This window comes from Lynx canadensis, chromosome C1, assembly GCF_007474595.2.
Source record: "Lynx canadensis isolate LIC74 chromosome C1, mLynCan4.pri.v2, whole genome shotgun sequence".
NCBI lineage: Eukaryota > Metazoa > Chordata > Mammalia > Carnivora > Felidae > Lynx > Lynx canadensis.
The window spans coordinates 17,633,033-17,773,488 of record NC_044310.1 but is presented as its reverse complement, the minus strand read 5'-3'; the positions used below and the strand labels follow the sequence as shown (position 1 = coordinate 17,773,488).

At 52.6% G+C, this 140,456-nt stretch overlaps 3 protein-coding genes across 4 annotated transcripts; all 3 read left to right on the top strand.

Moving 5' to 3' along the window:
- The first annotated feature begins 33,405 nt into the window (after positions 1–33,405).
- On the top strand, positions 33,406–58,470 carry IFNLR1 (interferon lambda receptor 1). The gene is made up of 9 exons (XM_030328033.1): positions 33,406–33,463; positions 34,579–34,653; positions 39,407–39,727; positions 43,153–43,276; positions 50,554–50,738; positions 53,135–53,277; positions 55,574–55,733; positions 56,053–56,183; positions 57,160–58,470. Exons 1-9 carry the CDS (start codon positions 33,406–33,408, stop codon positions 57,928–57,930), a joined length of 1,968 nt encoding a protein of 655 aa, XP_030183893.1. The 3' UTR covers positions 57,931–58,470.
- Positions 58,471–68,620: 10,150 nt separating this feature from the next.
- On the top strand, positions 68,621–89,283 carry IL22RA1 (interleukin 22 receptor subunit alpha 1). Of its 2 annotated transcripts, XR_004343958.1 has the most exons (8): positions 68,621–68,989; positions 72,076–72,208; positions 73,112–73,290; positions 74,950–75,125; positions 79,199–79,337; positions 83,419–83,540; positions 84,550–85,649; positions 86,134–89,106. XR_004343958.1 is itself a non-coding variant. In XM_030327204.2 (7 exons), exons 1-7 carry the CDS (start codon positions 68,947–68,949, stop codon positions 85,501–85,503), a joined length of 1,746 nt encoding a protein of 581 aa, XP_030183064.1. In that variant the 5' UTR covers positions 68,621–68,946; the 3' UTR covers positions 85,504–89,283. The 2 variants fall into 2 exon arrangements, 1 of the variants encoding a protein (XP_030183064.1); XM_030327204.2 differs by having other exon boundaries at positions 84,550–89,283.
- Positions 89,284–91,025: 1,742 nt separating this feature from the next.
- Positions 91,026–138,945, top strand: MYOM3 (myomesin 3). The gene is made up of 37 exons (XM_030326751.1): positions 91,026–91,321; positions 94,924–95,105; positions 95,665–95,745; positions 96,336–96,495; positions 97,244–97,401; positions 101,781–101,876; positions 103,500–103,588; positions 105,561–105,605; positions 106,071–106,211; positions 107,376–107,537; positions 108,191–108,332; positions 108,899–109,098; positions 110,019–110,072; positions 110,457–110,584; positions 113,245–113,428; positions 114,781–114,955; positions 118,069–118,190; positions 118,597–118,784; positions 119,045–119,171; positions 120,190–120,368; positions 123,320–123,434; positions 124,420–124,576; positions 125,240–125,349; positions 126,576–126,620; positions 127,309–127,445; positions 129,324–129,468; positions 129,582–129,641; positions 130,053–130,120; positions 130,906–131,016; positions 132,745–132,832; positions 133,362–133,400; positions 133,644–133,752; positions 134,908–135,071; positions 135,304–135,340; positions 135,530–135,552; positions 136,286–136,341; positions 137,526–138,945. The coding sequence occupies exons 2-37, from the start codon at positions 94,942–94,944 to the stop codon at positions 137,817–137,819; spliced, it is 4,353 nt and encodes a 1,450-aa protein (XP_030182611.1). The 5' UTR covers positions 91,026–91,321; positions 94,924–94,941; the 3' UTR covers positions 137,820–138,945.
- Positions 138,946–140,456: the final 1,511 nt, after the last annotated feature.

Genomic DNA, 140,456 nt, shown 5'->3' with positions numbered 1-140,456 from the left:
TGTGCCATCAGCGCAGAGCCCCACTTGCGGTTTGAACTCAGGAACCACGAGATCAGGATCTGAGCTGAAGCCAAGAGGAGGACGCCTAATCACCTGAGCCACCCAGGTGCCCGCTCCCCACCTCCGCACCCCCTCCTCCCACACCTACTATTTTCACACTCTTCTTTCCCAAAGAATGAAATACTAACAGTAGAAACCCCTTCCTACTCTGCCAACTAAACTGAACTCCCCCCCCCCAAAAATATTCAGGTGAAAAAGGGGAGGGGGGTAGCCGGGCACTGGGTGTGGCTTTCCCTCTTGACCCTGGATAAGAAGCCCTTCTCACTTGCTAATTCAGGAACAGAGGAGTTGGAGACTGGGGCCCATGGCTCCTATGCCGGGGCTTCAGGGAGCCTGTGGACCCCCTGACATTTTAGGAAAACGTTTACGTGTGCATTCTTGTGTGTCTGTAGCTCTTATCGGATCCTCAAGAAGGTCTGTAATGTAAAAGAGGTTAAAATCCACTCCTTTGTTTTGTCTTTAACTTCTGTTTGTTTGGAGAAACGCTTACATGCCCAAAACCCTAGCAGGCAGGAGTAGCATGATGATTTATATTAATATATTCATTATAACCCAATTCACAAGAAAATGGAGAAAAACCTAGGAAGTCTAGCTGAGACCATCATTTTTCACTTCCTTCCTTTTTTTTTTTTTAATTTTTAAAATTTGTATTTATTTTTGAGGCAGAGAGCAACAGAGCATGAGCAGGGGAGGGACAGAGAGAGAGAGGGAGACACAGACTCCGAAGCAGGCTCCAGGCTCTGAGCTGTCAGCACAGAGCCCGACGCGGGGCTCGAACCCACGGACCGCGAGATCGTGACCTGAGCCGAAGACGGACGCTTAACTGACTGAGCCACCCAGACGCCCCTTTACTTCCTTCTCTTTTCATTTGTACTCTCTAAATGTTCTACAGTGAAGACACATTGTTTTGGCAATAATAAAATGTTATTATGAATACATTTATTATTAGACATATAAATATGTATATAGATAGGCGCATACACAAAGCACTGGGAAGAAAGCACACCCAAACACGAACAGTGTTTATGCCTGAGTGATGGGATCGTGGGTTTTACGCTTTTTTCTTGGGGTTTATCAGGACTTCCTATTCTGAAGTTATTTTGAAGCAAGAAATCACTTCCCTCCCAGGGATCAGTCTTAAGATCTTTATATTCCAACCCCGCAACAGTCACCCCGCCCTCCTTACAGCCCCTCTGGGCCCCAAGTGGCCCCACACTCATCTCCTTGTTTGGGGAAAGGGGGGGAACCAGGACAGGGGGCTTGCCCAGACATGCCAGGCTGACTTCTTTCAGGGCCCAGCCCCTGAGTCACTTGGGAAAACCTTAAACACACACTCCAGACGCTTTATTCTCTCTCCCTCCCTGTGCTCCCCTGGTGGGAGAGAAAGGGTTGAAAGAGCCATCCAGAGTTAGGCTAGAGGAGGCTCAGACGGGCGATAGGGAGGAGGGGACCTTCCCAGATTCAGGGATTTTTCTGGCATCAGAGAAGCAGGGTGAGGATCCAAGAGTTTGGACACCAGTTGTCTGAGCTCCAGTTCCAGCCCCACTATTTCCCCCAAGCTGGTGCCTTCACTCCTCAGAGTCCCCTTTCCCTCGTCTGCAAAGTGCATAGTGATGGTACCAGCAAGGAGGTTGTGTGATAGAAAGTCATATTAATTTTTTTTTTTTTTTTTTTTTTTTTTTTTTTTTTTTTTTTTTAACGTTTATTTATTTTTGGGACAGAGAGAGACAGAGCATGAACGGGGGAGGGGCAGAGAGAGAGGGAGACACAGAATCGGAAACAGGCTCCAGGCTCTGAGCCATCAGCCCAGAGCCTGACGCGGGGCTCGAACTCACGCACCGCAAGATCGTGACCTGGCTGAAGTCGGACGCTTAACCGACTGCGCCACCCAGGCGCCCCTAGAAAGTCATATTAAATTTTTTTTAACGTTTATTTATTCTTGGGGGGGGGGAGGGACAGAGAGAGGGGGAGACACAGAATCGGAAGCAGGCTCCAGGCTCTGAGCTGTCAGCACAGAGCCCGACGTGGGGCTCGAACTCACGAACCGCGAATCATTTCACAGGAGGCCAAGCAAGGAAATGGTCACTTCTGCTGGGCCGGCCGCAGCCACACAAGACCCCTTTGTCAGGATTGGGCTTGTACCTTGTGGGTGTGGATTTGTGCACGGCCTTCAGTGAAAGGATTCTCACATAAAACAAATTCATCCCGAATTTCACAGGATTGTAAAACTCCAGTGAGGTACTTTATGGCCGGTGCCCAGGTTTATGCCCAGCATGAAAAATGTACTCAGCATGCAAATACCTATTTCTAAGAGCAGCTGGACCTCCTGCCCCGCCCCCTCCCCACCCACACCACTGGGCCTGGAGCCACCCTGAGTCCCCATCCGCCACCACTGTCCCCAGCTTCCATACAGGGGAAGGGACTGCTGCAGTTCCCCTGTAAGTGCCCCAGCCGATCCTCTCCCAGAAGTAGAATACAAACAGGGTGGGGGGGCTGGTGGTAGAAATCCCAGAACTCCAGGGTCGCTGAGTGTGTGCCACTAAAGTGTCATTCCTCCACTGCGGTGCTCTTTCTCGTCCTTGCGTGGTGACCTCCAGCTTGTCTCCAGCTTATGTGTTACCTCCTCCAGGAAGCCGGCCTTGCCCACTCTCTCCCCAGTCTGAGTCAGGGGCCTCCTCGGCTCCCGGGCACCCTGCTTACCTCACCACAGCACTCGACACAACCCAGTAGCATCACCTGTTTTCCTCGCTCAACCCTCTCCTCCCCTGCCCCTTCCCACCAAGTAGAGAGCTGGGAGGAAGGCGGGAAGCGTGTTTCACTGCCCGTATCTGGCACTCCCAGCACGGGGCTCAGAGTGGGCCCTCATGACCCGGTGCATTCGTAAATGCCTGGCTCTCAGCACAACAATTTACAGGAGAAAACGTTGTGAGTCTGGGCTGTGGATCCCGACAAACCGAGATCCAATCCCGGCTCCAGTCTCCCCGGACCACGGATAAGTAATTTCTTCCTGGGGCCTTGCTGTCCACGTGGATAGAAGGGGAATAATGACGATTTCCAGCGCGCAGGCTGTGGTGAGGGTAAATGCAAAACGCACCAGAAGGAATGAACTCAGAGCCTGCCGCACACAGCAGGTGCTCCATAAATGCCCTCCAGTGCTCCTGTTTCTTCAGCCTCCATAGAGTGGCAGCTGAACTCTCCACCCCCTCAGGGGTGTGGGCACATTGAAGGGCTGGCCCAGAGGGGACCCAGGGAGCCGGGCCTCCTGAGTGGCAGGCTTCCTGACCTGGATTCATGGCTCCTTTTGAGAAAAGAGGTGACACCCTGGCTCACCCCTCCTGGGCCCCAAAGGCTGGGGCTCCCTCTCTCCTTGCCAAAAATTAGCCTATCTCACCCTTCGAAACTCAGGTGGGTGACTCAGAGACAAGGCAGGGCACCTCGCGGCTGCCAGGGCCAGGCTCATGGGCAAGGCCAAGGCGTGGGCCGTCTGCACACCCCCCCAGCCGCTGGGACCCCAAAGCAGCTGGGGGCACCCCTTCCTCCCTCTCAGAACAGCCAGGGAAGCCCGCCTCTCCCACCCTTTCCCCTCTTTCTTTTTATTCCCACTTGTCTGGCCTGTTGTTTTCTCACGGAGGTGAAACGTGAGATCTGTCCTTAGAAATTGTCATGTTTTTCTAGCGGCTGACAAGTGATAGAAGCAGAGGTGAAGAGAAGGGGGCTTGTGTGTGTGTGTGTGTGTCGACACACATTTGGCTTTTCACCAATTCCTTCCCCCCCCCACCCCCCACTGCCCTCCCACGGGGCCAGCGGGGCCAGATGTGTTCACACCCAGAACACAACCGTTGTTTCTGGAAGTAGTTTCTGGAAGGGTCTTCCAATAGCAGCCATTCTTTAAAGGTGGTCTCTGGATTCCTTGGGGTCCCGGAGACCCTTTGGGGGGCCCACAGGTCAAAGCAATGATCATAATTAGTGTTGAGACGTTCTTTGTCCTTTTCACTCTTGTACTCTAACAAAACGCATTCTCTGGAATGTTCCAGAAGGCACGTGACTTGTGATATTGCAACAGATTGAACGCAGTGGTGGCCACAAGAAAACAGGCATTGAGGAGGACTGTAAGGGGCGCCTGGGTGGCTCAGTCAGTTAAGCGTCTGACTCTTGATTTCGGTTCAGGTCGTGATCTCACGGTTCGTGGGTTCGAGCCCCACATCGGGTTCTGGGCTAACAGCTCGGAGCCTGGAGCCTGCTTCGGATCCTGTGTCTCCCTCTCTCTCTGCCCCTCCCCTGCTCATGCTTTTTCTCTCTCTCTCTCAAAAATAAATAAACATTAAAAATAAATAAAACATAAAAATGTGTTTTCATGTCAGTGTGTAGTGAGTTCTTTATCCTTACTTTAAATCAGGGTTTCTTAACCCTGGCACTATTGACGTTTTGGACCAGGTAATTCTCTGTGGTGGGGGCTGGCCTGTGTGTTGAAGGGTATTAGCAGCATTGCTGGCCTCTGCCCGCCAGTCACCAGTCACATCCTCTAACCCCCAGTTGGGATGAAGAAAAATGTCTCCAGACATTGCCAGGTGTCCTCTGGAAAGCAAAATTGTCCCCGACTGACGATCACTGCTTGTAGTGAATTAGTAAATGAATATTACTAACATTTCTCAGGTTTCCTTTCTTTCTTTTTTTTTTTTTTTTTAAATGTTTATTCTTGAGAGAGAGAGAGAGACAGAGCATGAGCGGGGGAGGGACACAAAGAGAAGGAGACACAGGATCCGAAGCAGGCCCCAGGCTCCGAGCTGTCAGCACAGAGCCCGACGCGGGGCTGGAACCCACGAACCGCGAGAACGTGACCTGAGCCGAAGTCAGACGCTTAACCGACTGAGCCACCCAGGCACCCCTCAGGTTTCATTTCTAATGTGAAAATTAGCAACAGATATAACTTACAAGAACTCTCAATGATTTTTAAGAGTGTCAAGTGACCCCAAGACTAAGAAATTTGAGAACCACTACCCTAAACAAACACACAAGCCATGGTGGGCTTGCAGAGAAGGGGGGGGGGGGGGGGATGTCGAGGGCCTGTTCCCACGGAGGGAGGGGAGGGATACGTGGCCTTCTCACTGGATGCGGGGGGAGATGTGAGTCAGCCTCCCCAGGGGGAGGGATCTATGTTTTCCCTTTCAAATAACGTTTATTTTGTTTTTTCAAAAAAATAGAAAACCCGGACATACTCAGGGTGGAAAGCACGCAAAAACGCAGGAGCGAGAAAGAATCCCCAATTATTCCACCACCCGAGAAATAAGTACACGTCACATTGCGGTGTTTGTCCTCACGCTTAGGGAACTGAGTCTCTGTAAAGTCGCGGCCCCACCCTTGTGTCAGTGGGCCGTGTGCGATGGCTTTCTCCCTCACCTCAGCCCAGGAGGCTCCTCCGGAGATTTTTCCAAAGTAATTTGAGGCCCTGCCTGCGGACCAGGCGCTGGGGGACCGGCCACATGGCGAGACTTCTGAAATGACCACAAAGCCAGCTGCCTCTGGGATTCGCGGCTGCCCCGCAGCCTCCCGGCCACTGCCGGCCAGTGCCCCAAAGTCTGAGTGGCATTTTCGTTTAATTTAGGGCTCTGCTCCCTAGTGGGCCTCCTAGAGGTATTTGCACTCCAGCTTAAAACGCTTAGCTCCCCACTCTCTACGAGTCTGCACGATTTACTAACAGTTCGCAACTATGCACGGTGATAGGTGCCTTGCGAATCCTAACTCATTTAACCTCCCGACCTACCATAAGGTAGGCATTATTACCTCATTTTACAGATGAAGAAAACAAGGCACAGAGAGCCTAACTTGCCAAAAGCCACACAGCCAGCAGCAGGAGGTCCGACCCCACCTCTGACGACCCCACAGCCTGTGTTCCTAGACGTCACGCCGTACGTGCACCCGTGTCCCTCCCAGACCCCTACCTGCTCCTTCAGCCTCTTCTCCCAGAAACATCAACAGCAAGGGCTCTGGCCACAAGTGGATCCCAACCTTGACTTCATCTTAAAATAGCTGTGTGACTTGGGGAAAGTCAGGCAGCCTCTCTGAGCCTCAGTTGCCTCACCTACAAAATGGGAGTGGTAATAACACTGATCTCCTGGGGTTGCTGTGAGGGCTCAGTGATGCAAAGCCTGTTAAACCCTTAGCACTGAGCCCGGCCGCTAGTAACTGTTCAAGAAAAGAAAAGAAAAAGATCCTTGACCTGACCACGCCAAGATCTTTGCGGAAGCCACTCGGCCTTTGTACGCATTGGTCCCCGCACTCAGAATGTCCTCCGCTCCTTCGCTTTGACCTCCTATTCGTTCTTCCAGACCTCCAAAGTCTTCCTGCCCCCCCCCCGCCTCCACCCAGCCTAAGCCCTCTTTCCCCCGACACCTACAGCTGTGGTCTCAGAACTACAGGCCTCTTGTTAAATTTATGTATGTCCAGGCCCCCCCTTCCAGCAGCTCCATCAACTGCCAGGGTGGGGCCCGGAACCCGTGTCATGAGAGGCTTCCCTGTCGACAAGGACACGCAGCCAACACACACCCTCTCCGCCTCGTCATCCTATAATTACTTGTTTCCAGGACACCCAGCATGGTCTCCCACAGAGGGTGGAGAGGATCTTGACGCCCAGAAGGGGCCTCCTTGCTTATGAACCTTCGAGCTGCTCCAACATCTGCTGAGAGCCTACTCTCTAGCAGGTGTTGTTGCCCTAAGGCCCCCGGCAGCCGAGCTTTGAAATCCATCCCCAAGGGACGGCTCCGTGAAAGACTGGGATGCGACCACAGACTTGGTCCCTGGAGCCCGAAACTCCTTTGTTGATCAGTTCTGCTTCAAGGATTCTCAGGTGGCTTTGCCAAAACTTTCTTAGATGCTCCCCCTCCTACCCCCCCAACCTTCTCTCCATCTCTCCCTCACCTGGAGTCAGACTTGCTTTGCAATCTCCCAGCCTCGCCCCCCCGGCTCCCTTCCCCTTTTCTCCGCCTCGGGCACTTCCCCTAATAAGATCTTTGCATGTTTAATTCTGTCCCTGCATCTGCACCCAGAGGACTCAGACTATCTCATCTTTGGTGAGAAGGTTAGAAAGCGAAAAACTACATTTCCCAGACTCCCTTGCACCTAGGGTTCTGGCTAGGAATTAGATTCTGCCCATTAGATGCTCTAATGAGGTGTTTGTAGGCAGAGGAGCGGCAGAACCCCTTTCCTCTCTTTTTAGTTGTTTCTGCTGCCCAGCAAAGGTGAGGAAATGACATTTTTCTGCAGCAGATTCCGGTACCCCTTAAACACAGGTAGCCAAGAGGCAGTTGCGATGGTGAGTTCTAAATTTTTTTTTAATGTTTTTATTTTTTTTTTTTAATTTTTTTTTCAACGTTTTTTATTTATTTTTGAGACAGAGAGAGACAGAGCATGAACGGGGGAGGGGCAGAGAGAGAGGGAGACACAGAATCGGAAACAGGCTCCAGGCTCCGAGCCATCCGCCCAGAGCCTGACGCGGGGCTCGAACTCACGGACCGCGAGATCGTGACCTGGCTGAAGTCGGACGCTTAACCGACTGCGCCACCCAGGCACCCCATAAATGTTTTTATTTTTGAGACAGAGACAGAGACAGAGACAGAGAGAGACACACACACACACACAGAATCCGAGGCAGGCTCCAGGCTCTGAGCTGTCAGCACAGAGCCCAATGTGGGGCTCGAACTCATGAAGTGCAAGATCATGACCTGAGCTGAAGTCGGACACTTAACTGACTGAGCCACCCAGGCGCCCCGTGATGGTGGCTTCTAAATCTGCCTTCCTGACCCGGGACTGGCAGTTAGGGGTATATCTCGAGCGTGACCTCAGAGTTGTAGCTCCCCTAGGGGGTCAGTTCTGGATATGGTTCCCAGGGGCTCATATGGTTCCAGTGATTCTGTAAGGTTCTAATTCCCCGTGTTAAATCTCTCTTGTTCAACGTACCTGGAATGTCTTCTGTTTCCCGCACTCACATTGGCATCATCATTATTTCCTTTTTATAGATGAGAAAGCTGAGCCCAGGTGGTTAAGAGACCTAGCTTGGGGACAGAGTGGGAAGGGGCAATGGCACCCGGCAGTCACCCTCCAGTAATGCCCTTAGCCACTGTATCCCACTGTCACCAGCATCCTGCACCCTGCTCAGTGCTCCTTACAGTGGGAATACTTGCAATAATCGGAGTGGAAGACGGCATATTCTACTTTGTGTTTTCAACACGATGATTTTTTTTACCCAATTCATTCCATAAAAGATCTCAAGTGCTTTTCACTTACAGGAAAGATCTTCCAAAAGACAAATTCAATCTCATTTTGTGATGTGCTTAAGAATTGCCTTAAGGGGCGCCTGGGTGGTTCAGTCGGTTAAGCGTCCGACTTCGGCTCGGGTCACGATCTCGCGGTCCGTGAGTTCGAGCCCCGCGTCGGGCTCTGTGCTGACGGCTCAGGGCCTAGAACCTGTTTCAGATTCTGTGTCTCCCTCTCTCTGACCCTCCCCCGTTCATGCTCTGTCTCTCTCTGTCTCAAAAATAAATAAACGTTAAAAAAAAATTAAAAAAAAAAAGAATTGCCTTAAATTACAGGGTGGGGGAATGCAAAACTTAGCAAAAATGCATACATTTTTTTAAACTTAAAAGGTATTTGGCCTTTTTCTTATTCTAAAAGCAATACATATTCATTGTATTAACAAGCAAACACACAAACATACAACAAAAAAGTAAAGACAAATTACTTAAAATTCTATGCCCCAGAGAAAACCACTGTTAACGGTGTATGGCATAGCCTCTAGACGGAGAGGAAAATTCAAATTCTTTACCAAGCCCTGTAGACCCTACATGGCCTGGGCCCGTCACCTCTTGGCCCCCCTTTCCTTCCACTCTCCCCCTCACTCACTGGTCCGGCTCTTGGATGTTCCCGGGAATAGGCAGGCACACCCCCACCTCAGGGCCTTTGCACTTTCTGTTTCCTCAGCCTGGAATGTTCTTCCCTGACTGTCCTTGGCTAGCAGCCTCATTTCCTTCAGCATTGTACTCAACAATCACCTTCTCATCTCCCCTGGCCATCCTACTTAAAATTTTACTTCTCCCTCCCCTTTTCTTCCCCACTTTATTTCTTCTTCACACTTAGCTCGGTGTAACGTGTCCTCCGCTTTAGTTTCTTGCTTGTCATTGTCTGTCCCTCTCACCAGAGTGTCACCTACACGAGGGCAGGGATTTTTGTCCGTTCTGCTCACCACTCTGCCTAATACTATGCCGGTCACACAGATGTGCTCAATAAATACTTATTGAATGAATTAATTCACACCACGACAGGTTCATGCTTTTGACAGTTTTGAGACTTTTATCATCTCACAGTCTGGAATAAAAGATCTGATGATTTGAAAGCAGCTGCTGTGAAAATCCAGGGCCCGTGATCCCCATACCCACGAGCAATTAAGTGCTCACCAAAAGGCTGGGACATGTGTATGCGGCCATCCTTTTGAATACTGAGAGATTGTCTCAGATTCTTCCCAGATCCCTGGGTCTGAACTGGCCCCTAACCTTAGGGAGGGTGGTGTTTTATAAGGAATCTGTCGTCCAAAGCCACATCCTCGAAGGTGGGCAGCAAAGTGGGGCGGCCCCAAGTCCTGTCCTTCGAGATTCCCCTTCTCTTTGGGGGCCTCTCGCTGATCCCTCCCGTCTTGGGGAGACACACAGTGCTCTCTTCGGTGGTCTGCTTCCAGTGTGGCCTTGGAGGTTTTAACCTTCGTTCCCCACGGCACAGCCGAGACCCTTTAAACAAGATGCCACTACGGCCAGGGAGGACACGAGGAACATAAGCACAGAGGGCATCAGTCAGCTAAGTTCTCTGTGTCACAGACCACCCACCCTCCGTGCTGGATCCAGCGAGCTTAGGAAAAGCCCAGTTCCCTGTCTACCTCTGTGTGCAAGGAGTGCCCTCTCCACCCTCCAAGAGAACCCTCCGCCTAGAACACCCAGACTCCTCCACAACCAGATCACAGGCAGTGAGGCCTGAGGGAAATACAGACACTCGGTCCCTTTGTCAAAGGCCTGTCTTCTAAAGCCCATCTTCCTGGTCCAGGACCTACCTGGGAGAACCAGCTCCCTCTAACCTTAAGGCGGGGACAGAAAGTAGCTCAGGACACCCCTAGTGCTTGTGCCCACAAGCCAGCACAAGCCTCTTCCCCACTAAGCCCAGATACGACCTCAGAATCCTTCTCAACATGGTGCCCCCCAAATTCATTGGGGTTGTTGCGTTCCATCCAACCTAACTGCCGTCCTTGACTTGTGTCCTCAACAGGGCAACCAGCTGAGCTATCAACCCTAGAAACCTAGATTGGGAGCAAGGAGGGACAGTGTTGTTTCCTCCTAGGAGATCACTCTTTGAAGAAACAAGGAGCCCATCAAAAATGGAGTACAAGAGTCCCACATATGGCCATTCCTTGCTACCTCCATCTTGTGGAGAGGAAACCTGGAGAAAACCCTCAGGGAAGGGCAGAAGAGGAAAGGGTCAGGGAGGCCAAGGGTGCAGTTCAGGGGAATTTGTCCCCAGGAACAAAGGTCATCCCCAAGGGGCCCAGCTTGATCACTAATGGTTTAAGAACAGCAAGGTGTGACCTTTATTCCAGAATATAATCCCATTTGAGCCTTATAACAGTCTTTGTGGGGTAACCTGGACATCATTTTAGGAGCTCAGAGTTTACGCTATGGTGGCCCACGGACTTGGGAGCAAATCCCAGCTCCGCGCTCCCGAGTTTATCATTTCGGGCAACCCTCACCATCTCTCAGTCTCAGTTTCTATGCCTCTAACAGAGATCCTCAGCTGGGGGTGACTCAGTTCTAGGGGCGTTTGGCATTGTCCAGAGACATCTTTGGCTGTCACAACATGGGGGATGGGGGTGTCCCCGGCATCTAGTGGTTTAAGAGCCAGGGATACTGTTCACGCGCTACAATGCGCAAGAATGATCTGTCCCCAAATGTAAACAGTGCCAAGGCTGAGAAGCCCTCCTGTCTAATAAGGGGGTAATAACACCCATCTCACGGGCTGGTTGTGGGGATTAAATGAGCAAGTGCACATAAAACACCCGGCATACATGAAGTCCTCAGTAAGTGAGTGCTTACTGAGAAGCCTAGAGAAAACCGCCATAACATTGGAAGCGGAGCCCAAAGATTCCAATCACGTATAATGCAAGACTGGGCGTTGCAACGTTAGAGCAGCCTGCGTCGCTAGCTGGTCAAAACTTCCAGGGGACCAGGGGCCAGTTGCCAATCCTGGTTTACAAGAATTTGCGTTATTACGGGGTTTTACTGAATTTTGTTATCATTCCTACTTCATGGCTACAAAGCCCAGTTTCCCGTTGGCATCATTTCTGCCCGAGCACTTCTTCTCCGTCTTCGAGGGCTTCTTCTAATCTGGGGTGGGCTTTAAAATCACCATGTAATGCTTGTCGGATTTGTTTGTAAACCAAGAGTGACTAGGTTAAAAATGAGGATCGGAGGGTACTTCCAGGAGAAAAGCCTTAAGCATCGGTGCATGAACTTTATATCGCCTGTTCCGTGTGTTCGGAGGCCTTTTTTTTTTTTTTTTTATTTGCTTACTTCCTGGTTCACAGATAAGGCTGCCTGATATGGGGTCTGAAGAACGCAAGTATTATCATCACCTGAATACATTCTGTCCGCTTTGGAATGTATTCTACAATTTTTTTTTTTTATTGTATCTGCAAATGACTACCTTCAGCTGGACTTAGAAGAATTTTTTCAGCAAATCCATATCAGGCACCTACTCGGTGAGCACAGAGAGCGAGCCGGCCAGCGTGGGATCCAGACCTGCGAATGCACCTCGGCATAGTAAAGAGGTCTCCAGCATTTCATTCATTCATCAAGGGATATTTAATAGGCACCAATGCGTGCCACGCATTGTTCTAGGAATTCGCTGACATTAAATCCTTTTATCTTCAAAATTACCATGCCAAGGGAGGTCTAATATTCCTCCCCTGACAGATGAAAAAACTGAGGGTCAGAGTGGCGAAGTCACTTGTTCAAGATCACACTTCCAGGAAGGGGTGGAACTGGGCCTGAACTGGCAGCCCGGGGTCCTCCCTCTCCCACCCCGGGCTTCCGACCCCCTCCCCTCCCCCGCCCCGAGAAAGGTTGGCCTAACTGCTCTCTAAGAACCTCGAACGGAGTGCTTGGCTTTGCCTGGCTCCTGGAGCCGTGAAGCGGGTATTTTGTTAAGCTCTTTACAAACCTGCCTGGCTCCACCCTTGAGCGATACCTAAGCGCCAGCCTCCCATGACAGAAGGGGAAACCCAGCAGTTCTGGGGCCCTGGCGAGGCTGGCCTAGTGCCAGCTGTCTCCAGCCCCAGAGTGAAGGCCTGGTCGTGAGCTCTGGAGGGTTGGCGGGCGGAAGGCAAGGCAAGAGGTCAACAATCAATCCGGACACAGGGGAGGCTCGCCCGTGGGGAAACGACTGTGTTCTCGCCTTGTTCAGTGGGAAAAGTGGGGGCTTTGGAGCCACAGAACCCATTCCGCCCCCCATTAGCTGAGCAACCGTGGGCAAGCTTTGTAATCTCTGTGTTCCTCAGTCTTCTCATTTATAAAATGGGAATGATAAGCCCTACCCGTGAGAACTAAATAAATAAAACCATGACCTGCTGTATTCGGCACAGTTTTCCGGGAATATGAAAAGTGCAGCTGTGTCTTCCCTCCTACATCCCCGGCAGACATCACTAATTGATCACAGAGGCTTCCCCACCAGTCACAGCTTCAGACTCCTGCTCGTTCAGCTGCCTCCAACTGAGTTGACATGTGTCCTGATAACCTATCACAAAGCTGGTGATTTAAAACAAACATTTCATTACATCTCATGCTTTTGTGGGCTAAGCACTCAGGCAGAGGTCAGCAGGGCAATAATTAGGCTCCAGATGGCCTGACTGAGGTTGCTTGATTCGGCTGGCAGCCGGGCTCCTCCGAAGCGTCACTCGCACTCCTGGAAGCTTGCTGGGGACAGCTGTGAGGCTGGGCTCAGCCAGGCTGTGTCCCCTCTCCACACCATCTCGGGGGTTCCGTGCCGGATTTCGCCAGCCAAGGCAGTGAGCGCTGTCCGCGGGGCAGCTCGAGGCTCCTCATGACAGCGAGGAGAAGCTACTGGTCTCTCAGGGCCTGACCCCGGACCTGGAAGGACATCCCTTCGACTGTATTCTCTTGGTCAGAGCAGTCATGGGCCCACCATGGTTTAAGGGGACTTAAGCCCTGCCTTTGTGTAAGATGAATGTCAAAGACTTTGCAGCCATCTTTAATCTGCTCTAGCAGGGGGGATGAAATTTGTCTGCCAAGCTTCTGAAACAATCAGCAAATGGCAGTGCCCTTCTCATGCCTCCTTGGGCGGCCACTGTCCCTATCCGTATTTATGCTGAGGTTTCTTTGTGCCATGCTGTGTGCAGAATACAGAAATAAGCAGGGAATACAGAAATAAACAGGGAGAATAAGCAACTCCCTCCAGGAGCTCACTGCGGATCTGGGAAAATGGGCCACGTTCCCTAAGGAGCAGAGCCAAAGGACCAAGTAACTCAGCGAAGGGAGAGAGATACAGATAATTCGGAGGCCCAGAGAAGAGAAATGTGGCTTCCACTTGGGGAGCAAGATGATGTTTGGACTGTCCAAGATGGGCAACACTTTACAGCTGGACCCACGTCTTCACCCAGCACTTACTGGATGCCTGTCTTTGGCCCCGGGGCTGCAGCAGTGGGCAGGACAGGGCCCCTCTCCCAGGAAGCTGACCATTCTGGTTGGGGAAGAACTCTGAATAGGCAAGGTTGTAAATAAATAAAGGACATAGTTTCGATCATGATAAAGCCCATGAAGAGATTAAAGTGGGCTAAAGGCACGGAGAGTACCTGGGGCGGGGGGAGGGGGGAGGAGGATGCCGTAGGTGGGGAGTCGGGCGAACCCCTGCCCGCGCCCCCCGACGGCCCCGGAGCCGGAGTGTGACAGGTGCGGAGGCACCAGCCAGGCGGGCACCGAGGCCCCGGTGTGCCAGGCGGGGCCTCTGCCCGTGTCAAGGCCGCGACACAGCCATGGCCACGATTCCGTCCGAGGACGCGGCCTGTGTGGATGGTGCCCGCTAGGCCAGGGGAGGGCCAGGCAGCACCAGGGTGTTGAGGCTGCAGGAGCCCTGGTCTACAGTTTGTATCTCTGCCTCCCTCTCTCTCTGCCCCTCCCCCGCGCGTGTTGCCCTCTCCCTCCCTCTCTCTCAAAATAAAGAAATGAACGTTAACAATAAGTAAATAACCTGGCATCTGTGGGACAGGCTTTCTTGTGCCCACTCTGCAGCTGGGCACACTGAGGCTCAAGTAGCTCTCGCCCCGCCCCCCAGTCAGCGGGAGCAGAGCCAGGGTGGGAACCCAACCCAGGCCCAGCCAAGTCCTGGCTCCTTGCTTATACACCAGTGGTTCTCAACCCCACCACACCCTGGGGGACATCTGGTGACGCCTAGAGGCATTTGGGGATGCCATACCTGGAGAGGTGCAACTGGCTTCTAGTGAGGAGAAGCTGGCAATGCTGAGAAACATCCTATAGTGCTCAGGACCTCTCCACAACAAAGAAATATTCTGCCCCCCCCCCCACCATGTCAGGAGTGCCAAGGCTCAGAAACCCTGACGCAGACCATCTGAGAGAGGCGAAGAGCAGCATGAGCAGGGACGGGGGAAAGGGATGTGATTTTGGTGACGGGACTAGAATGAGCAAAGGCACTGGGGCCAGAAAGGCCAAGAAGTCCAGACTGGCCTCGGGGCCGCGCAGGACGTGTGTGGTGAGAGGTGGGTTGGGCAGGGCTGGCAGGGCAGGGAGAGGAGCCTGAGCCCCTCGCAGCAGGCAAGGGGAGGGCCTGAGGGTCTAAGCCCGGAGGAGAGGCATGATGGGAGAGCACGTTTCCCTTCCCACATCCCTCTCAGGAAAATAGCTGACAAATATCTTCACACTGAGGTCTTCGCGTGACAGAAGACCAAAGTCTCACCCTTTCGTGCGCTAGCTGTGTTTTAATGATGGCAAAGTGTTAAGGCAAAGAAGTGAGGCGGTAACGGTGGGATTTCGGGAAGAGTCTGCCCATGAGTTGAATCTCAGCCTGGGCTGCGGAGGTCAGAGGCCTGGGCCGGATTTGGGAAGCCCAGGTAAGCAAGGGCACTGCTTTCCTACCAGTCAGCGTCCACGGAGCACGCAGGACCCCGGGCCGGGCACCGGTAAGTGCTTCGCCTGTCGCATGTCCACAGGCCCTACCAGCTTGTGAGGGCAGCCCTCTGCTAGAGAGGAGGAGCCCAGGGCACCTAGGGGTTAAGTGGTAAGTCGTGGAGCCGGTACTTGAACTCAGGCAGTGCCCCTCTGGGGCCTGTGTTCTTTATCTTGACCAAGCCCAGGGAAATCATAATAATCAATATCACCTATTGGCACTTACTACTTCCGAGCACCCTTCTAAGCCTTATACACATTAATAACTCCTCTCCTCACCACAAACCTGTCAGGGAGTACTATCATCATCCCATTTTACAGACCAGGAGACTGAGGCACAGAGAGGGAAGTGACTCGCCTAAGGTCACACAGCTGCCACGCTAGGACTTCCGATCCTGGCAGTTCCTCTCCAGAGCCCACACTCTTTCCCACCATTCCACTGGAAGCCCAGGGCTTTGTGGGAGGGAGGAGGATGGCCCAGGCCAGCTGTGCACCCCCAGGCCATTTCTGAGGTCTCCCACTCCTGTGATGGGAGATTAACACTCTGGGAACTGCAGACACCAGGGATGGGGTGGGCGGTGGGGAGGGACCAAGGAAGAAAATACAGGACACATTCTTGGCTTGAGGCCAGTTGAGAAAGTTAAAGGCAAGACCAAGAAAATCTCCTTTGGGGGCCTGGTGCTATTTTGCAAGGTGTTGCCTTTCTCCTCGGCTATATTTGCTTTGCCAAACTGGAACGCTTTTCTGAAATACAGCAGCCTAGGAGGCCTGGGGCTGTTTGCCAAGGGAACAGGGCCAGGGTAGGCGGGGAAAGCAGAGGGCAGGGCTCTCCATCACCCCAGAGGCCTCTCTCTGCTACCTGCCTCCCGGAGGAGAGCTGAGACAGCAAGAAAGGGCCAGGCAGAGAGACAGACGGTGGAAAGAGCACCGGAGACAGGAGGCAGGTGACCTCCCTGGTTCCATTTCTACACTGATGCCCCCCACCCCAGGCTGGATTCATAAATCCACCTGCCCACTCCATTGGGCCACTGGTATGTCTCCTTAACATCTCAAACTTACTATGTCCCCCAGACTTAATTCTGATCGCCACTCCCTCCCATCCTGGCTCACCCCCAGGGTCCCCAGCCCATTAAAAGTTGCTCAGATCCAAAACCCAGGAGCCGTCCTGGATCGCTGTTTCTCTCATGCCCCCCCCCCCATTCATCAGCACCTCCTGTGGGTCAAGATATACCCCATCTGACCACTTCTCTCTCACCTCCCTGCAGCCTGGTTCACATGACCAGTCACTTCTAACCAGTCGTCCTATCCACCCTTCCACCGTCTGTCTGCATGTGGTGGTCGGAGTGGTATTTTACGACCGTACATCAGACTGCAGGACTCTCCTGCTCAGACCTTCCAGCCGGCTTCCCATCACACCAGGGCTAAAAGCCACTCTTCTCACCATGACCTCAAGATCCTGTCGGGTTGGTCGCTGCCCACCTCTCTTCCACACCAGCCCCTATTCTCACCCTTGCTCGCTGTGCACAAGGCACCTGGGCCTTCTGCATTGTCTCCTCTTTCTGGGATGCTCTGCCCCCACCCCAGAACTTCCCGTGGCTCCCTCTTTCCCATCATTCAGGTCTTAGTTCAAATGTCACCCCCTTAGAAATGCCCTCCACGGCCACCATGGATAAGCACTCCCTGTCCCTTTTTTCGGTGAAATTTTTTTTTCCTGACAAAACATATCATATTCTGAAATTCTCAGATGTGTTTGTTGTCCTTCCCCTGTAGAATAGCAGCAGCTTGAGATCAAGGACTGAGTCTGTCCTGTTCCCTTGCTGCATCCTCAGAACTAGGAACAGTGGCCAACACACGGCTGACGCTCAGTGCACCTTTGTTCACTAGGTGACTGAGTGTGTTTTCCGGAGGGCAGACTCTATACCCTGGTTCCGTCCGGTGTAAACGAGGCACCTGACCTTTACCTGCAAGGTTCTGTCCACCTCTAACTTTGCCTGAACCATAAAAGTCCAGGTAGAAGATCTAGTAGTCGATGCAAAAGAAAAAGATGATAATTTTCTGCATAAAGATGCAATTTTCTGCATAAAGTGCATAAAGTGACAGAGTTATCACTTTACACCCGTCAGAATGGCTATTATCAAAAAGACAAGTAGCAAGGGTTGGGGTCGGGGAAGAAAGAGTTCAGGTGTGAGAAGTGTCGGTGGGAGAGTTGGGTTCGAATCCTACACCCTGGCCCTTTACCTGCTCAGTAATCTTAGACAAAGCAATGCGTTCCTCCATTTCCTCCTCTGTGAAAGGATCGTGATCCTCCAAGCCCCGCTTACTTTGCAAGGTCACAGGGAGGGTCACACAAGAACACATTGTACGGGTCAGAATTTTATGACCGAGTATGTGTTAAATAAAAAAAAAAAAAAAAAAAAAAAAAAAAAAAAAAAAAAAAAATTCTGGGGCGCCTGGGTGGCGCAGTCGGTTAAGCGTCCGACTTCAGCCAGGTCACGATCTCGCGGTCCGTGAGTTCGAGCCCCGCGTCGGGCTCTGGGCTGATGGCTCGGAGCCTGGAGCCTGTTTCCGATTCTGTGTCTCCCTCTCTCTCTGCCCCTCCCCCGTTCATGCTCTGTCTCTCTCTGTCCCAAAAATAAATAAAAGTTGAAAAAAAAAAAATTAAAAAAAAAAAAAAATTCTACAACGCTTTACCGGGTGTCTGAGAGCCAGGCATTGTGTGGAGTCTGGGGTGCCACGGGGAGGAGCCCTTGCCCCCCAGGAGAAGGATAATCACATAGAGAGATGTGCACTCATCAATAGTGAGAGGTGCCCTGTGGGGTGGGTAGCGTCCTCTGAGAGCCTACTCTGGGGGGAGGTCAGGGCAGGGTCCCTTGAGGAAGTGCCATTTGGGCTGAAAGATGAAAAATAAGCAGGAGTTAAATAGGTGAAGGGGTGGGATGAGGGCTGGAAAGGGCATTCCAGGTAGAGGATACAGCTCATGCAAAGGTCCTGAGGTGAGAAAGAACAGAGAATGCAGGGGACTCTAAGAGAACTGATGTGGCTGCAGAGATTGAGGGGAGAATGTGCACAGAAAGAGCTGGCGAGGTAGGCAGAGGCCAGATCCCACCGGGCCCTATAGGGCAGGGGAAGGATTCTGTCTCTACCCAAGGGGCAATGTGGCCTCAAAGGGTTTTTTGGGGAGGAGGTGGGGGGGGGAACGACTTGTATTTTGAAAAGGTGCCCCTGGCTATTATAAGAAGAAAAATTGGGGGTAGCAGAGTGAATGTGGGAAGACAGCTGAGAGACTACTGCACGCATCCTAGCAAAAGTGGATGGAGCTGAGATGGGAGCAGGAACTTGCATATACAGTGTTCAGGAGGGTAATTTCTGAGGGGTCCATTAGCAACCTGAGGCAAAATAGTAAACATGTAGACACCTCAATCAAGCAGCTGTGTTTTTACAAATCACTCCATAGGACGGTTAGCACAAAATTCTAGGACTGATCAGTGTACATGTTCATTGCATCACTGCTTAAAATAGTACAAATTAGAAACAACTCAATGGACACTCATAAGGGGTTTTGTTGAATAGCGCTGATGGAACCATGCAATGGGATATTACATAGCTGGTAAAAAGAATGAAGTAGATTTATCCATACTGATGGAGGAAAATAGACACAATAAATTGCTAGGTAAAAAAAAAAAAATACAGGTTACAGGACACTATATATGCTATCAAATATCAAATCATCTATTTGTAAGCTTATAGCCTCACGTTAAATTTATATACCTCATGTTTCTGTACTAACAGAAGGTCTGGAAGGCTATAACCCATTAAACCAGTGGCAATCTCTGAAGTAAAAGAACAGAGGGAGATTTTCACTTTCTCTGTACTGTGTGAATTATCTCTTACAATGGATATGTATTTTTAAGAAAAACTGATGTTTCTTTTAAAATATTAGACGTTGGGGCGCCTGGGTGGCTCAGTCGGTTAAGCATCCAACTTCGGCTCAGGTCATGATCTCGCGGTCCGTGGGTTCGAGCCCCACGTCGGACTCTGTGCTGACAGCTCAGAGCCTGGAGCCTGTTTCAGATTCTGTGTCTCCCTCTTTCTCTGACCCTCCCCTGTTCATGCTCTCTCTCTGTCTCAAAAATAAATAAATGTTAAAAAAAAATTTAAAAAAATATTAGATGTTAACGTCTTTATGGATCTGTCTTCTCAAGCAAGGGAAACAAAAGCAACAATAAATTGTCAGGACTACACCAGAACAAAAAGCTTTTGCACAGAGAAGGAAATCATCAATAGCATGAAAAGGCAACCTACTAAACAGGGGGAGATAGTTCCAAATAACTTAGCCTATAAAGAGCTAATCTCCAAAATATATAAAGAACCTATATAACTCAAAAACAAACAAACAAACAAACAAACAATCTGATTAAAAATGGGCAGAGGACCTGAAGAGACATTTTCCCAAAGAAGATATATAGAGGGCCAACAAACACATGAAAAGATGCTCAACATCACTCATCATCATGGAAATGAAAATCAAGAGCACAAGAAGGTATCACTTAACACCCATCAGAACGGCTGGTGGCAAGAAGATAAGTAACAAGTGTTAGGATGTGGAGAAAAGGGAACCCTTGTGTGCTGATGTCGGGAATGTAAATTGGTGCGGCCACTGTGAAAAACAGTATGGAGGTCCCTCAAAAAATTAAAAATAGAAATACCCTACGATCCTGTAATTCCACTCATGGGTATTTTTGCCCAAAGAAAACAAAAGCACTAATTCAAACAGAGATATGCACCCCTATGTGTAGTGAAGCATTGTTTACAACAGCCAAGTCATACAAATAGCCTCAGTGTCCTTCAAGAGATGAATGGATGGGGCGCCTGGGTAGCTCAGTAGGTTAAGTGTCCAGCTCTTGATTTCAGGTCATGATCTCATGGTTGTGAGATCAAGGCCCACGTCTAGCTCCATGCTGGGTGTGGAGTCTGGTTAAGATTCTCTCTCTCTCTCTCTCTCTCTCTCTCTCTCTCCCTGCTCATGCACTCTCTCAAAAAATAACAGAAATAAAGAGACTAATGGATAAAGAAGATGTGATATATATATATATATATATACATACACATATATACACACACACACGCATACATACGCACACACACACAATGGAATATCATTCAACCATAAAAAAAGAATGAGATCTTGCCATTTGCGACAACATGGACGGACCTGGAGAATACTATGCGAAGTGAAATCAGTCAGACAGAAAAAAATAAATTCCATACGATTTTACTTACGTGTGCGATCTAAAAAAACACAACAAATACCACACAAAAAAATAGACACAGACTCATACACACAGAGAACAAACTGGTGGTTGCCAGAAGAGAGGGGGTTGTAAGGGGACGGGAAACGTAGGAGAAGGGGATTGAAAGGTACAAACTTCCAGCTGTAAAATAATTCAATCAGGAAGCTGGAAAGTATAGTAGAGGGAATGTAGCCCGCAGCGTTGTCATAACACTGTATGGTAACCAATGGTAACTGCACATCACCGTCAACGTGGTCAGCACGGCCTAATACGTAGAACTGTTGAATCGCTATGTTGTACAACTGGAACCAATATAACATTGTATGTCAACTATACTTAAATAATAAGCTTTTTTTAAGTTTTTTTTTTTGAGAGAGAGAGAGCAAACGCGAGTTCATGAGTGGTGGAGGGGCAGAGAGAGAGGGAGAGCGAGAATCCCGAGCAGATTCCGTGCCATCAGCGTGGACTCCAACACCGGGCTCGAACCCATGAACGGTGAGATCATGACCTGAGCTGAAACCAAGAGTCGATGCTTAACCGACTGAGCCACCTAGGCCCCCCGATAATAAGCATTTTTAAAAATTAAATAAAGTAGGGGCGCCTGGGTGGCTCAGTCGGTTAAGCATCCGACTTCGGTTCAGATCATGATCTCACGGTTCGTGGGTTCGAGCCCCGCGTTGGACTCTGCGCTGACAGCTCAGAGCCTGGAGCCTCCTTCCGAGTATGTGTGTGTCTCTCTCTCTCTCTGCCCCTCTCCTGCTCATGCTCTGTCTCTCTCTCTCTCTCTCAAAAATAAATAATAAAAACCAAAAAAAAATAAAATCCAGTAGTAGATGTTATCAATGAGATGGCTTCATCCATCACCACCCCATTATCACCTCCATCCCATCCCACATGTCAACATCACCACCTCCACCACTCCTGTCCCCACTATCACCACCTCCTTCATGCAAGAGACAGGCAGTTCAGCAGAGTGTTTAGGAGTGTGGATTTTAGAACACCACTGTCCAATAGAAATATAATATGAGCTACATATTATAATTTAAAATTTTCGAGTAGACACATCAAGAAGTAAAAAGAAAAAGTGAAATAAATTAATTTCGATGATATACTTTCTTTATCTAAAGTATGTCGCCATGTAATCGATGCAAAAAATATTAACGTGACATTTTACGTTCCGTGGGTCACACCGAGGCTTCAGAACCCTAAATGCTTATGGCACGTCTTAGTTCAGACTAGCTGTATTTCCAATGCTCGTAGCCACACGGGGCTGGAGGCTACCCTGTTGCCCAGCACGGCTCTGTACTCGTACTGCCTGGGTTCATATCCCAGCCCCAGCACACACTGACTGTCTGTGCACAGGTTTTTTTTTGTTTTAACCACTCTGGACTCACCTTCCCCATCTGCAAACTGGGAATAAAAGCAGAATTGTGGGGATTCAATGAGTTAACATGCATACCGTGTTTACTCCAGTGCCCGGCATATAGGCGGTGCTATATAGTATTAGCTGCTGTGATTCTTCCAGAAACCTGGAAGAAGAGCAGAGGTTCCGGTTGCACACGTGGCAACCATTAGAGAGTGGGAGATGCATAAGGGCTGGTGCAGTCAGAAGGGGCTTCAGGGAGGAGGAGGGCATTTAGTCAGATCTTGCAGCTCAGGTCGCATTTGCCCAGGAGAGGGCTTTGGGGAGAGGGGGAAGGGAGAAGGGTCAGGGCAGAGCTTGTCTGGTTGAGGGAGAGGGTGTTGGTGGAGGGGCAGAGGAAGGAACAGGGGAGTGCCGGACAATGGGGGCGGGGCTGAAAAGCAGGCTGAGGGACCCTGGCGATCACAGCCTCCCGCACCTTCATCCGACTGAGGTCAAAAAGGGAGCGTGACTCGTCCGGGGAGCCTTGCGAGCACAGCCTTGGCTCGGCCACTCACACCGCCCTTTGGTAGCCGTTCAAGCACTCAATGCCCCTGCCTCTGCAGCTGGATCACACATCAAGCCAACTGAGACGGGCAGGTGCCGCTTCTTGTCTTAGCCGCACAGAAGACAGCCTGGGGGCTCCCCAGGGCCTCCGTCCGAAGGTCTGAACACCCCAGAGAATTGAGTCAGCTCCCTCTCGCTGGAGTGGTGAATGCACCTCTTCGCGGGGGCCAAGAAACTGTCCTCCAGGCTGCGAGACCCCCTGGACCGTCTAGAGGCCGAGGATTCAGTCACCTCCATTCTCTGGTCAGTAATTAACCAGGCCTCATCTGGGCAGCGATAAGCATGGACTCCTCTGAGAATCACCCCCAACTGTTCTGGGAAGGAGGTGGCGACTCTGGACAGGCCGACCCCTACTTCCAGGTGACTGGCTTTGAGGCAGTGCCGCTCTGGCCTGGAGACCCAGGCGTCCCCTGGACTGACCGGTGGGCAGTGGGCAGCTAGCTCATTCACCAGCGGCCAAGGCCATTTTTATTGAGAAGGTACTGGAAAGGCCACCCGTGGGACAGAGGCAGTTCCTGGCTGGTGAGGGCCTCTGCAAAAGTCATCCGTGAGGGACATCGCCAGCCTTTGTCATTTGAAATCATCCGTGTCCAATTTTCTCATGGGGAGCATGGCCCTTTAAAAATAGTTTTTTGTTTTTTTTTTAATTTTTTTTTTCAACGTTTATTTATTTTTGGGACAGAGAGAGACAGAGCATGAACGGGGGAGGGGCAGAGAGAGAGGGAGACACAGAATCGGAAACAGGCTCCAGGCTCTGAGCCATCAGCCCAGAGCCTGACGCGGGGCTCGAACTCACGGACCGCGAGATCGTGACCTGGCTGAAGTCGGACGCTTAACCGATTGCGCCACCCAGGCGCCCCTAAAAATAGTTTTTGATGGGGTGCCTGGATGGCTCAGTTGGTTGAGCGCCCAACTCTTGATTTCAGCTCAGGCCCTGATCCCAGGGTCATGGGATCAAGCTCTGTGTCGGGCTCTGTGCTGAGCTGCTTGTGATTTTCTCTCTCTCTCTCTCTCTCTCTCTCTCTCTCTCTGCCCCTCTCCCACACTTGTGCACTCTCTCTCTTAAAAAAAGAAAAAAAGTTAAATAGTTTTTGTTAACAAAATAATAAAACACATAATACTTGTTATAAACAACATAAATAATTATGGTATTAATTGTGATTTAAATTTGATTATGATTTGTTCTTTTGTATGGTATATGTCTTTTTTTTTTTTTAATGTTTATTTATTTTTGAGAGAAAGAGACACAGAACGCAAGTGAGGGAGGGGCAGAGAGAGAGGGAGACACAGAATCCAAAGCGGGCTCCGGGCTCTGAGTTGTCAGCGCAGAGCCCAACGTGGGGCTCAAGCTCACCGGCTATGAGATCATGACCTGAGCCAAAGTCGGATGTTTAACCAACTGGGCCACCCAGGCGCCCTGATCTATATGTAAGTCTTTTAAAGAGCTCTCTGAATTCACCATAATAACTCAGCTGGGGCGGAGGTCAAACCAACAGCTCTTGTACATGTGACTGACCAGCCTGACACCGGTCCACGGTCTCATTCAGTGCCCAGGATCGGGACATTGCCGAGTTCTCATAGAGTTAACAGTGGACGATCTGAACCTTGCCAAGTTCTGATTGAACAGCAGCGAGGGATTAGGTCATTGCCGAGTTCTGACTGGTGGATAAAGCTCGGGACTTTGCTGTCTTTAATTGGATGACCTGGCCAGGCCCGGTCCGTTGCTAAACTCTGATTGGCTGAATGTACTTCCTTCCGCCTGGCTATCGCAGTATGACTTCGGAGTCACGTGCCCAGGGTGGTCCGTGCGGAAACCCACGTGACAGCAACGTGAAGCTGCTCGAGTTGTACTTCTCAGGATGTGATCCCAGTTTCCCTGTCGTAACTGATGCCTGACATGTCCAGAAAGAAATGGATTTTGCCCGTGGAAGGTCCCACGCTTGGGTCGTCTTCTTCAAAAGAAGGCTGAACCAGCCCACCGTTTTGTTGATAAGAAACACCACTGCCCTTATTGATAAGGGCTCCCATTGGTGGGGCACTTCCCGTAGACCCGGGGCTGCGTTTGACATGCATTTTCTCATTTAACCCCCTTAACAACCCTATGAGGTGAACCGTGTGGCCGTCCCTATTTTACAGAGGAAGAAACCGAGATTTAAAGAGTGCGAAAGGCTCATTCAAGGACATGCCGCTGGGATTCACCCTCAGATCTGCCCGATATCAAAGTCCATGCCCTGATGTTTACCTTAGACTGTTTTCTCAATTTGCAAATAAAACCGAAATGTTAACCTGGGCAGTGACCAGTGCCTTGCTTCCTCCCGGTAGACAGGAAGGGTGTCTTCTGTGGTCCGGTCGGGGTCTATGCTCAGCGCGAGCGAATCCACAAAGTTGTCAAAATAGCGAGACACCTCCCATCTGGCTGGTAAGCAGCTACTGTCCTAAGCCCCCCAGAGGCCCCTCACCAGCCCCCTCAACACCGAGATATCCTCTCTCCTACCCTCCAGTCTTCCAGGTCTCCCCACGGTTCCGTGAGTAAAGGACTAATGCCCAGCTCACCAGGGGATCTCACTACATCTTGGTCTCTAATCCAGGCACACCTCTGTGATCCTGCACGCTTCCGGACCACTGCAATAAAGCGAACAGCACAATAAAGCCAGTCGGGTGAATTTTGGGGTTTCCCAGTGCATACATAAGTTATGTTTAGACTGGATTGTAACCTACTAAGTGTATAATAGCATTATGTTGTAATAACAATATACGTGTCTTAATTAAGAAATACCTTATTGTGGGGCACCTGGGTGGCTCAATCCGTCCAGCGTCTAACTCTTGATTTCCGCTCAGGTCATGATCTCACTGTTGGTGAAATGGGGCCCGGCGTCAGGCTCTGTGCTGAGCACATGGAGCCTGCTTGCAATTCTCTCCCTCTTTCTCTGCCCCTCCCCCACTCGTGGGCACGCGCGCTCTCTCTCTCAAAATAAACATTAAAAAATATATATCTGATTGCTACAAAATGTTAACCAGCATCTGCGCTTCGGGGAGTTGTAATCACCGACCTCAATTCACAGTAACAAATACAATAATAACGCAAAAGTTTGAAATATTGTGGGAATGTGACACAGAGACGTGAAGTGAGCAAATGCTGTTGGAAAAATGGAGCCGATAAATAGACTAGCTTGACACAGGGTTGCCGTAAACCTTCAATTTGCGAAAAGAAAAAAAAAAGGCAGTATCTACAAAGTGCAATAACGTGAGGTATGCCTGCATATTGGTCAATGGCTGTCCCATGTGGGTTGATAGTTTGAACATCATTCCAGGTCATGGGAGACCTGTGGCTTGGGAGGTTATCATGAATTAAACCACCAAATGACCTAGGCATCCTTCCTTCCTTCCGGAATCATATTCATCTCACCAACTGTTTTTGAGAGTTTGCTGAGAGGCTTATTAGCACAGAGCCCCGCACAGAGTTAGCCCTCGGTCCATGGAAGTATGTTGTGTTGTTAATCTAAGTTACTGCTAAGCGGGGTCTGCCCTTTCTGGAATAGTCTTTGCCCCAGCATTTCTCAAAGGGTGCTCAGTAATGAGCCCCTGAAATGCTCCACTGTAAAAAAAAGAAAAGAAAGTTCTGAGGTCAAGTAAATCTGGGAAGCTGCAGGTGTTCAGAGATTCACAATGTGCACAGACTATTAAAGATCTGAGGAGGCTTGCTGCACAGAAATTGACACCCCTAAGTCCCACAGTCCCCAGGTTTTTGACCACAGGTCTCCCTCGTTCTGGTGGGAGAGTCAGGAAGGTGGGTTAACATCAACAGGCAACCTCTAGAATTCACTTTGGAAACATCTACTGTTCCTGGCCCAAAAAAACCCCACAAAAAACAAGATAGGACGATCAAGTAGTGTGTGTGTGTGTGTGTGTGTGTGTGCGCGTTTCATCTGCAAAATCCTGCTGACAGCCATTTCCAAAGAGAGACCCAACATTTGAGCATGAGATGGAAGACAGGTCGGGCCAGCTGCAATGTGCAAGCTCACTTCTGTGACGTGCAGGCTCACGACTGGACTGTGAGTTTACACCAAGCTGGGTCTCAGTCTCACCTCCTTCCCTCATAGGGGAAGTGATGCCAGGCAATGCAGGATAGAATCAATCCAGGAAGGCTTCCTGGAGGAAGGGAGTGTTGAGGCAGCTCTTTAGGAGGGGTGGGGCCCAGATGGGCAGGGAGGAGGGTGGAGGCGAAAATGCCACACCCCTGCAACACGTGGCACTTTCCAAAACATGCGGTGCCTTGTCAAAGCCAGCTGTTGGCTCTCTGCCCTGGCTTCTAGCCCTTCATCCTTCCCCTCCTCCCCTCCAAGGTCCAGAACCATCTCCTGAGTCAGCTCTGGGCTTCCTGCTAGGGGTCAGATCCTTGCCTGTTCAGGGAAGGGAGGGTTAGCGTTAAGACTCCAGGGACCCCACCTCCTTTCTCTGAGGCAAGGACGACGCACATTCCAAAAAGAACAGAGAGTGTGAGGCTCTGTGTCTTTTCCACCAGGGGAAGCGTGACCTCAGCCGGGGCTCAGCCCTCTCACCTACAACCACTTCTCCAGCAGAAAGATTCAGGAATCGGGTGCCTGCTGCCCAGGGAGAGAGCCCCAGGAGTGAGACCTGACTCAGGCTGGAGGTAGCCCCAGAGTTCTTGGGCCCCACTAGAGGCCTGAGCCAGGAGTGGCAAGGGGTGGGAGAGGCCCCGTAAGCAGAGGCGCCGGCCAGGCTCCTCCACCCCAGCCCAGGGGAGCGGTCTAGATCCCTCCCTCCCTCTCAACTGACAGGGCTGGGCCGGACTAGCGTGCACGGACCTGGGACCGAAACTCGGCAGAGTACCCACCCACCCCAGGGACCCTTGCCCAGGCGGAACCCAAGCATGCCCAGCCCCAGGACCGTGCTTCCCAGGAAGGGGGCTGATGAGGAAATCACAGAGCAATGGCAGAGGAAGGGGGCTTTGGGGCCAGCCAGCCAGACATGTTTACTGAGCATCTGTTGTGTTCCAAGCCTTGAGCCTGGTTCCGGGAGCACAGTGGGGACCCAAACCAGACCCAGCTTCTTACGGGCTGGGTGGCCCTGGCCAAGTCACTCGAGCTCCCTGAGTCTTCGCTGCCTTATCTATAACAAGGGGCTCCTAACTCCCCTGCTGTCTGTGAAGATTGACCTAAATTCTCATGCCGTGAGGTATGAGATGCCCCGCAAAGAACAGGGCTCAATAGAAACACTGTCTTGACTTGAGCTTCTTCCTTGGAAGGCCAGTTGCGCCTGGGTCAGCCCTCAGCCTGTCCCTAGATTGTAAATCCCCGTGCTCTCCCAGTGGCCTGTCCTCAGCAGGACCTGCCCTTGCCCTCTCTGGTCCTCAGCTTTCTCCCTTCTGAAACGGGATCACAGGGCCTGTGCTGGCCACTTCCTAGGATCAAGTGGACAGACTCCGCACCCATTGAAAAGGGCTTCCCTGGGGGCAGAGAGGAAACGGCAGAAGCAATGATTTTCAAACTACAGGTCACAATCTATTATGAGCCTTGAAAGCAATGTAGTGGCCGCAGAGAGAAATTTTCAAGAAGAGACTCGAAGAAATAATATCGAAGACTATGTCGCGAAGTTCAGGTTTCAGCTCATGAAACTTTTATTCCAGTTCAATATTGACATACACGTGTTTACTGAGTCAGGATGTGAAATGTGCTTCTTACTGTGGGTGAGGAAGCATCGGAAAAGCTACAGGTGATAGTTAAGGACACAGGCTCTGGGACTGAAGGAGTCTGGGTTTTGCATGTTGACTCTGCCCCTAACGAATGGAGCGACATCGGGCAAGTGACTTCAGCTCTCTGTGCCTCAGTCTCCTCGCCTGGAAAGAGGGATGGAAATAACTCTTACCTTGTTAACGAACTGCTTGGGACAGCCAGGCACGCAGCCCAGCGAGCATTAGTGATTACTGTCGGCCTGAGAAGGAGGATGAAGCAAGGCCCCGGAGGAGGTCGCTCTGTAGGTAGGAGGGGGGTCTACAGCCCCCTCCCCAGGGAGAAGGTCGTCTGGCCCAACCCTGATTCCTTAGATGAGAAAACTGATGCCCTGAACCAGGGACAGAATAAACTGGATCCTGGGCTCCACTCCGTCTCTTACTGTCCCTTAGGGTAGAAAGAGCCCTTGACCCTTTGACCTTCCTGGCTGTAAAATGGGGACAGTAAACAATCAACCTCAGGGGGGTAACGAAATGAGATCCCGCATGTCAAGGGCATAGCACTGTGCCTGACGTAGAGTCCCTATAAACGTTAGCTGTTTTTACTCCGAAGATACTATTCAATAAGAAAGGTAGGCTCTAAATATATACATATATACAGTATGAACTCACTCCATAAAAGAAAAAAGAAAGGTGTGAGGTCTGAGGCACCCTGGCATTCCCAGTGATTGACTGTTTCTAGGTGGTGGGGTGACTGTTTCTAGGTGGTGGGGTGACAAGTTTGCTTTTTCTGTTACGTCTAAAACTTCTAGTTCCTAGTTTTTGTACAGCTAATATGTATTGTGGGGGGGTTTTCTTTTTTTGGAAAAAAAAAAGAGAGGGAGAGACATCATTTTTATCAACATGTAGAGTAACTACTTCCCTCCCCATGTCCACTGACTCATGTATCATTCCCGGCCAGCACGCAGGCTGACCCCATGCTGCCTTCCCCCGAAAACTACAGGTCTGTCATTGTAGTTTGGGGTACGAGAGCCTCGAAAAGCAGCTCAATTTTCATTTTCTTTTTCTTGTTTGTTCACGGTGACAGCTGATGACCTACTGGTAGCTTTTTGGGAACATAGACATGCCAAAGAGCTCAGATTTCATCTGCAGGACGGCGGGAGGGGGGGCAGGCACGCCGGGGTTTATCCAGTGATAAGTTCTCGCATCTCCTGTGTACCAAACTGGGCTCGGGGGGGTGGAGAGTGACGAAGGCTGGGGACAGATGTCCTCTAGGCCTCAGACGCCAGGGCGAGAGTGGGCATGAAGCGGGGGGGCGAGGGGTCGGTGGAAGGGGGTGGAGGGCAGTGGTGCAGCAGGGATGGGGAAGGAAAGGAGGTGGTTCGGAGGCTGCTTCCCAGCTGACTGGCCCTCCTCCAGGGCCTTCCCATGATGGCATCTCATGCTGAACAGCAGTGTGTGCATGTGTGTGCATATATGTGTGTGTGTGTTCATGTGTAGGGGTGTGTGTGTGTGTGTGTGTGTGTGTGTGTGTTGGGGGTGCAGGGGAGGCAGGGAAGAGGTGATATGTGGCCAAGAAAGGGATGTGGAGGCTGAGGAGAGGTCCATGTCGGACGTGGGGTGTGGGGAAAGATGGACCAGGTTGAGGCGCCTGGGTGGCTCAGTCAGTTAAACCTCTGACTTCGGCTCAGGTCATGATCTCGCACTCCGTGAGTTCGAGCCCCACGTCGGGCGCCGTGCTGACAGCTCAGAGCCCGGAGCCTGCTTCGGATTCTGCGTCTCCCTCTCTCTCTGCCCCTCTGCCTCTCATGCTCTGTCTCTCTGTCTCTCTCTCTAAAAAATAAACATTAAAAAAATAAAATAAAAATAAAATAATGAAATCAAAAAGGGGCAAGTTTCAGTGAGGCTGTGGATTTGAGGGTTAACACAGGCATCCAGAAATTAGCCCCCCGACCAGCACCCTGGTCACCCACGCTTCCGTGACGGCACCCTCGCTCGGCCCTGTTACCGCCCATTTGAGCACCGTCTGGCCCTCTGGAGGCCCGGCACGGGGCCTTACTCCATTTTGGTCTGGCCCAGCCCTGGCCCGGTGCCGGGCAGATCACAGGTGCTCTCAACACATGCCAGATGAATGCGGTCTGGGTGGTGAGTGACTCAGCCATGCCTGAGGCTGGGGACACCCGGGTTCTGGTTTCCCCTTTAGCTTGCCCGTGACCCGAGCTGGGGTGTGCTGCGGAACATGTGCCTTCCTTTCGTTCCGTCCACACGGTGGGGTTAGCAGAACCCCCCCCTCCATCTCCTTCCTGTTCTGAAGACGAGGAAAAGGGGAAGGGAGGATGAGGGACCGAAGTTCCAGGTGGGCACAACATGCCAAGGGAAGGCTGCAGGCACACGCCCGGTCACTTTGGGGAAGTCGACACCGGCTGGGAGGCTGGACAGTGGGAGGCTGGGGGTCTGGAATGCCAGGCTCAGTGGCTTCGCTAGAGTTTATAAGCAGGAGGAGGCCAGGAACAGTATCGGAGGAGACAGGACCAGGCCCATGAAGGAAACTGAGACACCGTATTTTGGGAGGAGCCAGGAGCTTGGTTTCTTGTACCAGGAAAAAAGGGTCTAAGCAGCTGCCAGGACCATCACTGGGGGTCACTACTCCAGGGAAAATTTTCCCCACTTCCTCAATCTCTGTGGGCAACAGAGATGTAAATGTCAACAGTGCCTCCTGCTGCACAGCCTCGGCATTACAGTATCTTTGTCCTAGAGGTCACAAACAGCAGGTAAGGGAGATCTGTTCTAGAACGTTCGAGCTGGAATAACACATTCAACAGCTATTACTGCTGCTGCCGCTGCTGTTACTGGTTAAGAGCTTACCGTGCCCCAGGCACTGTGCTAAGTAAATCTCCTGGATTATCTCATTTAATCTTCCCAATGACCCTATAAGACAGGAACTATTATTAACCCTGTTTTTCAGATGGCAAAACTGAAGCAGGGAAGATAAATGATTTTTTCCAAGGTCTCACATTAGTTTGTAGCAAGATTAGCTTTCCAGCCCAGGTGTCTCACTCAAAAGCCTATAGTTTTAACTGCATTCCTGGGCCTCCCGTCAAGTCTGAGGATGATGGCGGTCTTTCCATCATCTCCACTCGGTTGGTTCTAGAGTTGCTATCTAGAACTCTGTTGAGAAGGATTCTGAGTGCCGCGATGAATTACTGATGTCTGTCGGGGGCACAGGCAGGGATGGGGCAGCGTTTCCGATCTCGTCGAACCTACTAGGGGACACCACACACCAAAGGAAAGTGATCCAGACTGAGCTGTTGCATTGGACCAAGCCATTTCCCCAGAAAGGGGTTTCCCGAGAAGGGGGCCAAGGCTTAACCCTCTGACCTCTGTGTTTACTTGTTCACTCAGGGACTGAAAGGGCATCTCACGCTTGTCCTGTCCAAACATGAGCCTTTGCTTGGGACCTCCTGAGCCATCTTCCCGCCATTTTCCCCATTCTAGGCACAAGGCATTACTGGTCCCTGTTCCTCAGCCAGAAGCCTTGGTATCATCCTTAACCCTCTTCCCTCCCACACCCTACATCCAATCTTCCAACAAATCTCATCGGTTCCACTTCCACCCTCAAAACACGTCCAGAATCCAGCTACTCATCACCTTCCCAGCTACCCCTGGGCTCACATGGCAGCCACATAGGCAGTCTTGGTACATGCACCTTTACCCCCTGCACTCGGTGCCCACACTGCAGGCACGGCCCTTAGGTCTTCTTGGTTTTCAAAGTACCTTTATTATTATTATTATTACTGTTTTAATTGTAGAGAGAGCAAGCAAGGGAGAGGGGTAAACAGAGAGAATCTTAAGCAGACTCCATGCTCAGCATGGAGCCCAACGCAAGGCTCAATGTGGGGCTCAATCCCATGACCCTGGGATCATGACCTGGGCCAAAATCAAGAGTCAGATGCTCAACTGAGCCACACAGGTGCCCCTGGTTTTCAAAGTACAGTACTTTTACACAAGATACACACACACAGTAAAGAAGGGCAGGGAATTGTCACTCCCATTTGACAGATGAGAAAAATCGAGGCACACAATGATGTAACTGGCCCAAAGAGGCACACCAGGGAAGCACAGTCCAGGGCTCTTACCATGATGTTGGATAATACCTGATCCCTGCAACTCACAGAGCTTCCTCTGAGCACGTCTGAGAGTTACACACACACACACACACACACACACACCCCACCTAACCCAGAGGATGCAGGAGGTCAGGCAGGGAGGATGTCAAGGAGGTCAGGGGAGACAGTCTCTCCGCTTTGGAGTGGCTGGGGAAATGGCTGGGTCCAATGCAACGGCTCAGTCTGGATCACTTTCCCTTGGTGTGTGGTGTCCCCTAGTGTTCACTCTTAGGAAATGCAGTTGGTTGATTATCTAAGGAAGCTTTTTGGGAGAACCCCCAGGCTCCAAGGTAAAGGAGGAGCCTGGGCACTCTGGGACCACACCCTGACCAGGCTCCCTCCCAGCAGAGGTCTTTGTCCCTCAAAGGCCAGAGCCTGTGTCCAGGTGTGGAAGGGCCATGCTGCTCCTTCCAAAGCTTACCCATCCACACCTCATGGGAACCCAAACTGGTACAGCTATTCTGAAAGCAGTTATTTAAAAAAAAAAAAAAATCAAGATTTAAAAAAAGGTTTTAAATGACAGGCTTATTATATAATGTTAAATGGAAAATTAGGACAAAAACGCGTGTAAAAATACCATCTATGCATACATCTACCGAAGATAGACACACAAATGGCAGCAATGAATCTTTCTGAAGAGTAGAATTATGTTTTATTTTTATTTTTTAATAGTTTTTAATTTTTTTCTGTACAACACGTTTCACGTTTCTAAAGTTTTATAAAGTGGGGCGCCTGGGTGGCTCAGTCAGTTGAGCGCCCGACTTGGGCTCAGGTCATGATCTCGTGGTTCACGAGCTCGAGCCCTGCATCAATCGGGCTCTGTGCTTGCTCTGAGCCTGCTTCAGAGTCTGTGTTTCCGTCTCTCTCTGCCCCTCCCTTGCTCATGCTCTCTCTCTCTCTCTCTCAAAAATAAATTAAAAAAATAAAGTTTTATAAAGGAAAAAAAAAAAATAAAGCCCTTTCCATCTGGCGTCCTGCCCGTGTTGCCTGCTGTGAGCTGGTCAGAATGTCCCCTCCAGAACGCTATTCCGTGAACATTGGGCAAGTTGAAGATGTGTCCACTGGTGGGGACACGTGTGTATTCCAGTGGGGAACTTCTGAACACGGTGCCTTACTCAAGCATTTCAGAGCCCTGGCAGGGTGGGAGCAGGGGGTTGGAAAGGGCAGAGGGACTCCCTGGGGACCAAGAAACCTTAGCTGTCAGAGAGAGGGATGCAGGGAAGCCAAGAGAAAGTTGATGACCAAGGTTCTCAGGCAGAGAGAAAGAGGGGCCTCAGAGAGATGGTGTATATGAGTGAGCCCAGGACCAGAGAAGTGACTAGGTGTGCCCAAGGTCACACAGCAGGTGACAGGGTGTGTCTGGTGTTCAGATCACCTACCCCCAATTCCTGAGCAACCTGGAACTTACAGGAAGCACCCACGGAAATGCAAATTAGCACAACAGTGAGAAAACACTTTTGGCAATACATTTTTAAGTTTGAAGAGGTCAAAGGTTGGTCAGGATGTTGGGAAAGGGATATGTTCATGTGTCCTACTGGTAGGAGTTAGATTGGTTTAGCCACTTCAGAGAGCAATTTGCAGTACCTGCTAAATTTTCAAATGCATCCTGTGACCCAGCAGATCCACATCTCAGTATTATCTACCCCAGAGAAACACCAGCCGGAGTGTAGACGGGGTGGTCGCAGAGGTGATCATTGAGGCGTTTTGTCATCTTAAAAAATTAAGAACTTTCTAAATATCCACCAACTGGAGAAGGATTAAATGTGACACATCTGACCCATAGAATACTTTAAGAAGGCGGGGGGGGGGGGGTACAGTGGGGAAAATTCTCCACGGAGTTTTGTCGGCTAAAAAGGGCCAGAAACAAGTGGCAGAATGAGGGTATGAAACAATGTATATAAAACCACACAGACCGAGGCACAGGATCATCTGTGTTCCCGGGGTCCGTGAGAAAAGACTTGGAAAAATCCGCCCCCCCAAAAAAAACTGGCAATAGCAGTGGGTTGGGTGTGATTGGGGGGAGATAGGAGAACGTGTGAAGAGGAAAGTGTATCCACCTATCGCTTGTGTAATCAAAAATTCACCATTAAAAAGAGATTCGAGAAAGACCAAAAGGAAGAGAGGGAGGGAGTCAGGAGACCCCCCCCCTACCCCCCCCCCCCCCCCCCCCCGCTCCCAGGAGGATGTAGCACGTGGCAGGCCCAGGAGGACCAGCACAAGAACGGAGACCCCACTGAGATGAAGGATGGGGGAGGTGAGCAGAGGCTCCGGGGCAGGGGTGAGTGGCTGCGGGGCGACAGGTTCCCCGCGGCCGCCCCCGCTTTCCCAGAAGAAGCAGGCGGGCCTGGGGCCGGGTCCCGGCAGGTGCCTGGCCGTCTCTGCACGCCCGGCGGTCAGCACACCTGGGAGCCGCTCTCAAGCGCCTGGGGGCCTTCCCAGGCCTGGAAGGAGCAGACTGAGGCAGGTTTGGAAAGAGCCAGGCTGCTCTTACGGGAAAGGGAGAAGGGGTTCCCGGCCAGCGCCGCCCTGCCCCTCCTCTCCCAAGCCTCTGCGTCCCCATCCCCGCCCCGCCCCGCCGGGTGGCCGCGCCTCCCCGCAGTCCCCCTCCGGTCCAGGCCCAGAGGGAGCGGCAGGAGCGGCTGAGGCTGGAAGGGAAGGGGCCCCAGGCGAAGGGCTGTGTCAGGCTGGGTAATCCTAGGCTCTTTCCAGGCTACCATATGTTTCCAGGCTGCCTAGGTTCAAATCCTGGCTCCACCTGTCTGTGCCCTTAGCAACCCCCCTCTCTTCAATGGAGATAGAATTCGCCTACTACAAAATTCACTCTTTAGAAGTGTACGATGTTTGGGGCGCCTGGGTGGCTCAGTTAAGCGTCCGACTTTGGCTCAGGTCATGATCTCGGGGTTGGTGAGTTCGAGCTCTGTGCTGACAGCTCAGAGCCTGGAACCCCTTGGGATTCTGTGTCTCCCTCTCTGCCCTCCCCTGCTCATTCTCTCTCTCTCTCTCAAATACATAAACATTTAAAAATTATTTTAAAAAAGAAGCATACAGTGTTTAATATAGTCATTAAGTCATGCAACTGGGGGGAAAAATGCCACAAGGGATTCCAGTCCTAACACAGAACAAAAAGTTCCAAAATCCATTTTCTCCACCTCTCCTTTCATATGTCTCATCTTCGCAGCCTCTGTTCCTTTCTTCCCCAAATGCCTAAGCCCCAGTTGGCTCTCACTTTTCCCTCCTCTCCTGCCTTTTCCAGTGTTTATTGATCCAGTCTCGCTGGGCCCCTTGCTGGCCCAGGCAGGAGAGGGAGAGGCTGGGAATCCTCGTACAGCAGTGTGGTTTTATACACATTATTCTCAGAGTCTGTGGAAGAGGCATGATTATAAAATCCCACCTGTGGACAGAAACATGACTGTGAAGTCATACTTTCAAAAGAGATACTGAGGTCTTGTAAGTATGAGTCAATGTCAAGTTCAGCTTAGTAAACATTTAAGTGAGTGGCTTCCTGCCAAGAACCAGGAGGGAAGCTGGGTTGTTTGGAGCATGCAGAATTGTGTTTGAGCCCCGGATGTTGAAGGTGCGTGGGTCTTACCTATCCTGTGCCAGGTCCTGAGGATGTACTCAGGAAGAGAGAGATTCGAGGCACAAATATGATTTCCGTGAAATGGTGATTAAGTACTACGAAGGAGACATATGTGGGGACTGGGAAGAAACCAAAGTCAGGAAGTGAAGAAAGCGCCCTGAGAAAGTGACTTAGGGGCTGAGACAGGAAGCAGCAACAGGCACTGACTAGGGGACAAGGGGGAAGAGCAACCTGGGAAGGGAAAACCCCAGGAGGTGAGAGAGACAGACAGACAGACAGACAGACAGAAGGGAGAGGAAGGGAGGGAGGGAGGGAGGGAGGGAGAGAATGGGGGAGAGAAACCAGCAGAGCACTCTGTGTAGCTGGAGCCTAGAGAATTGGAAGAGAGGGTCAAAGGGAAGGTGGAGGCCACGTTGTAAACTTGACCGTGTGTAAGACATCTTGAGCCTCGTGCTGTGGAATGTAAGCCTTATTCCCCACTTAGGGCTTGGGATGTGCTTTGTTCTAACCATGGAGAAGCTCAGTGATGGTTCTTTCCCAGTGTAGAAATGCAGGCCTACGTAGGCTCAGAAGAACCAATTGGGTGCATTTCTTCACAACTCCGTGTTCGGTGACCTCACGTTGAACTTGTCATGGAGAGAGTCACCCCAGAAACCGACACGGGGCTTCCTCCTGTTCCCCGCCCCCCCAGACCCACTTGCTAAACATTTTCCAGCTGACCTCCCAGTTTAGTGCTGTGATCTTTGCAAATCAGGAAGTGATCAAGATCGGGGAATTTCATTTTTGTCTGCCCTTAACCATCTGGAGGATAAATAGCAGAAGTTGAAACCCACGGGCTCTGAGGACGGCCAGACCAAGGTTCAAATCCTAGCCCCATCACTAATCAGCTGTGTGATCCTGGGTAAGCGACGTAACCTCTCAGAGTTCCATCTGTTAAAAGGGATACAAATACCCACCTCATGGGGTTGTCGTGAGGATTAAACACCATAATATATATGTAAACTGCAGAGGCTGTTGTACAGCAAGGATTCAAATAAATATTAAGGGTATTGAATGCCGTTTTAGATAAAGAGAGCTCAGTAGAAGTATACTCGTTTTATACCAGAATGGATTTACGAGCAATACTGGGGATAGTGGAAAGGTACTGGAGTGGCACACTGAGGACCCGCATAGACACTAGGTTGTGGTAACTGGCTGAGATTTTTCTGACCCGCATCCAAGATGACTTCCTTTAAGGTTTTGAGAGACGTAACTAACCTGACCTTTATGGTCACAAAATGTTCTTTCATGTTGATTCAGAATGTCATCCAGACGTACGGTTTCCTAGCTTGAGATTATAGGGTATGGGGGAAAGGGGCGGGGGAGAACAAGCACGTGGCAGGTTTTGTCAAAAAGAACAGGTGCCATCGGGGCGCCCGGGTGGCTCAGTCAGCTAAGCGTCTGACTCTTGATCTCGGCTCAGGTCTTGAACTCAGGGTCGTGAGTTCAAGCCCCGCACCGGGCTCTGTGCTGGGCTTGAAGCCTACTGAAAAGCAAAACAAAAAACAGGTGCCAGATTCAGACAAGCCAAGGGGGCGGAGCAGGTGGCAGATGAAGACATTTCCCCAGCGCCCTGTCCCCACCGCCAACCTGCTCCCAGTTCACTGGGATTCTTGGCCTGAAAGAGCTGCAGTGGGTTGGATGAAGTTGGTTGGGGGGGGGGGCAGGGGTTCTTCCATCTTCCTTGTCTTTGAGGTCCAAACATGGTCCCTGTAAGCCCCTGTCAAGTAGTGCTGACTGAGGGGCACCTGGGTGGCTCAGTCAGTTGAGCGTCCAACTCTCCATTTTGGCTCAGGTCATGGGATGGAGCCCCATGTCGGACCCAGCGCTGAGAGCACAGAGCCTGCTTGTCTCTTTCCCTCTCTCACTACCCATCCCCTACTCTCTGTCTCTCTCCGTCTCTCTCTCTCTCTCAAAAATAAATCAATAAACTTAAATAGTGCTGACTGAGCTGAAATCATAGATGCGAATCTCAGAACTATCCTGAGATTCCTGAATGTTTTCACCCAGGGCCAAACTCAGGGCCACTTTTGGATGCACCTAGTTCTGTGAAAATGCATTCTCTCAACCAAGAACTGCTGGGATACAGGTTGAGAGCTGGCACCTGCAGCAGGACTCTCTGTGCTCTGTATCTGCTCCTCGTTCACCGGCTTTATCATGCCCACCAATGGTCACTCAGCCTGTCACGGATACCCACAGAGTGGACAAAGCAAGTACCCGAAGGCAGGGCGGCCATGCAGTCAGGCCGGGTGCCGAATCCAGAACCCAGCACCTGCATAAGCTCTCTGGGTCCTCAAAATGGCAGTTTCCTCTTCTGTAAAGAGGAGGCAATACCTCCTTGGAAGTACTGGGAAATAGAAAAAATGAAAAGAGAAAGAGAAGAAGATAACATTTAATAAAGGAGAGCAATGATCACCTTTAGAATCTTGTCGGAAAAGCGATACATACAAATTATTGAAAAGCTTAGAAACTAAACATGAGCAGAAGGAAGAAACTTAAAATACATGTGTATAATATAGAATACATATATATTACATAATATAGAATATGTATGTTATATATATTATAGATTATATAATACATATGTATTACATATATACATGTACATATATAATACATGTATTATATTATAACAATATACATAATACATATATAACACACACCACACATATATAATATACATATATGTATACACACATGTGTGTACTATGTATACATATAATCTGTATAATACACACATATGTATATTACATATGTGTGATGTATTATATATATTTATATCCTCACCACCCAGAAGTTAACAACCACCCACATATCGGTGTATATCCTCGATCTGTTATCCATGCTTATGCGCACACATATTTTTTTTTAAATGGGACCATATTTTGCTACTTGCTTTTCTGCCTCTCCAGTACTTTGCCAACTTCGCCGAGCCGTGACATATCCCTCGGCAGCCTCCTTTTTAATGACGGTAGACAATTCTGCGGTGAGGCTGTTTCCATCACTCGGAAGCTGTTACTGTCGGGGTGACTGGTAACACACCATAGGCTTTGGTGTCGGAGGCCCCAGCTTTCTCCGGAAGTAGGCCCTCGGCTCTCGAGGCTGTCACCCCCTTGTGAAGAAGGCAGAGAGTCACAGGACTGACCCACCAGATTCTCGCGGGGGATGAAAGTAGCTAACGTGCGGGAAGTGCTTGGCTTAGTACCCGGCACATAAAACACGCTCGGACACCGCCAATGGTGTCTGAGGCTGTGCTGTTGAACTGGCCCTGAACTCTTCGTGCTGTTTGACTCAGCTCCCGTACTGGAACCCCTAACTGTGGCCGTCGGTCATCAACCCTTCTCCTCCCCTCCCCCCAGGCATGGCTTTACTGATCCGCCACCCCCAGGATGCGGCGGAGCAAACCGCCACGCAGACCCGGAGGAGGTTCCAGCCGTCTTTGAGCCGCGGTGGCGCGGGGAGCCGGCCGGCCGCCCAGCTCGCCGCGGCGGGGGCTGCCCCCGGGGAAGCCCCCGCCGAGTCCCGGCCCGCGGGGGCGGGGCCCGCGGCTCGGCCTCCCATTGGCTGCCGTCCGCAACCACCTGCCGGCCGGCGGGCGGCGGGGCCGGAGCGGGGACCTGGCGGCGCCCGGCGGGCAGCGCAGGAGCCGGCCTGGCGGGGCTCGGCCGGTGGGTCCCCCTGCTCCTGTGCCTGCTGCAGTCCACTCAAGGTAAGGGCGGGGGGCCGCGGGGCGGGCGGGGGGGGAGGGGCCGCGGGGCGCCTGCCCTGGGCGGCGGAGCTCCCGGAAGGAGGGAAGTGGCCTCAGCCCGGCCGCCGCCAGAGGAGGGGATGCGAATCCGCCCTGCCCACCCACCGCCCGTTTTCTTCTACACGGGGGCTTGGAACTCGACACACCCGAGTCTTTGCAATTGCTTTCCGGGAGGAAACAGACCCAGATTCCTACTGCCAATCCAGCTCCAGGTGAACAGGAAAAGACGGTGGCAGTTTGAAACGCAGCTGCATTGATTTACAGAGTGCTGTTTCAGGTTTCCCCGAGAGCCCTGTCCTCTGCATTCACAGGACGCTGGATCCTCGGTACCCGGGGAAGTCAGGGGAGTGCCCTGCCCTCCCCCGGAGCCGCCATCCTTTCCCCCTGGGCGGTTTCAGAAGTTCCTCCCAGACCTGAGGGGAGGGAGCTCTGGCTTAGTCTGTGTGCTGCTGTTACTCTAACGAAAGGCACCTTTTTTTCTGAGCTCCCACTGGTAAATAAGGTGGCAGGGTACAAAACACCCCAGGATAGGACCTACCCGCCAAACCCCAACCAGTCAGGAGAAGGTCCCAATATTGCCCCCAGTCTTAGACTTCCTAGTCTTCCGCTAACAATTTAAGACCCAGAAGGGCCCTGGGGCACAAGCTAATACTGATAATTAATACTAAGACTTCTTTGTGCTGGGCACATTACCCTATTTAAAGCGAAACAACCCAACCCTTCTATGAGGTAGGGTCTATTTTCTCCCTTTTCAGATGGGGAAGCTGAGGCCCAGGGCACTGAGGGGAATGGCCCAGGAAGGAAAGGGCAGGTGAGACCCCTGAAGAGAAGGCTCAGGCTGAAGCAAGCTCGTCCAGCTTTGGCTGTGGGGTGGGTGGCTAGAGCAGGACCGTCCGTCCACCTGGGTCAGCTCAGGGATGCCCCAGCCCCTGGCACCTCTGCGCAGTGACTGTTGTTGCAGCTGGTAAGGGACAGTGTACCTGTGTGTGAGGGGTGGGGGTCCTCTGTCCCCCTGTTTCGCTGTCAAACTCAATAGTTTTCCCATCTGGGCCTAACGCTACTTTTACCGGAGGAACACTTAATGTACCCAACACAAACTGTGTGATAGTTTAGGGTGAAGGTTAGCCAGATCCAGGTTCAGATCCTGGCCCCCACGCAAACTGGCTGTGTAGCCTCAGGCCTATTGCCTACTGTCTGTCTGTGAATCTAGTGTCCCTGCACGGAAGGAGAATGGCACCTACCCTATAGTCTGGTTCGTCCTGAGGGTTGAATGAGGCTTTGTGGATAAAGTGCCAGACCAGGGCCTCCCACCCTTTGAAGGCTCAGTTAATAAGGTAACTACTGTCGTTGCTATTTCTCCACTGTGGCCAAGTTCAGACTTTGGGCCTGTCCTGCCCACAAGATACCTTATAAGCGAAAAAAAAAAAAAAAAAAAAAAGGATACCTTATAAGCTGATTGCAGATAGACTTTGGCCTCTGCTGGTCACCAGCCGGAAAGCTGGGAACAATGATAGCACCTGTACCCCAGTGACCCAGTTCCTGCCAAAGATCACAGGATGGGGTGGAAGCAGGTACCCACATTTGGGTTAAAAGACCAGAAGCGGGGAGCCATGCTGAGAGCCATCGGTACAACCACCCTCCACCCTGATACCATTCTGTAACCTGTATGGATTTCCACCATGGCCCGTGTGACACTTCAGGGCGCTGAATTCTCCCTTGGGTCCACGAGCTTCTAAAGGGCAGGAATGGAACTGTGTTCCCCTGTGAAACTCGTGGCACAGATGTCATTGGCCAATAGCGGTTCACAGATGTTGGAAGAATAAAGCTGAACAGGCCCCACAAGAACGTAGAGGAGGAAGTATGATCAGGAGTTCAGAATTTGGGGTTGGCTAGGCCTAGATGTGAATTCTGATTCTACAGCTTATTACCTGAGAAGGCCTGTTTCCTCATGTGTAATGTGATGGTCACAGTTGGTACCTACATCCTAGGGATGTGGGGAGGATTCAAAGAAATGCAACCAATGTACTTAGCGTAGTTCCTGGCACATAGTTAGGATGCAAAGCACATTAGCTGCGGTCATCATCATCAGTCAGATGTGTCCCACCATCAGTCACCACTACCGTTTCTTAGAGATATCAGGAAAGACTCCCCGAGGGAAGTGACTTTGGAATCAAGTCTTTAAAGGATTAGATGGTGAAAAAAAAATTAAAAGGTGAACAAACACCAGGCAGTCGAAGACCCCTGGGTTCAGAGGTACCCAAGAGAACGCAGTAGTTTGAGAAGGACAAGAAACAAGGTTGGCTGGAGCCTAGTGAGCCGACTGGGGAGAGGTTGACAAGATGGCCGGTCATGTACCTCAATAAGGAGCGTGGACATTTTTCTAAGGGTGAGGGAAGGGCATAGAACTGGGAAGAGGTGTCATCAGGTGTATATTTCAGAAGATGAGGGTTAGCAGTGAAGAAGAGGTGCCGAAGAGGGGAAGCAGAAGCCAGTTAAGGGTGGTAGGGGAAAGTGTCACTGGGACAGTGACATCTGGGCAGAGATGTGAAGGAAACAAAGGAGCGAGCCTGCTAGAGATCCAGGGGGAGAACAGTCTAGGCGGAGGGAACAGCTTGTGGAAAGGCCTGGAGGAAGAGGGTGCCTGGCAGGCTCTAGAAACAGCAGAGAGGCCAGTGTGGCTGGAGAGCAGCAAGCACGTGGAGAGCGGTGGCTGGGATTAGGTAAATCTTGTGGAGGATTATAAAGACTTTGGGTTTAACCTTGAATGAAGTGAAAGCCAGTTGAGGGTTTAAAGCAGAAACGCCACATGATCTGACTTTCATCTTAACCCTTGCTGCTTGCTCTGTGGAGAATGGGCAAGATTAGAAGCAGGGAGACCAGTTGGGCGGCCTTTGGACTAATCCAAATTATCACAATAGTCATTTAGTCAACAAATATTTATTGTGCACCTACTCTGAGCCCGGGACCGTTGCAGACAGGCTCTGGGGACGTGGCTACGAACAGAGCTGAGCCCCTGCTCCTGAGACCCTGTTCCCTCCTGGAGTCCAGGAAATCCAGTAGGTGGCTCCTGTCCTGCAGTGTGCTTCTGAAACCCTCATGTGCCAGGATGGGCAGGAGCTCCCTGTCCATAGGACAGAGCAGCCACTGAGGCCTACGGAGGGGAAGGGCCTGCGATACAGCCGGTCCGTGGCAAGGCCGTGATTGGAATCCTGACCCTGGGCTCCCAGCCGACACCATGTCCCCTGTGCTCTAGCCACCCCAGATGACTCCTGGTTCTCAAACTCAGTGAGCGCCTGACTGCCCAGCCCGCCACTGGTCAGCTCCAAATGGCCCACGTCAAGAGCAGCCAGGAGCTCCAGGCTTCAGGACCTCTTTCTCTCCCACAGGGAGGCCCCATCTGGCTCCTCCTCAGAACGTGACGCTGCTCTCCCGGAACTTCAGTGTGTACCTGACATGGCTCCCAGGGCCTGGCTACTCCCAGAATGTGACCTATTTTGTGGCCTACCAAAGGTAGAGGGGAGCCTCCAGTCTGGCATTCGGGGAGACTGAGGAGGTGGGCCGAGGCTGGAGGGGCTTGTGTGGGCCCGCTGCGGGGTGTGGCCATCTTCCCGGTTCCCTGTGTCCCGGGGGAGATAGCATGGGCAGCTACCTGGAGAGAATGAGATAAAGGTCTGGCGGCGAGAATGATGTCGACTAGGGCACAGGGCCCAGGTGATGGGCCCGCAGGGGGTGGGGACGATCTCTGAGAAGAGTCAGAACACGGCTTGAGGAGAGCTACGAGGGCCCAGTGGTAGAATTCTCCAGGGCCTGGGGGAGGTGCTTGGAGTTGTGCCAGCTGACAAGGGAGGGCACACATATCTCCTGCAGAGCCTGTGTTAAGCGTCGCTCCACAACCCTCCCCCTACGGCGACTTGAGGTCCTGCCCAACGGGCAGTCCAGGCCAACCCAGAGGAATCTGAAAGTGGAAGCAAATTTGCCATCTTTGCACCCAGATGGGAGTCACTGGAGGTTCTTTCCTCAAGAACCTTGAGGTCACTTGAGGAGGGTAAGGTGATAAAAGCAGAGAGGCAGGAGGACTCCTCTAGGATTGGCGAGGAGGAGGAAGCAGGAAGGGGGAGGTGAGCGCTGTGGACGCGGGACCCGCCTGTGCCAGGCTGAGCGCTAAGGTCTCGCGTGAAGAGGTCGCTTTTTGCTCCCTGGATCCCCAGGCATGCCTGCATTTCCCCCATTTTAGAGGCGAGGAGCCTGAGCTCAGAGAGGTGCTGTGACTTACCCCAGGAAACCAAGGATGGAACAGGAAGAAACAGCCAAGTCCCTCCGACCCCAAAGCTCGTGCGCTTCCTGTTCTGTCATGGTCCCTCCTTCTGTAGCGTCCAGACACGAGCGATGGGGGCCTGCCTTGCAAAAGGGCACACGGGCCAGCAAGCTTTCAAAAAAAAAAGAACTGTAGGGGGGAGGCGCGTGGGGGGGTCTCAGTCACTTAAGCATTCGACTCTTGGTGGTTTCGGCTCAGGTCATGAGTTCGGCTCAGGTTTGTGAGTTCGAGCCCTGCGTTGGGCCCTGAGCTGGCGGTGCAGAGCCTGCTTGGGATCCTCTCTCCCTCTCTCTCTGCCTCTCCCCTGCTCGTGTGCGCTCTCTCTCAAAATAAGTAAGTAAACTTAAAAAAAAAAAAAAAGAAAAGAACTGTACAGAAATATATCAGGAGGCCGAAAACACCTGACATGTACCGTGTCGGCACATTAAGTGTCTTTATTGACACACAGCCCTGTGAGGAGGGAGCAGCCGAGGCCTTCTGCAAGAGGATATTTTGCTCAAAGCCCCAAAGCTGGGAATAGTGGACCCAGAATAAACTGATTAGGGTTGAAAGTCCATCCTCTGGACTTTATGATGTTTTCCTTCCCCTTGACGCTTTTAAACACCTGTGAGGATTCTAAAATGATGATATTCTAATTGTATCATTTTTTTTTTCATGGATTAGTTGGAATTATTTTACAAAGACATGCTTCCTCTCCTGCAGTATGTGATATTCAGTGGTACTCTTCAGATGGGCAAGATGGGACATATCCTTCATTTTTTTTTTTCTCAACTTTTCCAGATCACGAATTGAATTCCTTCTCATCTCCCAAAGGTGATCAATTTTTTTTTTTTAATCGTTATGAACTCGAGTGCTTAAACATATCTGATGGTTTCAATCCATTGCAACCTGTCTACTCATTAAAACTTGAATTGTCCCATCTCTGGCCAGCAAAACATCTTTTCAGGTTGGCTCCAGAGTCCTTTTAATTTGACTCTGGTAGTTTTGATTATTGCTGTTATAACAAGATGTTCCGGGATCATTTGCACAACTCCTGACCTAAAACCAGAATCAGCCGTTTGTCCACTTAGTAGAAAATGGTTTTTTTTTTTTAATTTTTTTTTTAACGTTTTATTTATTTTTGAGACAGAGAGAGACAGAGCATGAACAGGGGAGGGTGAGAGAGAGAGAGGGAGACACAGAATCTGAAACAGGCTCCAGGCTCTGAGCTGTCAGCACAGAGCCCGATGCGGGGCTCGAACTCACGGACTGCGAGAGCATGACCTGAGCCGAAGTCAGATGCTTAACCGACTGAGCCACCCAGGCGCCCCTGGAAAATGGTTTTAAAGGACACAATGTGTATGTTAGCTGTGCTGATCACACTACTTAGCTATTGCTTTAGATTTTTTCAGTGAGTGTGAAATGGGTAGATAGATAACTATAATTCCACCTCTGTTCCTGGCTTCTGCTGAGATGGGTGATTAAATCAGCAAGCCGCATCCATGATCTCCTCATGAAATGAGTTTTCAACCACACCCATGGTGTTCCTTCTAGAACATGCTTTCTAATTTTTTGCCATATGCATAGGCTGAGAATTTTCTACTTCTGGTTTCTTTTTGCTTAACAGTCCCTTCTATGTGCCTGTCTTCCTCTCTCCGTTTACCATAAGCAGTAAGGAGAAATCCGGTCACATCTTCAACACTTTGCTTAGGAATCTCCTCAGCTGGGGCGCCTGGATGTCTTAGTCAGTTGAGCATCTGTCTCTTGATTTCTGCTCAGGTCATGATCCCAGGGTTGTGAGATCGAATCTGCATTGGGCTCTGCACTGAGTGTGGATCCTACTTAAGATTCTCTCTCTCTCTCTCTCTCTCTCTCTCTCTCTCTCTCTCTCTCTCCCCCTTCTCTCCCTCTCTCTCTCTCTCTCTCCCTCCCTCTCCCCCTTCCCCACTCACATTCTCTCTCTAAAAAAAAAAAAGAAAGAAAGAAATCTCCTCAGCTAAATATCTAAGTTCATCACTTTCAACTTCTATTTCCCACAAAACACCAAAACACAATTCAGCCAAGTCTCTGCCACTTTATAACAACGATCACCTTTCCCCCAGTTTCCAGTAAGACGTTCCTCCTTGGCATCTGAGCTCTCCCCAGAGCGACCTTTGGCTCCATAGTCCTACCGATGGTCTCTTCAAGGCACTCTAGGCATTTTCTAGCACGCACCTGAAAATCTTTCCCACCTCTACCCAAACCCAGGGGCAAAGCCACTTTCACATTTCTAGCTATTTCTTACATTAGCACCTGATTTCTGGTACCAAAATCTGTATTAGTCTGCTAGGACTACCATGACAAAATACTATAGCCTGAGTGGTTTAAACAACAGAAATTTATTTTCTCTCAGTTTTGGAGGCTGGAAGTCCAAGATCGAGGTATCAGCATGTTTGCTTTCTCCTGAAGCGTCTCTCCTTGGCCGTGGAAAACGGTCACCTTCTCTCTGTTCTCACATGACCTTTTCTCTGTGTGAAAGTATGCCTGGTAGCCTTTTCTCTTCTTTAAAGACTATAAGTCCAGGGTGCCTGAGTGGCTCAGTCAGTTAAACGTCTGACTTCCACTCAGGTCATGATCTCGTGGTTTGTGAGTTCGAGCCCCGCGTCGGGCTGTGTGCTGACAGCTCAGAGCCTGGAGCCTGTTTCGGATTCTGTGTCTCCCTCTCTCTCTGCTCCTCCCCACTCATGCTCTGTCTTTCTCTCAAAAATAAATAAACATTAAAAAAAATTTTTTTTAACTATTAAGTCCGGTTGGTTTAGGGTCCCACCCTTATGACCACATTCAATCTTAATTATCTTTTTATTTAAAAATTTTTAATGTTTCTTTTTATTTTTGAGAGAGAGTGAGCAAGTGGAAGAGGGGTAGAGACAGAGGGAGACACAGAATCTGAAGCAGGATCCAGGCTCTGAGCTGTCAGCACAGAGCCCGATGCAAGGCTTGAACTCACAAACTGCAAGATCATGACCTGAGCCGAAGTCAGACACTCAACTGACTGAGCCACCCAGGCGCCCCTTAATCACCTTTTTAAAGGCCCCATCTCCAAAAGCCTATACAGTCATCGGGGGTTAGGGCTTTGGCATTTGAATTTGGGAGGAATGCAATTTAGTCCATAATATCTAATAAACTGGATTTCATCAAATTTAAAACTTTTAGTCTTTAAAAAAAAAAGCTTAAAGAGAATGAAAAAAATCCAGCCACTGAGAAAAAGATGTTTACAATATATACACTGGAAAAAGACTAGTATCCAAAATAGATAAAGAACTCCTGCATCTCAATAAGAAGACAAATCACCTGAAAAAAACTGGAATAATCACTTCACAAAAAAGTGCACGAGTGGCCAATAAGGAGTGTCGAAAAGATGTTCGACAACCTTAGTCATTAGGGAAAGGCAAATTAAAGCTACAATGAAACGCAACCACACACCAACTAGAATGGCTAAAATTAAAAGGACTGACAATACTAAGTGTTGACAAGCATGTGGAGGAACTAGAACTCTCCTGCATTGTTGGTGGGAATGTACAGTCACTTTGGAAATCAGCTTGACAGTTTCTTGTCAAGTTTCCCCTTCAGTTACCAAATCTCCCAGATTCTACTCCTAAAGCTTTATTTAAAAGAAATGAAAACATGTCCATACAAAGACTTGTACATGAACATTCATAGCACTGTAATTCATAATAGCTCTGTTACGGACGGAATTGTATACCCTCATATTCATAGCCTGAAGCTCTAACCCCCTACATGATTGTATGTGGAGATAGGGCCTTTCAAGAAGAAATTAAGATCAAATGCGGTCATAAGGGTGGGGCCCTAAGCCAATAGGACTATGTATTAATATTTCGGTTAATAATTTGCTGATGGTTTGGGGCGCTTGGGTGGCTCAGTCGGTTGAGTGTCTGACTTCAGCTCAGGTCATGAACTCATGGTTCGTGAGTTCGAGCCCCCCCCGCATCAGGCTCTCTGCTGACAGCTGGGAGCCTGGAGCCTGCTTCAGATTCTGTGTCCACCCCCCCACCGCCGTCTCTGCCCCTCCCTTGCTCATGCTCTGTCTCTCTCTGTCTCAAAAATAAATAAAAATTTTAAAAAAATAATAATTTGCTGATGGTTCACGTGTGGCTCAACCAATTTTTTCAGTCCTATTTATGTTCATTAAGCCAACTTTGATAATTACGTTGTTCTTTTTTTTTTGTGCTTTACGTATTTAATAATTATTTTTACTTGTTCAATCTTCAATTACTGAGTGAGGCATATTATAATTGTGGTTTTTCTGTTTCTTCCTATAGTTTTGTCTGGTTTTGCTGTCTAGAGTGTGTATCTATTTAGCAGGCACATATAAGGGAGAATTTTTTTTTAATATATAGTTTATTGTTAAATTGGTGTCCATCCAACACCCAGTGCCCATCCCCACAGGTGCCCTCCTCAATGCCCATCCCCCACTCCCCCCCCATCAACCCTCAGTTTGTTCTCCATATTTAAGAGTCTCTTATGGTTTGCCTCCTTCCCTCTCTGTTTGTAACTTTTTTTTCCCCTTCCCCTCCCCCCTGGCCTTCTGTTAAGTTTCTCAGGATCCACATGTGAGTGAAAACATATGGTATCGATCTTTCTCTGACTTATTTCACTTAGCATAATAGTCAGGGAGAATTTTTTTTTAATGTTTATTTATTTAGTTTGAGAGAGACAAAGTGTGAGTGGGGGAGGGGCAGGGAGAGAACCTTAAGCAGCCTCCATGCTCAGCGTGGAGCCAGACGCGGGGCTCAGTCCCACGACCCATGAGATCATGACCTGAGCCGAGATCAAGAGTCAGACGTTCAACCGACTGAGCCACCCAGGCGCCCCGGGGAGAGTGTTTTTCATATCATCCCGGGAAACGGAATAATTTTTCGTTATGTGGTGATTCTTTTCCCCTTTCGTATTTCTTTGGACTTTGAAGTTTATATTTTGTCTCATGTTAATATAGGGGCGCCTGGGTGATTCAGTTGGTGGAGTGTCTGACTCTTGATTTCGGCTCAGGTCATGATCTCACGGTTCGTGGGTTCGAGCCCCGCGTCGGGCTCTGTGCTGACAGCTCGGAGCCTGGGGCCTGTTTTGGGTTCTGTGTCTCCCTCTCTCTCTCTCTGCCCCTCCCCCACTCGTGCTCTGTCTCTCTCTGTCTCTCTCTCAAAAATAAATACACATAAAAAAATTGAATATAACTAGACCAGGTTTCATTTTATTGTTAACGTTTATATACTGTAGCTCCACCAAGAAACAAAACAGGAGTTCTTTCCAAAAATCCGTCCTCTCTGCTGCCCCCACCTAGCCTCCTCCACTCACGGGTCGTTCAGTTCCCAAACCCAGGAGTCGCTCTGGTTTCTCCCTGCCCGACGTTCCACATCCAGTCCACGAGCAAGTCCTGTGGGCCTTACCTCCAAAATATAACCCCAGTCCAGCCCATTCCTGCCATCCTCACCTCTGTTTTCTCTTAGACCGCTGCTGCGGCCTCCCAGCTGGTTTATCAGAGGTTGATCTCTCAAAAACAGAAATTAGGTCACCTCAGCCCCCCCTGTTCAGAACTTTCCAGTGGCTTCCTAGCACACTTGAGATAAAATCCAAGCTCCTTGGCAAGACGGACAGGCCCTGCCTGCTCTTCCCACCCACCCCTGTGCCCACACCTCTCCCCGCCTCACCCACTGGCCTTGAGCCCCGCTGGCCTCCTTGCTTTTTTCTGGACACTTCCTTCCCCCAGGCCTTCACCCGGCTGCTTTGCCATTGCGGCCTCAATATTACCTTCCTGGCCTTTCCTGAGCCACCTGTGGAAAGGAGTTCCCCCCCTCCCCCTCCCCCCCACCACCTGCCATGCCATTCCCCCTTGTCACTGCACCTACCTGCTCCCGGATTTACCTCAGTGATGTGATGATTGCCTCTCACCCCTTCCCCGTCACGTTCCCGAGGGCAGGACCTGCCTGGCATTGCCAGTTCCCCAGGAATAATGCCCGGGGTGCTGGTCCCTTCTTTGGACCCCGGTGTTCTCAGAACACGCGCATCACAGGCCTGCGGGTCCCCGCTGACAGCCACGCAACATCCAGCACGATGCCTGGCACACAGCAGGTGGCCGCAAGGCCTGAGCGGAGAAGAACGTGGGGAGTGGATGCTGGTACCAGTGATGGCAAGCACCATGCAGCCCTGGGGAGGCAGGAGGAGGAGGAGGAGGAGGAGGAGGAGGAGGAGGAGGAGGGAGGCTGGCCTGCCGGGGGCCCCGGAGCTAGTGAGGGACGCAGCCGGGATCCCACCGCGTGCTTCTCTCCAGAGCCTGAGCTCCTAACCGGACTGTTCTCATTCTGTCCCAGCCCGTGGCTGGCTGATAGGGCAGACGGGTGGACGATCAGGTGGATGAAGGGACAAGGGAGCCGGTGTTCTCCAAGCTCCCTGGCCCCAGAGGCTGAGTCTGCAGCCCACGCTCTCCTGTCTCCTCCCTCAGCGCTCCGACCCCCAGACGGTGGCGAAAAGTGAAACAGTGTGCGGGAACCAAAGAGCTGGCCTGTTCTCTGATGTGCCTGGAGAAACAAGACCTGTACAACAAGTTCAAGGGGCGTGTGTGGGCAGTGTCTACCGGCTCCAGGTCCCCCCCGGTGGAGTCCAAGTACCTGGATTACCTTTTTGACGGTAGGTCTGTGGCTAAGGGACCAGGTGGGAGGCTCCCTGTCCAGGCCCTGCTGTCCCGGCCACTGTCTCCACTTCTCCAAAGCAGAGGCAGCCCCACATAGCCTGGCATCGTGGCAGGGTGTCAGGGGAGTTCTGCCGGCATACGCTTGGTGCTATTTTTTATGTTCAAGTTCTCTTTAAGAAACAATTTTTTTTTTAGGGGCGCCTGGGTGGCGCAGTCGGTTAAGCGTCCGACTTCAGCCAGGTCACGATCTCGCCGTCCGTGAGTTCGAGCCCCGCGTCGGGCTCTGGGCTGATGGCTCGGAGCCTGGAGCCTGTTTCCGATTCTGTGTCTCCCTCTCTCTCTGCCCCTCCCCCGTTCATGCTCTGTCTCTCTCTGTCCCCAAAAATAAAATAAACGTTGAAAAAAAAATTAAAAAGAAAAAAAGAAACAGTTTTTTTTAAATGCCAGTTGCAAAAGTAACTCCGGTACAGTGTAGAAATTGGGGGTGGGGGGGCAAAGAAAATAGAAATAGAGAGGAAATCATCCCCCATGTGTACCACATTCAGAAATCACCAGTGTTGGGGTGCCGGGGTGGCTCAATCAGTAAAGTGTCCGACCTCTGCTCAGGCCATGATCTCGCGGTTCATGGGTTCGAGCCCCGCAATGGGCTCTGTGCTGACAGCTCAGAGCCTGGAGCCTGTTTCGGATCCTGTGTCTCCCTGTCTCTCTGCCCCTCCCCCCTTCGTGCTCTGTCTCTCAAAAATAAATAAATAAATGTCATAAAAACAAACAAACAAACAAACACTGAGTGAGGAGAGCACTTTTCTCTTCCCAGTATGTTTTATTTCTAATCCTAACGACAGACCTGTGGGGTTCATTTTCATTGCCCCATTTAAAAAAAAATAATAAGTAAGATTCACAAAAGTTAAGGAAATTGCCAGGACACACAGTTAATAAGGGATGGAGATGGAACGTGAATCTGGGTCTTTCTAGTCTTGAACACGGTATTTGAACCAGACCAAGAGTGAGGCGGGGTGGTAAGAAGGAGAAGACAATATCCTCACGGAGCTGAGATCTGTAACTCGCTGCCCAGCCTTCTCAAAATACTTGCGAGCAAATTAAGGCTCCGATGGAGAGGAGGAAGGGCTTGAATGAAGGGTGGCAGGGAGGGAGAGTAGGAAGGAAGAAGAACTGACTTGGGTACAAGCTGGCTGGGTGGATGGATGAAAAGGGTAGAAGGACGGATGGGTAAGAAGAAAGGACGCATGGAGGGGGTGCAGAGGACACGGTGGAGGAGGGGAAGGAAGAAGGCTACATGGAAAGACATGCTCACCAGGAAGGAAGTATGTGTGGATGGGAAAGATGGAGAACAGGAAGGAAAGGCAGATGGACGGGTCACGGGCTAGATGGAAGCAAATAGAAGGTTGACTGGCTGCCTGGGAAGGGACGGAAGGACAGGAGGGAAGGAGAACAAGGGAGGGGGGACAGACAAGAAGGAAAGATGTATGGAAAGTGAAGAAGGATGGATGGATGGGGAGGGTGGACGGTAGGAGAGCAGGTGGTTGGCTAGACTAAAGGCAGGAAGACAGTATAAAGGAAGAGGAAGGAAGGAAGGGTGGGAAGGCGAGCGGGCAGACAGGCTAGAAGAGCAAAGGATGAACAGGTGGATGGACGGACGGACAGGATGGACAGGAATAAGAGATTAGAAGGAAAGAGGCGGCGAGGAGGTTACTTTTGTAAGTAGTATTAATGTTGGCTTTGCCTCCGCCTCCCTAAAGCTCTCCTGATTCTCCCATAGCACACTCCATGCCGAATGACCTTTCCTGCCTTTTCCTGCCCTCGGCTGTGGCCCTGGTCATTTTCTCGCTTGAGTTTTGGTAGTTTGCATACTTCATTTCCCCCGAATTTCCTCCAGCTCCTGGAGGTCAAGATCCCCGTTCCCTCCAGCTCCCTGCCCAGGGCTTAATATGTAATCGGAGTCCACTGGACTCTGACCCACAGAACCGAGATAATGGCGTGTGTGTTGTTTGTAGCTGCTCTGTGGTGATATGGCACCAAGTGGGCAAGATTCTGACAGCCCAGCGATACGGGAAGGGCGCCCAGGTGCAAGGGACAGCATGAGGAAAGGCAGGTTAGCTGTGAGCTTGGCCTGTTCATTTGACCTCTCCGAGCCTCAGTTTGCCTCTTCTGTAAGATGGGAATAGTGGTTGCTCCCTTCCAAGGTCACTGCAAGACTTCAACCAAATGGCTTGAAGGCTCTTGATGCAAACACTAGAGCCATTTTTCCCTTTCTAGGAGCGGTCTCTGGGCTGGGGGCGGGGCTTGGGGGGAGCGGGGGTTTGGAGGGTGGGGGAGCAGACCTGCCTGGGGGCAGGGGGATAGATGCTGACAGGTCCGGTTCTATTTCTGCCAGTGGAGCCAGCCCCACCCGTCCTGGTAGTCACCCGGAAGGAGGAGATCCTGAGCATCAATGCCACATATCAGCTGCCACACTGCATGCCCCCACCGGATCTGAAGTACGAGGTGGATTTCTGGAAGGAGGGAACAAAGAATAAGGTAGGAAGCCTCTTTCCTGCCCCCTGGCTAGACCCCCCCCCCCCCCATCCCCTACCGCCCCACCAAAACCCAGTGCCTCTCACCCTCCCTGCCTGCTTTCTGCACACCAACTCCAGGAAGCCTTCCCAGCATACCCCTGGCAGTCACTCCCTGGCAGTCACTCCCTGGCAGTCACTCCCTGACTCTGTGCAGCACGATTGGCCTGCGGCCCACCCCTGCCCTTTTCCCCCTAAGAGGCCAAGTACAGGGTATCCTGCCCCTTCGCATTATAGGTGGTAACAGCACAGTTTTTCTACCCCATATACATATATATATTTCATTTTTAATTATGAAATCCTTTTTTCCCAATGATATCTGATTGAAGCGTGAGAGGCGCTAGGAAGCCTGCTTGCCAAGCCCCTGGATTCATTACCAAAAAATCAGAAAGTACAGATACGCTCTAGGAAGAAAACTAAAAGTACCCAGAGACTACCACAAATACCCAGCTCCAGACTCGTTTCTCACATAGGAACATGTGCCTGTCTGCACATGTTTATTGATGGCAGAGGTCGGCCAACTTTTCCCGTAAAGAGCCAGATAGCAAATGTTCTTTGAATTTGAGAGTCATGTGGGCTTTCACAGCTAGTCAACTCTACGTCTACTGCACAGAAGGAGCCATAGACACTAGGTCTATAAATGGGCATAGCTGTGTTCTAGGAAAACGCTGTGTACAAAAATGGTGGCAAGCCACATTTGACCCGTGTAGTTTACTGTCCCCTGTTTTTGTTCTTTCTGTCTTGCTGAACCAGCATTCACACTCCTGACACTCTGCATATGTACTCTGGATCCCAGGGATATAGATCGTCTTCAGACGGTCCCTGCCTTTAAGGATATCTCAAATATTCTAGGGGCAGCTGGGTGGCTCAGTCAGTTAAGCATCTGACTTTGGCTCAGGTCGTGATCTCATGGTTCGTGGGTTCGAGCCCCGCGTCGGGCTCTGTGCTGACAGCTCAGAGCCCGGAGCCTGCTTCGGATTCTGTGTTTCCCTCTCTCTCTGCCCCTCCCCCGCTTGCGCTCTCTCTCTCTCTCTCTCTCTCTCTCTCTCTCTCTCTCTCAAAAATAAACAAAGATTAAATTTTTTTTTTTTCTTCAAGAACAACTCAAACATTCTAGACCACCCCCGTCCAATAGAGGTAGAATGTGAGTGGGCGCCCGGGTGACTCAGTTGTTCAGTGTCTGACTTTTGCTCAGGTCATGATCTCGCGGTTCATGAGTTCAAGTCCCACATCGGGTGAGCACAAGTCCCACTTCTCTCTCTCTCTCTCTCTCTCTCTGCCCCTTGCTCACTTCTGCCTTCTTTCTCTCTCAATAAATAAATAAATAAATAAATAAATAAATAAACAAATAAATAAATTTTTAAACAATTAAAAAAAGAAATATAATGTGAACCACATGTGTCATTTTAAATGTTCCTCATTAAATGAAGAAAACCAAGTTAATGTCATTTTAATAATTTATCTCATCCCATAAAATGTTATCATTTCAACATGTAAATAATATGAAAACTGTTGGCATGTTTTACATACTTTTTGCACCTAGTCTTTGAGGTTTTTTTAAGGTTTATTTTTCAGAGAGAGACAGAGAGAGACAGAGAGACAGAGAGACACAGTGTGAGTAGAGGAGGGGCAGAGACAGAAGGAGACACAGCATCTGAAGCAGACTCCAGGCTCCGGGCTGTCAGCACAGAGCCCGACGTGGGGCTCGAACTCAGGAGCCGTGAGGTCATGACCTGAGCCGAAGTCAGATGCTCAACCGACTGAGCCACCCAGGCGCCCCGCACCCAGTCTTTGGAAGCCCGTGTGTATTTTATAGTTGGAGCGCATCTCAGTTTGGACCAGTCACACTTCAAGTGCTAGTCACCACATGTGACCCACACCAGACTGGGCAGGGAAGGCCTAGCGTTTTCCGGGTCTGTGATGGCTGAAGGATGCTCCCTACCCCCAAATACACCGTGAGGCTCCGAGCGCAGGCAGCCTGTGGAATCTGCCCTTCAAAGAAGGCCCCGCAGGCCCTGGGGGGGCGGCACACAAGGGGCACCTTGAGTGGCAGGGCTGCCTCTGAGCTCAGACCATCTGTACCTCAGGACTCGGTGGAAAAGAAGCCAGATGATGCTGGGAGGTGCTCCCTTAATGCTTAAACTTTAACGCAGGGAAAGATGTGGGGGTCACGGCAGTATCTTGCCAGCCCCACGCTGTCCCGGTTGTGCGGAGCCCATCCCCGCAGCAGGTCTGCCCACCCCTGTTCTCTCTCCGAACAGACACGATTTCCAGCCACTCCCCGTGGCCAGCCAGTCCAGATCCCCCTGCAGCCAGACACCAGCGGACCCTACTGCCTCAGTGCCAGAACCATCTACACCTTTGGTGATCCTAAGTACAGTGGGTTCTCTAAGCCTACCTGCTTCTTCCTGGGGGCCCCAGGTGAGTGCAAAGTGGTACAGAAGTGAGGTTTCCCACCCCCCCCCCCACCCTGGGACAGACCATCTTTATCATAAGGTGGTCAAGAGCATGGGTCTAGAGATAGACTCACCTCAATTAAAATCCCAGCTTCACCATACCCGCTGTGTGTCTTTGGGTAGCTTCCATAACCTCTCTGAATCTTGGCTTCCATAATCTGTAGGGGCGGTATATTCTTATGAGGATCACGTGGGATAATGTATGCGAAGCCCGCTGCACAGGGGCACTTGATAGATGAGAGCCATGGTCATTGTTTCTGTGGTTCTTCTTCTTCCTTCCTTAGGAGCCAACTGGGTATTCCTGGGGTTGTTGCTTCTGCTTCCACTGCTGTTGGTCATTGCCATAGGCCATGTGATCTGGAGGAGGTTCACAGACAACCCCTGGTTTCAGCAGGCAAAGATGCCATGGGCCCTGGTATGGCAAATCTGGGCATGTGCAACAGAGGGGGAGGGTTGTTTAAGAGTAAGGAAATGGGGCTGGACTTAGACCATAGGTCAGACGGACAGACCAGACTATCAAGATAGTCCACACCGCGAACATCTCCTGTCTTTGTCTTTAAATTTCCACCATTAGTAATTCATTCCTTTGGCGCCAAATTCAAATGGCAGATACTCAATTTGAATTGAACTTCGCCAACATTCAAATGGGAGGGAGCAGTGCCTTCAGTCTCCATAGTGAAATAACTTCATCGGGTTTGTCAGGTACTGAGAGCAGGGCCACCAGCCTTGGGACTCAGGAGAGATGCCCAGAAGGGGGAAGGGGAGAGGGTGGTACCAAAAGGGGAAATCTTAGAAGGGTCCCAACACTTAGTTCACGGTTTAACTAAGGGTGAGTCTTGCCTCGGCTGACCCTGGGATCCCCTCCCTTGCTTGCTGCCTCACTTCCTTAAGGATGTGGGCCAGTTGGGGCAGGGGGGATGCCTGGAGAGGTCAGATGGGTCCAATTTGTTCAAATGAGGGTCTGCTGAGGGTGGCTGGGCCATAGGTGAGGTGTGGTGGGCACTTGGGTCAGGATGGCTTTGAGGATGGTTCTGAGTGGTTGAAACCACAGGAGTGGTTTCAAAGTCCCTGGCGCTGGGACCCGCAGGGAAATCCCAACTGAATGACAACGTCTGTGTTAGACATTTCTGCGCCCCGCCCCGCCCCTCACCCGATGGTGCCCTGAGCCCCCAGCTCAGTTACCCCAGGGGTAACTTGCCTGATGATACCGTCTTATGGGCGGCTCTCCCCAGCCCCACTGAAATTTCCTACTTCCTTGCTAGTGTTTCCTGGGATCACTTCCCAAAAGAACTATTTACATTTGAATCTTTGTCTCGGGGTCTGTTTCCGGGGGGGACCCAGGCTTCAGGAAAGCCTAAATTTTCCCTTCTTTTCTCCCCTCCCCAAATCAGGACTTTACTGGACACAGACGCCCCGTGGCAACCTTTCAGCCCTGTGGCCCTGAGTCCCCAGATGCCTTGATCCTCTGTCCCCAAAAGGAACTGACCAGAAGGGTCAGGCCGAGCCCTAGTGTCAGGACCCCAGCCACCGTCCAGGCAGGATCAGAGGAGGACAGTGCTGAGGAGGAGAAGGACGATGAGGAGGACACAGATGACGGTGTCAGCTTCCAGCCCTACATTGAACCACCGCCCTTCCTGGGGCAGGACCACCGGACCCCGGGGCACTCGGAGGTGGGGGGCACCTGGACTCCTCCCAGCCAGGCCGAAGGCTCCTCGGCTGCGGATGCTTCAGACAGAAGCGGGGCCAGCACTGGGGGCTCCTCTCCCCGGGATGAGCCCGAGTCTTGTTGTTTAACCAAGAAGGGACCGGGCCAAGGGCCAGGTGGGGATGGGTGTCAGGAGCCTCTCCTCCTCCACGAATTCTCCCAGGACCTGAATTTCCTGGAAGATCCCCTGAAAGACAACCTTTCCTCCTGGACCAGCTGCTTTTCATCACCAGGGCTCAATCTGGTCCCTGGGGAGCCCCCAGTGTCTCTTCACACACTGACCTTTTGCTGGGACAGCAGCCCTGAGGAGGAAGAGGAGGAGGAGGGGGAAGAAGAAGGAGGAGGAGGGGAGAGGGAATCAGAAATCGAGGGTGACGTTACTGGCAACTGGAGGGCTGAGAGCCTCCAGAAGGCTGAAGTCAGAGGCGGGACACTAGGGCATTACATGGCCAGGTAAGCGTTCTTCAGCATCCCTCCAAGTCTAAGCTTTCCAAGGACCCAAGACGCCACCGACTTGAGAGCCTGGGCGCATCCTGCCTGAGTCCATAGAGGGCTCTTACGGCACTTTAGAAACCCCAGCCGCAGCAGCCACCCCATCCTTTGACTCGCCGGCTTCGGGCCGAGCTCTAAGAAGGGTGAGGACAAGAATGGGCCGAGGTCAGAGGCTGACTGGCTGTCACATCACCCCACTGCCTTTGGGGTGACGGGGCAGTTACAGAAAGCATCCCTGGACAATGTCAAAGGTCAGGTCACAGTAGACAACCAAGGGCTGACACCACAAGGGACCATCTGGATCTGGGGGGAGGGAGGTTTGGAGCACATCTTTATGAGTGTCATACCTTTCTCCGGCACCTGCTGAGCTCCCGCCGCCCCTGAGTCTCAGCCTCCTGGTTCATGAGTCCTCTAGCGTGGGCCTCAGTGAAGAAAAACCCAGTAAGCAGGGGATAGTCTCTGGCTTACGGAATTAACACAGCTTTTTTTTTTTTTTTTTTTTTTTTTTTTTTTTTTTTTTTTTTTTTTTTTTTTGAGAGAGAGAGAGAGAGCATGAGCAGTGGAGGGGCAAAGAGAGAGGGAGAGAGAGAATCCCAAGCAGGTTCTGCGCGGTCAGCACAGAGTCTTACCCGGGGCTCACGTTCACGAGCTGTGAGATCATGACCTGAGCTCAAATCAAGAGTCGGACGCTTAACCAACGAAGCCAACCGGGCGCCCCTCCGCAGCTTTTATTATCAGACAGACCTGGCTTCAAATCCCAGCCGTGCCATTTACCAGTCACGTGACTTTGACTAGCAGCATTCACTTTTCTCTGGTCTCCCCTTCGTCTACCTCCTGCCCTCCACCTTCACTTCCTCTCTCCTCCTGGTCAGGAAACCTCACTCTCAGAAGTCCGAGCCCAGCCAACAAGGACCTGGATCGCTCTCCCCTTTCCCAGAAAAGAAAGAACCAAGGGATCCACCCTCCAAGGGGTCTGATTTGTTGGGGGTGGGGTAACGACCCGTCAGAGAACTGGACTCCTGGGTCTGTGATCCCTGTTTTAGACCGCACTTTAGACCTCTGGTTATAAAGAAGTCCCATTTTCCCTTCCAATTATGAGACTCGGTGTCTCCTGGAAGCAGGTATGTTAGAAGGTGGCAGAGAGACGGTAAAGTATCCCCCAAACCGAGATGGCGCTTTGAGGCCAGGAAACGAAGCAGGCGACTCCGTGCAGTTTACACAGAGTTTTGTTCAGGGTAATTTACTGATGGGGTGTGGCGGGGGGAGGGGGCGTTGTTGGGGGAGGATAAGCCACGCAGCTGCATCGGAATTCTCTGCAAAATCCAGACCTCAGCTTGCAGGTTTGAAGGGGCCAGGGGACACTCAGAAGGCCGTTGTAGTGAGATCAGAGGGTTCGCCTGCACCTCAAAGGGCTTGCGTGCCCCTGGTTGACAGCTAGCCTTTAATTAGATCCTGTACATCAGGAAAGAGAAAGACTATGTTCTCTCTAACGGATTCGGGGGAGGCTAAAACAAGCCGCCCCCCATCCCGGCCTTGGTGGGCATTTCTAAGATATATCTATTAATCTCCGAGGGCCCGGGACACATAGTCCTGAGGAAGGTCGTGGAGCAGACATGAACAAGATGGAAAGCCAAAGATGGAGTCAGTGTTGTCAGCCCTCCTACAAGGTGACTAGCCTTACCCGGGGGGTAGCGACGGGTGTTCTCAAACAACTGCCTTGTTAACCTATACCCACCAGGGTACGGGCGAGCATAGCTGAGCATTCGCCTATAGGGACCAAGCTTTTTGTCATTTTGTGGCTGAGCATCCGAACAATCATGGCTCCGAGACCTGGGCCCTGCCGTGTAGCCAGAACTTACGTTTCGACGTTTGTGAAAAAAGCATCTTTGTAGCCATTTCACCCACACAAGCTTGTTGTTCTGAAGGCAACAAGAAGGCACGACATTAAATGAAGGATCCAGAAAAGGGAATCTGGTCTAGGGGTTCTCCAACCACGCTCCCAAACAGTCTTGGGTTTCATGGGCGGAGGCTGCCAGGGACTACTGGACCCCCACGACAGCCAGAGCAGTCTCCCAGTGTCCCGCTCCACCCCATGGCCTTCCGTGGGAGGCTGTGCTCGGTGGGGAGGGGGCTCCCCTGCTAAAGAAAAAGTTAGCACACTGCTTGTTTGATTGAATACCTGTCTTTTGTTTCAAACAAAGAAATGTGCTCTTACTATAGATGAGCTCTTTGGTCTCTGGCCAGCTGGGCCAACCCCTGTGCCCTTGGCCGCGTCAGTCTCAGCAAGGATTTCCGAGGGGCACTAAACTGACAAGAGGCCTTCGCCACTGCTGGGGCTCCCACATACGTGCACATGCACACACCCACACGTATGCATTTCTGCAGGAGTTAGGGCTTGTCCACATCCCTGAGCACAGAGGAGGGAAAACACACTGAAAGCCACAGAGCTAGGGAAGGCTGTGGCTCAGGGCCAAGTCTTCAGGAAAATGCCCAGACAGTTGCTAACTGACGTTCTTTCTGAGACCCAGCTGCTTCATGGAGGTAACTTCAAAAAACCAAAAGCTATCATCAGTATTGTCTTGGGCTTCTGAGAAGGAACCATTCGATCCCTTTCCTTAAACCTTGCTGTTGTGTGTGCGCGCGCGTGTGTGTTTTTAAGCCTTGTTATTTTTTCAAGCATTGTTTTCCAAGTTTCATTTATGAGATAGGCCGAGCTTTTTTTTAGTAATTCTCAGTGCAAGCTCTTTTAGAGTCATTAAGTCATCAACAAAAAGCCATAGGAAGCGTTAGGAGAGAGCATGATGTTCAGTATAATAATTTGTTGGGCATGCTCAGCACTCAACTGTTTACAGAGCCCTCATGTACAGGGCAGCCGGGAAGTGCATAGCGTGAGCCCCAGGGCCGCGGCCTCGGTTGAAGGTTATGGGGGAGATGCCTTATGCTAAAGCCACATTGTAATTCTTTATTTTTTTAAGTGAATAAAAATTTGTTAAATAATTGTTTAAAATTTTATTTGGAAGAGAGAGAGAGAGTGCAAGCAGGGGAGAGGGGTGGAGGGAGAGAGAGAATCTTAAGCAGGCTCCCTGCTTAACACAGAGTCTGACGCAGGGCTCCATGCCAAGACCCTGGGATCGTGACCTAAGCCAAAATCAAGGATTGCATGCTTAACTGAGCCGCCCAGGTGCCCCAACATTTTAATTTTTAGCGCACTGAGATTATGTATCGTACCTAGGTGTTTGTATCTATTTCTAATGTTCTAGGTTTATATCACATTTAAATAATCCCCTAATGGTCTTTGGTATCTACTGTTTTTAGAGAAAATGGCAGGATTGAATGGAGATGTACTGCTATTATTTCTCAAAGGGTCCTCACCACTCATCCCACAAGGATCTTGGGTTGGGGTCCCCAGCAGCTGCCCCAGACACTGGAATTTGGGAATAAGAGGTAGTTCTGGGATTCCAGAAAGCACCAAGAGGGGAGTGGGAAGCCAGGCAGGGAAGGAAAGCAGCCTGTTCAGGTACATAACCAGATAGGTCACTGTTCTGGGCAGTTGGGACTCAGTCCCCCTGGAGGGCTTTGGGAGTTCAGTATGGAACTCTGCAGATTTGTTCTGCAGGAGCAGGACCTGGGAATGTATTCACCATGCCCATCAACCCTATACAGAGGGCCACTCTCTCCCACAAGTCGTAGACATGTGCAATTGGAAGCCATCAAGCTGAGTGCATGAGAAAGGTGAGTGCCGTGGGGCGGGGGCGGGACACTCACACCGCTAGCTACAGTCAGGCCCAAGCTGTGTCCGCCACCCTGACATCACACCCTATTGCAACAGTGGTCCGTGGAAGGATACAGAACATCCTCTGTGGCTGGCCTTGCAAACCCGAACTCATTCCAGTAGATCTCTGCCGAGGAGAAGCTCCCAGCTTCCAGTGACTGTCCCAAGGCCACTTGGTAACTGGCCAGCACGGTACCTGCAGATTGTCACCATTTACCGGTGCCAGGGCAGGTGCTAGACCCACGCTGAGCTGATCCAACAAGTCCCTTTCCGGGGAATTCAGAAGTCTTGGCTGCCTGGGTGTAGAATATGTAAATTCCAACCTGCGATGGCCCTGTTTCCCTCTCCAAGGAGCAGGAAAGCACCGTGTGCAGAAGAAACAAGAATGAGGCATCCAGGTGAGCTGCCGAGATGAGAAGTTATAAACCCTGGCTCCCGTCCATCCCCGGAGCCCAGCTGCAGCCCTGTCCCTAGCTTTCTGGCATCGGAGTTTTAAACCATCTCCCCGGGCTGCCTGTTTCTTGTAACCAGATATCCTCACCAATTCACAAAGAGACTGTGCATATTACAGCTTGTGGTCCGGTTGCAGCAGCTATCCCCTTGAATGGATGTACAGTAGATCCTTTCCAGACAACAGGGCAGAACTTTCTCTCTGAGTGATCCTGATCACCTCCCACTCTGCCTTCTGACACCAGGCCTTTGGAGGGTCTCTTGACCTGTTTGCTGCCCATCATGTGGACAGAGGTGGGTTCGCAGGGCTGCTGAATTGCACGGGTTCTTGGAGCTGGGAGAGGGAGTGGTTAGGGTACCGCGTGTCGCATCCCAAGAAGTCCTTTAGGGAAGGGAGTTTTCCTCCTGGCACCAGCACCTGGCATGGGGTGCAAGTTTGGTTTTGAATCAATTAATGAAGGAATGAACGAGGGCACTGATCTATGAATTGGAGTCGGTAAAGGGCTGGCCTTGACTGGCTTACGTATAAGACAGCCAGAGATCGTGCATTAGGTGACACCATCCCAGATCCCAAATTCCTGTCCCACGTGAATAACCGTCCTTCCTCAACCCAGCATCTGCTCCGAGGGGCGATCGGTGCTGCTCGGTGAGTGAATGGCGAGGAAAGGAACAGAAGTGGGAGACCAAACAGTACCTTTGTCCCCTAACTGTAACTTCTCATTTCCCATCATTGAGGACTTGATCGATGGCTGTTAGCTTCCAGCTTCCTTGAGTGTATTCACTGTGCGCAAAGTGGGGCTAACGTGATGAGAGTTTGGGGGTTAAAAAAAAAAAAAAAGACCAGAAATTATATCTAAATGAGCGAGTCGGTTCCATGAGTCAATTACTCAAGAGATACTGGTTGGCCCCAGGACCCATTCCAGCCCAGGCAGCCCCACCCCTTGGCACGTGATGACACAGAATGAGAGGTTTGGGAAAATCATCAGCAGGAGGTGGGAGGCTTCTCTCCAGGCGTCAGTGCCTCCCTCCAGGGTGAGTCCCATCCATTCGCGCAAATCATACTCCCCGCTGTAAGCCCCGGCTTCTCAGGGCGCTACGTGGACATCTCAGCAGCCAGATTCCAAGAGGGGCTCAGACTCCCCGCACCCCCCATGCCTATCTCTGACCTCCAGGCTCTGTCACGGAATACCACCCCACCCGCCCCCAGCCCCGCAAATAACTGCAGTCCAGCTGCAATGCCTAATTTGTAGAATGCAATGCCCTTGCTTCCCCTGTCCCTGAATTTTGGCTTCAGGAGCTATGGGCAACTCAGACCCCGAGGGAATGTGTATCACTCCAGCCATCCCCATGCCCACACGCCCAGGGGTCCAGGTTTTTGTAAAGGTTTTTAAAGGACTTCCCTTGGTCTTTGGTTCCTCTTTCTGCAACAGAGGAGACACATGAGAGCCCCTCCTCAGAAACGGTCTACAGACCTACCTGCACACCTCGGGTTCAGAGCTGCGATTCGAACTGGGGTCTGTCTGCCCAAAGCCCACATTCTGTTCACTTCCTGGCTCCCATGGCGTGTGTGAAACTTGTCCCCCAGTTCTAGCTTGAGACACAGATCTTTTTTTTTTTTTTTAATTTTTTCAGTCAGCTTTATTACATTATAATCTACATTAGTAAAATTCACTTTTTTTTTAAGGCTGTAACTTTATTTCATATAGGTATATAATTACATGTTTTTAAATTCTGAGTTAACCAATTTTTGTTTTTTGGGGGTTTTTTTTTGGTTTTTTTTGTTTGTTTTTTTTGTTTTTTTTTTTATTTTATTTATTTATTTATTTATTTATTTTTCCAATATATGAAATTTATTGTCAACTTGGTTTCCATACAACACCCAGTGCTCATCCCAAAAGGTGCCCTCCTCAATACCCATCACCCACCCTTCCCTCCCTCCCACCCCCCGTCAACCCTCAGTTTGTTCTCAGTTTTTAAGAGTCTCTTATGCTTTGGCTCTCTCCCACTCTAACCTCTTTTTTTTTTTTTTTCCTTCCCCTCCCCCATGGGTTTCTGTTAAGTTTCTCAGGATCCACATAAGAGTGAAACCATATGGTATCTGTCTTTCTCTGTATGGCTTATTTCACTTAGCATCACACTCTCCAGTTCCATCCACGTTGCTACAAAGGGTCATATTTCATTCTCTCTCATTGCCATGTAGTACTCCATTGTGTGTATAAACCACAATTTCTTTATCCATTCATCAGCTGATGGACATTTAGGCTCTTTCCACAATTTGGCTATTGTTGAGAGTGCTGCTATAAACATTGGGGTACAAGTGCCCCTATGCATCAGCACTCCTGTGTCCCTTGGGTAAATTCCTAGCAGTGCTATTGCTAGGTCATAGGGTAGGTCTATTTTTAATTTTCTGAGGAACCTCCACACTGTTTTCCAGAGTGGCTGCACCAATTTGCATTCCCACCAACAGTGCAAGAGGGTTCCCGTTTCTCCACATCCTCGCCAGCATCTATAGTCTCCTGATTTGTTCATTTTGGCCACTCTGACTGGCGTGAGCTGATATCTGAGTGTGGTTTTGATTTGTATTTCCCTGACAAGGAGCGACATTGAGCATCTTTTCATGTGCCTGTTGGCCATCCGGATGTCTTCTTTAGAGAAGTGTCTATTCATGTTTTCTGCCCATTTCTTCACGGGGTTATTTGTTTTTCGGGTGTGGAGTTTGGTGAGCTCTTTATAGATTTTGGATACTAGCCCTTTGTCCGATATGTCGTTTGCAAATATCTTTTCCCATTCCGTTGGTTGCCTTTTAGTTTTGTTGGTTGTTTCCTTTGCTGTGCAGAAGCTTTTTATCTTCATAAGGTCCCAGTAATTCATTTTTGCTTTTAATTCCCTTGCCTTTGGGGATGTGTTGAGTAAGAGATTGCTACGGCTGAGGTCAGAGAGGTCTTTTACACAGATCTTGTTTTTATGCAGAAGCATGGTCTTCTAAGCAGGTAATGAGCTTCAAGAATTCCTCACCCCGAGAGACAGCTGAAATTATAAGGAGAGTCAATAAACACTGGGCTGAATGTGTGCGTGTGTCACTGGCAGTAGCCATGAATGGAATTCCGGGATTTCCAACCCCTTAATGACATAGAAACGGGGGCCATTCAAATTCCAAGAGCTCTTAGAGGCCTTCTGGGCCAAGCCTCCTCACTGACAGAGAAACTGAGGCCCGGAGAGGGGACAAGGCCCACTAAGGTCACCTAGAGTCAGGTGCAAGGTTGGGACCAGACCCAGGCTCCCGACCTGGGACAGTAAGTCAATGTCCCCAATCGACACAGCTGAGACTTGGAGCCACGGACGGCAAAGTGAGTCTGATTCTCAGGCTTTTCTCTAAGAAGAGGCTTGGGGGTAGGTCACCAGGGCTTTGCACCTGCCTCGTTCTTCCCCGCCATGAAGGATCAGGGACCCCCTTCTGGCTCTCTGACTGCTGAGTCATCAACCAAGGGAACAGCACTCCCCCCTCCCCCAGCCCTCTGCCCTCTGGTGCTCTTGCTTCTGCAGAACTGGTTCCGGCATCCCTGGGTGTTGAAAGAAGGGACGGAAGCACGCACGGAAGCAGGCACGTCACATTCCTGAGTATTTGTCATTTTAAGATGTGCTTTTTTTTTTTTTTTTCATTGAGAAAATATTACCGGCTATTTCCTCTTGGCTGATCCACTGAGAGATCAGGGGAGCAAATTACACCTTTTGTCCCCACAGTTGGCAACAGCAGGAAACTAATCCTACAGTGTGATATACCTGAGGACAGGTGAGATTCAGGAGGCCAGGGGAACACAACTGGGGCTCCTAACCCAACCTGGTGAGAGGCTCACACAGGGAAGGCTTCCTGGAGGAAGAGAATTTGAGAAGAGGTCTGAAGAATGAGCCAGAATTAGGAAAAAAAGGGGGGTGGGAAGTGTATTCCAGGCAGCAGCACAGCTTGGATAAAGGCTCAGAGGCAGGACGATGCAAGGTGCATTGGTGAAATTTATTAGAAAGCAAACAAATGCGTTTTTCTGGGAAGCTGAACCAGAGAGAACCAGCAGGGTGAATCTGCTGCTATAAAGGTCAATTTAGGGGCGCCTGGGTGGCTCAGTTGGTTAAGTGTCTGACGTCAGCTCAGGTCAGGGTCTCACGGTTCGTGGGTTCAAGCCCCGCATCGGGTTCTGTGCTGACAACTCAGTGCCTGGAGTCTGCTTTAGATTCTGTGTCTCCCTCTTTCTCTGCCCCTCCCTGGCGCTCTCGCTCTCTCTCTCTCTCTCTCTCTCTCAAAAATAAATAAACATTAATTTTTTTTTTAAAGGCCAATTGAATGTTGGATAGATGCTCTATACTCAGCCACGTGGAAGATCTCTTTGCATTCAGAATGTTTTCTCCCTCACTGGATAGACAAGAGCCATTGAATTTTAAAGACCAAAGAATGGAATTATAATGAAATATCTACCAGTGGTCACAGCCATTCACTGAATACCGCCAGCAACCAAGAGCAGCCCATCCTAAAATCAGCCACACCGCCGTACTGAAAGCTATTTCCTTAAATCAAAAGAATTTGTCTCCTTAATATGTGTTCCCACTTCCCCTCCCCACCCCCGTTTTCCTGTTACATAAAAGGAGACTCTTATTCACGCAACAGGTTAGGGTTAGGGTTACAGTTAGGGTTTTTCAAAGATGGTGCTAATGTCTCACCTTGCCCTGACCTGAGTTGTCCTTTCCAGTCTTTTTTTTTTTTTTAATGTTTATTCTTTTTTGAGAGAGAGAGCATGAGCAGGGGAGGGGCAGGGAGAGAGGGAGACACAGAATCCAAAGCAGGCTCCAGGCTCTGAGCTGTCAGCACAGAGCCCGACATGGGACTCAAGCCCATGAACCATGAGATCGTGACCAAAGTCTGACGTTTGACCAACTGAGCCACCCAGGTGCCCCTTGTCCTTTCCAGTCTTAAACAGGAGCACACCTGAAGAATAACACTGGACAATGCCAATGTGCAGAATCAGAGCCCTAAAGGGACCTTTAAAGTGAGCCTGTGGTTGGGGTGCCTGGGTGGCTCAGCCGGTTAAGCATCTGACCCATGACTTCGGTTCTGGTCATAATATCACAGTTTATGGGTTCGAGCCCCATGTCGTGCTCTGCGCTTGGGATTCTCTCTCTCTCTCTCTCTCTCTCTCTCTCTGCTCCTCCCTCTCTCTCTCTCTCTTCAAATAAATAAATAATTTTTTTTTTTTTAAAGTGAAACTGCTGGGGGCTAAACTTGTCAAGAGCATCTTGCAGGAGAGGAAACCATCCCAACTGGCTTTGAAGAAGAGGGAGTCTGGCCAAGAGAGAGGAAAGGGAATTGCAGAAGGTGGGTACAGCCTAGCTCAACCCATTTCTTTAATGTCTTTTTGTTTTGCTCAGTAGCCTTGCTTTTCCTTAATATAAAAAAAAAAATATCTTGCCTATAAGCACTTTAGGAAGTGCAGATAAGCAAAGGAAAGAGAATAAGAATCACCTGTAATTCTACTCCCACCCAGAGATAATTCCATTAATATTTCCATATTACAATCATATCATTTAAGACTTTCTCCCCCTCTCTGTGTGTATTTGTTTTAATCAGGCTTGTGTCGTACATAGTATAGGCCATGCTCGCTCTCATTTGACAAAATATGGGGAATCTTCGGCCGCCAAACATTTTCTCCAGCACCATTCACATGCGAGGTTGTGCTCAGCTTGCGTTTTCGGACGTATCATTATTCATTTAGAAAGCCCTCTACTGTGGGGCATATGGAGGCTCTTCCTCTTTCTTTCTTTCTTTTTTACTATTTCCTATTAGAAATGAAGTCTAGATAGTCCCACATTCTTGTATTACCGAGATTTGGCTATTTCGGCAAATAAACTTTACCAAAGACTCAAAGCTGATAGAAAGGAAACAATTCTAACAATTGTTTTTAAGAAAAACTTAAATACAAATTGCTGGGTATCACAGCCTACGACATCCAAAAGCCATAGGCTTCTGGATGCTTCCACTGGCTGCCTTAGGAGCCAGCTCTCCTGCTCTGGGCCTCGGCCTGCGGCTGTGTGGCCGGGGAGAGCCAAACTCTTCCCAGGAGCACAGATCTCTGATCAGGTCCACCCCGAACAGCGTCCAGGTCCCTCCAGCCTCCCTGAGGCCCAGCAACAAGGAGAAAATGGTTTCCTCTGTCTCCTCCTGCCAGAACAAAGCCAAGGAGTCACAGCTTTTCCTTTGCCACCAGGAACATTCTGGAACATATTTCCTGTTCCCTTCCTTGTCTGCTCCAGTGATTGTCCTCAGGATAAATTCCTGAGAAGGAAATTTCTGGGGCAAAAGTTACCCGCATGTTGCAGGTTTTTGAGACACAGTGCCAAATTGCTGTCCGACGGGGCTGCGTGTCATGGATTATTTTTGCCTTTTTTTAATTTTTTCTGTCTCTTAGCTTCCTGATAAAGCACTGAACAGCCTGGGTTGAGTCAGCCACCAGACCAGATAAACAAGCTGGCCTGTCGCTATTACTGTTCTCTGCAACTAGGAAAGGAACTCCCGCAGATCCCGCCCAGGACCTGGAATTCTGAAGCTTACAGACCAGACACCTTTGCACCTCGTTCCCCCTGCTCTGGCCCCACCCTCCCATCTTTCCCCACCCCTACACCTGGGTGGAGCCCGATGCCAAGGCGGCAAAGCCTCTCAGTCTTCCAACCGTGCTCTGCCCAGAGCGGAGGCCAAAAGAGGGCCCTGAGCCCGGCCCCATGAGGACGCTACTGACCATCCTGGCCGCGGGATCCCTGGCCGGTGAGTGCCCATCACCCTGTGGTCAGATCCCCCCCCCCCCACCTCCCCCGACACCCGGGAGGGTTGATCGGGGTCTTTTCCCCCATCCCAGCCAGTTTCGGTTTCCTCTCCACTAGGGCTGAACTGGATGATAAGTTTCCCTGGAGAACTGGGGGAAACCTCAGGGTACTGGGGAGAGGATGCGAGGGCCCCTCAGACCCTGGGTTCTTCTGGAGACTCAACTAACCTCTAAACTCAGGGATGCAGCCAGCTGTCTGAACTGGGGGTGCCAGATCCCCTCACCTCAGTGGTTAGAGAATTGGCCCGAGGGACGCAGACCTCCTTGGACCACTCGAATCATTCTGATAGCTGTATGGTCCCTTCCTCTGCTTCTGGCTTTCACTGGCCCAACAAGGGGAGGTGGGAGAACAACAGAGGGACAAAACTCGAGTGCGGCCATTGTTTCCCTCCTCACCTCTGGGGCTGGGGGGCTCTTCCGGCCCCTCACTCTAGATCCCAGAGAGCGCTTTGCCCCACAACGGCCAGGCCTGCCGCGTTAACGGGTCTTAAAACACCCTTTGAAAACAGAACTAGAAGGCATGGTTTCCAAACCCAATAAAATCGGTTTCTTGATTTACCGTTATAGAGAAATTTCAAATAGATGCGTGAGATCCCAGATTGTGTCTCTGCTCCAAGAGAGGGGTAGTACAATTCAGGGAACTTTCCCAGGAAGTGAATGCATAGTGCTGACTGAAGAGCGGGAGGGAGGGTCCCTGCAGGGCCCTTTCTGGCTCAAGTGCAGGATAAAGCCCATAAAGAGCCGGGGGCTTCCCAGCCCCCTCTGCTGCTGTCCCCTGTCCCCTGCGTAAGCTGGTGGGATCCACAGTGCTTCCGGCTGCCGCCTGGGCCCCTCCAGTCTGTCCAACTCCGGCATCAAGATGGGTATTCCCAGCACGCTGCGCCCTTGATGAGTGAGGAAGACTTGTTGCCTCCCCCGAAGACTCCATTCTGATTGGAAGTCTTACAAGCTCCTGACCCTTTCAGATGGGGACCGAAGGGAAACAGTCTTAGGAGTTGTTCAGAGCCAAGAAGGTTCTCTGGGACCCAGGTCTCCTCTGCCCTAGCATTCTGAGGCTGATTCCAGAATATTTTGAATTGTTTTTGTTTGTTCATTTTTCCTTAGCTTCCGACTTGTTGACATAAAATTGTTTTTCCAAGCAAACGTGGGAACTTCCTTTTCTAGAGGCTACTGGTCTGTCAGTTTCTAGACAACAGATGGGTGTCCAGGATTTCACAATGTAGACTTTCACCCAGGAAGTGCAGACACAACACAGGTTGGGGAACGCATGATGGAGTTGAGGAGAAAACGAAATGAGTGAGGTAGGAGGAGAGGAGAGATCCTGTTAGCCCTCAATCCCCCCTAAAAGAAGAATCCAGGCAAGGTCCATCCTCCTCATTTCTGGAAGCCAACTTCAGTTCCCTTCTGAAAAATGGTGCCAACCTCCTCCCAGCCTGGGCCCCTCACCTCCCAAGCAAGTCTCAGCCTCAGCCACCAGGCTCCCCCCCAACCCAACTAGCCCACCAGCATACTGACCTCAGCCAGCAACCTTTCCACTGTAGCCCCTAACGAGGGGTGGCTTAGACACCCCAGACAGACCCTGACCTTCTCTCAAATCCACCCTCGCTCTCTCCTTTACCACCTTGCCCTACCTTTACCACCCCACCAGTAGCCAACATTCAGTTCTGACTTCAAATTGGACTCCCTCCCTCAACTTAAGACCCAGCCCTGAATCCAGGATCGCTCACTCCCTCCAGAACAGACCCCAATTCTGCCCAGACTCAGATCCAAACAAGATGTCAGCCACACCTTGGGGCCCAATAGCATAGCCACCACATTGGCTAGAAGCAGTAAGACACCCCCCTGCACCCCCAGACCCCTAGGCCTTGTTCTGAGAGCTCCAAGAAACCTGGAACGCAAAGATCTCTATAGCTGCTGGGACTGACCAACCCAGGTTCAAAGAGGAATGCGTCCTTAGACCTTGCCAGTGGATGCACAGCAGGGTCAGGTTTGTCCTAACCCTCTTTCCCACCCTCTCAGGTGCCTCCTAAGCCCATGGACCCCTCTTGCAGAAATATCGTATGTAGACTCAGAGTGGGGACTAAATAACAACCCACTCCTTGGGCCTGTTGTGGTCATGGTCACGTCCAGGGTGGGTGGAGGCACACACACATCAAAGACACATATGTACACAAGGCCCCAAGGCCTTGGCGCAAGTGGGTCCGCACCTGTTTATTTCCCACCCCGGCCAACCCAGGCCCTTCTGAGCACGCTCAGAGCCAGCTGTCAGTTCCGGCTGCCATTTTCCTGCGCCCCTCTTCCTTTCCACAGACCAAGCGTGGAGGGCTGAGAGAAGAGCTTTGGAAGTGAAAGCTCTCATTTATAGTAAAAATTGCTTCAGGGGCAGTGGTCCGTCCCTGGTCCTCTTCTTGGGGCTCTGGCCTTTTGCTGTCCCCTCCTTGCCCTCCTGTATCCCCCCATGACCAGTCTAGCACTCTGATGAGTTCTGCAGGCTCTGTCATATACTAACTGTGACCCTGAGCAAAGAAACGTCTCTGAGGGGCGCCTGGGTGGCTCAGGCAGTTAAGCGACTGACTCTTGATTTCGGCTCAGGTCATGATGTCACAGTTCGTGAGCTCGAGCCCCTCATCGGGCTCTGGGCTGACGGCTCGGAGCCTGGAGCCCGCTTCGGATTCTGTGTCTCCCTCTGTCTGCCCCTCCGGGGCTTGCACTCTGTCTCTCGCGTTGTCTCGAAAATAAATAAACATTAAAAAAATTTTTTTAATAAAATAAAACGGCGAATTTTATGGGATGTGAAGAATGAAAATAGTAAATATAATAATATATAATGAGTACTGAATATAATCATAAATAATAATAACAACAATAAAAGTAGCTCAGTAAAGAATGGAAAAAGAAGTGAAGGAGAGCGGTGATGGTCCGTTGCAGACTCTCTGGTGAGTAGGACCCCTCATCGGCCGGCTTGTTGGAAGGCTGGAGGCAGGGTCCTCGTGCCCATCTCCTCACGCTGCTCCCCCACTTCCTGCAGCTCACGTGGCTGAGGACACCTCGGATCTTCTTCAACACGTAAAATTCCAGTCCAGCAACTTCGAAAACATCCTGACGTGGGACAGCAGGCCGGAGAGCGCCCCAGACACGGTCTACAGTGTTGAGTATAAAAAGTAGGCTTCCCTCTCCACATGACCTCTTTTGATTCTGCTCTGAAACCGACCCTTCCGAGAAAATCCCCCTGTGCGGTATGTCCCCACACCCCCACCCGATGTTATACAGCCTGCACCACCGCCTGCCAGATAGAGCTTTGCTGCTTTGTGGTTTCTTTTGCAAAGGGAGAATATGGTGATTGTTAAAATTCCAGGCTCCGGGGTCAGACTGGCCGGCTCTCGCCTTTATAACCTTGGGCGATGGGCACCAAGCCTCTGTCCCATCCGTAAAGCGAGAGGACCTTCATCATGGATTGTTAGGTAGATTAATTAAGATAGACCCATGAACACTCATGCCTGGAAAATAATTGTTTTATTCTCATCAGTGAGACTAGCTCAACAGAAAGTCATGCCCACCCCCTCGAGCCCATGCCCTCATTCCTGCCCGTCTCCCTTCCCATGCAGGGGAGGAGGTTGACATGGGCTCAGGGGTCTGCAAACCCAGGTTCCGTTGCTGGTCCTGCCACTTTATCCCGCGGCAAGTCACTTCGCCTCTCTGCCCCTCAGATCCCTCATCTGTCAAACGGGGATAACAGTGCCTTCCTCAAAGGCTTTTGGTGACGACGAGCCCAGAATATGAACTCAGGCTGGCTGAGTTCAAATCCCGGCTCCCCAGGCGTAAGCTCCAAACACCTGCCCAGATATTGCCTCTTTAAGCCTCAGCTTCCTTATTCGAAAAGGCGGGAGAACGATATATGAACCTCACGGGATCACCGTGAGGACTCACAGATCATCCGCATAAGGGGCCTGGGACACAGAATACGCGAAGTAAATACTAGATATCGTTATCATTATTAATAAACCACGGGCCCAGTGCCAGGCCCGCTCATTGAACGTGTGCTCCGGTCCCTCCCTCGCCTCCAGGTACGGAGAGAGAGAGTGGCTGGCAAAGGAGGGCTGCCAACGGATCACCCGGAAATCCTGCAACCTGACCTTGGAGACGGGCAACCCCATGGAGCACTACTATGCCCGCGTAACTGCTATCAGCGCTGGAGGCCCGTCGGCCACCAAGATGACCGACCGGTTCAGCTCCCTGTATCACAGTGAGTGGGCGCCCCTCACTGCAGGGAAGGGGAGGGGGACAGCCCAGGAGGGCTCGGGGGGGCCGTTAGAGACGTGGCTTTTAGGGAAGGTAGACGCAACTACAGAGCATCCCATGTGCACTGTTCATCTTCCTCCAGCTCCATCCCGACCTCCCGAGGTCAGTCGCCTTCACCTCGCCTCTTGACTACAACCAAGGCCTCCTAACTCAGCGCCCTACTCTGGCCTGGACTCTTTTCCGGTCCTCAGTCTTGGTCTCTGCCTCAATATCACCTCCTAAGTGGGCGTCCCCGCTCACGGCCCCAGTGACCTCATTTCACTACATCGCCACCTGTTATTCTCTGCCACAGTCAACTGTTCATTGTCTCGACAGCTCATGTCACCATTTGCTTACGTGTATAGCATCTGCCTTCCCCAGTGAAACACGGACTCCATGTGGAGGCGTGGAATCCCCTGTATTCTCGGTCCTTCGCGTAGGGCCTGGCACGTGGGAATTAATACATAACTGATGAATGAATGAATGAATGAATGGAGTAGGAGTTGCCAAACTCCCCACACAAGTTAAGCAGGTGGTGATGTTCACTTACTGACTTAACAGCCGTGTGGCTGTCCAAGAAAATTAAAAAGTAAAATTAAACAAGTTATTTTTTCTTGGCTTGTCCAATTAATACGTATTTACTGCAGAAAATCTGGAAAATATAGAAATCCACAAACAAACATGAAAGTAGCCCAAAAGAATCTGAACACTTAAACATAAACATAGTTGCTAGGGACCCTTTCTACTCTTTCGTAACCTGGTTGGTAGGTGTTCTTCATAGAATGCTATCAGGAACGTTTGCCCCTATTGTTAAGCATTTTTCCACGACGTGGACATCTCATGGCTGCAAAATGATCTGTTCGATGGAGGTAGTCTTCATTTACTTCCCTCATTCCCTTTTTGAGGATTTTTAACTCAGTTTTTTATAAACAAAACTGAAGTTCACATTCTTCTAGTTCAGATGTTTTTGATCTTGGTGGGTCAATGGACCCTTGAGGGATTTTTATAAGTTAGCTTCAGGAGGAGTAGGGTTCATGAATCCCTAAAATCGAGCGGAAAATATTTGTATCTGTAGGTACATTTTGGGGAAGAGAAGTTCCATAGCGTTCATCAAATTCTTAAAGAGGTCTGTAAACCCCTAAGGGTTATTTGGTTATTGGGAAAATTTTGTCTTGAACGAGATTGAAGTCTTAGGTCTGGCCTTTGAGGCCGAATCAATAATTTGAGGCCCCCCAAACATTATTTAGGTTATGTAGTTGAGCCATCAGTCCCCAAAGCTGTCATAGCCGATAGACTTGGGGAAGGGTGCTCTGGCCAGACTCGAGGTGGGGATTGAGAAGGCAGGGTAAGGTCATGGTTAATCTAGGGGGCCACTGCCCCTCTCCCTGGGTGCTTCCCACTCACCCCTGGGCACCCTTTTGCCAACCTCAACCCCAAACACCAGTTGCTTGCAGAACTTTTGTCTTCTCACGAGTTTGTGTAGCTGATGCTTTCAGAGCATAGCTGGGGTTGGGGTGGGAGGAGAAGGGAAGCAGTCAGTCCCGTCCCAGGGTCCAGGGCAGTCTCAGACACTACTGGCTGGTTCTAGCCCTTTCTTTTTTGCATTTCCTTCTCCCCTTTCTAGCTACCATCAAACCACCCAATGTGACCTGTATCCCCAAGGTGAGATCCATCCAGATGATTGTCCATCCCACCACCACGCCTATCCACACAGGGGATGGTCACCGGCTAACCCTGGAGGACGTCTTCCCCGACCTGTCCTACCACTTAGAGCTCCAGGTCAACCACACCTACCAGATGGTAAGTGTATATGTCTCCCTGGTCCTTCCCTGCCTTGGAAACTCATTTCCCTCTCAATTAGATCTGCATCGCTTTAAGTAGAAAGGAGATGTGTTTTCTATATATATGTATTTTTTAGCATTCTCTGAAACACAGCCCTCCTTCTTGTAGATCACATACACAATAGCACTGAAGTCTCTGACAAGTCCTGAAAAGCCAAGTCTTCAGTTTTAATTCATTGAATACAACTTCTCTCAAATCTCTTGACCAGAGAAGCTCTTTTTACTTTGCATGATTTTTTTTTAAACTTTATCTTTTGCTTAATGCCTTATAACATCCTGGAGAGCAACCTCTGTTAACATCTTCAGGTGTCCGCTTTGGAAAATGCTGGAATCTGTTTCCACTGCTGCAGTTCTTTTTGCTGGTTCTCCTCTATTTTCAGTAACTGGATACAGGCAGTGTCTTAAGATCACTAACAAGGAAAGGTGGAAAGCAAGGGTACAAAGGGTCAAATCGCATACAAGGTATTTCTTTTATATCCAGGAAACACGTGTTATTTTCTCCCAGCAGGTGCCACGAGTCCATAATTCCATTGAATGACTATTGTTGCACCCAAGATGTTTATAACCTAGTAGATGAAGAAGGAGCAAAAACAAGAATTCAGATAGTTATAGAAAGAGGAAAATAAGGGTATCGTGTGTGGTGGAGCAGGGGTGGGGAGGGGAGGGGGGAAATGGCAGCTCGAAGAGTTCTGGAAAAACTCCCAGAACTTTCTGGTGCCAGTGCCAATTTCTGAGATGTGCCAAGTAATACATGCTTATGATATCCCTTAATCTTTACCGTAACCTTAGGAGGTAGGCGCTATTATCTCCATTTTCTGAACGAGAAAACAGAGGCTCAGAGAGGTTCAGGCACTCGCTCAAGATTGTTCAGCAAATAATAGCATAGTCAAGATTCCTATCCAGCTCTGTTCAGAGCCCACATTTTCCCTTCACTGGCCTAGGCTGCCCCCCCCCCCCCCATGACCGGAGACAGAAGCAAGAAAACTTAAAGCCCTACTGACAAGCACCAAATTGTCTGGTTTGGCTGGAGCGCGGGGGCTGTTTCTCAAAACGTGGCCCCCAATCAATGGCATCAGACTCTCCTGCAATATTTATTTAAAATGCAGCCTCCTTCCAATCTACTCACTGAAATTCTGTACTTGCCTGTCTGGGATCTGAATTTTCAGTGAACAACCCAAGTGCTTCTTACCCACCCTGAAGCGGGACAACCACTGAGGTAGACGAGCCACGGGAGGTAAACCTGGGTGGTGGACAGAGAAGTTCTATTTATTTCCACAGTCAGGGGAGCAGAGATTACTGAGCAGGAAGAGTCCTTATCACGCTCCTTGTGGGGAGATGACTTACAACTTAATTCAGTTTGTGGCCAGAGAACATACTCTGTGTGTTTGCAGTCCTCTTAAATGTATGGAAACTTGTTTTCTGGCTCAGCATATGGCCCATCTGGGTGAGTGATCCATGTGTGCTTGAAAAGAATGTGTATCTTACCATTGCTTGGTAGAGCGCTCTATAAATATATCAGATAAAGGCAGCTGATAGTGTTACATGCTGTATGTCTTTCCTGATTGGGGAAGGTCTACTGTTCTTTTAATTGCTGAGAGTATTCAAATCTCCACCCAGGGGTGCCTGGGTGGCTCAGTGAGTTAAGCGTCCAACTTTGGCTCAGGTCAGGCTTTCGTGCTTCGTGAGTTCGAGCCCCGCGTCGGGCCCTGTGCTGACAGTTCAGAGCCTAGGGCCTGTTTCGGATTCTGTGTCTCCCTCCCTCTCTGTTCCTCCCCTGCTCATGCTCTGTCTGTGTCTCTCTCTCTCTCTCAAAAATAAATAAAAATTTTAAAAATATTTTCTTTAATAAACAAAAAAATAAAACCTCCACCTAAGACTGTGGATTTGTCTATTTTCCCTTTAACTCTGTGCAATCTGGCCAGGCATTGTGTGCATGAAACTCCGTTATCAAACATACACAGTTCTGATCGTTACGGCCTCATTGGGGCCTAAATTGACCCTTTTATCATTATGAAATGTCCTTTTCTCCCCAGTATGATTCTTTGTATTGAAGTCTTCTTCACCTGTTACTCATATAGCCTCTCCAGCTTCCTTATACTTAATCTCCCTCGTATATCCTTTTACCTCCATTTATTGTCAATTTCACTGTCTCATATTTAAAGTACATCTCTTGAAGACAGCATTCTGACCATCTTGGCCCTTTTCCTTGAGATATAATTCACATACCATAAAATCCTTCCTTTTAAAGTGTACAACTCAATGGCTTTTAATACATGCAAAAAGTTGTGTGACCATCACGCTAATTCTCCTTACCCTATTGATCTGTTTTTGAGTTCTCTGACTCTTTTGTCACCTCCCATCTGCTATTAAGAACACTCCAGTGCGATTCTTATTTCAAATATTGTATTTTTCAGTTCTAAAGTTTCCAATTTTCATAGTTTCTATTCTGGTGAGACTTCCTAGTCACTCAGTTTTAGCACATTTTCTTTTACTTCCTTGAGCGTATTTCTACCAGCTGCTTGAAAATCATTGCCTGTTAATGCCAGATTTGCGTCATCTTGGAGGAGGTCACCACTGATTGTCTTTTCTCCTGAGTATGGATCACATTTTCTCTTACTCTGCCCGTCTAACAATTTTAGAATGTATCCTGGATGCTGTGAATGGTATACTGGGGGGGGGGGGGGGGCTCTGGATTCTGTTCTTTTCTTCCAAAGAGTAATTGACTTGTTCCGTTTTATTTTAGCAGGCAGGTAATTTGGCTGGGCTTCAAACTCCAAAATGTCAGTCCCATTCTTTGACCTTTACCTGGACTGCTTGGAGTTTATCCTACTCACTTTAGGGGCCAGCCGGGGATTTGGGCCAGGTTTACACTCAGAACTTGGGCCTCCTGCCTCTCTATGGACCAGTCCTCTCTGTGGTCTCTCCTCTCACTTTTAGCTGTTCTGATTGCCCAGAACTCTCTCTTATTATTATTCAAACCAGTAAGATTACAAGGTTTCTATTTAGGTTTAAACCACACCGCAAGCTAAAAGACATTTTAAAAAATGACAAATCCACCTAATACCTTTCCCTTTCTGCTTTCTCCTGTATCTGCCTGCCTTTGCTTACTCTCTAATGCCTACAGGTGGTTTTTATTTTGGCCAGAGTTTACAGTTGATGCTTTAGGGAGGGTTAGTCCAAAGAAGCTATAAATTACTGGGAGCAAAAAGAAGAGAGATCGAATATGAAAGTGAATGAGATGGGGCGCCTGGGTGGCTCAGTCGGTTAAGCGTCCGACTTCGGCTCAGGTCATGATCTCCCGGTCTGTGAGTACAGCCCGCGTCGGGCTCTGTGCCGATAGTGGCAGTAAAAAAAATCTGGGGAAGGAGGAATCTTGGGCCTTGGCAACTTGCTGGACTTGTATCACACGATATTTAACATGCGCAATTTCAACCGTATGAGTTGCACAAAACAGTGAGTTGTAAAATCCGTTTGTATACTCCTTCACACACTTACACGCCCCTCCAAAAATAAACATAAAAATAACCCTAAACCCTGGCCTCCACATGCCTGCAAAGGGGAAGATGTAGCTGAAAGGCAAAGAACGAAGAAGAAAATTCTTAGCTTTTGAGGCCCAATTAAGGCAGAAGCAATGAGGAAGGCATAAGAGAGGGACGGATATTCAAGGGTTTTTGATACTTGACAAAGAAGGAGGAAGAGGAGGAGGAGAAAAACTAGGAGAAGCGGAGATAATGGTGATGTTGGTGGAGGCGGTGATGGTAACAGCAGCTAGCCTAAAGAGAGTGCTTCATGGGCCAGACCCTGTTCTAGTGAAAGCACGTGTTGCTCGGTGACCGATTGGGTTTGCAGATAAAGCAGAGGGTAGGGGAATAGGAATGGAGCATTGCAGACCAACCACCAGCTTTTGGTGTGGGTAGCTGGTGAACCATACTGAGAGCAATAACCCAGGCAGAGGGGTACACAGGCTTGCTTGGGCCCCATACGGAGACTAGTGTGTACAAGGAGTCACTCTGCGTTCTCTATCAAATTCAGCACCTTGGAGGCAAGCAGAGGGAATACGAGTTCATTGGCCTGACCCCCGACACAGAGTTCCTTGGAGCCATCAGGATTTTTGTTCCAGCCTTGGTCAGAGAGAGCGACCCCTACATGTGCCGAGTGAAGACCTTGCCAGGTAAGTTCAACTGGAGCCAGAGGGAGGTGGGACTCCTGAATTCGAATCTTGACTCTGTGCTTTCTTCCCTCTAACCAAGGTGAGGTCTGGTGGCCCACCAAAAACTACAGAAGGATTATTAGCGTATTGCCAAAGTCAATGTTTGTTTATCCATCATTGAGTTAGCTGATGGGCTGTTATTAAACGTGTTTAATCCCTACCCTCCAACCTGCTGGATATCCTCTCTCTGACCAGCTTTGTATATACCCTGGCAAATCCACCTTAATATTAACCCAGGTGAGATATACTGGGAAATAATCTGCAGAAGGGAAAGCAGAGATGATAAAAAGTTCCCTCAGTATCTTCCAAAGTCAAAGAACAGTAACAGTGATAAGACCTAGCATTTCTTTTCTTTTCTTTTTTTAATTTTTTTTTTTGAAAGACAGAGAGAGACAGAGCACAAGTGAGGAAGGGGCAGAGAGAAGGAGACACAGAATCCTAAGCAGGCTCCAGGCTCTGAGCTGTCAGCACAGAGCCCGATGCGGGGCTCGAACCCACAAACCATGAGATCATGACCTGAGCTGAAGTCGGACGCCTAACTGACAGAGCCACCCAGGCACCCCAAGAACTAGCTATTCTGCAGTGCTAGCCAGGGACCAGGAACCACTAACCACAATCCTCATGAGCTACCTATGAGACAGGTACGATTATCACCCTGTCTTACTGAAGACACTAAAGTTCAGAGTGGTTAAGTAACCTGCACAAGGGCACACAGGCGGTGAGGGATAGAACAAGACTGAATTCAGGAGACCATGTTCTCATCACCACGCTACCATAGAAATCGTTTTGAGTCATTGGCTCAGGGAGATGGTGCAAGTTGAGAAGATGAAAGTGATAGGAGTGGGTCGGATGGATTTGGAAAAAGAGTCTCCTCCTTAGTCATCAGGTTCAGATTCATGATGTCAGTAGGTGATTTCTGTGCTAATGAGGAGGCGAGGCAGCTGTCAGAGGCTGGGCCATAGGGCATGCCTGTAGCTGGGTAGAATCATCCTCGGGGAAGCTCTCCTCCCCGGTGTTGTTCAGAAACTCAACTCACCAGTCGCCCCAAGAATGCACAAGAGACTGATTGTCTCCACCCAAGTCCCAGTGCATTAATTTTCGGGGGAAAAGATGCCTGGTCGAAAGGCCAGCACTGGCCACTTGCGCGGGGCATGCCTTTCCTGGGGAAGGGCCACGGGGACACCAGAATAGAACTTGGCAAGAGCAGAGCTAGAAAAGGAAACCGACTTGGTGTACAGGCACCAAGCTGGGAGCATGTATATGATTTGTGACTCTTTCCCCTGGATGGACTAGACAAATGTCCCCCATTCCTGGCCTACCCCTGCCCCACCCCACTTTCTGCCAATGTGCAGCCCCCTCTACCCTTATCCTTCTATTGGCTTGTCCTTACACGGTCTAGCTCATGATGTGATACCTTTTATTTTTTTTCTAAGACCGTAGATACTTTTACATAAGTCACATTTCTTATTGGCTATTTCTTCCTGACATCTAGAAGTCACCTTATCCTTCAAAATTAAGTATATTAACAACAATTCCCGCCATTTATTAAGCACCCACTCCATTGCCAAGCACTATGTGAAATGCTTTACATGCATTATCCCATTTAATCTTTATAACAATCTTGTGGGTTGGGTAGCCTCACCCCCATTTCACAGAGGCGGAACTCTGGCTCAGAGAGGCTAAGCAACTTACCAGCAACTGCACAGCTGGTCAGTTCATCTAATCTTGAAGCCTGGGCTCTAACCAGCACTTTGCAATTTTGTTTTTGGCTAGGCCTCTCTACTGCACATTTATGTCTCTTATTTCCATTTCAGAGTGATATGTCCCGCCCTTGACCCCGTATCACGCAGTCTGTCTTATCCCAGAGTCCAGAATTTCCACTTCACTTCTCAGGATGTCTGGGAGGGTCACAGAGCAACATCTGAGCATCTTGATGCTGGGAAGGACTCTAGGGGTCATTTCACCCCATATCCAATTTTTACAGATGGGGAAACTAAGGCATCCTTGTATAGTGCCTATGAGGAGAGCTTTGTAGTTGAACATGACAATCCTGGTTCTCCACCGAACAGCTGTGTGCCCTTGGCCAAGTCACTTAGCCTTTCTGAGACTCAGCTTCATTATCCCTAAGAAAGGAGCATCTCTGGCCCTCAATGTTTGGTAGGATGTCATAGGCAGAGCACCCACACCGTGCATATAGTAAGAGTTCAGTAATTGCTGGCTCCTATTCTTAGTAAATAGTAGACCAGAGGGGCGCCTGGGTGGCTCAGTCGGTTGAGCGTCCGACTTCAGCTCAGGTCATGATCTCACAGTCCGTCAGTTCAAGCCCCTCGTCGGGCTCTGTGCTGACAGCTCAGAGCCTGGAGCCGGCTCTGAATTCTGTGTCTCCCTCTCTCTCTGCCCCTCCCCTACTCATGCTCTGTCTCTCTCTGTCTCTCAAAAATGAGTGTGAAAAAAAATTTTTTAATAAAAATAAAAATAAATAGTAGACCAGAGAGGGTCATGCAGCAGAGAGAAGGATTCTCAGCACGTCAGTGGCTGAGCCAGACCTCTAACACCCCACATTCCAGAGCACCAAGAGGAATACCGTGTGACAGGGGACAGGGTTATCACTGGGGTGGGAAGCTGACCCAGAGAGGTCAACAGTCAGAGCTGGGGAAGGGCGAGAAGTGGGCTAGAAGTGGAGGCTCCAGAGATTCCCAGGGTTCACAGCAATTGTCAAGGTCACTGACAGCTGGCAATCAGCATCCCACCACATGGGGGAATGGAAGGAGGGTGGCCTGGAGGGTCAAAACCCCTGGAGAACACAAATCACCAGTTTTCGCAAAACCCCAACTATTGCTTTCTTACCACGCCCCCTACCGGTCCCACCTGGGCTGGTGACAGGAAGTGTGTCAGGCCAAGAACCGGCAGCATCAGTCTCAAAGATGCGGGACCACTGGGAGAAGGCTCTACATTAAAGCCCTTAGTCGTCCTTCTCTTTCCCTTTTAGAAAGGGCGGTGCCTCCCAGGCTCCCTCCTGAGCAAGAGCTTCCCAAACACCCAGCCCATTACCTTTGTAGGGAGGCACAGAGGACAGGCCCCTCCCACTGCCACCTCCCCCCACACAACCCCCTCTGCCTCTGCCCCCAGCCCCCTGCTAGGGAGGTAGGGCTGTCCTCAGACCCAGGCAACAGAGGTCACTTTAGAAGGCTCTGCTCCGGCCATACTCTGGCCATGACCCTCCCCACAAGGTGAAGAGTCCTTAGGTCCAAATGCACAGATTCTCCCCCGGAGCCTGTGACCTCCTAGACCACACTCTGAGTACCTGGGACCCTAAAATCCCCTGTACGAATGCCCTGAGCGAGCCTGTGTCCAGTCTAGCGGATCTGTTCCTTGCGTCCTTCCTCCCAAGAGGAGACGCTGTTGATGTGCAGACCCTTAGCCCAAAGGATGGCCGTTTGTTTGTGGCTATTTGTTTGGGGCGGGGGGGCACATGGATGAGCTTGGCTGTGTGGGCTGGGGAGTCTACATCCATGTGCACAAGGCCCCTGCCAGAGAGGGATAGAGCCAGGGTGGGTCAGGGACCTGTGGCAGGCTCTCCCTGCACCCCCACATTTCAGCACGGGGACTCCCAAGGAATCTAAGAATCCAAAATTCAAACCTAGCCTTCCAGGTTGTTATGTATTTTTTTAATTTATTTTTTATTTGAGAGAGAGAGGGGGAGAGAGAGAGAGAGAGAGAGAGAGAATCCCAAGCAGGCTCTGCGCTGAGCCAGGTTGTTATGAAAAATATATTCGTCGGGGTGGGAGCATACAACATATTTTCCTTAGTGTCAGAATGATTTATAAATTCTGGATACTTAGGCATCTAGTATGTGGCCCCCTTCTTGTGCTCTTGACCCCGCCCTGCACACGTTGCGAGTAGGAGAGACCTTCCCAAGCCTGGCCCAAGAGGGCAGGGCAGGGAAAGCACCCAGCCTGCAGCGTCCACATGGGATCCGGCCCAGACCAGATCCCAGCCTCAGTCTTCCTGCTCTGGCCCCTTTGCCCCCCCCCCCCCCCAGATCGGACGTGGACGTACTCCTTCTCGGGCGCCTTCCTGTTCTCCATGGGCTTCCTCGTCGCAGGGCTCTGCTACCTGAGCTACAGATATGTCACCAAGCCACCTCCGCCTCCCAACTCCCTGGTGAGCAGTTGCGCCTGGGGCCGGAAGGAGGGGTCCAGGGGGGACCCCAAAGCAGCAGGGGCATGGGCCCAGGGACCCCTGGCTCTCCCTGAAGGGGAGGGAGAAGCACATAGTACAGAAAATTAGACTTCCTTCCTCTTCTCCAACCTAAAGCCGACAAAGACATGGCCCAGCAGGGTGTATTGGAGAAGGGTTGGCGACGGGGGACAGTGGGCTTGGTAAAGAAATCCACGTGACTTGAAAGTATCCACGTCCAGGCAGGTAACCTAGGAGAGCAGGCAGCTACAAGGGGCTGACAGTGGGTGGGCACTCTGGGGAGCCCTGGAGCTCACGTCCTGTCAAAATGGGCCTCCCTGGAATCCGGGCCAGTGTAGCCAGGGCTTCTAGGCCCTATGTAAGCCCCCCAAGTCATGCCCCAATATGGCGGCCAGAAACCGGCTCTCTGTTAAAGCCACAGGGCCTGCTGCAGAGGCCCGACCTGACGGGTCTGGGGCTCTAGGAGCCGGCTCTCGTTTATGCGAGGGACAGAGGAGTTGAGGGCATTTCGCAATGTCAAAGCCCAGATGAGCCGTTTCCTGTAGAACTCCCCTGCCTCCCCTTCTCCCCCATCCTTTTGCACCCGGCCCCCTATATCAGGCCCTTGGGGACTCGTGAGTGACGAACAGTATGGGCCACCACCTCGAGAGCATACCCCCAAGGTAACCCCCAATGTGAGTTACCTACTTCCTCGAGAAAGCACAGCCCCGCTCTCTTTCCTTCAGATAGCCTAGACTTGAGAAGTGGCCCTCCACTAAAGCCTCAACTGGGAGCCCTGTCCCTTCACAGAGGCCCAGCATTCAGAGAAATCTCTGGAAAGCCAAGGGGGTGTGCGGCACGTGCATTTTGAAAAGTGCCCCAGGTGGTCTACCCCATCCCCTCTGCCTCTCCTTGGAGGACCCCAACCATCCGCGGCACCCTCAGGGAGCTGAGAACGTGCCCTAACGGGTAGACTGTTGTCGTCCCTGCACAGAACGTCCAGCGAGTCCTGACCTTCCAGCCTCTGCGGTTCATCCAGGAGCACGTGCTGATCCCTGTCTTCGACCTGAGCAGCCCCAGCAGTCTGGCCCAGCCCGTCCAGTACTCTCAAGTCAAGGTCTCCGGGCCCAGGGAGCCCCCGGGAGCCCCACCACTGCACAGCCTGTCTGAGATCACCTACCTCGGGCAGCCAGACGTTTCCGTCCTCCGGCCCTCTGGAGTGCCGCCTCACCAGGCACTCTCCCCACTGTCCTGTGCGCCCCAGGCTTCCCCGGAAGTTAGGCCCCCACCCTATGCACCTCAAGTAACCCCCGAAGCCAAACCTCCATCATACATGGCACAGGCCATCTCTGAGGTCCAGCCCCCCTCCTACACTCCTCAGACCACTCCAGACAGCTGGCCTTCTTCCTATGGGATGTGTGTAGAAGGTTCTGGCAAAGACTCCCCACCGGTGACACTCTCTAGTCCCAAACACCTCAGGCCTAAATGTCAGCTTCAGAAAGAGGCACCAGCTGGAAGGTATATCCCCGATGGCCTTTCTCTGCAAGGGATGACCTCCTTGGATATGGGGGACCCCCAGGAAGCAAATTCCTTCCACCAGCATCTGGGAGTTCACACGGACAGAGTACCTGACCCCAGTGTGCTACACAGAGGGGAACTAGGGACACCGTCGTACCTGAAGGGCCAGCTCCCCCTCCTCTCCTCTGTCCAGATCGAGGGCCACCCTGTATCCCTCCCTTTGAACACTCCTTCCCTCCCCTGTTCCCCCACAGACCAGGAACCAAGTCCCTGGGGCCTGCTGGAGTCCCTCGTGTGTCCCAAGGACGAGGAGCCTGTATCTGAGACTGAGGCCCAGAGCCCGGCCCCTCAGGCATCAGACCTGAAGCAGCCCACAGAACTGGACTCTCTCTTCAGAGACCTGGCCCTGACCGTGCAGTGGGAGGCCTGAGCGGACCTGGCCCTGACCGTGCAGTGGGAGGCCTGAGCGGAGAACAGGGCGGGCCTGGGGCTTCCTCCCTGTCCCCGCCCTACCTCCCATCACTGGCTGTCACTCCCACACCCGACCATGCTGCACACTATGCAGCCCGGCCGCAGGTGAGTGCCCTTGAAAGAACCGAAGGAAAGAAGCACACGGGGCCCCTGCCATGGGTGAGCTATGGTTGGAGCAAAACGGCATGATAAGGACTGCAGCCGGGGAGTTCTGGGTATGCATCATATGCAAATGAGCGTGTGCAAGCAGAGCCCTGAGGGGAGAAGCAGTGTGGGGAGTTAACGCAGGAGGCTTCACGGAGATCCAGCGCCCCCCCCCTCCTAAGATGCTGGACACCAAGTTCCCCATCCCGTTCCTGGCCAGATTCGTAAACGAGTTGGACAGAGAGTGAGGTCTCTACTTCCTCTGTGATTCCCCTATCCTGAGAAACTGAGTCTGGGAAGGATGCCTCATAGCAGGCTGGGCAGAACCAGAACAACCTGCACTCTGCCAAGGCCGAGGTGGCGCGAGGGAGGGGCGCGGCCCGGGGCTCATTCCAACCCGGCTACTGCCTGAAATCACACCATCTCAATTTCATCCCCCTGCCAGGGGCTTCTCCCCTCCCCTGGAATGCAGGTCCCAGGGAGGGAGGACACACACAAGCCTTTCCCGCCGGCGGACGAAGAGGGTTCAGACCCTGTCTTGAGAGCAGGATTTGTAAGGAACATGGGGTCATGTGGCCCCTGAAGTAGACACAACAACAAAGTGCACTTACTTGACAGCTTTGGAAACTTAGCTCATCTGGGTTCAAATTCCAGCCTTACCACTTACCGGCTGTCTGACTTCAAGCAAATGAATCACTACTCGAAACCTCAGTTTCTTCATCTGTAAGGTGGAGATAATAACACCTACTTCACGGCGGTGTGGCAAGGATGAAATTAATTAACGAAATGTCTGTAAAGTACTTAATTGTGCCTGGCACATGCACAGTGCCCAGGAAATGTCCTGTTGTGATGTTTTACAGTGAGTGCCCCCCCCCCCCCCCACCCCGGCCCAGGTCAGGATGTGGCTTCACGCTGGGCATTTTCTCATGGGCTCACGTCACCCCGATCTTCTCAGGATTGCTCTGGGCCAGGCCAGAGGGGCTGGGCTATCTGGGGGAGGTGGAAGGAAACAGGGTCTGAAGACAAAGGGAACCTTCTGGCTGAGGTTGTAGGAGGAAGTTGTTTAAGGGTGGGGGTGCCGTTCCCAGAGGACAGCTCACCAGAGGCGGTGAACATCTCTCTTGCCCTTCTGCCCCCACGGCCCCTCCTGCTCCTACGTAAGGAAAGGGCTCCTTGCTCATGCCGCAGGGGGCTGGCACGTCCTTTGTCCCATTTCCCTCTCAGATGAGCCCTGCGATAAGATAACCGAGGCCCAGAGAGAAGGGACTCGGGGAGGGGCACCCCCGCGGAAGCCATGACTTAGCTCGAGCTCAAACCTAGTGCTTTTCATCCTCATCACAAGGAACTTTCCACGCTGGTTTGGATGCTCAGAGATGAGACTCACGGGGATTAAAGAAGGGGGCCCCAATGGGGTCCTTAAGGGGTCAGGCCCTGTCATCACCCTCCTGTCCCAAAGCCCATTCTGAATATTTCTGAAAAACAGGGCCAAAGTCGGGTTGCCTGAGCATGACCTTCCCGAATATAGTGTCCTCTCTGCTCTGTACCCAGATATGTCTCCCCTCCTCTTCCTCACCACCCCCCGCCCCCAACACAGCACCAGGTGCTGGTGCTCTTATCTGTTTGTAATTAGTATTTAACATCTTCAGGGTCACTGGTCTAGGCCCAATATCTCCATAACAGAGGGGTGGGCCACCCTCCTGATGACCCCAGCCCGCTCTCTCAGCAGCCGCTGAGGTGGCCCCAATGACTGTTCCCCTCCCCCCACACTGCAAACAAGTCTGCTTTCTGTCCCTTGAGGTGAACCTGGCCAAAGGTTGACTCTCTTCACCTTGTTCAGTAATGAGAAACAGCTTGACTGTTCTCACCAGGTAAGAGGGTTGAGGAGTCACAGAGATGATTTTTTTAGGCCCTAAACACCTCTTCTGACTCACCGGGCTGCGAAGGTCTCTAAGCAACTTAGGGTGACAGACAGATGTCCCAACTACTCCCTGACTCTCGGAGGGTGGCGTCTGAGTGCCTGAGGAGAGAGATGAATGGCTCTGAGCCCTGTGACCCTCCTCAGGACGCCCTGTCCCCACTGAGGGACAGGCACCAGGTCTCTGGTCTCCCAAGCAGGCAGCCCAGACCTGCAGATAGGGCTGGAAGCAGCTAGAAGGCAGAGTGTCTGAGGCCCCCTGGAGCTGGGATGAGGCACTGGCATCCCTGAGTGTCCTAGGCCCTGACCCCATTACCAGGACTCCCCATAGCCTGGCCCCATCTAGCCCAGTGTTCACAGCAGAGCCCGGCCCAGGAGTAAACACAGCTTCCCCGGCCCCACCCCAGCCCTGCTAAATCCACCGCTCCTGGGGCATCTGTATTTCTAATAAACACCTTCGGCGATTCCTCTCGGGCAGGTGGAGGGAACAATGCCCTCACACCACCAGTTTCCCTGTCCACAGCCTCAAATCACCTCCCTGGAGTCACCCATACCCTGGGTGGGGGTGGGGGTCCAGGCTACTCGGGTAGCACATGCACCTGTGAAGTCCGCAGACCTCTGGCCTCTCAAGGCCCCCGGCCCCAGGAACATACAGGGGTTGCCTGAGTCTCCTACCCAGAGAATAGGGCCCCTGGGACCGGACCCCTCTGGGGTCCCCGAGGCTGGATCCCTCTGTGCCCCTCCCAGGTCTGAGCGTCAGCCTGAACAAGGATGTTATGACCACATGTCAGGGCCAAGGCTTGTCCCCTGTCGCTGTCCCCACCCCAGCTTCCAGAAAGTGGGACAGAGACAGGAATGGCCTCACCTGCTGTTGCTGGTGGGTCACAGCCCTGAGACCCTAGCCCCCTGCTCAGCCCCTGGGCTGCTTGAGCCCGTTTTCCTTTCCCACTCTAAGGAGGAAGCGGCATAAGGAAGATACGCTTAGACCGAAAGTATGACAAGAACAGTACCTGGAATTAACTGAGGGGGTGGGGAGGAGAACAACAGAGGGAGGGATGGGAGACAAGCAGGCAGAAAGGAGGTGGTGAGAGAAAGCATGGGGCCAGACAGCACTCTGCTTGGCCACCAGGTGAAGCCATCCCCCCAAAAACCACAGTTTGGCTGTGGTCTGAAAAAGTGCTATGGAAGTTCAGGGTGGCTGCTGGGCGCATTTAAACAACTGTCCTTAATGTTCATACATCCGGGGAACGCAAAAAAAGGGGGAAGATGAGAAGGAAAGGAGACAAGGAAATATGGAGGGGCACTGGCCGCCAGCCAGGTACTTTATCGGGCAATGTATGCATTTTAACCTCGTTTGACTCTTACAATCATTCTGCAGGATAAGTATTGCCCAGAGAGGAGGCCAGGGTTCCTCCATGAGTGAGTGCAGGTACCAGAGGTCGGGATTTAAACCAAGGTTTAGGGGCGCCTGGGGGGCTCAGTCGGTTAAGCGTCTGATTTTGGCTCAGGTCATGATCTCACAGCTTGTGAGTTCGAGCCCCGCGTCGGGCTCTGTGCTGACAGCTCGGAGCCTGGAGCATGTTTCAGATTCTGTGTCTCCCTCTCTCTCTACCCCTCTCCTGCTCATGCTCTGTCTCTCTCTCTCTCTCTTTCTCTCAAAAATAAATAAACATTTTTTTTAAATAATAAACAAGCAAACAAACCCAGGTTTATGTAATTCCAAGCCTCACCTCTGCTCAGCCTTGTGACCTGCGGGGTTGGCTGTGTGCACTTCACGGCACATCCGACTCTCCCCGAGGTGACATCCCCGCGAGGGGTGAGGGCATCACTGGGGTGAATGGGAATCCCACACACGGAAGGAGGGTGAGCTCCCACATTCCGACTGCTGTGGAGTTATCAGTGGAGTTCCTGTTTCACAGGCCTCTGTGGGTGCCAGTCACCGTGCTGCTGGCTCCACCTTCCCTACCGGAACCTTCTCAGTCACACTGCAAGGCCAGCATAGTTGACGCCACTGTATAGGTAACAGAACCAGAATGGTTAACTGACTTCCCTAAGGTCCTACAGCCACCTGGTCCACAGGCTGCCTTGGGGGGAAGGGGGTTCCAGGAGCAGTTTAAATGCCTGTCTCCTGCTGGCCTAGAAGCCCACACCGCCCCTGCTCTACGTCCGATTCACCCTCACACCTCATGGAGAATGTATACATGTGGGTCTTGGGAAGGCCGTCTGAGGTTGACTGAGTACAAGATGGAAGAAAGCCACCAAATGTTCTCCCCGCAAAAGATGCTTTTAACACTGCAGCCAGGGAGGAAGGGGGGACACAGGCATACTTAGAAAGGCGTTTTCAATGTTTTTATTTTTGAAGGAGACAGAGACAGAGCATGAGCAGGGGAGGAGCAGAGAGAGAGGGAGACATAGAATTTTGAAGCAGGCTCCAGGCTCCGAGCTGTCAGCACAGAGCCCGACGCGGGGCTCGAACTCACAAGCTGTGAGATCATGACCTGAGCCGAAGTCGGCTGCTTAACCGACTGAGCCACCCAGGCGCCCCTAGAAAGGGGTTTTCAAATAGGGCAGGAGATTAACATGGTAGCTAAAAGCTCAGTTGCATTCTCTCTCTCTCTCTCTCTCTCTCTCCCCCCTTTCACATGAGTAGTCCCTGAGACGCTAGGAAAAGTGACAGATGTAGTGTTGCTGCCCTCCCCCCCACCCTGCCCTGAGGTCCTGGGAGGAGGCCGGGGTGGGAAACTGTGCTCTCTGGACCGGAGCCGGCACCCACTTCCTCAAACCTGCTTAACCCCTGAGACCTGGCTCGGGTGTACCTTCCCGATTCACCCCCTGCTCTAACTGCCTGTCTCCCCGCCTAGATTAAATTTCCCTCCCATTCCTTCACATCATGGGTGTTGTTCCCTTCTGCCTGGCGAAGGGTGGGTGTGAATGAACGTGGGGGAAAGAACCGAGGTACCGGAGGGGTGTGCCAAAGGCTGGAAAGACGGGTCCTGTCGTGGCCACTCTGGAAGCCTGAGAGACGTGGACGGTGCAGGAAGAGGTAGCTTCCCCCTCCTCTCCCTCCCGGGCCTTGCCCCATCCCCGCTGACCGTGGCTGGGCAGGGCCGGGCCAGTAGCTGCTGGCATGAGAGGCCACATGCCTCCATTCCGGCCAGTGATAACGTACAAGCTCGAAACACCCGCTTCAGGTCACATTCCTTCCATTGTCTTCATGACTGGTGTCCAGTCCCACCGTGTCCACTTTTCACAGGGGGATCAGATCGGAGAAGCTGGGGGTCTTCCCCCAGTCGGAGGCACCAGTCGGAGCCCCCAGCAGCCCCACCCCTTATCTGCTTTTCCCGTGACCAGGCCAGAGCTGTTACCTTCTTTCTACCGCACTTAGGGGGTGGGGGCTAGAACTGGGCAGAAGGGATCACGCAGAGGGCAGGAGCTGTGTGCGGAGGCTGGGGTGGGGGTGGGGACAGCTCCACCTGTTGCTGCCGCCTGAGCAGCGCTGGCCTGATGGGACGGCCCCTCCTCTCTGTGCCCCCCCCCCCCATAGTTCCCATCCATTGTCATCAACTGTCTCAGCACTGCTATATTTAAGGCCCATGCAGGCTCCAGGATCACATTCTTCTTCCAGTCCCCGCTGAGCCCAGGGCAAGAAGGAACCGAGGTCCCTCTCATCCTCTGGAATCTTCTCGCCAGAGACGCCTAAGTGGGCACAGCTGCTTCTGTGAGTTACCTCCAGGGATCAGAGGTGGGGAGGGACGCCTTCAGAAAGTAAGACCCTCAGCTTTCCATTAGCAAGTGAGGTGTGTGTGTGTGTGTGTGTGTGTGTGTGTGTTGGGAAAGGACCCTGGAGGATTTGGAAAGTACACACGTACTTAGGCAGCACTCCGAGTAAAACTGGGAGGGGATTCTGGAGACCCCTGCCCCCTCTCACTGTCCTGCGTGGCCCTCGGTCCTCTGGCCTGAGCCCTCTGTGATGTGAAGGCTGGAAAAGAGACCGTCGCGGGGGCCCGACAAGTGGAAGGGGCCGGGCGCGCTGGCGGGTCCCGCGAAGCCGGAGCAGCGCTGGCGGAGGCCTGCTTGGCCCACCGGGCGGGCAGGGAAAGGGAGTAAGCCCTCAAGGCCCGAATTTCAGGGCCAGGAGGGCACGCGTCCAGCCTGGGCTCACTGGCAGGAGCCCGAGGCCCAGACCGGGAAGGGGTGGCCCCAGCTACTCAGTGGCAGAGTCAGAATTCTGGACTCGGGAGCTGGTGGAGCACGGCCCACTCAGAGGACCCAGCTTTCTGCCATCAGGTTCCGTGAGTCCCTCAGCCTCTGTGTCCTTCTCTTTCCCTCCTGAGAAAGGGGCAGAGGCCGCATTGCCTGTCAGACGGCCTGGAGGGAAAGCAGACGGGGGGGCTCGGGAGAAAAGGGGAGGCCGCGCTGCGGGACCAAGAGCCCAGGCCTTGCGCCCCCGGGGGAGGGCGGGGTGGGGGTGGGGGTTCCCTGCGGGCCCACACCCCGCCGACCCCTCCCCGCCAGGCACTCGTGGCGCTGCCCTCCCACTGCTTCTTAATCCCAAGCCTCAGTCAGTGCTTTAAAAAGAACTGATGCCTCATCCACTAAAGCCGGGGGTCTGGTTGCGGGAGGCCCAGGAGGTCAAGGATGAGTGCCAGTCACACACACACACACACACACACACACACACACACACACACACACCCCTGCACGGTGCTAATCAGGAACAGAGCATCCGAGGAAGGGAGCCAGCAGCTGACGCCAGGGAACGTTCCTCAGCTGCTAGGGCCAGGGCCACAGTGTCCCAGAAAAGCTGGTGGTGGCAGGGGGGGGGGGGCGGGGGGGGAGGGTGTCCCGCCTCGGGTGGTACCCAGAGCTCTCCTCTGGGGCTGTGAGGAAGGAGGGGCAGAACGAGCAGGGCCAGCCATCCTCTGGATGCCAGCAGACCCTTTTCCTCAGGAGGGGCCAGATGGGAAGCTGAAGGGGTGACGGTCCCGTGACGTCCTGCTGAGGCCACCTGCAGGAGGCCAAGGAAGTTTCGGTGCGGCCCTTGGTCCTGACTGACATTCTGCAGTAATCCAGACACTGAAAGGGAACGAGCTTTTCAGAACTAGAGGAGTAAAGGTCCACTAAGATCGCCCCTCAGCAGCCTGAGCCCCCCTGACTCCCCATAACCGGCCCCCCAGGCCACGGAGCTCCGATGAGGCCGGCGGCCCATCTCCCAGGTTATGGACCTAGAGAAGTGGTCTCCCAGGCACCATGTTCCCACCCAGGTCAGAATCCGGCACACACACACATTCCTGCCGGGAGGCCCCCCGGGGAGGCTGGAGCCACGGGTGACTTCAGGCCTAAGCCCGGCAAGGACCCTCCCAGGTCAGTGGCCTGCCCGCCAGAATTCCCACCTGGAGGAGGTAGGGAAGGCACCAGGGATTCCGCCAAGCATCCTAGGGCTTCAGCATCAGAGGGGCCCTCAGAGACCCAGAGACCCGGTGGTAACACCGAGGCCCAGATCTGGGAGAGAACTTGGCGCGAGAATCCAAAGCTAGCTCGCTCATGGGCCTCCTGCTCTCCCTGCCTGCCTCTCCATACCCATGGATTCGCTCCCTGATCCCACAGGTTCCTCCACACCGATATGATCCAACCCTACCGGCCACCACCTGTGGCCCAGACCTGAGCCTCGAGAATGCAAAAGGGGGATCCCTCGGTTGTGATCCCCTTACAAGAAGAAAGGCCGTGCGGCCCGCTGGGTCCCCTGCCACAGCCAAGGCCTGGCCTTGAGTGGACACGTGACATAGAGGTCAAGAGAGCTCAGAGTTGGGTGCCAGTCATGGCCCCACCACCAGCTGGGTGACCTTGAGCAAGCACTTTCCCTCCTCATCTGTAAAATGGGGTAATAATGCAGGGCGCCTGGGTGGCTCAGTCGGTTGAGCATCAGACTTCGGCTCAGGTCATGATCTCGCGGTTGACGAATTCGAGCCCCACGTGCTGACAGCTCAGAACCTGGAGCCTGCTTCGGATTCTGTGTCTCCTTCTCTCTCTCTGCCCCACCCCTGCTCACGCTCTGTCTCTCACTGTCTCAAAAATAAATATAAATGTTAACAAAGTTATTTTAAAAAATGGGGTGACAATGGGACAGCACACAGTAAACACTCACTGTGTCACTTTTTTTTGCTTAATGTTTATTTATTCTGAGAGCGAGAGAGAGAGAGAGAGAGAGAGAGAGGGAGAGAGTGCGCACGGGCAAGCAGAGGAAGGGCAGAGAGAGAGGGAGAAAAAGAATCCCAAGCAGGCTCTGCACTGTCAGCGCAGAACTTGACCCGGGCTTGATCTCACGAACCAAGAGATCGTGACCTGAGCCGAGATCAAGAGTTGGAGGCTTAACCCACTGAGCCACCCAGGCGCCTCTCACTGTTATTACTTTTAATTCACTTATAATCTTGTTGAAGAGTCAAGATGTATAAATAGGAAGTCATTAAATAGGAGGAGGAGGCATCTTTGAATCAGAGCTAAACTGGAGTGGAGATAGAAAAGCCTAACAAGGATTAGAGTAGGGAAAATTCTAGGTGGCCTATAGTTTTTAGCAGGGATTCTTAGAAAACTAATGCTGATGTCTAACATTTACATGGGAATCACTACGCTCCAAGCACTCATCCAACCTTGACAACCACCCCGGGAGGCCAGTCGACCCATTTTCCAGATGAGAAAACCACGTCACACAGTCTCACCCAAGGGGACACACTTGGAAACTGGCACGAGAAGCGGGACTGCGCCCCAGAGTTTCCGCGCTCGACCAATGTGCCAATGGAAGCATTTTCCACTTGGGCTGTGAAGCCTGAGTGGGGCTAGGAAGGCCAGGAGGAAGAGGTTTCTCCAAGAGAGGCCAGGCCGCCAGTGCAGGCAAAGTGGGGCTGAGCGGGCACAGGTAGGAAGAGTGAGGACATCTGCCCATCTTGAGTCATAGCGCAGCCCTCAGACATCACGGTGTCCGATCGCTCATCACCTGAGAAACTGAGGCCCAGAGAAGGGAGGGCTCGGCGCAGGTCACGGGAGAGACTAAGGCTGGGCTGCAGCTAGAAGCCAGGGGCTGCTCGCGACGCGGGGCTGCACTCGCTCAGCTGCACGCGGGACGTTAGGCAGGCTCAGGGTGCGAAGCCTGCTGCTGTCCCGTTAGCCAGGTCCCTGCCCCGCCCCGGCCTCCACGCCCCGCTCTGCCCACTGGAGCATGAACGCCCACCCCACAAACCACCCCCCACAGGGATGCTGGGACGACCACATGGGGAAGGGACGGGCAGATGCCTGGTGGTGTGACCGCGCACCTTGGCTCCACAGGTTGTTGCTCTCGCAGCCATGACTCTGCCCCACAGCCCCGGAAATGTGGGGGAGCCCCGGCCCCCCCAGGCCGTGGAGGTCGTCCACCGGCTGGAGCACCGTCAGGAGGAGGCGCACAAGGAGGAGCGGCAGCACCACCTACACATGGGTTCCTCAGTGCGGAGGAGAACCTTCCGCACCAGGTGGGATCATCAGGGACCCCACCCCAGCCATTGCCCTACCCGCTAGGGGTCCCCAGTCTGAGGGGGGGGCCACAGCCCTGCTTTATGCAGATCCCAGTCTGAGGGGGGAGGTACAGCCCCTGCTTTATGGAGATCCCAGTCTGAGGGGAGAGGCACAGCCCTGCTTTATGGAGATGCCAGTCTGAGGGGGGAGGCACAGCCCTGCTTTATGGAGATGCCAGTCTGAGGGGGGAGGCACAGCCCTGCTTTATGGAGATGCCAGTCTGAGGGGGGAGGCACAGCCCTGCTTTATGGAGATGCCAGTCTGAGGGGGGAGGCACAGCCCTGCTTTATGGAGATGCCAGTCTGAGGGGGGAGGTACAGCCCTGCCTTTTGGAGGTCCCAGTCTGAGGGGGGAGGCACAGCCCTGCTTTGTAGAGATCAGCCAGTGGGGAGGCACAGCCATGCCTGCTAGTGTACTGAGACAGGGGTAGGTAGATGCAGCTCTAATCTCAGGGATGCCCCAGCCAGATCCCCAGGCAATCCTGCAGGCGCCATTAACTCCCCTTTCCCACGACAGCGAGGAAGAGTTTCAGTTCACCGCCGCAGACTACGCCCTGGCAGCAGCCCTGGCTCTGACAGCCTCCTCAGAGACATCTTGGTAAGTCAGGTGACCTTTGCGGCGAACACTGGGCTGAGAATGGGCCATCCTGGCCAGTCCCCTGCCTCCACTACACTGCCACACTGGACTTAAAGAATCTGCCCAAAGTTCCACGTCTAGCGCAAGAGCTCAGACCACACTCCGGATGGGTCCACAGGCAGTAGTGAGGGACCATCCCCAGTGGAGAGGGTGGGGGTCCCCACTTCACCACGAGGCTTCACCTGAGAGCAGCGGGAGGCTGTCCTGGGCCAGAAGGCCTGGGTCCTGGTACTGGCCGAGTCACCAAGTCTCAGGTCCCTGCTCTGTAAAATAGGGGGACTATTCCTGCCCACTTGGTCGTCGTGAAGACAAAAGGAACAAAAATTTGTGAAAGAGCCTTGTAAACGGTATCCGTAGTACTTATTATGCACCTACTGTAAGCAGGGCCCATTTCAGGTATTTTGCGGGCAAGAGAGGATTAAAAGCTGCTCTTGTCCTCAAGAAGCTTAAAGAGCAGCTGGTGATGCCGGGTGTGGGGAGGATGGGTGGCCCTGGCTGGGGTGCCCCCACGAACCCCGGGCCCTCGGCCCCTGATGGCCTCTGCCACACAGGGAGGCCCAGCTGAGGCGCCAGATCTCTGCGGTGGAGCTGGAGGAGCGAGGGCAGAAGCGGGTGGGCTTCGGCAATGACTGGGAGAGGACGGAGATCGCCTTCCTTCGGACCCAGTGGCTGCTGCGCCAGAGACGCGACCGAAAGGCACTGAGGCGACGGGTGAGGAGTCCTGGGACCTGCACCCCATCACGGGCCGCCCACCTCATCTACCCCCTTCTCCAGAGGCAGCTGAACATTCAGGAAAGAGTCCAGGCCCTGGTCTTGGACCCAGTTTGAATCCCGGCGTCCCAGCCCTCCAGCTGTGTGACCCTGGGCAAGCAACTTCCCCTCACTGAGCCTCGGTTTTCTCATCCGTGAAACGGATGTTATGTGGTGTATCAACTCTCGGGGTGGGGGTGGCCATTGAACAAGACTAAGCTTGTCCAGTGACCTTGCCAGTGCCGAGAACACAGAGGAGCCTCAGGACACACTATTCCTGACAAACATCAGGGAGCTGAAGCCACTCTCCGTGCCCCCTCCCCAGGGCAAGAGAGCCACAGCTAATACATACATGGGCTTTCTCCGTGCCCATGTTTTTTCACGTATTAGCTCATTTCATCCTCACTACAACCCCACAGAAAGGTGGGGGGGATATTGTTATCATCCCCATTTTACAGATGAGTAAACTGAGGACTTGCCTATGGTCTCACAGGTAGGAAGTGGCAGAATCTGGCCTTGACCCCAGGCCAGCTGTTCCAAGGCCCCTGCCCTCTGTGCCACCTTGCCTCTCAGCTGCCTGTGCCTGAGGGGCTCCAGTCCATGCGGGTGTGACTCCAGAGCCTGAGTGTCAGGGGGAAAGGTGACAGCAAAGATGGGGGAGATGTGATCCCCTGGCTCATGGGAGTCACAGATCCCTTCCCGCCTCCAGACGGAGGAGAAGGTCCGGGAGGCCAAGGAGCTGAGAGAGCTGTGTTCCGGCCGGGGGCCCTGGTTCTGGATCCCTCTGCGCTCCCATGCCGTCTGGGAGCACACCACAGTTCTGCTGACCTGCACTGTCCAGGCCTCGCCTCCACCCCAGGTCACCTGGTAAGCCACCGGGGCAGGAGAGAAGGGGTCCTCACCCTGCCCCCATGCTCCGAGCCTCCAGGGCTAAACGAGCGAGCGTGAGTTCTTTACAGCCCAGCACCTCTCTCCCAGGAGCGAACTTCCTCCCCCAGAACTTCTTGCTGCCTGAGAAGAACCCAGCCCCACAGACCCTGAGCTCTGCCCACCCCCCAGAGAGCAGCAGCTGCTGGGAGGCTCGGGCCGAGTTATTCTTAGCCTCCTCCCAGCCAGCCTGGGGCAGGAAGACTGGGCCACCGGGGAGCCAGCACTTGTAAAAATATGATTCTGGTGGCATGAGAAGGCAGCTGCTCTGAGCTGGGCGTCTCGGGGGTAGGAGGATGACGGCAGGAGGCAGGGCAGGGGGCAGAGGAGCAGGAGGGGAGGCGGGGAGGGCAGCCCCCCCCCACCCCAGGAGCTCAGACCTGGAGTGAGAGCCCTGTGTCCAGACCCAGCTCTCTCTACTAACTCAGTGGGTGGTCTCGGTCACACCACAACCTCTCTGGTCCTGCTTCAGTTTCCTGTTCTGTAAAATGGGTTGAAGGCCTCCTGCCCAGCCTGCATGTGGTGAGGATCTAATGCCACAGCTACGTGGAAGCCCTCAGAACTTCAAAGGTGCTGGGAAAGCAGAAGATGCCCTTCCTGGGACTGTAACCATAGCAGAGCTGCAGTCTAGGCCTTGCTGGCAGAGGGAGGGGCGGGGAGGTGGGAGGTGTCCTCGGACTGGGCGTGGTGGAGGTGGAGGTGGGCGTGGTGGAGGCGGAGGTGGGCGTGGCAGCTTGGGGGCCCTCAGTCCTAACCGGAGGGATCATTCACGCAGCTGAGCCACTGTTTACTGAGCTCCCCCTGGGTCTTTCGGCAGGGAGTCAGACATTCTGGGGGAGAAGGAAAGGATTTCAACAAATAGTTACCAGGAGCATAATCTGCCCCAGGCCCGAACCACACACAGTCTTCCCTCAAAGAACTTTCAGCCCAGAAGAGAAATGTCAACTCAGAGAGAAGTGCATTCATGGGTGTAATTTGAAATAAGAGTAAAGATAAAGGTGATGAAGTGGCTGCCTCCCCCCATCCCCCCTCCTCCTGAGGATCCGGGAAGTCTTCTCAGAGGAGGCAACACATAAGCCAGATCTTGAGGGTGAATACACCGTGGTCTAGTAGGAGAGAGGGGATAAGCACACAAATGACAGGGATCACAAAGGAAACAGCAACATCTTATACTTGAACCCATTTTTACTGACCCAGCACTTTCTTCTCGTTTGAGCCCTGTGGCCACCCATGGCTCAGAGAGGTAATGTGACTTGTCTACTCCTAAGGTCACACAGCCAGTTTAAGTCAGAATTCAAACTCAGATCTCCTCCCAGACTCCTCCCAGCCGGCTTAGAGAGTAGGAAAGTCATCCTTGCAATTGTTATTTTCCGTTGAAGCACAAATAATTCCTCGGAAGTCAGAGAAATGGAAAGCCCTTGGGCCAGGACCAATCAAGAAAGGCGTTAAGGGAGTTGGCATCGGGGCTGGTCATGGCCAGATGACATTCATACAAAAAAGTGTGCCAGGGGCTAGAATTCGTGTTGAGTGCTGGATTTCTGTGGGGACCGAGGCAGTCCCTGCCTGTAAGTGGCTGGTCAGGTAGGAGGACGGCTCCCGCCAGCTGGCCTGGGCTAAGGGGAGGGGGGGGGGGTTCAGTACCTCAGCTGTCCTGCCTGGCAGCCAAGCCCTGCCCTGCCCTGGCACTTAGGCCCATATCTAAGGCATTCCGTGGGAGCTTCTCAGGAAAGGGACTCATTTCCACCCCTACCAGCAATGTTGCCACAACAGGGAGCTGAGCGTGGTAAGTGCTGGAAGCAAGGCCAGGCCCACCTCCAGCAGGAGGGACTCGGGTGGCCCCTGGTGCTCCTGGTTTGGGGGGTCTGGTTTTTCATCATCGATCACTTTGGGCAGGGCCACTCACTGTCCTGGGACTGGCCTCCGGGGCTCTGTCCGGGCCCCGGCAGACACCCAGCCCCCAGCTCGAGAGGAAGATCCTGGCACACCGGGTTGGTCAGGCAAGTACATTCATTCAGCAATCATTGAGCACTTCCTGAATGCAGGGGCACCAGCAGGACAAGTTAGGCAAAGCCCAGTCTAGCCATGTTAACTCTGCAGACACGGGCCCTGGCCATGATTCTATCTGATACCAGACTCCGTCTCCCAGGCCAAGCAAGCAGCCTTAAAAAGTAAAATCCAATACCAAAATATGCGAAGAAAGAACATTTAGAGAAAGAATAAAAATCTCGCTCTTTTATGAGGGCCTCTCTGAGCCAGGCTCCGGGCTGGGCGCCTGGCCTCTGTTGTCTCACTTAATGCTGTTTTATGACTGGCTGCCATTTACAGTGAGATCTGCACAGCCCATGCCTTCGAGGGCCTGTCGTTCAGGCAGGAGCCCAGAGCCCAGAGAGGGCAAGATGAGCGCTGAGGTCTCTGGCTGTCCAGGCCTTGCCCAGAGCTGCAGCTGCTGCTTTTTTTTTTTTTTCTGGGAAAGATGGAAGCTGGCCGGGCCGAGGTGTCTGGAAAGTTCCTGATAGGTGGGGGTGGGCGAACCTGACTTTGGCCCCCAGGCTTAGGAGAGGTGGAAAAAGATTGGGTACCGAGATTAGGCACTGGCTCTCCCCAAAGGAAACTTAGTTGGGCTCCTTTCAGAAGAGGGTGCAGCCCAGGGGCTGTGTGATGGGGTGTGGGTGTGGCACTGTTTGGTTGCCATGGGCACAAACAGGGTGCGGGGGTAGCCAGGTCCCAGGAAGGCGTCGGACTGTGGCCGGGGCGCCCTCTCTCGGCTTCAGCCTGCTCTTGAAGCTCAACCACCACGGGGGCTGACTGTCCATGCAGCAGCCTCTTGACCCAGAGACCCAGAGAGGGAGACTGACTTGCCCAAGGTCACACAGCCAGCTGTGTCAAGAACCCAGGCCTCCCAGCCTTCGCAGACTTTCACGTGCCAGCCCTGACCCCTTAGGCCTCCAAACCCCTGCAACGGGCTGTGGACAGAGGCGAGGCCACCTCACAGTCCAGTGCCCACAGCAGGGAGAACAAGACACCAGAGTCCACAGAAAACATAGGGCCGTGTCCAGGGTGCAGTGGGCTGGGGCAATCCGCTGGGCCACCCTTGGCAGTCACGTGGGGAGTTGAAAGACTACTTCTGGCCTGGGCCCCACCCCAGAAATTCTGACTCCAGAGTGATCTGAGATGCAGCCTGGGCATGGAGATTTTTTTTTAACGGCTGACATAAGATAAGAAGTTTATTTTTCTTTCACCTGCGATCCTGATGTAGACAGGGTGGGGCGGCCATGGCGACTTTGCTCACAGATCCCTCAGGGACTCCGGCAGCCCCAGTCTTTCCCGGTGCGAGATGCCGGCCACCTGGGCCACGTTCTTGGCGTAGGACGGAGGGGAAAATGACAGAAAAGGGGACAAAGCGTCATCGATAGCAGCCTTGTGACACTTGTACTTCCTTTACAGGACTTAGTCACATGGCCACACCTAGTAGAAAGAGAGGGTAGGAAATATGTCACACACTGGGTGGCCCAGTGATGAATCCTGTTCCTTTAGAAAAAGGGGGAACGGCTATTGGAGACCAATGAGCAGTTCCTGATACGAATTCCCAAAGCCTTGTGTTCAGAAACTGGGCATGGAGATTTTCAAAGCTCTCTCCGGTGATTATAATGACCGCCAAGTACAGAATTGCCATCCTGAGGGGCGCCTGGGTGGCGCAGTCGGTTAAGCGTCCGACTTCAGCCAGGTCACGATCTCGCGGTCCGTGAGTTCGAGCCCCGCGTCGGGCTCTGGGCTGATGGCTCAGAGCCTGGAGCCTGTTTCCGATTCTGTGTCTCCCTCTCTCTCTGCCCCTCCCCCGTTCATGCTCTGTCTCTCTCTGTCCCAAAAATAAATAAACGTTGAAAAAAAAAAAAATTTAAAAAAAAAGAATCGCCATCCTGAGAGGTTGATGAGGGAGGCAGAAATGGGGGCACATTCCTTGGCAACGCCCTCAGAGAGGAGGAAAAAGCTGGGCCCAGGTCCCCGGGGGTACCTCTGGTAGGGGAAGGGGCAGCTACCCCTAATTACAGGTTCCCTCTTCTCTGCTTCCCAGGAGTATCTACAGTACCCAGGGCCCAGGAGAAAAGCTTTACATATCTTCTCCCGTTTGAGGGTCAGTGCTCTCATTACTCCCATTTCACAGATGAGGACAACTGAGGTTCCGTGCAGTGAAAGTGCTGCCTCGGGTCACATAAGCAAGTAAAGAGCACAAAGCTGAGGTTAGAATCCAGGTCTGAGAGGCTCCAGATCCTTCCCGCTCAGAGCCACCCAGCCTGCCACAGACCACCGTGTCTCCACAGGTACAAAAACGACATGCGAATCGATCCCCGCCTCTTCCCCGCCGGAAAGTACCGAATCACCAACAACTATGGGCTGCTGACCCTGGAGATCAGGAGGTGAGAGTGTGAGCTCTAGAGAGACCCATGACCCCCAGACCCCACCAGCACCGAAGCCAGAGCAGGATTTCTGAGTCGGCCTCACCTTCGGAAGAACCTGGGGTGCTTATGAGAACACTGATTCGCGGGAGGGACCCTCCTCTTGCCTCCCAGGAGGCAGATTAAGGACGTCTTAATCTGGAGTGGGGCCTGGGGATTGGTATTTGGCAGACAGTCCCGCGTGATTCTGATGCCTGTAATACACGAGAAGTAACGTGGAGTCAGGGGCCAGCCGCAAGGGCTGAGTGATGAGCTAGGAATGCTGGGGGCGCTCCTCGCTGGAGGAGGGAACTCACACGTCCCCGCACGCACGCACGTGCACGCGCACGCACGAGTACAAGAGGAAGCAGTTAGGTGGGCCGATCAGGAGCTGGTGAGCCGTAAGCATGGTTTTAAAGGGAGACGCAGCGTGCATGGAGGGAGGCCGTAGGGGGATTTGAGCACGGTCCTCCCCAGAGCAGGCGCTACAGTGCTCACACGAGCTGCCCCGTGGTGGCCTCCGGTGCTGAGCCCTGCGCTAGGTTTGTGCGCATACGATTGATCATGCCCACCGCTGTTCTTGCAGGGAGGCATTGTTATGTCCATGTTACGGGACAGGAAACCCAGGCTCCAAGGGTCAGGGGTCTTGCACGGCTCGTGCAGGGCAGGGCCCGGGTTGGAGGCCGTTCTCTCCACCTGGGTTCTTTCCAGTACGCCAGTCCCTCCATCTCAGCCAACTTGGACTTCAGAGACACGACTGTGGACAGGACATCGATCCTACCCTGCAGAAGCAAAGTGGGGATGCGTGGACGTACATGTCTGACCACTCAGTGCCACAAAGGGACGTGCCCCGGGGGCTGTACGGTCAGGGAAGGCATGCAGGGCTGGGGTTGCCTGGAGGGGCAGGTGGGACTGGTTCCAGAAGCAAGAGGGATTCCTGCCCCGTGCAGCCAGGGTAAGAGCGGGGACACCCAGGAGCCCTCGGCTTGCTTATGGGACCAGATGTGCCACGTTCTACCGGTGACTCTGTCACCACGTGGCTCTGGAATGGAGCCAGCCCAAGCGCCGCTGGGAACCAGACAGGGTTGGCCTGACTGGTGATGAGACCCAGGCCTGAGATTGAGAACACCTGGGCATCTGGCCCAGTTGTGGCACCGACTGGCAGTATGCCCTGGGCAAGTCCGTGCCCCGCTACTGCTCCAGGATTCTGATTTGGAGGTGTTGACAGGGCAGGAGACTATGCCTTGTAAGAGAGCTTGTCACCTTGAAGCTGGGTTGAATTCTGGGTGCTGTGTGACTCTGGGCAAGTCACTTAACCTCTCTGATCTCACACAGTCAGTAATAACAATCATATTTTCACCTGAGGTGGACTAGGCTGGTGTTATGTCCCTAGTTTTTCAGAGAAGGACGCTGAGACATGCCAAAGGGCAGTGGCTAGCCCAAAGGCACATAGCTTTTCAGAGGTGGGGCCTGAACTAAAGCCTAAAGTCTCCCCCTGCGAGGGCTTCGTGTTAATCCCCGCCTTTCCTACCCATACATGGGGACTTGAGTTTCCGGTGGAGCCCAGCAATCTTGGGGCGGGGGGGTGTCTTCTCTCCTTTTCAGGTGCACCATTGAGGACGCAGCCACCTACACAGTGAAGGTGAAGAATGCATACGGCCAGGCCTCCTCCTTTGCCAAGGTCCTCGTCCGAAGTAAGTATTCCCATTCCAACCGGCCAGGCTGGCGCACAGCAAACCCGGGATGAGCAGACGAGGACATGTGTCTGTGGTCAGATTCAGGAAGGGCCCTTGACACGGGGGTCACCTGGGATCAGGTGACCTGGGCAGCCACAGAGACTCGCTTCCCTGGGGCCTTCGGAGCAAGTGAGAGTCGCCTCCCTCAGACTGCACAGTGTCCAAAGAGCGTGCTCATCTTGTTAGGTGGGACTCGGGTCCGGATCTAACTCAGGACCCCTGGAAGAGTGGCCTGGCCCTGCCAGCTCTCCTGAGGGGTCCTCAGGGGGAAAGGCTGAGCCCTACCAACTCCCCTCTTGACCTCACTGCCCCATCTGGGTGCTGGTGCATATTTCCCAGTTGTGCAGTTCCCAATTGGTGTGATTCCCAATCCTGGAGGTTCCCCCGGGGGCGTCTGAGATGACAGCGCAAAGCAGGGGAGACACTCAGGAGTCAGCCAGACCCGCGTCCATGTGCTGGCTCTGCCACTGACTGGCTGAGTGAGCCTGGGCCACCTCACTCCACTTCTCTGAGCCGCCGGGCCTGTAAGGGGGACGCCTTCTACCTGGCTCTGGTGCTTAGGCTGATTAAATGCGACGGTATAGGTAAAGCGTGGCGTGTAGGAGGCTTTGGGAAGGGATAACTCTGTGTCCCCCACCCCATGACCAGGGCAGCATGTACCCAGGAAGCCACAGCTCTGGGCCCAGGAGAATGCTGCCTTGCCTTCAGGGCCCTGAGAGAGAGGCTGCATGTGTGAGCATGTGCGTGCACACACACACACACACACTCCCTGGTCAGTAGACAGGCTGGAGTCCAGTCCCCCTCCCTGCCTCTCACCAGACCTTGTTAAACTGTCCTTCACAGCCCTCTCCACCCCTCTGCCCTGTTCCCCAAATAGATCTTGGGTGGCAATTTTCCCCTCTGCCAGTCTGGCTGGCTGCGGAATCTGAGCTGTCCTTATAGGCTGTGCCTAGAGTCAAGCCAAGGTCAGGCATCAGGGCCCTGCCTCCCTCTGTCCACCCATCCTTCCCATCGCTTCTTCCAGACCCCCAACCCTCCCTCCCTCAAGGCCAGCAACCCTAGGATCCACTCAGCTTCTTGGCCCCCAGACTACAGCCAGACACCTACTAGGAGCACCTGTTCACGGTCATTCCCACCCCCTTCCCGGCTGTCGTCTCCATAGCGACTGATAGAAGACCCTGGGTTGGGGGGTAGGAGCTCTGGGTTCTAATCCTGAGTCTGTCGCTGACTTTGTGTGACTTTGGGCAGCCTCCTGACCCTCTCCAGGACTCACTCAGGAAGGGCCTTACCAGGGACCAGTCGCCTCATGGCGTCAGGCTTCCGGGGTACTTGCGGGGTGATTACACCTCAGTTTCCTCATCTGTATGAGGGGATGATAACGGCATCAACAGACAGGGTGTCGTGAGGATGTAATGAGTTAATATGTGGCACGTGAGACACCCCACGTGAACAAGAGCTGTTACTCTCCTTTGGTGGTCTGTGTCACATCACCTTGGACTTCACCCTTGAGCCCCCACATGGCTCTCTGAGCACTGTCCTTCCCCTGCGGACTGTCCCCAACTGCACCAGAAATCCCAGTCCCACCAGACTTGGCTTCGATGAATACTGTGTGATCCTGGCAGTGGGTTTGGGCAGAGGATGAAAAAGCCACCATTTATTGGGCACCAGCTATGTGTCAGGCTCTGGCTGAGGGCTTGGTTCATGTGAACTCACTTATTCAGAACCCCAGGACCACCAGCTAGGAACCACTGTCTGCCTTTTACCAAGAAAGGAATAGAGGCCCATATAGAGGCCCAGGGGTGAAGGAACTTCCAGCAGCCAAAGATGGACCCACCAGGAGGACTCAAACCCACACCCAAACCCACACCTCTAATCTAGTAGGAATGTGAGGTCTGAACCTTCTCAAACTCCATTTGCCTTGGACTTTCAGCCTACGTGGGGAAGGATGCTGGCTTCGATTCGGAGATCTTTAAAAGTAAGGAGGCTCAGGGCGGGACGGCCTTCGGGGAGGGGAGGGGGGTCTGGGCTCCTCGTCAGACCTTCCAAAGCCCCCTTTAGACAATTAGCCACCCATTGCCCACAAAGGCATGTCATTGCATATGAGCTGTTCATACTTGCACACTGACTTGGTAGGGGGGGAGGGGGGGCGTTGTCCCCAGGTGCTGCCCCCAGCTGCCGAGCTGTCCAGCGGCCAAAGCTGAGTGAGAAAGGCAAAGCCAAACAGACAAATGGACATGACTCTGGCCAGTTACTATTTTACTTCATCTGATCCCACCTAGAGAAATCTCTGCCCCACCTCCACCACCCTCCAGGACCGGGCCTCTCTTTCCTCGTTAAGACCACCTCGGAGACTGTGAATCCTGACCCAGAGGAGTGGGATGTCCCGGGCTAGGCGGGTGGCCTCAGAAGGCTGCTGACCTCACTTCTGTTCCCACCCCAGGACTGATGTTTGGCCCCAGCGTGGAATTCACATCGGTGCTGAAGCCGGTCTTTGCCCGAGAGAAGGAACCCTTCTCCCTGTCCTGCTTATTTTCGGATGATGTGTTAGATGCTGAGCAGAACATCCAGTGGTACCGAGATGGTGAGGACGCCGTCCTGGTCTCCAGCCTTCAGAGGCAGCGGTGGAAGCCAGAGAGGGGCTAGAGCCGTGGCTCCACCCCAACGCTGGTCCCTGGGTCAGGGGACAGAGGAATTGAGCTACGCCCCTGCCCAAGTACACGCTGAGTAATGAGTGCTGAAGAGGGAGAAGAAAGCAGGAGCAGAGGGCAGGTGGATTCAGATCCGGTCACCCTACAGAGGGTCAGCAAGCACCTGTGGGTGCCAGGCCCCGTGCTGGGTGCCAGGGCAGGAATGGGCAGATGTGCCTGAATTCAAGGGACTCTTCATGTAGGAGGAGGGAGGAAGCTGAAACACAGTCATAGCCACTCCCGTTGACAGCCAGGGAGGAGAAGGATGGCAGGACCTCCTTCCCCACCTGTGACCAGGCCTGCAGCCACAGGTCAAGGAGAACAGCCCCCAGCAAGCCCCCCTAGGGAGACTGCACCTGCTGATGGCAGGGGGTCGGAAGGGTGGGGAAGCCACAGGAAGCCCTGAGAAACAGTTGCGATAAGGCTGAGATGTCTTCCCAAACCTGTATATCTTCTAGAACGGAGGTCCTGACAGGAGGGAGGCATGGAGAGCAGGATGGCCCTACAGTGTGGCCTCGGGGCCAGACGCCCTCCCTGAGCCCCAGAGTGCCTTCGCTGAAGCCCCATCCCTCTCACTACGGTCACACAACTGAGTCCCCGCTCCCTTCACTGACCCTACTCCCCTCAGCGAGTCCTCTGCCCTCCTCACGGACACCCCGGCTCCCTCAATGAGCCTCCAGCTCCCACCCACTGAGCCCCCAACACACACAATGAGCCCCCAGCTGCCCCGCAGAGACACCGGCCTCACAAAGGGCCCCGTCTCTCCTGTTCCTGTTTCCTCACAGCACCTCCAACGCCTCACTGAGCCGCCGACCGCTTCCCTAAACTCCCATTCCCACTGGCCCCTTCCCTGGACCCTGCCCTGCTCCCAAGACAGAGGAGAGTTCAGGGCTAGCTTGGCAGAGCCCTGGAGGCCACCACCCCCTCCCCAAGTCCCCAGCCAAGCCACAGGCTACAGCCACTCCAGCCACGTCACCCATGCCTCTGCCTAAACCCCCAGACCACCTAACGGTTCCCAGATGAGGCCAGAGCTCACACTGGACCCCTCCCCTCCTCAGGGAGACTACTGAGACCCTCGGGTCGCCGACAGATCCTCTACGCAGACCGCCAGGCATTCCTGAAGGTGTCCTGTGCCTACAAGGAGGATGAGGGGCTCTATACCGTCCAGGTGCCTTCGCCCTTCGGGCCCCAGGATCAGAGCGCCTATGTGTTTGTGAGAGGTGAGAGGGGCTTGGCGGGTAGGAAGCGTAGCTGGAGCCCAGAGACCAAATTGGCTGTGGGACCTTAGGTGAGTTTTGCACCCTCTTGGGGTCTCAGTTTCCCTGTTGTAAGTAGGGGTGTTGAGTGGGAGTCTCTAAGAATCCCTGTTACATCCTGTGACCCTAGGACACAGCTGAGTCTCAGACTCAGTGGGAGCTGTGGAGGGAGGGCTGAGCATGGGCTAGAATGACTCTAGCGCCTGGTGAGTTCTGCCTCTTGGTCTTCGATCTGGTTTCAGATCCTGGCTTTGCCGCTTCACTAGCTGGGTAGCCTTGGGCAAATCACTTTATCTCTCTGAGGCTCAGTTTCCCCGTCCACAAAATGGGGGGATGCCCCGGGGCTCAGGGATTAATGACACTGATCCTTCAGGGGCCTGGAGTAGAATGGGCCCCTAGTAATTGGCACTCCCACAACCCCCCAGATGCCGTTGTTCAAAAGGAGGAGACCATCATTATGCAGGTCCTGGTCCTCAAAACCAAAACCGAGCCCTGGAGGGTTCAAGCGGAAGAGGTTGTTGGACGGGAGGGGGAGGGGTCAGTTGCCGAGTAGACGCGGACTAGAAGAGCCTTCCCCGTCTTCCCCTCGCCCCCCAACCCTCCTCTCTGGGTTTCAGATGCGGCAGCCGAGAAGCCGGGGGCCCCAGGCTCCCCTCTGAACGTCCGCTGCCTGAATGTGAACAGAGACTGCCTCATCCTGACCTGGACCCCGCCCAGCGACACCCGGGGCAGCCCCATCACCGGCTACTCCATCGAGCGGTGAGTCAGCCTCCTGAGTGGCAGAGCCCCCAGGGACACCTCTGCCTGGTTGTGGCAACAAGAGTGGGGGCCACAGGAAAGAGGGAGCCCCATGCTTGGCCTCGGAGCAGGGCAGGAGGTAGACCAGGTTGCATAATTTAGGGGCTAGGGAGGGGTGTCCATGCCTCCAAATCTGGGGACAGCCCTTGGGTGAAATCCTAACTGCCACTCCCGAGCCACGTGACTCACGGCTTGTCCCACTGTCTGAGCCCAGAGTGGATCCCCCGTCTGTAGAGCGAAGGGAATCCCACCTGACACCGAGGGCTGTGAGGGTGCAGTGCACCTCCAGGCACACGGGAAATCTGCACGGAGGCACTGGCTGTTTTGGTCAACATGGTGTCGAGGGTGGTGGCGAGTCCTCCTGGGGGCCCGAGGTTGGAGCCAGGTTTTTGAACGGACAGCGGGACTGGAACCGGCAGCAGTGAGCTGGGCCGGCAGTCTGGGGTGGAGAAGTGGCCTCCGGAGGGGCTCACACCGGGAAGGTTGAGTCATGGGCTGGGGCTGGAGCTGAGGCCTCTCTCCCACAGGTGCCAGGGCGAGTCTGGGCAGTGGGTGCCCTGCCACGAGGCCCCCAGTGGGACCTGCCGGTGCCCTATCCAAGGCCTCATCGAAGGCCAGAGCTATCGGTTCCGGGTGAGAGCCGTCAGCAGAGCGGGCCCCAGCCTCCCCTCCAAGGCTTCAGAACTGGTTGTCATGGGCGACCATGACGAAGCCCGGAGAAAGAAAGGTGGGTACAGAGGCCCTGAAGGGACATTCTAGAGCATCAGTCAGGGCACAGTGAGGACTGCCTCATGCAGGACACAGGTGGCACAGCCCCCATTCCAAGCCCTGTTCCAAGGTGGGTAGGGGGAGACATGACACAGCCTTCAGGAACTGCTAGTCTGATGGAGGAGACACAGTCTCAGGAACCCCTAGTCTGATGGGGGAGACACAGTCTCAGGAACTGCTAGTCTGATGGAGGAGACACAGTCTCAGGAACCGCTAGTCTGATGGAGGAGACACAGTCTCAGGAACCGCTAGTCTGATGGAGGAGACACTGTCTCAGGAACCCCTAGGCTGTTGGAGGAAGTGCAGTGCTGTCCTCAGGAAGCCCTAGCCCAAAGGGGAAGGTATAGCTAGTCTGATGGAAGGAACATGAATCTGCCCACAGGAGATGCTAAACTGAGGAAGGACCACAACACCTTCTTCAGATGCCCTTAATCTGAAGGAGGAAAACAGCCCTGCTTCAGGAGCTGTCAGCCTGGGGGCATGTGGTGGGGGCCCCCCCACTGCCCTTCCAGCCTTGAGGGGTCAGTCTGACTTGGGTTTGCCTCCAGCTCCGCCGTGCCCTAGGCATCCGACCCCAGACACATTACTTCCCTTCTGTCCCCATTTGCCCCAAGAAGACAGAGCACCTCTCAGGGTCTAGAACAGCAGTGTTCTGCTTTAGACCCCTGAGAGTCTGGGGGTCAGACAGCACCTGCTTGAGGTCAAACAGGGAGGAGCTCAGAAGCCAGGACTGGGAACAGGGCGAGGAATCAGCTCCCAGAGTTGGCAGGTCCTGCCCTGACCTCTCCTGCCCTAGCCCCCCGCCACACACAACCTCTGCACCCCCTACTTCTCCCCCAACATGCTCCGTTCCCCAACGTGCTCCATTCTCCACCCTAGAGATCCCCTTTGACCTGGGAAACAAGATCACGGTCAGCACAGATGATTTTGAAGGTACGTGTGAACCTCCTAACCCTTTGCCTCACGATTCCAGCTTCCTTTTGGTTCTGGAAACTCTGGGACACAAACTGGCAGAGAGGCAGAAGCTGTCCACGTGTGGGGTGTGGGGAGGGGAGGGCGGTGAGGTCCAGTCGGAGGAGGCCAACGTTCTCAGGTGACGGTGGCCCATCTTGCTGTGCCCCTTGTAGAGGAGGTAGCACGTTGGGGAAAGTCCTGGGGAGGATATTGGGAGACCTGGCTTCTCGCCCTGGCTGTGCCTGGCCTTGCTGGGTGACCTGGAGCAAGTTCCTACCCCTCTCTGGGCCCGTTTCCTCCTCTGTGAAACGAGGGGTCTCTGACGGCCCACCCGTCTCCGCCCCTTGATGACTCTGATTCCAGACTTTGTGACCATCCCCTTACCTCCGACCAATGTCCACGCCAGTGAGATCCGTGATGCCTACATGGTTCTGGGCTGGGATGAGCCAAGGCCTCGGGGCAAAGCCCCACTGACATACTCTCTGGAGAAGGTATGGAGACTCCAAGGGCCCCAGCCCCAGGCTAGGCTGAAGAGTAGGCATGCTGTCACCCGGGAGGTGTGGGGGAGCTGGGGGAAGCACCGAGAGACCACAGGCAGTGTCCCCTAGAAGGGAATCCCTGCCTGGAAGGGCTGAGATTGGCCCTACACCGGGGCAGACCTTTTGAGGTGACCTCAGCCCTCCCAGGCCAGTTACTGGCGGCAGCTCCCGAGGCCGTTCATGGAAATACACAGAATTAAGGGACACAGACCACAATAACAGAAGTACAATCCACCATTTCCGGGGTAGCTCCCCGCCCCCAAGTCTGGCTGGCATGGAGTCACACATCCAGTCAAGCCCCTCTTCCTGGCCAGGGCCACACGGGGAGGGTACCCTGGAGCCAGGGTCACGGCCAGCCGCACTCACTCAGCAGGGGGGGCGGGGGCGGGTAGCGCTGGAGGCAGTTCTCAGCCAGACAAAGTGGGGGCAGGTGTCTGGGGATGCGGGCAGCTCATCGGGAGTGGATTTCACAGTGGAGGGGAGGCAGCTGGCAGAGTGGAAAACAGCATAGTGTTAAGATCAACTCAAATCCTGACTTCTGCTGTGTGAGCCAGTTTCCTGAGCTCCCTGAGCCTCAGTTTCCTCCGGCATCGAACAGAGGGTGAAATAAGACGCGGCACACAGCTGGGCCCGCAGCTCTGGGCCTGTAGACACGTCCCGGGGACACGTTCTTGACTCCGACTCCCCCGAAGGAAGAGACCAGAGTTACCTTCTCATTACTGGCTGCACACGGCCCGGCACGTAGTAGGGGGACAGCACAGGGTTAGCGAAAGTTCGGGTTGTTCAAATGGGCCTCTCTTTGCACGCGCACGGGTGATCCTGTCTTTCCCACATAGGAAAGCCATGCATCGTTGAGGACTTGCTTTGTGAGGCTCTAGCCATGTGATGGTTCAAATGTTGGGGTCAGATTGCCTGGGTTCAAATCTGGTCTCTGTTACTTACTAGCTGTGTGACCTTGGGCAAGTTAGTTAGTCTCTCTGTGCCTCAGTTTCTTCTTCCGTAAAAGAGAGCTAATAACCGTACGCACCTTAGAGAGCCAATATGAGGATTAAATTAATTAAAGTACATGAGGACTAGAATAGAACCTGGCCCACAGTAGGTGCTCAGCAACATTGCCTGGTTTTTATTGTGATTTTTTTTTCCCCTAGCTGGGTTCTGGACTACTGACAGGCAGGTGGGCCTTGGGAGGGGAAAGCACAGAGAGGGCAGGGTCAGTGAGCTCCCCCAGTGCTTCCGGGTTTTAACTGCCATACCCAGCGGTAGTGGCCTCTGGGCGTCTTACTCACCTGCCGCACCCCCTCCGCCCTTCACCCTCTATCTGCCCAGAGATGCAGCATCTATGGCTGCCTTTCGGGTCCCTTATGCTGTGAAGAGGAAGCAGGTTGGAGGCACCCACACCTGAGCTTAAATACCAGACACACCAGTTATTAGATGCGTGACTTTCAGTCAAGTGACCGAAACTCCCTGAACCCAAGTTTTCTCATTGGTGGGGAAATTGACACGTACCTTGCAGGGTTATTGTGAGAATGTATTCATTGCCTCACTTGTTGGTCCCACAAACATAGATTGAGCACCTCCCATGTACCAGTGCTGTTCTGGGCCCTGGGGGTTTGGCAGTGGATAAAACAGACAAACCCCTGGCTCGTGGAGCTGAGATTCGAGTAGGGGGTGCGGGATGGGCGGTAAAGAAGATAAATCAGGAAAATACTTAGCACATTAACTAGTGGTAGGTGCTAGGGAGAAAGACAAAAAGCAGGGAGAGGGGTTGAAGTATTTGAGGGAGGGTTGGCTGACTTTTTGGATGGGGAGCTGGGGAGTCCTCTCTGAGAAGGTGAGTTTTGAATAAAAGCCTAAAAGAAATGAGGAGACTAGCAGAGATTTCTGGAGGGAAGAACATCCCAGGCAAAGACACCAGCAAGTGCAAAGGCCCAGAGTCAAGAGCTGGGCCTGTTGCCATCCGGAAGATCAGGGAGGCTCAGGGGGAAGGGAGAAGTGGATGTGGCCAGATGGGTAGCAGGGGTCAGGCCATGAAGAAGCTTCCACCCTGAGGGAGATGTCAGATGGACAGATGGGGATGTGATCTGACTTGTGTTCTGAAAGGATCCTTCTGATTGTCATTTAGAGAAAAGAGTGACGTAGCTCAGGTGAGAGATGATGGTGGTGATGATGATGATGATGATGATGATGATGTTGATGGCTTGGATCAAGGCTGTAGCAGGGGTCAATAAGGTGATACACCATGTTGGTTTCTGGATAGATTCTGAAGGGGGAGCCAACTGAATTTGTTGATAGAGCCTATTTGGGACATGAGGGTCAGAGGGAAGGAGCCTAGAATGGCTTCAGGGATTTGGGCCTGAGCAATTAGAAGGATGGGTCCCACCAACCAAATATGGGCGGGTTTGGGGGCAAGATCCAGAGTCAAGTTCTAGACATGTTGAAGGTGAGATGCTCAGTAGGCATCCAGGCAGAGATGTTGAGGGGATAGGGGATCCAGAACTCAGTGTTCAGGGGCAGCCTGGGCCGGGGGTTAGAAGTTAATGAGAGCTGTGTGGGCACAGAGCCCGGTCCCAAGCAACTGCTTAACTAATGCGGGTTTCTTTCCTTTGTCACAGTCGGTCATAGGTAGTGGCACCTGGGAGGCCATCAGCTCAGAAACTCCTGTGAAATCTCCAAGATTCGCCCTTTTGGATCTGGAGAAAGGGAAGTCCTATGTCTTCAGAGTGCGATCAATAAACCAGTATGGCATGAGTGATCCATCGGAGCCCAGCGAGCCCATCGCCTTGAAGGGGAAGCCAGGTACCCACGTGATGCAGGAGAGGGGGGCAGACCAAGCCAGGCCAGGCCATCAGCATCTAGAGCGGGGACTCCACCGCTGCAGAGACAAAGCCATGCTCCAGGGTCCCTGTCCCTGACCCCTTCTGCCTATCACGAAGCTCACAAGCAGCATGATCTCAGCCCTGATCTCAGAACATCAGGAATCAACGTTTCTCTGGGTGGGGAGCTCGTGAGAGTATGGAGACTTTTTCCAGATCAGCAATTCACAGGTTGCAGAATCCAGCTGGTCCAGCACAGGAGCTGAGTGCGAACAAGTGGTCCCTCAGTTCTAACGCTGTCCCACTCCAAGCTCTGGCTCCCCAGGCAGGGCGCCTCTCATCAGCAACACAGCACGGGCCTGGGCAAGTCATTTCCTAGCCGCGAGCCTTGGCGTCCTCACCTGCCAAACCTGGTGTTCCGAAAGCCTGGGTACCGCTCCCGCCTCCGGCCCCTTTCGGAGTCTCCCAGCTGCGTCTCCATCCTGGTCCCAACCTCGCAGGGCCCCTCCCTCTTCTGAGGCCCCCGGATTCTGGGGTTCTTTGGTTTTGATAAGATCAGAAGGTTCCCTGCAGCTGTCGCGACTGACTAGCCCTTTAAGGAACCCAGCTGCAGCACGCCCTATCCAAGAAAAGCCTGAAGTGCTGCAGGGCCCCTTTGGGGAAGATAGCAAAGTCCTAGATTTGATCTGTTTCACTAATTTGGGAAGTATATATATATATACATATATACGCACACACACACACACACACACTCATAGCAAGTATGGATGGATTGGTGGACAAATGGTGTTTTTCTTTAATCGTGGCCCAGTTAACATGTAGACATGATTCAGAGTCTGGCCAGTGAGCGGTTTGTGATCAGATGTGGGCAGTCTCTGGACCAGAAGGCAGTGTCAGGGCAAAGTTCCTGTATAGTTCAGAAAAGGCGAGGAGAGAAAAAGAGGGGAGAGGGGGAGGGAAGGGAGGAAGAAAAAAAAGCATTTGTCTGTATTGTAAAAGTAAAATTATTATACCAAAATGAGAAGACACACACACACACACACACACACACACACACCAAAGAGAGAGACAGTGGTGAGGGAGGGAGGGAACGGAGACTAAGGATTAATGAATGGAGGCTTTCATGAGGAAGCAGAGATGTTCGGAGGTAAGAGGGAGGGAACTTGAGAATAATAGTCTGGGGCTGCCCCTGGGCCCAGGAGGGAATACCCAAAGCCCCAGGGCATGACTGCCACCCCCCTGCCACTCTTGATTGTGGTGGGGGCTCCTCCCAGCCTTTCCCCACATCCCTCCCCTCCCCCGCAGCATCACATCACCCACGTTTCTGTTTTTCAGCTACTCTGCCTCCTCCAGCTCAAGTTCAAGCGTTCCGAGACACGCAGACCTCTGTGTCCCTGACCTGGGACCCGGTGAAAGGCCACCCAGAGCTCCTGGGCTATTACATCTACTCCCGGGAGGCAGGATCATCTGAGTGGCAAACGGTTAACAACAAACCCATCCAGGGCAACAAGTGAGTTTGCCCCAGCCTTCCTGCAAGGAGGGGCCATAAGCACCGTGGCACCTGCCGTTTCACAATGTGGCACTGGGCGCTGGGCACTATTCCAAGCTCTTTTCCTATATTAGGTCAGTTCATTCTAACTGCAATGCTCTGAGTTTAGGACTGTTGTTTTTCTCATCACTATGCAGATGAAGAAACTGAGGCATAGAGCTCTTAAGTAACTTGCCAAAGTCCCTTAGCTAGTAGTGGAAAACTGGAACTTGACCGGATGGGCTCTTACTCAGCAAACGCTGGCTGAGGGCTTGCTGCCTGCAGAGGTGACAGACTGGGTCTCGTCTGTCCGGGAGCTTAGAGACAGAGAGAGGCAGAGGGTGCAGCCCGGGAGGCCTGGGTTCGGACTCTGCACGCACCCCTCCCTTGCCTGGTGCTCGGGCATGGATACTCGTTCTTCTGAGGCTGGGTTCCTCATCCGTCATCTGGGCAGGTAGGACCAGACTCTCCTCTCCGCGGAGGCTCCCTCCTCACTCGGTGGCCCTGGTCCTGGCAGTCGCAGTGAACCTCGAAGCTTCTGGGCTCCTGACTTCTGTCGGTTTTGAGGTTCTGTGGGGTCAGGGGCTCCCCTCCTTTTCCATCAGATGACTGCCTGGGGGCTCTGAGCACACCTGGCTGGGCTCCCCTTGGCCACCAGCCCCTTGATTATCTTACCCAGAAAAAGGGACAGGACCTGGGACCCCCACAAGTCTTTGGTATCTCGTGGTCAGCTGTGAGGGGTCACTCATAATTCGTTATGGCTAAAACTTCCCAAGTTGGAGAATCATCAGATTTTTGACAAATTTTGACAAATGTGACCAGGTTGTCCCTAGAATAATATCTCTCCTTCAGCTTGCATTTGATGTGCTTCCCTGAGGGGAGGCAAGGGTGGTGAGAGAGTTACTCAAGGTATTGGCACATCTGGGACACACGTCACACATGAGGGGTGGCACACTCTTCTGGAACGTCCAGAGAACTCATCACACGTGTGCGTACTGACGGTTACATATGTCATGGCTGGAAAGAGGCTAACCACCACTGCCCAGGAGTGCTGCCTTGTGTGATGGCATAAAGGGAGCCCCGCTGGACTGTGGGGGTCCGGTCTGCCATACCGCCGGGCCCCACAGAACCCGGCTCATTGTATGCTCCGTGTCTGAATGTCCTAACGGATGACTAACGAATGGGCAGGCTCTGCTCTGGGACTCAGGAGGCCTGGGCTATGGTCCAGGTGGTGTTTCTAATTGGCCGGGTGCCCTTGGCTCTCCTCTTTCCTTCTGGGGGAGGCCCTCCCCACCGGGAAAGTGCAGAAACTGGACCCTTTGATCCGTAAGGGCCCCTCCGCATTCCGACATTCAACTTCATCTGTACCTCCAAAATAGGGGTAACAATAGTACCTTCCTCTGAGGGTGCTGTGACAAGAGCCTGCGATTACGTAGATTATAGGGAAAGCCAGGGCTAGACCTGCGTGCGTGGCTGCCGTCATTGCTGTCATGGTCACCATCTGTTGTCAGCAGGGGCTGGTCCTGGAGCCACCCCCAGCCTCCCCTGATCAGGTGCTCCCTGAGCAACATCCCCCCCTCCATGCTCCATCCCTCTCATTGAGGTGTGCTCCCCATGAGACATGCATGTCCCTGAGCAGGGAACTTACTGCTGTGTCAACTGTCAACACTTGACTGAGGTCCTCAGGTCTCATCGGGGACAGCCGGCTGAGAGAAGCTCCCTGTAGAGCAAGATTTGCTACAGGAAACTGTCGATAAGTGGAAAGAGAGAAAAAGGGGTCTGCCATTTGGGTTTTATCAGGAAGGGGCATTTTTGTCTAAACCAGAGTGTCTCTGCATGTATGTCTCTGGATGACAATTCTCCTTCTGGGTCTTTGAAAGGATTCTGTGTTTTAGAATCACAGAATCCATGCAGATAATATGAACCACTGCTGTATTTCAAGGACGAGGCCCAAAGTCCTGGACATACACCAGATAGCACAGTTCAGGGGTTGGCTGCCTGGGCCTTCGGCGGGGGGGTAGCTTTCCCAGCATATCTGCATTTTAATGGTGGACTCCGGAAGAGCCACACCCTTTAACATCTTTTTTTTTCCCCAGTTTTATCGAGACATAACAGACATACATGACTGTCTGTGTAAGTTCAAGGTAGACAGCATGGTGGTTTGATTTACGTATGTTATGAAATGATTGCCACCATAGGCTTAGTTAACATCCATCATCTTCTATAGATACAATAAAAAGAAAAATCATTTTTCTCGTTGTGATGAGAACTCTTAGGACCTACTCTCTTAACAACTTTCCTGTATATCACACAGTGATAATAACTGTGGTCCCCACATTGTGTATTACATCCCGAGTACTGATTTACTTTATAACTGGAAGTTTGTACCTTTTGACCACCTTCCTCCAACCTTTAAAAATCTTAATAACTCACCATCCAGGGTGCGGGCATCACTCTGGAGGCAGAGGCAATAATCTTTAGGCATGAACTGGCCCTAGGGGAGCCGGGGTGGCTCAGTAAGTTAAGCGTCCCGACTCTTGATTTCGGCTCAGGTCGTGATCTCACGATCCATGGGTTCAAGCCCTGCATTGGGCTCTGTGCTAACAGTGCGGAGCCTATTTGGGATCCTTTCTCTCCCTCTCTCTCTACCCCCTCCCACTCGCTCTCTCTGCCTCTCTCTCAAAATCAATAAAAAATATGCTTAAGGGGCACCTGGATGACTCAGTCAGTTAAGCATCCAACTTTGGCTCAGGTCATGATGTCACAGTTCGTGAGTTCAAGCCCCGCGTTAGGCTCTGTGCTGACAGCTCAGAGCCAGGAGACCGTTTTAGCTTCTGTGTCTCCCTCTCTCTCTGCCTTTCCCCCATTCACACTCTGTCTCTCTCTCTCTCAAAAATAAACATTGAAAAAAAATTTTTAATAAAATAAAATAAACTTTAAAAAATTAAAAAAAACAAACAAACAAACAAAGAACTGGCCCAAAACCTCAAATCCTACCTCTGGTGGCCACTTAGCCCACAAGATTGTTCTAGAAAGTTCAGGGACATCTGCAAGCTGTTTGACCCTCCCTGAAAGCTTACACATTTCTCTTCCAGGTTTACGGTCCCTGGGCTGAGGACGGGGAAAGAGTACGAGTTTTGTGTCCGATCAGTCAGCGAGGCTGGGGTAGGTGAGAGCTCAGCGACCACCGAACCCATCAGGGTCAAGCAGGCTCTGGGTAAGTCCAAAGGGCAGGTCCAGCCTGCATGTCTCCTGGGGGCAGCCCTGAGTGGGGCAGAGAGTGGGGGCTTATCGACCACATCTTGGAGGGTCCAGTCCCAGAGACCAAGGGGGCATAAGTCCTCTGAGGGGAACTAAAGCTGACCCCTAGCACCTCCCTGCCTTTCCTTTGGGGAGGAAATGACAATGGCCTGAGGCCATGGGGCAAATGTCTCACCAGCTCTGAGGCCCAGCTGCCCTCTAGGGAGTGGAGTCAGGATTACGGGCAAATGCTGTTGGCTAAATTAGTACCCCAAAGCAAGGTAGGCATCCACTGGAGGACGCATGTTGGCTCCCTCGGGCCCCACTGCCCAATGTGGCCGCCGCTAAGGAAGCGGCTGTCCTCACCTCCCTCCTCCCCGTAGCCACGCCATCTGCCCCATATGATTTCGCACTCCTGAGCTGTGGGAAAAATGACATGGTCATTGGGTGGAAGCCCCCCAAGCGTCGTGGAGGCGGCAAGATCCTGGGCTACTTCCTGGACCAGCACGACTCAGAGGAGCTGGACTGGCACCCGGTCAACCAGCAGCCCATCCCCACCCGGGTCTGCAAGGTAAGCCTGGAATGTGGCCACCGCCTCGTGTCCTGGCCTGTGCCGGTGGAGACCAGAGGTCACTGTTAGAGGCCCTGAAGCCAAGAAGGCCTCGGGTTCCCTGGACTCAATAATCTGGCTAATTTTCAAATGCAGACTCACTTGACCAACCTTGTTTAAGGCCCCAGGGACTTCCTGCTCTGACCTCCGGGCTGCCCCTGCCACACCCCTTTCCCTTTTGCCTCAGCCTTGGCTTTCACTGTCTGTCTCTGCTCTTCAAGATCAGTAACCTTCGTGAAGGCCACTTCTACGAGTTCCGTGCCCGGGCGGCAAACTGGGCAGGTGTTGGCGAGCTGTCGGCGCCCAGCAGCCTGTTTGAGTGCAAAGAGTGGACGATGCCCCAACCAGGTGAGGGGTCTAAAGATGCCGAAGCCCAGCACCTGCCCTCACCCCGTCCCCCAAATCCAACCAGTGAGATGGGATGGGCGTCACCAAGCTTTCTGTGCATCCAAGCTTGCTCTGTTGGTCCCAGACCTCAGACCCCTGGTCCCTTCCACCAACAAACCCTATAATCTCTGACACAGACAGTCTTCACCTTACCTTAGAGGACCCCTGACCTTGGCCATCAACTGGCTCTGCACCCTCCACATAAACTATCCCCTAGCTCAGCACACTATCTGAGCTCTGATTTTGGCCGCAGGCCAATGTCAGACCCCAGGAGCACGCTGTTAGGGTGACTGACACCCTGCACGCCGTTCCCCACAACCCCGTTAACTTTCTCTCAGATGAGCCCCCACCTCCTCCCCAGGAAGGAAGGATCGCAACCTTCCATCATGCTGTTCAGCTCAGTGCTGGTTTTTATTTTTAACTAAATGATAGATAATTAGTATGCGTGATGCTTTAGACGGTAATTATGAACAACTGATATTTATTGGGTACTTACCATGTGTGGACAGATCCCACAAGTCATGCCATTCATGCTCACAGCAACACTAGATTATAATAATTACCATTATCTGTATTTTATAGATGAGGAGACAGGAACATAGGGGTTGAGGAACTTGAGCAGAGGCCCCAAAGCCTGAAGCTGGGGCCCGAACCCCGGGGATCTGACTCTGGGGGTCATGCCGTAGCCCCTACACTAATCACTGAAATAGCAAAGACATTAGAAGGGTTACTGCTGCCTGGGATAGGGAGGGAGAAGATCGTGGATGCTTCCGGAAGAAGTGATGCTGAGCACATTTTGAAAAGTTAACGCTCTCTCAGGCCCAGACCAAGACCAAGTTCTGTCACGTAGCCAAGTCCTACCAGGTCCCCACTATGCCCAGAGCAGGCGCTTCCAGATTGACAAGGTTGATGACAGACCGCCCAGCTCGCTGCCTAGCTGGCTGGCTGGCCGACTCCTCCTCTACCCCACCTCCCACAGGCCCCCCGTATGACGTGCAGGCGTTCGAGGTGCGGGCCACCTCCCTGATGCTGAAGTGGGAGCCCCCCCTTTACACCGGGGCTGGGCCGGTCACAGGCTACCTCGTCAGTGTCCAGGAAGAAGGCTCTGAACAGTGGCAGCCAGTCACCCCAGACCGCATCTCTGGCACCCACCTGAGGGTGAGTCCCCTGCCCCTTCACCCCCTGCCCCACCCCGAGCCTTCTCTGCCACTGAACATAGCAGGACTACAGAACGCCGGAGCTGGGATGACCCTCAGAGATCACTGCCCTCACTTAATGTCAGCACAGGACCAGAGACGGGGAGTGGCATACCCAGGGTCACACAGCAAGTTGGCAGTCTGACCTGCTGGCCGGTTGCCTTAAACTGCTCCAAGCTGGGCAGACTCCTCCCTAAACCCTCACTCATAGTCATCCAGGTATGTCAGCATTGGATAGGCCTTTTCCCTTGAGCCAGGAATTCTGCTCTGGGATTGGATTGCAGAGAAATAATTAAGCAAGTGCACAAAGACCTATACAGGCAAAAGTTGGAAACAACTTAAATGTCCATCGGTAGGGGGTTTGCTTAAATCAATCAGTGTATCCTTAGCGTGTAATCCTGTGCCAGGTAGTAGAAAGGCGATGATAGTTTAAGGAGTGACAGTAGTACAAAAAATGAGGTGTACCTACATGTATGTACTGACATGAAAATAGATCCATCATCTGTGGCTAAGGAAAGCAAAATACAAAGTAGAGTATTTATATGTTCGATAACATACTATGTATATATATAATATTATACATTAACAAACATATACATAGATATATATTTCTCTTTTTTTTAATGTTTATTTTTCGTAGACAGAGTGCACATGGGGGAGGGGCAGAGAGAGGGAGACACAGCATCCAAAGCAGGCTCCAGGCTTCTGAGCTGTCAGCACAGAGCCCGAGGCAGGCCTCGAACCCACAGACCGCAAGATCATGACCTAAGCCAAAGTGGGATGCCTAGCCGCCTGAGCCACCCAGGCGCCCCAGTATTTCCTAATTTAAATGAGAAACAAACTCTAAACTTTTTGGATGAATAAGAAATCTAGCAGAATCATTGGTTTTATTCACCTGTGATGGTCATTGGAACTTCCACCAACTGGCCAATATCGGACAGGCCAGAAAACAAAGTGTCAAGGAAGCGTTCTCAGTGGGCACAAATCACTGCCTTAGACAATCCGTCAGAATCCCAGACTTCCCGGTGCCTGAGGCTGTTTCCACACACCCAGCGCCCATCTCTGCAGCCACCAAGTCCCCCCGGGGCCGCCTGTGTTTGAGGAACATTTGTGAGGATAGTCCTGTGACGTGGACTAGATTCTATTTTCTGGAGCTCTAGGGAAAGGAGGAATGTGTCTTCCCCAACTCACTTTTCAAGACCACACATTAGCGTCCCATCAGTTAGCACCGAGAGAGAGGAAGGCACGTTCACGATGCCCAAACAATGTGGAAAGAATGCGAAACTAACAAACGTGGCGCCTGTCGTGTTTCTACATGGTTTATGTGCATTTCAAAGCCCAAACGGAGTGTTACAGAGTTGTTATTTCTGGTGCTCGCTTGGGCAGCACCTATACTAAAATTGGGACCATCAGAGAAGATGAGCAATGGTCCCAGCAGGAGGACAGCATGCAGATTCGCGAAGCCTTCCATGGGGATTCTCTGGCAAAGCGAGGCAGTGTAAAGGGACTTCTCTTGTCATCGTCCAAGAAACCTTGTGCAGTGTTAGATCTAGGATCGGCTTCCGCTGGAAAGTAAAGCCAGATTTGTTTTGGGGGAAAAAAATTGTTATTTCTGGTCGTCTGTGGGGGTGGGACTGCCAGGAGAGCTTAACCCTTCATTTTACATTCTTCTCTATTGCTTTAATATTTTCCCAGCAAGTGTGTCTTTCTTTTATAATCAAAACAGTTAAAACCTTTCATTTTGAAACAATAACCATAAGGCCACTGGAAATGAGCGGGGAGGACAGGCCTTGGCCAGTGGAATGCTCTGCGACTCTGCAGTTTCTGCCCCACGGGGTCAGGCCCCCTGCAGTAGAGTCGGCCAGCGTTGAACAGCTGGTCCCAGAGAGCCACACGAGAGGGACGGTCCTTCTGCCTCCCCACGTAGCTTGGCCCAGGCCAGGCTGGGCAGGCCCTCGTGACTTGGCACCATTTTTGCATTGTGGGTGGTTGGCCGTTTACTGAACACCTCTTGGTGCCTTCTTAGTGCCAGGTCTGGAACCGGATCCTAGACGTAAAGAGCGAAATAAGCCGCGGTCTTTGGGCAGCAAGCAGTTACCTTACCGTGTATTGTATGATTGAGGGGGAGGCCCAAAGGGATTCTGGGAGTTCCAAGGAGGAAGGTTAGAGACCCTTCCTGGAGTCCTCGAATCTGCCCGAGCTGAGCTGAGTGGTCAAGGATGAACTGGCGTTGGCTAGACCAAGAACAAGGGGAGGGCTTTGCAGGCACAGGGCTCAGCAAGGACAAAGGCAGGAAGATGTGAAACGGGAAACCGATCAGGTGAATCTGGGCACCCGGAGGGAGTCATGGAGTGAAGGGGCCACACGGAACAGCAGGAACACAGAAGACACAGAAGGCTAGGGCCAGATTAGGAAGATGTTGCGCTAAGCATGCTAAGCATGATCAGACCGGCATCTTGGAAAGACTGGCAGAGGGGAAGTCTGGGAAGAAGGATCTAGAGTCAGGGACACCATTCGGGGAACTGTTGGACTAATCCAGGTGAGGAGAAATAAAGCCTCAATCAGGGCCACGGCTGGGACATGGAGAAGAGTAGCCACGTTCAAGAAATGTTGGGGATGTGTGAACTCAGTGATGAGAAGTGTAGGGCTCAAGAGAAAGATGTCAAAGATGATCCTCAGGCTTCTCTCTGGGGTGATGGATGGAGAAGAGATGGGGTGCTTTCTTATTGAGGCGGGTGATGAGTTAAGTGGGCAGAATTCCATGTATCACAGGCATGGGAAGTAATCCCAGTGCAGGAACCCACTGCAGACTGGGACTCGGGAGAGTGGGGTGCTCCTGGCCTGCCCCCCACCCCAGGGCGAGTCTTTGCTGTCCTCAGTGCTCACCCTGGCCCACCCCTCCACCTCCCCCAGGTCTCTGACTTGCAAGCGGGAAAGAGGTACAGGTTCCAGGTTCAGGCCGTGAATTCAGCGGGTCCGGGACAGCCATCCATGCCCACCGACCCCATACTCCTGGAAGACAAGCCAGGTAAGGGCAGGGGGAGGCGCGGGCACCACGAGGCCGGGCTGTGCCATCAGGGACAGGCAGAGGTGAGCGGAGGGTCAGGAGGAGCATGCAGATGTGCGGCAGGAAGGGCCCCCCTCCCACCGCCACCCTGCACATCATCTGGCTCCGCCTTTCCTTTCTGCCTGTTTCTCGCCCACTCCCCACTCCTGCTCATTTCTGTGGGACCCCAAGATACGAACATACGTTTGCTTCCTATTCGATGGGGTTTTCCATTCTTTCACGTGCCACATGCATAAACTCCCACAACTCCTCGTGGATATTTAACACCCAGCTCCATCCCAGATACCACGCGAGGCTTTGTCTCTCTTGCAACCACAGCTCCCGAGGTCCCCTCCTGCCACACGCGCCCGGTGCTACACTAGGTCCTCATACGGCCCGGCCCTCCCAACAGGCCCCTGGGCATGGGATCATTGCCCCCACTCACAACTGACTCTGCCGTGGCTCAGAAGTTAACTGGTCCGGTCACGCAGCTAGCACATGACGGAGTCACTTATCTCTGCGGCCTATAAGCCACATTCTTTTTCCAGTCTTTCAATTCTCCGTTCATTCCACAAATATTTGGTGATGCCCACACTGCACTGGGGACACAGGGCCCCTGCCCTAGCATGGGGGAGGGGCCGGACAGACCGTAAACAAGGAAAGGATTATGCGAAGGTGATGACTTAAGGGGGTGGTAAGTGCTGTAAAGGAAATGAACAGGGGGATGGGGTGGGGCGGGGCTTACTTTAGCCAGGGTGGTCAGGGAGGGCCTCTCTGAGGAGGTGTGACATTAGAGCTGAGAGGGAGCTGATCACACAAGGCCTTGGAGATCTGGGCAAGGAGACTGGGGTTTATCATTTTATTCGAGCGCAAATGGGCAGCCGTGGAAAGGGTTAAGCAGGAAGGCGAGTGACTTGGGTTTATTGCTTCTCAACGTCTGGTGCCCTGCCTTGGGTCCTGCCCTCAGATGCCCGAGAGATCGAGGTTGGTGTGGATGAAGAGGGCTTTATCTACTTGGCTTTCGAAGCCCCCGAGGCCCCTGACTCATCAGAGTTTCAGTGGTCCAAGGACTACAAGGGCCCTCCAGACCCCCAGAGGGTCAAGATCGAGGAGAAAGCTAACAAGTAAGTGAGGGCAGAGGGGCGGTATAACTAGTCCACAGGTCCCAAAGGCTGTCAGGTGAGTGGGGAGAAGTTCAGGGGCAAGGCCACCGGGGGGGGGGGGGGGAACTCACGATAGTGGGCCTGGCTGGGGCTGCTTGGTCTCTCACCAAGGACGCCGGCTGCCACCTTAGGTAGAAATGAGGGGACGATGCATTTAAGGGCAAAAATGGCAACATTCACTAAAGATTCTTCTTCTGCAAGGAATTGCGCTGCCAAGGAGACGCTAAGCATGTGGTTTCTAGCCTGGGTGCCAACGGCTTGCTCTCGAAAGTTCTCTGGGCTCAGCGTCCTCACGTGTAAAAAGAGGGGTTGGGACCAGAGGTCAAACATCCCCATGTCTCACTCGCCCACCCCCAGCAGCTCTGGCTTCGGCCCTGTCCAGATGATGGCTTGAGCCCTGGGGGGCAAGAGAGAGGGCAGTGTGGCCAGTAGGAAGACCCTGTGCCAGAGAGCCTGGCTAACGGGGCCATTGAAGGTGCCAGGCCAGAGCTACCCTGGGCAGGGCACTCCGGGGGAGTGTAAGGAGGCGTGGCCAGGGGTGGGGCTGGGGTGCCGGGCCTGCAGTTCTCAGGCCTCCAGGGCACAAGGCTCCTCACCAAGTCTCTGCTCTCCTCTCTCCACCAGGTCCAAGGTCATCCTGAAAGAGCCTGGCCTTGAGGATTTGGGCACCTACTCAGTAGTGGTCACCGATGCTGACGAAGACATCTCGGCCAGCCACACGCTGACTGAGGAAGGTAATGCCCCTGCCCCACTGCCACCTCCCCCAGAGAGACAGGCCCACATCAAGAGTCCCGAACACAAATGTCCCCAGAGGCTGGCAAGGAGCAACAAAAACTGATAAAGCAGCGATTTCCGGAGAAGTAGGCCGTCACCCACCCATTCAGTCAGCCAGTCCATTGACGAGTATCTGTGGAGCACCTGCCATAGTCCAGACACTGTCCTGGGCACTGCGAACTCAACAGTCAAAAATCCCTGCTCGGCAGAGTTCACGTTCTTCTTGTCTCTCTTTCCCTTTTCTACTTTTGATAAAAAGCAAAGGTACCAGAATTATTTCACCTCCTTCTGTCGCCCCAGAAATACCACAGTGCAGGGTGAGGGCAAATTGCAAATGGCCGCTGGTCTGAGGAACCAGGACAATAGGGAGCAGCGGGGACTGTGGCAAACCAGAGAGGGGATGCTGGGTCTCAAGGGTCAGCCACGTTTGATGGCTTAGACAGAACTGGAGCCAGTGCTGTTGACGGACAAGACTCCGGCTCCGCTGTCCCCAGAGTACGAGGGGCGACGGGCCGCCGTCTTCCCGGCTGAGTGCTTGCTCGTGAGGCCCTCTGATTTTGTTAAGATGCAGAAGCCACACAGGCTCAGGTTCCGAGTCCACTTCCATAATCTGCCGGCTGCTTGATGTGGAGCAAGCCACGTCGCCTCTCTGGACCTCGGTTGGCTCATCTGCAAAGGGAGATTATAATCCCCGGGGCTGTCCCAGCAGAAACAATGTTATGCGGATACAGTCAGGTGATTGACTGTCTGCCAACTAAAGCCACGTTTCTGGTTTTCGTTTTATTTTGTTTTCACTTTGCCATGAGTCGAGACTCACCATACTCAGGGCTCTGGGGCTTACAAGGGAAAATGAAGTGTGGGCCCCACCCCGGCCACCAGTGGGCCTGGAGCGGTCAGAGGGGACAGTAGTGCTCACCCCACAGCGCTGTGTGAGGACGGGTGAGGGCACGCGGAGCCCGGCACAGGGTAAAACTTCCCCGAGGAGGTAGCACGCCTCAGGTGGCCTACAATACTGTCCCTCACCCTCACCTCCTGTGTAGCGAGTGACTCCAGGCTGGGGGGGGGGGGGTCTCTTGGGACTTTCACCCAGCACGGGACGCTAGGATGGCTCCCATGAGCCCCACTGGCCCCGGGCACTTCACTCTCCTTGTTTTGTTTTGTTTCTCCTTGTACCTCCCGGTCCCAGAGTTGAACAAGCTGAAGAAGTTGAGCCATGAGATCAGAAACCCAGGTAGGCTGGGCCCTCGGGGGTGTCTGGAGCAGAGCTGACTGGGGCCCAGCAGAGGGGACAGAGGATGGGAGCATCACGGGGCTGCAGGGTCAGAGGCCCGGGGAGTCTGCGGTCCGCAAAGGAGAAAAGGGCGGGCAGCAGGGCGGGAAGGGAATGCAAAGGAGGGCAGAGTAGATGGCTTCGTCCTCTTGTAATTGTTATAATTGGCTGTTCCGTCCTGTGGACTTTGGATCATCTCAACCTCCGCCCCCTTCCGTTGCTTAGCAGTAGCGTGTGGTCCCCGGAGCAGGGGTCACACACCTGGGTGCACCTGGGAGTCACCCTGATAACTTTTAAAGCCCCAGTGTCCAGGCCGTGCCCTAGACAAATCAGAACCTCTGGGGCTGGAGCCCAGACATTCACCTTTTTAAAAATCCTCAGGGATCCAGTGCCCGGCCAGGGTGAGAACCATGGCCTCAGATCCCTAGGGAGATGGGACACTTCTCTGAGATGAATTGCATTAGAGGGACTGAATGTGGAAACCGTCCCCGGACCCCCATCCCAGTGGCGTGGCCCTCAGACTCTTGAAGCGCTTTGCCTGTTAAATGGCCAGGGTGTGCTCACGGTGGGGCTGGTCGGGAGTGGAGAGGGGAGACGGGTGCCCCACCGGGTGCCCCACCCACCCCCTTCGTGTCCTCCGCCTTTCCAGTGATCAAGCTGATCTCTGGCTGGAACGTTGACATCCTCGAGCAAGGAGAGGTGCGGCTGTGGCTGGAAGTGGAAAAGTTATCTCCCGCCGCTGAGCTGCATCTAATCTTCAACGAGAAGGAGATCTTCAGCTCACCGGTAACCGGGGGCTCAGACTTCTTAGGGCAGGTGCCACCCCCCCCTTCCGTCCGGGACGCGGCATCTGGCGGGGCCAACAGCACCCCCTAGTGGACATTTCAGGAATGGCCACATGCTTTGTCACAGCGATGAGATGGGGGTGGGGACACCTGGTGGCTAGGGCCCGCCAGTGCGAGAAACACTCCCACAGATAAAGACTCTCCACCCCGCCCCCCCCACAACTTTTGACTGTCCTACTAGACATTCTTAAGATTAAAAACCTACATTCATGCTTACAATTCTCTGAACCTAGACCCTCACCTTGTGATACAAAGTATTTCTACAGTTTTAATATACACCGAATAGACAAGTTACTCGTTAGCCACCTGACCCTACACTCTTTCGTTCATTTTCCTGTTCTTTTTTGTACAAAATGGCTTTTGATCTTTTTGCTTTACCGAACTTCTCTTAAATTCAAACCAGTTCATCATAAATCAGTGCAACAAGACAGATTATCGCTGAGCATCTACTATTGAAGTGCATATGATTTTTATTTCTTCTTCATGTTACAGTTGTGGTATAAAAAAAAAATCATGCCTGTCGATAGATTGTATTAGATTGAAGCATGAGTTGCCCACAGTCAACCGTTTTTACAAACATGGCAATTTCAGTCTCAGGAGAGATTCGATCATGCTGCCATGTTGTTTGCAAATTGCATTTTCAGATGGCAAAGTGGGCATCAGACCAATATGTGTTACAGAGAGGAGCACTGGTTCTGACAGAGGAGAATCTGCTCAGGGCTGGATGTCAGGACTCCTACCTGTGGGCTGTGTGCCCTTGGGCAGGCCTCTGCACCTCTCTGTGCCTCCGTTTCTGTGTACAATGGGGCTGGTTGTCCCGGGATCAGAAGAAGCAAACGAGAAAATAGACATGAAAGTTCTACACAAAGATTAACAGCGACCTTGGCACATGGTAGAGGAAGTGTGAAAAAGTCTGCCCTCTTGAGTGCATGGCATTGGGACTATTGGTTGTCTCTACAGAAAAATAAAACTATTCGTGAGATCGAGCCCCGCGGGTAGAGTGGGACTCTACACTTACAGTGTGCAGGGCCTGCTTCTGCTTCTCTCTCTGTCTGCCCCTCCCCTGCTTGCACTTGCTGTCTCTCAGAATAAACTTAGAAGAAAGGGCAGGGGAAGCACCTGGGCGGCTCAGTGGTTAAGCGTCCGACTTCCGCTCAGGCCATGATCTCACACTCCGTGAGTTTGAGCCCCGCATCCGGCTCTGTGCTGACAGCTCAGAGCCTGGAGCCTGCTTCAGATTCTGTGTCTCCCTCTCTCTCTGCTTCTCCCCTACTCACCCTCTGTCTCTTTCTCTCTCAAAAACATAAATAGACATTAAAAAAATATATAAAAAAAATAAAACTGGATGGCTCCCTCAAATCATACATACAAATAAGTCCAGAGAGAAGACAGTCCTAAATGTGGAAAATAAAACTTTTAAAAACTGTTAGAACGTGACAAAATGTAAATGAGTGTTAATTCTGGGTAGCAAGCACACAGGCATTTTTTATATTATCCTTTAAACTTGTATGGGGATTTGTAGAAAATGTGGCACAGGGGGTTTGGGCTTATTATTAATTGCAGTTAACTCAAGTACCCAAGACTCTCCTGTGCCCGCTGGGCCCCAGGGTGTTCCCGGGGCCGGTGTGACACAGCCCGGGTCTATAGGAGAAGCAGAGTTACCCAGGGCCTCCTCCCCAGTCTCTGAAGGCATCTAACTCTGCACATATCACACCCCCCACCCCTTCAAGTCCAGGTACGCCCTGATTTGTGTCCCACAGTACAAATTCCCTGGGACAGGAAAAGGGCAAAAAAGATTCTCCGGCTTTATTCTCCCCAGAACCGCAAAATCAATTTTGACCGAGCGAAGGGCCTGGTGGAAGTGATCATCCAGAACTTGTCGGAGGATGACAAAGGATCCTATACTGCTCAGCTCCAGGATGGAAAAGCCAAAAACCAGATCACCCTGGCACTGGTGGATGACGGTCAGCCGCGCCCTGCCCGCCCCACACGCCCAACCTGGCCTCTCAGCTCCGGGGCCTGTGTCCATCCCCATGCTCCTCCCGGCTCACAACTCTTCCTCCCGATGTGTTCACAGATTTTGACAAACTTCTGCGGAAAGCGGACGCTAAGAGGAGAGACTGGAAGAGAAAACAGGGTAAGAACTGCTGGGGTGAAGTTCAGAGGCCGTGGCCACCAAGCCAGCGGTCAGTGCTGGGGACCTGCTAGGGACCTGCGGGACGGGTGGGCTAACAGGTCCCTCAGCCCCACTGGGTCCCCGAGGGAGGGCCACTGCAATTCAATGCAGCTCGGTCCCGGTGCAAGAACAAGACACAGAGCAACACCCTTGAGGGTCAAGCCCAACCCTGAGAGTGACACCTCCTTAAATTTGGCGCCCCAGGCACCTCTCCTGCCTCACCTCCGTCCCTGCCTTGGTGGCGGCAGAATCTGAGGGACCTGTGGTCTCTAGCTGCCCCTCCCCCGCGGGCTGCCCCCCATCTCACCACCAGGTGGCGCCCTGGCGGAGCCTGGAGCTCTGACGGTGGGCGTGTTTGTTTTGTGCTCGCAGGTCCCTATTTCGAGGAGCCCTTGCAGTGGAAGGTCACGGAGGACTGCCAAGTGCTGCTGACGTGCAAGGCAAATCCCCGCCCCTGCCTCCAGCCCTGCCCCCCCTCCCCAGTGCGGGGAGCATGTGGCTCGTCCCCCCCAGCCCGGTGGCTGTCCTTGCCCGCTTTCCCAAATTCCTGTGCTTGGCTGATCCCAAGGAGAAGTAGCCCCAGGAGGACCAGTTTAACTAGAAAACAAAGCTACTCCCTGGAATAGCCCCAGGAGCCAAATTAGTGGGGGTCCCATCAGCCTTCAGCTAGATCTCCCAGCTGTTCCAGGAAGGGGTTCTGTAGGGCCAGGGGGGGCCAGGAGCAAGTGAGGGGTCTATATATGGAGAGGGATTCCCTAATGTTTGTTAGTAGCCTTGCCAGACCCTGTGCTCAGCACCCATCTGCCTCACAGTCATCTGTGAGACAGGCGTGGGTCAGAGAACAAGTAGAGAAACAGCTCAAGACCACGGGGTAGGAGGTGAAGTCTGGAGCGTGGTTTTAACGCAGTCTGACTCCAAGGGAGGTGCTCCTTCTCAGCACCCTGCAGCCTCTTTAGATGCCTGGAGAAGGGTAGGATCTGTAAGATGCACAGACGCTTACAAGGAAACATAGAGGAGAGAAGAGATCAAATCCAGAATGTGGAACGAGCAGAGGACATGCGGTGTGAAGGAAGGAATAGTTGAGATCTAAGAAGGAATTAGCTACGAGCGAGTATGGGGGTGAGGGAGAGGCAAGTTTGTAGGAAAAAAAAGAGAGATCTGATGAGTTGAGTTCTTACTTAAAAAGAAAGCCTGAGAGAGTCTCTTCATTCCCTGCCTCCCTCAGGCAACCAACACCAAGAAGGAAACCTGCTTCCAGTGGTTCTTCCAGAAGAAAGAGACACCGAACGGTCAGTACGACCCACAGACTGGAGTGGGAATCCTGTGCATCGAGGAGGTAAGTGCAACCCCAGGTCTCACACCCTCCAGGCAGCACCAGGAGCACTGGACACTCAGTCAAGAGCACTGGGCACGGAGTCAGGAGTGGGGCTGGGACCAGGATGAGGCCAGTGAGACACTCACTTCGAGCACAGAATTTAAGGGGCACTAAAAACTCAGTAATCAAGATAAATAACATTTCACGCAGTATTTTTTGAACCAAAATTAATGCAAGGAAAAAAAAAAGCCCATGGAGGGGAAAATAGAAACATTTTAGGTAAAGGCAGGAACAGCGATACTGATATTTCCTTTTGTTTGGATTGCATTTCTGGCCCCGCCACTAACGGTGTGACCTTGGGCTAGTCATTGTCCTCTGAGCTCAGCGTTCATCTGTAACATGAATGGGTCAGAAGGGACGCTCAGTCAAAGATTTGTTCCTGCCTCGACCAAGAGTGTAGGATTCAGGGCCGGAAGGCGATTGCTATGTGAGGCGGGTCTGGGCAGAGCAGAGCAGGCCTGAGGCTTCGTTCTCCAGCCCACTTGGCCTTCAGAGGGTGGGTGGCCTGGTTAGGATGGAAACACAAGGCCTGTGCTCAAACTTTCGATGCTTCTCTGCCCTGCGGCTGGTTTCTGCGGCCTCACGGGGTGCCACGGAGGACTGGAGCAAATGTGAGTTTGCTGACCAGGAAGGGAACAATGACTTCAGGGTCTTCCCCCAAATCCCGGCCGGGATGATGCCACAACCGGCCTTTGTCGCCACAGCGCAAGCTCCTGGCACAGGGCTCGGTGGCAAGTAGGCGCTTCGTAGCTCGCGAGGCTTGTTGTAATAATCGGTTGGATTATCTTTGGCTTTCTGGCTTCCAAAGAGTTACCGCCCTTTGTAGCGACAGCCCATGGCCAGGGCGAGGATTATGCCACCATCTCACAGGCGAGTAAATGGAGGCTCCGAGGGGTTAAGTGCAAAGACACAATCACCCTCCCCCGCCCCCGGTTTGGCTGGGACTTTGGAGCCTCCACTGGGGGAGGAGGGGGCCAAGCAGGAGAGGTCTGTTGGGGTTCAGCTCTCCAATCCCCAGGTTAAGGGTTGTCTCTGCCTTGGATTCTGCCTCAAAACACACTGTGGAGAGATGGTCGGAGTGGGAGAGACCCTTTGAGGGGGGACAGGGAAGCAGATAGTTCTCCCAGGGCCCGAAGGAGATGCTGTGCAAGGAGAGGTCACTTGTGACAGCTGGACCTTGCTTCAGGAGCGCAACCCAGGCTCTTGCTTTGCTGAGTGTCAGTCCGGGCTTCATTTGGGGTTGACGAGCACGCGCCAGAAAGGAGCCCCTTGTCCTGGCCAAAAGATAGCATGCTTCCTTCTGGAGAAGTGCAGAGGGGTCCCTCCAGCCGGGGCCTCAAGGGAGCAGGGCAGCTCAGGTAACCCTGCAAAGAGAGGTCCTCATGTCCTTCTCGGTGCAGCTGCCTGTGAATCTAAAGGTGGGGTGTCTGCTTCTGCCCTCAGTTCCCCCCCACCTCCCGCTACCTGCCCCCCAGCCCAGACCAGCCCTGAACTTGGAATCAAAGAGCTCCAGAGGTAGAAGAAGCCTTAGAAATCACCCATTCCAGATGGGTAAACCAAGGCCCAGAGAGGAGAAGAGTTTTTGCCTGCGATCACACAGAGAGTTAGGGGCAGGCCTGGAGCCCAGGCTGATCGGCACTCCTTCCAGAACCTATGCCAATACCCTCATGCTCTCATCCTTCTTTCCAGCTGTCCAAAGAGGACAAGGGAATTTATAGAGCAACGGTTTCTGACAATCGAGGGGAGGATGACACCATACTGGACCTCACAGGTGAAGGTAGGAGCTGGCGATGTGAGAGACGGGCCAGGAGGACCCAGGGATCACACAGAACCACAAGATGTGATACGACCTGTAGGGTAAAATGTATGAGATCACCATATCACTTGGGGCAATAGAGAAGCTAAGGGACCTGCCCAAGGCTGCACAGCGGGCAGGTGGCAGGGACCTGGTCTGCGATACCGAAATCTGGATTATCTGCAGCATACCGCCGTGAGCCTAGGTTTCGAGACCCGAAGCCGGAGTTCACCCCTCCACCCCCTACTCAGGCTCAGTCAACCATCAGGCTGGTTGACTCAGCCTCCAAGAAAATTATCAGGCTGCCCTATTTGTCCTCCATCCGTGATGCCCCCCTGTCCCATCAATCAGTGAGTGCCCCAGACCCAAGCCAGTGAGGGGACATCCTGTGGAGCTCCCTGTACCCTGAGCTGTTCATGAGGTCCACCAGGCTTTCCCAGGGACATGCCTACCCCTGGCACATCCCTCGAAGGACCCTATGTCAGCTGACCATCTCTCTGTCTCCCTCCAGCCCTGGATGCCATCTACACTGAGCTGGGCAGGATTGGTGGTAAGCAAGCCCCCCCACCCTTTTTTCAGCCCTGTCCTGATGCCAAATAGCCTCCAACGCACCTCCAGCCAGCCTTGGCTGCCAGGCATGGGTTTAGTTTCCAACCTCAAAGATCGACGGAGAAGTTCGTACCTCCTCACAATGCTGCATTTCCCCCGCCGCACGTGTAGAGCAGGGGGGGGAGCTGGCTGGCACCCAGATGTGCTGCCCAAAGGGCCTTGGCCTTCTCCTTTGCCTCCCCAGCCCTCTCTGCAACCCCGCTGAAAATCCAGGGGACCGAAGAGGGGATCCGGATCTTCAGCAAGGTCAAGTACTACAATATCCAGTACATGAAAACCACATGGTTCCACAAGTAAGTTGGCCTTTCCCTAGAGCCCTAGCCCAGCTCTGGGGGTGGGGGAGTAGAGGGTGGGGGAGGACAGACAGCATCTGTCCCAGAGCCCAATCCCACGGGGGTGGCAGAGACAGGGTCTCTCACTAGTCACGCTGTCCACAGAGAATCAAGGATAGGGAAGAGCAATGAAAGGTACAGAAGGGAGGTTCCCCAGGGAAGGTAGGAACCCTGGTGGTAAACCCATTTTTCTAGCACATCCATGGCCACAGAAGCATCATTGTCTTAGAGAAGCGTCTTGGAAGGATGCAGAATGAGGGAGGATCAGATGGTCGGGTGGGTCACGGTGCCTTTGTGGGTCTTTGCAGCCTTAGCAAACTCAGGCAGCCAGGCTGAGGGGATAGGTGCAGGCAGAGGGATGTGTGGGGCTGACAACGGACTGCGTGCCAGGGCCAGAAGGCAGGATGGGTAAGTTACCCACAGAAACTCAGCCGGGAGCTAAGTGACTGCAGACAGTTTGAGAGCATTATTTTCCCGGTACTGCTTACCATTTGCGTGCCTCAGCCTTGTAGAGCAGACATTGCTGCACTCATCCTATGGAGAAGGCTAGACTGACTTGGTCAAGTTTGTCAAATGAGTGAGAGTCAAAGCCAAGGGCTCCTTTCCTAGCCAGAGTTTCTGAGCCCTGTGACCAGGTCCACAGGTGTCACTTCTGCAACACAACATTGAGGACGTGGACCGGGCATCTCCAGGAATGAAATACAAGTAAAGAAGGGAAGGAGTCGATATGGTTTTTAAGGACTAGGGAAGGATGATGGTGGGAAGACACGCTGGGAGGGTTTAAGCTGAGGAAAATGAAGAGGTGAGGAAGTGATCCCCGGGGGTGGAGGACGTGGGGATCACTGACCCCAGAGCCCCGTTTCTTTAAGGTCCCAGGCTGAAGGACACATCACAAATACAGACTCAGCACTGGAACATGGTTCATGTGCCATGAATTTGCTGAATGAATGAATGATGGATGGTCAGCCCACAGATCTGGAAACAAAACCCCAGGAGAGGAGTTTGCGGGGCGGGGGGGGGGGGATGCCTGTAGACCCCCTAGCCAGCCAGCACTGACGAGCAGGGCAGCACTGACGGGCTGAGCCGTGTTCAACATTTCTTTGCCGTCATATCCAGAGAAAAACGCCTGGAGAGTGGTGATCGGGTGAGGGCTGGCACCACCCTGGATGAGATCTGGCTCCACATCCTGGACCCCAAGGACTCAGACAAGGGCAAATACACCCTGGAGATAGCCGCCGGGAAGGATACCCGGCAGCTCTCAACTGATCTCTCGGGACAAGGTGAGCTGTCCATCCGTCTGTCTGCAGAGAAACCTGTTTAGAAAATCCTGTGGTCTTTTGGGGGCAGGGGACTCCCATCTCGCCACCCAATCCTGGCACTGCCCCGAGAGAACCCAGGGATGGGAAGACGATGGAGGAACAGGCGGCGCTAAGCCCTGTAACCTGCAGGTCACAGGGGCTGAGGCTCTGACGCTCCCCCCCATCCCCACCTCCCTCTCTTTCCTTCTGGCAGCTTTTGACGACGCCTTGGCTGAGCACCAGAGGCTGAAGTAAGTGCCCCCTGCATTTCTTGTGTGAACCATCGGCCCCTTGGGGTCTGGCACGAGCTGGGTACAGGACCCCTTCCTGGGAGCCTCAGCCAGCTCTGCCTTTCCCTCATCGCCCCCTCACCCCCAGCCCGGGCAGGCCTGTCCTTTAACAAATGGAACTCAAGCCTTTTTTCCATTTCTGTTTTTCAGAGCCTTGGCCATCATTGAGAAGAGTAAGTCCACTCGTATTTCTGTTATTTTCATGTCTGAGTTTGGGGCAGCTTCCCGTGAGTTCGTGCCTCCTGGCAGGGCTCTGAGGTCCCAGCTCCCCATGGGGTCTGTGTGGCTGTGGGCGGCAGGGACACGACGACAGATGGATGGATGGATAAGGGGTCCACGGACGCCTGATGTGTGGGTGTGGACTGAGCAGGTGCAGCAGCCGGGGCCTGAAAGGCAGGGATAGACAGGAGGGGGGCTGGGCGGGCTTTCCGGGTGAGGGGTGAGGGCCGGGGAGGGGACGGCCTTAAAGCTGAAGCTGGTTCTGCCTGTTGGGGCACTGGGGCCTCCTGCAGCCCAGTTCACAGCCCCAACCCCAGAGGGACGTGAATTGGCCTCTGAGCAGCAAGGATGCCACCACCAAGTCCACACACGTTACCTTCATCAGGTGATCCCGGCCCGTTCCTCCTCCCCAGTTCTGGAGGGGGAGGGGCACCTCACTGTCACCTTCAGGCACCACCGGTCATAAGGGTGACTTGAAGTCAATAACAGAAGCACAGCGTGTCCCTATCTTCTGTTTGTGAAGGCAAAGAAACACGTAATACAGACTTAAAGATTTCTACCCGAAATGATGAAAATAGAGAAAAGAAACATTGCTTAAAAATAAAACCCCCGCTCTGTGGAACCTGATCCCGGGAAGCAGCTGGCAGGAAAGCATTCATCACCGGGGGTCTCTCTTTTCCCTTCCAGATCGTGCCAAGGTGGTGAGGGGCCTGCCAGATGTAGCCACCATCATGGAAGATAAGGTACTGACCAACCCCGCCCGTGGCCCGCAGTCCCACGCTATGCCCCCTCTCATATCCATTACAGATCTTGATACAAGGTAGCACCGTGGATTCAAGAGCCTAAGGAGCCGGATCCACCCGAGTCTGGCCGAGTGACCACAGTCACTGGGCACGTGTAAAGGAGAGACACTGAGCCTAGTGTCGGACCCGTGGGGGTGCTCACCCCACCTCTCTGGGTGGCCCTGGGCGTCACAGCCTCTGTCAGTGAACTTCCGTTTCCGTAGGAGTTCTACTTGGTGATCCCTAAAAACCCCTCTAGACCCGAAAATACCCAAGTCTAGTGTTCTAGAAAATGATCGTTCATGTTTGCATGGTGCTTACTTTGTGCCACGCACTATTCCGTTACGTGCACGTACTTCAGTCTGTTTAACCATCAAGGCAACCACATGAAACGGGATTATTACTAGTCCCTCTTTGTAGCTGAGGAAACTGAAGCCCAGAGAGGTTAAGGGACTCTCCTAAGGTTACACGGCTCGAAGGGGCAGAGCTGAGATTCAGAGTCTGCCTGTGCCCAGCTCCCCACTGAGTGTTTGACTGTTAAACTGTAGCGCTCTGTGTTAGAGCTTGTTCAAGGAATTTCAGGGGCGCCTGGCTGAGTGAGTGTCCAATTCCTGATTCTGCCTCAGGTCATGGTCTCAAAGTTGAGACATCAAGTCCCACGCTGATTCCTTCTCTCCCTCTCTCTCTCTCTCTCTCCCTCTCCCCCTCTCCCCCCCCCAAAATAAATAAATCAACATTTAAAAACAAAAAGAAGTTTCAAAGCCAACTCATAAATCTTTGTATTAAAGCAGTATAGTCTTCTTTACATGGTAAAATCCTAACGGCAGATGTGCAACAAAAAACAATAAAGCAAAATTCAGGCCAATCTGGGGCAGATTTGCTAGGGTAACAATGGTCTGAAATTCCAACAAGTAAATGTGCCTGTAGAAAATTTGAGGGATGAAGGATGTGGAATTAAAATACATTGCCTCTCCCATTTTACTGTTATCCTTTTAGGGGTCACAAGAGAACACATGTAATACATTTATCACCAAGAGAAACGTACTGCGAGCGCTCTGGTGGGGGGGGGGGGTTAGTGAAGATGAACGCCAAGTGTTAGTATGGGGAAGCCAGACTGAGTGTTCCCTTCCTGTGCTTTCCACCAGACCCTGTGCCTGACCTGTGTCATCTCGGGAGACCCCACCCCTGAAATCTCTTGGCTGAAGAACGACCAGCCTGTCACCTTCCTTGACCGCTACCACATGGAGGTGAAGGGGTCAGAGGTCACCATCACCATCGAAAGAGTCAACAGTGAGGACAGTGGGCGTTATGGCGTCTTCGTCAAGAACAAGTATGGCTCCGAGACGGGCCAGGTCACCATCAGCGTGTTTAAACATGGGGAGGAGGCCAAGGTGCTAGAGAACATGAGAGAGCGTGTTCAGACACAGCCTGAGGCCTAGTGTGCATGGCCCGGGAGGGTCAACCTGTGGGTCACAGCCTGGCACAGGCCCCTGGGCCGGGCAGGGGGGAAGGGGACAGGGTGGAACCCAGGACGGGGGGGTGAGAGTGCAGTGGGTACACTAAAGCGCAGAGGCCAAGACCTTGCTGGGGTCCCCAGGGGTCTCGGGGTAGCGAGATGGGCACTGGACTTGGAGTGGAGAATTACACACAAGACCCCACTCCAAGTCCAAACTCGCCGTGCACCTTGCCTATCTCATCTGCTAAATGGGAACTCCTACTCCGAGGGATTGTTTATGAAAACGCTTTATGGTTGTCACAACCAGGGGCGTCTGTTGGCATCTAGTAGGTAGAGGCCAAGGACGCTACTAAACCACAGCCGCCCCCCCCCCCCACATAGAATTATCAGACCCCAAAGGACAGTGGTGCTGAGGTTCATGAGTCCTGCCATAAACCCATAGATCGCCATGTCCCCCCTTAGGGGTCTATAGTTTCAATTCACTGAAGTTCAACAAACACTCTTCTGAGGTCCCTATGTGCCAGGCTGAGAATATCCCAGGAAACACAAAGATAGTTGAGATGCAGGCCCTGCCCTCGAGGCTTTAGCCCAGCAGGAGAGACAGACCTGGATATAAAAGACTCCAGGACAAGGCAGAGAAGGATGACAAAACAGATCCAAAGAAAGTGCCCCCAGAGGTCAGAGGAGGGAGATAGGTGTTCGTCCCAGTGGGGGAAGGTGGGCTTTAAAACACCTTCACAGGACTAGCGGAATTAGAGTTGGACACTGGAAAGTGAGTCCAATTTGGCCATGGTATTGAGAGGAGGACATTTCAGGATGACGCTGCCTCGGTGGCCTTGGCCTCCAGGCTGGAGAGGTGGAGAACCTCGGGACCTCCTCCAGCTTGGGGCCTCTGCCTGGCGCGGCCCATACTGGTTGGCCTTGTCGGCTGGACCTCAGCACAGAGCCGGTCGTGTCGCCGCACTCCAATCTCCTTCTTTTTTAAAAATGAGATGTGGAGGGAGTGGGGTTTATAAAATGATAGATGCGTGTTGTAATATTTTGGAAAAACCCTGAAAATGATAGAGGAGAAAATAAAAATCATCAACACTCCCAACAGCAGGAGATAACTCCCGCCTCCGATTTCTGAAATGGCTTCTGAAGTTCAGGATGAAACGAATCACCCCTCCATCCACTACCTACACATGCACGCAGGGTGGCTTAACTTCTACCCCCCCAGAGGCTCGCGTTCCAGGCTCCGTGGTGCGATCAGAACGGGTGTTCGGCAAGGGGAGCCGGGGGGAATGGGGTGTAGGGGGAACGCGACTGTCCCTGGCTGGGAACGAGTATCGGGATTGTGCGGATCTTGGAGGCAAACACGCCCAGGCTTGAAACCCCAGGCTCGCCATGTGCCCTTGGGCGATTCTTTCCCTTTCTCTGGGCCTCTCTCTGCGTCCCATCTGTAACACGAGAAAGCTGAAAGATCACTTTTGAAGGCCTTCTGGCTGACACGAAGAGTTGTATTACCTCCCAGAACTTAACTCCCTTTGGCTTTGCTTTCCCCGTGACTGGTGGAAAAGAAGGCTGTATGCTAGCCCCTGCTCCCGCTCTTGTACTTGGAGAGGGGACTTGGGTTCTTTCACGTGTCACTGCAAAATGTCACCTGCTTCAAAGAAATCAGAAAGCACAGTGTCCATGCACTTTCTGCCTAGAGCTGTGACAGCCTCACATTTGCTTATGTATGTACTGGGTCATGACACAAAGCACTTCTCCTTCACGAGATCATCCCAACACAGGGAGGAGGCAGGCGGAGATCACGATGGTCACACGCACACCACGCTTCAGGGGCGCCTGGGTGGCTCAGTCGGTTAAGCGCCCGACTTCAGCTCCAATCATGATCTCGCGGTTCGTGAGTTCGAGGCCCACGTCGGGCTCTGTGCAGACAGCTCAGAGCCTGGAGCCTGGAACTCTGTCTTCCTTTCTCTCTGCCCCTCCCCTGCTCATTCCCTCTCTCTCTCTCTCTCTCTCTCTCTCAAAAATAAACATTAAAAAAACTTTTATTTTTAAGAGCTGTAAACAGGGAGAGCATAGGCAGCAAGGGCCCTAAAGAGAAATGACTGCCCATTATTACAATTAACCTCTCCCCACTCGGCCTCAGCCACCACGCCAGTCAGATGCTTTCAATACCTTAAAATTTCCAAATCACTTCCAGCAACTTGGGTGACATTTTCATGCCAAAAATACTTTCAGAAGCCACACTCCCCAGATGTCTCTAGCTAGAGGAAGCCAGATATTTTCAGCATTTGAGAAAAGTATAAATCTTGAGGCCAGAGGAGTTTCAGCAAAGGAGTGGCCTGGGTTGGAGGGAAAGAAAATTGCACAGCCTGGAAGGAATGTGTCCCTCCTGGGCCCCTTCAATGTCATTGGGCTGGCTGAGGTTCATGTCACTGCTTCCTATGTGAGCAGATCTAAAGAAAGAGAAACACGAGGTCACCCAGAAGCCTTTGTATTCCAATTATAGACATGTTCATGATAAAATGAACCTTTGGGTTTGCTTTAAAATACTCCGGTTTTGGGGAATGCAAGCTGGTGCAGCCACTCTGGAAAACAGTCTGGAGTTTCCTCGAAAAACTAAAAATAG

What these genes read in the sequence shown, in the direction of transcription:
- IL22RA1 (XM_030327204.2), top strand. Translation starts at nt 68,947, where the DNA reads ATGAGGACGCTACTGACCATCCTGGCCGCGGGATCCCTGGCCG. An exon ending in GGCCGCGGGATCCCTGGCCG is followed by an intron (nt 68,990 to 72,075) that starts GTGAGTGCCCAT and finishes CACTTCCTGCAG; the next exon opens with CTCACGTGGCTGAGGACACC. An exon ending in TACAGTGTTGAGTATAAAAA is followed by an intron (nt 72,209 to 73,111) that starts GTAGGCTTCCCT and finishes CCTCGCCTCCAG; the next exon opens with GTACGGAGAGAGAGAGTGGC.
- MYOM3 (XM_030326751.1), top strand. Translation starts at nt 94,942, where the DNA reads ATGACTCTGCCCCACAGCCCCGGAAATGTGGGGGAGCCCCGGCCCCCC. An exon ending in ATCGAGGAGAAAGCTAACAA is followed by an intron (nt 124,577 to 125,239) that starts GTAAGTGAGGGC and finishes TCTCTCCACCAG; the next exon opens with GTCCAAGGTCATCCTGAAAG. An exon ending in CCACACGCTGACTGAGGAAG is followed by an intron (nt 125,350 to 126,575) that starts GTAATGCCCCTG and finishes TCCCGGTCCCAG; the next exon opens with AGTTGAACAAGCTGAAGAAG.
- IFNLR1 (XM_030328033.1), top strand. Translation starts at nt 33,406, where the DNA reads ATGTCCCCTCCAGAACGCTATTCCGTGAACATTGGGCAAGTTGAAGAT. An exon ending in TGAGATGAAGGATGGGGGAG is followed by an intron (nt 34,654 to 39,406) that starts GTGAGCAGAGGC and finishes CGCCACCCCCAG; the next exon opens with GATGCGGCGGAGCAAACCGC. An exon ending in CTTCTTCCTGGGGGCCCCAG is followed by an intron (nt 55,734 to 56,052) that starts GTGAGTGCAAAG and finishes TTCCTTCCTTAG; the next exon opens with GAGCCAACTGGGTATTCCTG.